The sequence below is a fragment of the Diadema antillarum genome, unplaced genomic scaffold (assembly GCF_040938485.1).
Source record: "Diadema antillarum isolate AM-2024a unplaced genomic scaffold, OU_Dant_1.0 scf00000006, whole genome shotgun sequence".
NCBI lineage: Eukaryota > Metazoa > Echinodermata > Echinoidea > Diadematoida > Diadematidae > Diadema > Diadema antillarum.
The window spans coordinates 589,855-722,500 of NW_027270895.1; the positions used below are offsets into that span (position 1 = coordinate 589,855).

Genomic DNA, 132,646 nt, shown 5'->3' on the forward strand with positions numbered 1-132,646 from the left:
GGCTTCATTGAGGATGATGGGAACTACCAAGATGGGAGCTCATAAGTCTAAAATTAATAAGTGATAGATAAGGTACCATTTGAAAACTTCACAGATGAAGGTTACTCATTTTCCTTGAATTATTCTAAAAATCATTTCCCCGACAGTTAACCCTTTTCCATGTTTCTTGCCCACACAAATTCTCCCCTTAGTAAGGGCCAATGGGTAACTACTTGCAATTGTATATTAATGCAGAGCAGTGTTCTGTTTTCCTTGTGAGAATTACGATTTTAAGGAAAGCGGTCCCCAGAAAGCCATCATGTTTTCGACGCATGCAGTCATGCGGAAAAAATATGCTAAAGTTGGTGGTATTATACATTAGTTTATACTCCTCACTGCATACTGTATGGATGCCTTCAAACACTGTGAATACATCTGCGGTCTGTCTTGCCATACAAACATACAAAGTGTGAAACCCTATGCCTGTGTGTGTGTGTGTACATCGTGTGCATCCGATGCAGTGTAAACACCAGCACAAAGTGCAAGGCGTGGGACTGAGGAGCAGCGGACTCGCACTTCGAAAAGAAGTGTGGCTATTCTAGACGCAGTTATCAGCAGTGTGAAATTTCATCCTTAGCAGGTCAGAGTTGTTAGATGAGAGAGAGGTGGGTGAATCCAATGCTGGAAGGCAAGAATTGTGCCGGGAATCGCCTTATCCTACAGCTCAATCAAACATCAATGTCCGAGTTACTCATCAAACAAGGCCACCTCAAGTACTGAGCCTACCTCACACAAAACAGGAACATTTTCAGACCATGGTCTTCAGATTACAATGAACAGAGATTGCTTTGTATTTCCAGTACCCTCTTTTAAATCAAAAGATATTTCACACAAAAATATGTGTTTGTGAACAGAAATAATAATTTCCTATATAAATATGCAGTGCTCAACACTAACTTTTTTCCTCTGATGGCCCATTTGGGCCACTTAAGTCATTAGATTTGAAACATCGGTGGTTGAAGAAGTAATGCACTGTAGGTCTATACCAAACTAGTTGGCACTAAATAAAAGGAAATATAGCAATGTACTTTGAATCTTTGTTGCCCGATTGGGCCATCTAATGATTATGCTTTTTTTGAAAGTTTGGTGGCCTAACATCACTATTCAGTGGCCCAGGGGCACACTGGGCCACTGTCAATATCGAGCCCTGTAATATGTCCCAGTTATCATCCACTCGAGTGGATAGCCACGAATTCCATTTTCTATTGAAGAGTGTCACATAGGGATCCAAGGATAAGTTGGCAAAGTTCCAGAGTTCATTAACAAAGTGGAGGTTTGACAGTCATGAATGCCCACATAGATCTTGAACCAATCACAACTATTTTGACAGAAAACTTTGTGACTGGAGAAATAAGGCGTTTTCACATCAGCCCGATGTTTCGAAAGAGCGCACTATTTTCTGACTTGAGAAATTATCCCGATAGCGAAATAGCGCGCTATTTGATAATGTCAACACAAATTAGCGCGCCAATTGTATCGCTCTGATCGAGAAAATTTCTCGAGTCCAACTCAGGAAATTTCTGAAATAGCGGGATAGTAGCGCGCTATTTGATAATGTGAAAACGACTTGAGAAATTAGCGCCATGCATCCCATCATGCCTAGCGTGTGTGACCCAATCGATCGAGGCAAACTGCACACAAACCATGAGGAATTTTTGAGAGGGCACACACATTACTGATGTTGTTTGCACATACTCAGCTGTCGAATTAGCTCGAAAAAAATTCGGGCTAATTCTCTTCGGGCTGATGTGAGAATGAAAGAGCGCGCTAATTCGCAATCGCGAAAAATATCTCGAGCTTGGATTTTTATCGGGCTGACGTGAAAACACCTAGTGAGAATGTTGAGGGCAGTGGCTCTTTTTCTGAAGACCACTATGCTTTAACTCTTTCCATAGCAATGAGTCAAATGCTCACAAACTTCACACACATACCCATGGACCTGAAATAAACATGGCACCCAGAGGGTTTATTCAATTTCTAACATTAATGCTCACTGCACTTTGTTTGCTAATTAGCATAAAATATGTCCTGTTACAACTAAATTTCAATGAACATAAACAATCTTATTAATCCCCCTAATCCCTATTTTGTCACCTCTTAGACCTTATCGTTGGGCTGAGGCACATTGCGACACCTGAGTGAGCTTGCTAATTTCACAACCACTGCAAAACCAGAAATGTTTGCAGCATGATATTTTCGCAACTTGGAGCTGACGGCCTTTTTCGCAGCATGAAATTTTGGTCATTTACTAATGGTATTCAATGCATAATGCTTTAATAGACAAAAACATTAAAAATGTGCACTTTAATTTTGCAAATCTTGGCTCCTCATGAAATTCGCAAAAAATTTCATTCACGTGAAAATTTATGACCCGCTACAACGAAAGGATCCAGAAGTCGAGGGAGGTAGAATTTCTGAAAATGACATGACATTATTTCCTTACTCTTCCGCTTTAATTTCATATATAACACGACTCATAAAAGTACTCAAGTTGCAGAGATATTGATGATTTGATGAGACCATGTCGAGTGGTCTAAGAAATCAGCATTTCGAGAAAACTGCCTTCAAAGTTTTCTTTCCGACACTATCATGATCAAGGGGGGAGGTAAGACAGTTTTCACCTCTGGACAATAGAAGGTATGCTCCTAGCAATCTTTGCAATGTTCACTCAAACTTATAGCCCCAGTCGTCTACACACGACCAATCAGTAACAAGGATGCCACGCACTGACCAATAAGAGGGGCGGAGTCTATCTGCGACGCTAAATCCAAATCTTCGGACACGTTTCTGTTCAGTTGAAAGTTGGAAAATCATGGCCCACAAAAATGCTAATTTCTTTCCATTCCTTTGATCATTTAGCTTTGAAATTTTGGCAGATGATAGATGAAAAATTGTACAACAACATTACGGCAAAAACAGAAATTTGATGGTTTTGACCGATTTTGATAATCTGACTTCAAACTCCATTTTTTTTTTTTTTTTTGTTCAGCCGTCAGCGACTTTCGGATCGAGCCTTTTGTCGTGGCAGGTCACGTTTCTAGTTTCACAGTAGGCTAAGCTTGGAGGGATCACTAAATACTGATTAAAAAAAAGCTTGGTTGCAGCTTGGTTGCTTGGGCATATCAAGGGTTAACCCGTTGAGGATGAGCCCCGAGAATACTCGGGGAGGTGTCTATGGGAAATGCGTGTTATAGCAAAATCAGACCGTCCTCAACGGGTTGATACGATGTTCCTGAAAGGGGTCTGGGGCAATTACACCCTGTGCAATTACCCAGGACCCTTCCCCTGACACTAAGCCTAATCCTAATTCTAACCCTAACCCGAACTCTAACCCTAAACATAACCCTGACCCTTAATCTTTATTCTAACGTTATCACTGACCAGTATTTAGCAAAGGGGGGGTAATTGCCCTGATACGCCTGAAAGGAAATCTAAAGTGTTCACGGCCACACAGTGTTTTTTTAAACCTGTTTGGGGCATAGGGGCTAATCAGAGGGGCATCAACAGTTATGACCTTGGTGACCATGGGCTAACTGATGATGATGATGACGATGATGATGATGATGATGATGATGATGATGACGATGATGATGAACAGCATTTATATCGCGCCATTTGTCTGTAAAGAACATTCAAAGGTGCCCAGCTCCCACAATATGTCATACATTATTCACAAAGTTGATGGAAATGATAGGGCTTTAGTTCAGATTTGAGGGTATCAAGCCATTTGCATTAATGAACTTTATTATTATTTTTGTTGCATAAAGTAACATCTGAAGGATGCTCATACCACCATCAAGACAAACGGCAAGACAAAATGGCTTACGAAAAATAAACGGACAGAAACACTGCATCTGTGTTTATTGCCCCTTGAAATTTGACAAATAAACTGTTTTAAGAACTAATCAAAGTTGAGGATGATATATGACAAAATGAAATACATGGAATTGAGGGGAAAGGTGACAGGAAAGATCTGACTCTATATACACAGTTCTTTCCGCTTTCCCAAATCAAAATATATACCACCAAACAGGATTGCTCACAAAGAGAAGGAGATATCATCACTGGAGCCAAGTTTCGCATTCAGTGCTATGTACACAAAAGTCGGGAGAGATGACTCAAAATTGTGACGGGAATTAATTTCTGTTTGTTGACACAACAGCACTGTACTTTACTGATGCCAGCCAGCCACATTGAAAGTTGGCCCAGAGCTTTCTAGAAAAAAAAAAGTGGAAGTTGCTAACAAACAAAAAAATGACATGCTTTCGTGTTGATTAACATGCAAAATTCTGTGCTGATGTATGCATGTATACTGTATACGCTGAATATTTCGCAAGGTTTTTATTTTCGCGACTTTCGTGAGTCAGGTGCTATTCGCAATATTGACTCTGATCCCAATGTGAATGTGACGTACTCATGTACTCTTCTCCATTCAATACAGGACTCCACGTTCGCGAATTTAACCAATCGTAAAATCGTCGGGAATTCCCGATTCGCAAAAAATTTAGACTCACAAAATATATTGCATATACAGTTATTGACTGCTGATCTGTCTTATTTTCACTTCATAAAACCACACATTTTTTTCATGCATAATCACTTAACCAGTCCAAATACAAGTTAGTCTCATAAAAAAGAGTAAAATCTTACGAGTTCAACAGTAAAAATTTGACTGAAATTGGATAAAAAATAAGGAAGTTATGACATTCTGAAGTTTTGCTAATTTCTGCAAAACAGTTCTTGTACAGTGGAGATGAATATACAAATGAGTGAGCTGACCATGTCATAACCTCACAATTTTCCACTGATCGTGTACAAAAAAAAAAAATGATGAAAATTCAATGTTTCTGTCATTGAAGTCTAAATCATGATGTTATTCCTGGTTGAATGACTTCAGAATAGTGATCAGGTAGATATATCAGGATTTGCGCCTTGAGCAGAATTGCGTTCGAATGAAAAACTGGAAATTCCAAAATTTATATGGCAAGTTGTGAGGGTATGACATGCTCACTTTGGCATTTGCATATTCATATTGACCGTTCAAGAACTTTTTCCTGAAAAATTAGCGAAACTTCAAAGTGTCATGACGTCCTTATTTTTCACCCGATTTCGATCACAATTTTACCATTAAACTTGTAACATTTTACTCTTTCTTATCAGACTAACTTATATTTGGACTGGATTTCCCCTTTAACAAGGCAAGTGCAATAGAACACTTGTACTAAATATACAAAAAGAATTTAGTAATCTCTATTTTGGAATGAAATTTCACTCAATGGACAAGTTGGCTTAAAGTCAAGGGTCAAAATCAAATGAGGAATACATAGAAAGCTTCAAAAATCACAAACAAACAAAAGTATATCAAAGTTTTGAGATATCAAAATTTCATTTGTCACTGGAGGCAATTTATTGTTTTAAAATGAAAATCACATAATGTGATGACAGACGTACCATGGTCCTTTAGCTCTTTAATTAGTCTACAGACAATTTTCCACTGAATATTCCCTATCTAATCAAGAGAAAATAGATTTTAGCCATCCCATTAGATTCTTCTCAATTTGCAATAACTTTGCAACAATAACTTCCAACAAGAGAGGGATTTTGGTTGCTGAATTGATGATTATTGATATGACTATTTTTATTCTTTTTTAAATATGAGTTGATGGACCTTAATTATATGCTAAGCACTCGATCAAATATGCTGCTGTTTCCATTTTCAAATTGCAATCCCTGTTTTACAAGTATGTTTTAAAACCTGCTACCAAACGTGATATATAAACATGTATCTGCTGCATGCATACTTGTATCAAAATTGTCTGGGTTTGTTTGTGATGCTCAAGGGTGTCACCGTGCAAATGTAGCACAAATGTCCTCATTGCCCTAATCTGTCCTTATACAATTATGCAGATAGTCAAAATATCATAAACACAACAGAATTAAAATAGAGTAAAAAAAAGCTGTTATTTAAAATGTTGCTGCAGAAAATTGCATTAATAAGATTCACTGATCATTTAACCATGCTTACTCTACTGCTGCCATCTGTTAATATCTGTGCTGAAATTGAAAAAGAGAGAGAGAGAGAGATTTGAATGAAAATATTTTGAAAAAACTCTAGTGAGTGAATCACATCCCCAAAAACAAGTTAGCACCTGTCAACGCATCCGTCCCCCAAGCGAATTCATCTGGCTCCGGAATGGGGAACTCTGAAGCTATCCTACCCTCTTCGCCAGAGGTGCGGTCAATGACCCCTACAAACATCCACATTGTACTGTACGCTGTTAAAAGGGCTGTGGGGGAAAGGATATTAACAAGATCAAAGACCACTAGTCCCATTGTGTACAGCGTGTGTGAATGGCTACAATGGGAAGGATCTGCATTGTTGTCCCATTTTCCGAGTCACTGATCACAAAGTGGTCTCTATTTACGCTCAAGGCAAGGTTAAGTGGTCTGATGGCTGAGTGGTTGAGGTGAGAGAGGTTAGACATTCAAGGTTCAAGGTTCAAGCACATTTACTCCTCCGACAATCAGACTGAAAAAGGCCTTTCCACAAGATGCACATTCCCACAGCCAGAAGGAGTGAGATTTGGATCGCGATTCAGATCGCGATCCAAATCGCGATCCAAATCTCACTTGCAGCCGATGTATTGTGGGCTAGAAAATGTCAATGTTCAAATCACCGTTCTGACAAGACAAGGCACATTAAACAGTCATCACAGTTATCTGGGAAAAAATCACACAAATACTTAGATTGGGATCATGATCCAAATTGATCCAAATCTCATTCATAAACTACCATGTCACAACCACCCCTTGGGTTACCAGGGAGTAAAAGCTACCACTAGAGACCTTCTTCACATATTGTGAGGATGAGTGGGTGATCAAAAGAAATTCTAAGGTCATTCTGATGCAGCACGTGGAGTTTTCATCTTCAATGTTTCATTGTCAAATACACAGTGGTTATTCCTAGCCATTAGTTTGATGAGACCTAGTGAATCTAGTACAAAGTCTACCAGTGGCAGATCCGGGGGGGGGGGGGGGGGGGGGGGGGGGGGGGGGGGGGGGGGGGGGGCTCATCGGGCACACCCCCCCTTTATTTCCTTTTGTTCAAACACAAGAAACAAAAAGAAAAAATGGAGGGGGCTCATGCACCCCCTTTAATTTTGTAAAGCCCCCCCCCCCCCTTTCAGAATTCCTGGATTTGCCCCATCTACAAAGATTCTATTAAAAATTGATTAACACAATGAAAAGACAAGTATGAATTTTCATAACTTGTAGAAAATGGGGGGTGTCACTTCTATCATAGCACATCTGCTGACTCTCCAAACCATAGAGACCCTACTTCATCTACTTTAATGCAACTCCATACTTGAAGAATAAACTTCATAAATCAAATTAGTCATAAAGGTCAGATTTCATTGTCAAAAGCAGTGAAAGTAAAAGTGCCTCATCGACTGAATGACGCTAAGCACATTAAGAACAGGAAACGGTGAAGTATAAAAAGTTTCTAGCAAAAAGGGGATGGTCATACGTGCTTCCCCAAACATACTCGTATCCAGGGATCAGTGGAGATCAATGGCAGAGTACGCCAAAATTTTCTGGTTGTGAAGGTTGCCCGAGTCACTGAATCGAGATACTTGGGATAAGATTTCAAGGCATTTAGAAACTGAGAGAGAACCATTAATAAAATATAAAAAACATGATATATGGATGTACATAAATTACATACATATATGTACATATATATATATATATACAATATGTGTGTGTGTGTGTGTGTGTGTGCTCATATATTTCAATGAGACAGAGAAGTAGTGTATTGTACATGGCTTATTTTATATTTACATGAAATATTGCATGTATATTTATACATACCTACATGTGTCCAGTACATACATATCCATGATACTACTGCTCTATCTCATTGGAAAAAAAAAACAGATATATATATATATATATATATATATATATATATATATATATATACAGGGCTCGAGACTAACGGTGGCCTGGTCGGGCCACCAAAAAAGGTTGGATGTTTGCCTTTGGGCCACTAAAAATAAAAGTTAGTGTGGAGCCCTGATATATACATATATATATATATATATATATATATATATATATATATATATATATATATATATATAATATTTGATATATATAGATATCTCACAGATCCCCTAGACAAAGGCAAAGCTGGCCAAGAGCTCGTGACAATGATCAGATACAGCAATGTCCCGGTAGTACTTCATGTACTGTCACTCACTTTCATCAAATACAATTCAAATTTGCCGGTCACAGTAGCTGAGCACGAGACATCAAAATCAATTTCGCCTTTGGGAATTCATTTTTTATCAAAGTTTCACACAAAAATTGTCTCTCGTATCTATACATTGTACAATACAATGAAATTACCACAGCAGTATTTCAAGCAATGGTACTGTGACATTTCTAATCTTCTGTGCTAATATCTCTCCAGCACTATCAGACAGACAGACAGACAGATGGACACACACACAAACATACACATACAAACAAGCACAAATAGAGAAGGGAGTGATATTCAGTCTGTCTCCGAATTATTAGCTTCAGGGGGCATACATGGCATATCTTTTTTATACACATTCCAACATAACCAGCTATCTATATTAAAGACTTTTTTTTTTGCATTTACAAGTCTAGATATTTTCAGTTGTCTGGATGTATGGATGACCCAAACCAACCAATTATTTTCACCCTTTTGTGTGTCAGATTAATCTCCTATCCATAGGTATGTATGTGAAATTTGTGGATATTTGACTCAATAGCACAGAAAGTGTAGATTCTACAAAGCTTTGGGATACTGTAAAAGTGGATATTATCGCATGACTAATTTTTCGCGCTTGGCCGGGTCGGAAGAGTTTTGCGTGTTTTTAATTCCGCGGAATCAAGACATCACGCACAGGCACATATGGCAAGCAAAAATATTCGCATGCTTTCATTTTCGCGCTAGTTTCTGGTTGCGCGAAATGCGCGAAAATTTGAACACCGCGAAAATTTCCACTTTCACAGTACCATAACAACCAGCATCACATTTGCCATTGTCACTGTATAATGATGATGATGATGATGATGATGATGATGACGATGATGTCGATGATGATGAGGACGACGATGATGAAGATGACAATGACGATGATGATGATGATGATGATGACGACGATGAAGATGACAACAATGACAATGATGATGACGACGACGACAATGACGACGACGATGAAAAAATGATAATGACGATGGTAACGAAAATTATGATGACGGTAATGATGATGATGAACATGGCGATGGTGATGACGTGGATGATGATGAGTAGTGATAATGGTGATGATGAGGATGCCGTCTATGTTAATTGTGGTAGAGATGAGCGGTTGTGCCAATTGGGAGTAAGGTGATGATGATGAAAAGCACATGGCAATAAAATTATTGAGATGATAATTGAAATGATGAGGATACCACTGAGGAGGATGGTTCCCTAATGATGAACCATTAGATTCCTCCCAAGTTCCTCATTCACGTAATCTAGCAGACACAGTCAGGTAAAACCATCTGAAAATTGATCCAAAACATTAGTTTTGCTTATAAGATGATCACACAGAATATATAAGGAAATAGCTATGGGATGGTATCACTACCGACAAACATGAAAACAAAGACAATGACTGCAGATCACTTGTTTTGGAGTGTTTTCTCTCTCTCTCTCTCTCTCTCTCTCTGTTCCCTGTGTCTGTCTGTCTCCAGTGATGCTGATGACTGTGTTAAGATGAATGTAAAGGCAATGCTCAAGCAAACTACATGAGATGTTGAGGCTGAAAATGCAAATGTAATGGTGATGTGGATGAAGATGGTGATGGTGGCAATGGTTCCAATATAGTTGTGGTTACAGCAGCAGCATCGCTCATGGCAACTGTAATGGGAGTCAGACATAGATGGGAGGGATACCAGGATTCTGGAGATGATAATTAATGGTAAGAGTGATGATTATTATGATGATGGTGGTGATGGTGGTGGTGATGGTGGTGGTGATGGTGGTGGTGATGGTGGTGGAGATGGTGGTGGTGATGGTGGTGGTGATGATGGTAGTGATGATGGTGGTGATGATGATGGAAGATGAGATGATGGTGATGATGGTGATGGTGATAGTGATGATTATGGTGATAATGATTATGGCGATGATGATGATGATGATGGTGGCGGTGATGATGATGGTGATGATGACTATGGCAATGATGATGATGATGATGATAATGATGATGGTAATGATGATGGTGATGACGGTGACGATGATGATGATGATGAGATGATGGTGATGATGATAAATGGTAAGAATGATGATTATTATGATGATGGCGGTGATGGTTGTGATGGTGGTGGTGATGGTGGTGGTGGAGATGGTGGTGGAGATGGTGGTGGTGATGATAGTGGTGATGATGGTGGTGATGATGGTGGTGATGATGTTTATGGTGATGATGATTATGGCGATGATGATGATGATGATGGTGGTGATGACGATGGTGATGATGACTATGGCAATGATGATGATGATGATGGTGGTGGTGATGACGATGGTGATGATGACAAAGGCAATGATGATGATGATGATAATGATGATGGTAATGGTGATGGCGATGGTGATGGTGATGTTGATGGTGATGGTGATGGTGATGGTGATGATGATAATGCTGGTGGTGGTGGTGGTGATGATGATTATGGCGATGATGATGGTGGTGGTGGTGATGATGATGGTGATGATGACTATGGCAATGACGATGATGATGATAATGACGATGGTAATGATGATGGTGATGATGATGATGGTGATGAGATGATGGTGATGATGATGATAATGACGGTGATGGAGATGATGATGATGATGATGATGATGACGGTGATGGTGATGATGATCATGATGACAATGGTGGTGATGTTAATGGTGATGATGATGATGATGACAATGGTGGTGATGATGATGATGATGGTGATGTTAAAAATGATAACAAAGATGATAATGATGGTAAATGATAACATCTAAGGTGGTTATGAAGGTTAATAGACATCATGAGAGCAGGTTAAAAACAAACAGATTTTACTTTGCTGTGTTAACAAGTCCAAAATCTTGGATGCCGATATAACTGTTACCAATATTCAAATCAAACTAAAAAGGGGGTACTCAAGACACCAGACAGAGTATGTTAAGATTGTGAAGTTCTGATTTCACCTTCAGTCACAAAAACTAACATCTATATATTATACAGCTTCACTTCTATCTCTATCTCTATCTCTTTCTCTCTCTTGATCTCTCTATCTAAAATCTATCCATATATGTGAATGATATGCATAGATGAAGCTGTATTCCAAGACATACAAAGCCAAAGGGTGCTGATTTTTTGTGATTTGCCATTTGTCATTTATGACAGAGAAAAGTGTTGGTAAGTTTCACACATATTCTAAAATACACCAAGATTAAAAAGGGAGCAATATACTCTAAATAAAATTGGCAAGGATGAGAAAAAAAAAGACTAAATGTTTCTTGAGGGCTACATTGAAACACAAGCATACCAGCCTTGGAAAAAAAAAAAAAATCACAATCTGTTGAAGCTTGAAACAGCTATGTAGGATTTCTTTTCATGACATATGTGTTCCTTTCCAGTTATGGCCAATATATTGTCAGTTGCCACAATTATCTTCATCAACAAACAAACATGCACACACAGAAGTACTAACCAACTGACAATTGTGTTAATTATGTCCTATGAGCACTCAAGTTTATGAATAACCTCTGAAAGTATAATCTACACCCTCTTTGGAGAGAAATAAGGGAACAATATGAGTCAATGCCAAAGTTCATTAACAGTTACTACAATGCTTTGTAAGAGGATGAATGAGAACAGGATTCTACACAGGAATACCATTCTCAACCAATTATGACAGCATTCAGCAGAACTGAGGTAAGTGTGAGCCACAACAATTAAAGGCCCACTTCTGTGAAACAGAGAAGATCTTATTTAGAATTTCCACAAAGACAATAAAGACAGGACTTGTGGGGAAAAAATAATGCTGCCAGGCCATACAAGTCTGGCATCTCACACGAAAATCAGGGCGACAGAATTTCGACAGCGATATGCCTGTCGCTTTCACGATATAAATTCACTTGCAGCCGACGCTAGCGGGTCGCTACGGCCTGCCCAAATGCTATTTGGGGACGTCTTGGGCCCGAGCAGGCCTTTGTTGCTGTGCGAAATTATCAATCATATCTCACGCGCAATAAATCCCTTATTATTTCTCCTTCATTACACCTCCGTATTTTGCCTAGGCAAAGAGTACTCACCGAATGTAACCTCTCCCGTCCCAAACAGTTCGCTCTGTTTACGTCTACCAGCTCTGTAACCAATGGAAACCCCGGGTAAATTAGTCAAATAAATTGGTTTTCCTGTCACCTTCGCAGTCGATCCCCCACGCTCTTCTGTCACGGCTAAAACCCCCGTGCCCGCAGCCTTCGCTAGCTTGCCAGAGAAACCCCACCACTCGCTGCTACCTAGCTGCAGAGACACGGCGAGCCAGCGCTCACGTTGTTTTGGTTTTCCTTGGGTTTAATATGTCAAAGGTCACGGATGAGGCTTTCACTTCTTCGCGCTGTTGTCGGGGTCATTTAAGGTCAAGTCTTGTAAACTCGGCATGAGGTTCGCACTCGCCTTCAAGACGAATAAATTTGCGTTTAAGGTGACAAGTTTGAGCAGCAAGTTCAATTGGGGACGATAATTGGATTTTCATCTCTCTTTCCACCTTCTCGCTCGATGTCCTCATGTCTTCTTTCTCTGATCTTTTCGAGGGCACACCATCCCATTTTAATTCATGAAAACTTTTCGGGCGGGCATCACTTTTACGAATTTTATATGGAAGCTAAGAAGCATTATTCAGTATAGGTCTGATTTCTTCAAATCGGAACGTTGGATGGACATCACTGATTGCGCAATAAAACCTTGTCCTCATTTAGGCCTACTTGATGCAACCTTTTCTTCTGCAAGATCTTTATGTGGGAAGCTTCAGTGTTGTTCGTTACATGCAATTCCAGCGTGGTAATCATCAGTGGCGGATCCCGAGGGGGACGCACCCGTGCGCACGCCCCCTTTAATTTTGGTTATACCAAAATAAATAAATAAAAAATGGGGGTGGGGTGAGTGCGCCCCCCCCCCTTATTTTGTAAAGGCGCCCCCTCTTTACGGAATTCCTGGCTCCGCCCCTGATCATTATTCCAATATCATGTCCTACTTCGTATACTGTACGTCTACAAGAACGGCTATGCACGGCGATGGGCTTAGCTAGATGATGTAAATGAATCATGGAAATCTGATAACTTCTCCTGCAAACTAGTGCAAATTTCCTGAACGATGAAAACAAATTATTTTGTCTCAAAAAGTGCACAATGCGAAAAAAAAAACCGCTCACCTTGCTTTTAAATTTGGTCAAGCTGCGACAGTATTTTCAGAGACTAATAATATTTTCTCGTCTCTGCGAATTTGTGGTTACGCGTTCAGGCAATGTTATCAATCATTTTCATCTATTTCGGATAAAAGCAAAAGAACAATACGTTTTACATTTTAAAGTGGTATAAAATAATATGTGTAGAAGGTCAACCTATATTAATGAGCTAGCTTCTCTGTGGTTTTAGGCACGCCCTTTCTGTACAGTGATATCCTATAGTATAGAATAAAGATAACATAGAAACATTTCAAGATTTCAAATGTTTGTGTTTCTCATATTATATAAAACGGGGCCATGGCACAAAAAGAATACATTCAAGTCTGGAACAAAGCCTGGATGAGTGATATAATGGATGAAAATTTAAGCATTTGCAATCGACTATATGAAATAAATAGCGCATCCATTAAATCAGTCATGCACAGTGGCGGATCCAGAGGAGGGCGCACGGGGGGGGGGGGGGGGCATTTCATGAAGCATTTTGTCTGACAAAGTTGTCGGACAAAATAATCTGCTCTCAGCTAATCAGGTGCAAAGATTTCAGTAGCTTGTAACAGTTTGTCAGAGAAATATCCGACCAAAACGCTTCATGAAATGCCCCCCTGGTGTGCCCCCCCCTTTTGTCAATAAAAGAAATAGAAAGAAAAAATGATTAAATGAAACCTGGAAGTGGCACTAGAAATATTTTTGCCCCCCCCCCCTTTAAGGAATTCCTGGATCCGCCCCTTATTCATCCAATGGTATAGCGATTCCGTCTAAACCACACATCTCAACACCCATACTTATAGTCTTGCACAAACACATCTAAAACAGAATATCGCTTTTTCTTTTGGAATATATTTACGGTGTAATATACACAATTAATAGTTTGTATCTTTTAGTTACTGTGTCCGGGAAAAAAATACAAGATCAAACCAACCCACTTCAAAAACTTGAGATATGGGACGTTAAACAGGGCAGTGAAACTTAGTCGAGTCTTACGATAGGCATGTTTTAACAGGGCTTAAAACATTAGCGGTGGTCCGGTGGCCCGGGGCCACTAAATATTTATGTCGGGCCACCAAATTTTCAAAAAAAAAAGAAGCTTCTCTTTAGATGACCCGATCGGGCAGCTGTAATTACAAATGAAATTATATATTTCCTTTAATTTTGGGCCACTACATTTCTTTTTCGGGCTACCAAAATTTAACAGTCAAAGATTTTAGCTGCCAAACAGGGCCACCAGAGAAAAGTGTTATAGTGTCGAGCCCTGGGATATGGTATCATTACACATCAGCAGCTCAAGTCATTTACTTTTTGAAGATTGGGGAACGTAATATGCCAGATAAATTATTTCATTCAAACAGGGGCGGATCCAGGAATTCCGTAAAGAGGGGCGCCTTGCATAATCAAAGGGGGGGGGGGCCGCCATTTTTCTTTTTATTTCTTTAGTTTTGACCAAAAAATAAAAGGGGGCGCCAGGTGCGCCCCCGCCTGGATCCGCCACTGTGACCAAGATTTCATTCGTGGGATGTGTGAATCAAATTATTATCAGAAGTACCATTTTGTCAAATAAATTGTAAGAGAACTGTAATTTTCCTTCCGCGGCAATTGATTTAAAGCTATATACTGAGTGCGCGACGACGATTGTAAAAGTAAGATTTACTCAACATCGAGATTTTGGTTGTTCTTGTTGTTGTCGACGTTAAACAGACTGCGTGTCTGAGAGACCCCGTTTACAGTGCGAGGCTCGGCCGCGGCCGAGCCGCGGCCGAGTCTACCTTCAGTGTAAACGCGCAAAAGGCCACATGCGAGGCCAAATTTGGCCTCGCATTTGGCTACGCTCTTGAGGTGGTCTCGGCCTTTTCTCAGTGTAAACGTAAACTGGGCCAAATGCGCGGCCAATTTTAGCCTGGCTTCCAAACCCTCTGCCTGTACTACTTCGCTGTTCAGGATATTAACCCCCTCAGCATCGAAAACTACTATAGTTTAAGGTGGTTTTGTCCTGCAAAGGATATTTTCATTCGGCAAAGGCCTTTGCCTGAACGGCGACTTCGTCACCACGGAATTCTTGCCTGAACGGCGACTTCGTCACCACGGAATTCATTCGGCAAAGGGTCTGAAAACCAGACAATACCAAATTGCGTTTGTTTACAAGCAGAGCGCCACTACGACAAAATATTGAAAGGTTTGAATCAAAAGCGCGGCCGAGCCCGGTGTAGCCGGCAGTGTAAACGGACAAAATTGCGGGGCCCGGCCTCGCTCGGCCGCGGCTCGGCCCAGCCCCGCACTGTAAACGGGGTCTCTGTTGCGCATAAGTTATTATTAGGAGTCAGGGAAACATTATATTCACTAAATCTTTGTGACCCAGAGAAGATGGTGATATTCTGCTATTTCAAAGATGTAAGTTCTGATTCATTCAGTTAACGTTCAATAAAGGTTCGAGCTGATGGAGCGTCCAGGATCGGACGTGAAACCTTTCTCGGAATCAAAACAGTAATTCCAGATGCAATGATTTAACTTTGCACTTCAACTAAGTATTTCGTAGATTTTTGCCGCTACTAAAAAAAAGGGACACATCAGTTTCTTCGGCTTCAAGGTTAATACCAATTCGTTTGGATTCCTCTGATTTTTTTTTCTTTCTTTTCTTTTCTTTTTCTTTTAGAGATTGAGATTGACGATGAAAAACACGGTCACAGATAACAATCGTGATGATGATAGTGATTACAGTCACATCAGTTATACTAATAGGAATCGTGACTAAATAGTATTGATTATTAAAAATATCGTAAACATCTTCTCATCATCTTTGTCGCTGATCTCCGAGAGAAAAAGTCTGCATCTTTCTGACTGAACAGTGCATTACGTTCATGTTCTTTGAATATTGCTGTATGTCATTATGTTTTTGTGTTGGTTACATTAACATTTTTGTATATCTCATTGAAAATAGACACATGAATCTTCTTTGGTGAACTTGGGGAAAGTTGGAAAAAAAAGTTAAAAGAAAAATGTCGGTAAGAAGCATGCTTGTTATTGGTTGCCAAATTAAACATTTACAACGAAGAAGAAAGTCAAGTTGTCAAAACTACAGAATGAGAAAGAAGGAAAGAGGAAATTTGACGGAATACTCCGCAAATCTATATTTGCGTTGCAGTATTTGGGTAATATCGGTGAAGTTTCACAGCTCCATTATAGTGCAGGAATCAGAACGCACATTTCGCTTTAAACACCATAAACTGATGAGAATGACACAAGTATCGGGTGGTCAGGAATCGTGCTATATACCTTAATGCGCTTGTGCACATTTCTGCAAAGTTACACAAAACTCTCAACATTCTCAGTTCTTCAGCAGCATTTTGGGCTAACTCGACTGGAAGACCAAGGAACTGGGCTTGGAACAACTTATTTTAAATCCTTCTTACGCTTTGCCCTCTTTCAATACCGCGTGTCAAGCAGTATAAGTATATAGGTGAGTATATAACGTGGTTTATCCAACATAGTAAGACCGGTGTTATTATATGAACTATCTCTGCGTTGTAGCATCCAAGACTGGCATGATGATGACATTGTGAGTCCATGTTGATTGTTTGTGAGGTATTTGGAGTAATTACCTGCTCAATTTATCATACATACAAATCAATGATTTGCAGTATACTCTTTGATAATTAGATTGGCAGTTATATGATGATGATAAAAATGTTAATACGTAGTTATTATTTTTATAAAAATAGCAGTAGTAGTAATAATAATGATTAAAACACTAATAAGATCAACGAGCGTATGGAACAGACGTTTTGGGAAAGCCTTTGAAAATCTATTATATTTGTTTTATTATATTGTATATAAGTAGGCATATATACATGCACGTTTGTCGAGTTTAGCAGCCTGACTCTTTAGTCTTTAATTTCAATGGATATGATTATAATCTATACATTTGTATAAAATGTATAACATGGATTTTGATTCCTTTCTAATTTTTTTTCAGTGACTTTGAGCAAAAAGAGACCAGACGAATAATTACAACAATTACTGAGGATTTTTCTATCTAAATAGACGGCAGGAGAGTAAATATCCGGATATAATATTTTGTTGATCTAAATAAATATCCACCTTTCTGTCATTTCGTTTGTATAATATCAAATATTTCTCTCTACATAATTTACCTTGTTGTTTCTTTTTTTTTGTCTGTATCATTGCATCCTAATTCTTTCCTCACTGATTGCAATCTTAATATGTAAGGACATTCCTTGTTTTTACAAAAGTACATTAAAGGTTCGAGGAAATGTGCAGACATAAGCAAGAACTGCTAGCAAATTAATAAATGCATGCTCTGTTTACAATTTGCTGCAAAACTGTCAGGATTAGTGAATGCGACAATTGAATTTATTCTGTCGCATCAACAAATCTATTTTTAGGAGCTTTTATCAAAGGTTTTGTCGTTTCTTTCCTTTTTTGTTTTGCTTAGCAAACTCGTCATGCAATCATGACCATATTTGATAAATGTATGATATAGCATTATTCGGCTCTTATATTTCTGTCCTCATTTTTCTTGATTCTTACTCGCATTTAGTTTTTTTTTCTCTGTCACGTCAAAATACTAATGACGTCAATCAATCAGGTTTTATTGGATGTCAATTTTTTTCAGCATGGATTTCGATGGAGTTATAGAAGATACCCATGCGAATTGAAGGAAAAAATGTGGTGCCAAATCTTTTTAGATTATACTATAAACCCGGAAAATATTTGTGATTTTGAATATCATTCTATACCATGGTGAGAGTTACAATTTTATTCAGAAGGGGACAAATCGTTGTTTTTAAATGAGAAATCACTGGAAACTTTTTTTTGAATAATCATAATCATTAATTGAATGTTCGTTAATTGATATCGGCATTGACGCAGAGAGCCCCTAATTGGATGTGCACTGCTTGGAGAACGCTCCAGTTTGGGCACCACAGATATAAGACTACAGTATTCTGGCCGTTGATGGCGGAATTTCGCTTTGCGGACAAGCACCGAAGGCTATGATACAGGAGTTGTGGCGAAGGCGCTTCCATTCGTCATCATATACCCTTGAAGTTATAGATTTCCGAGACACTGTGCTTTTCATTTATGTTCCCGAGTGGAAATAACTGATATGACACGAATTAAATATTATTTGACCCTTTGTTTACTTTGACTGCCGACTGGCACAGACAACACTACAGCATTGTACACACTGTACAAAGTCCCTGGCACAGAGAGAGTGAAGAAAATATTATGATGGAGATACACCATTACGAAACTCCGGGTGCAAACTATTCAATTTTGTGTTTTAAACAATACCCCACCAAATAATTAAGACATGAATAGGAAATAGATGTGGACTGTTTAGTTAAAACACCCTACTGTTAACCTATCGACAAGCTCTTATGAAGGAATGCAATTAGATAAATATTTTCTGTTGTCAATCCCATAATCCACCGCATGGCACGTGCCCACCATAATATTGCAGATCTTACATCAGTTTGTGGCCTATCAAGCATGCGTATTTTCTTAGAAGAAAAAAAAAAAAGGCAAAGCCAGAGATCACAAACAACCGACATCCATCTGGTATCCAACTAATGAGAATACATCAGTAAAGTTCCCTGTCACGCAGCCGTATTGTTGAGCCATTCCATTACATACATCAAACTAACCAACGGCTTAAAAGGACATTGATTCTGAGCTTCAATCTCAAAACATATCTGTTAAATCATCATACACTCGTATTCTATACTTGAGACAATAACGAAACACGACATGCTTGAAAATATCTTCAAAATGGCTTTATTTTGAATGACACAGTGGACACAATGCTACAAAATGAATGATTTGAGCGATAATCGTTATTCCGAAACGCACAAATTCCCTAAGGGATACCTATACAATATAGATTCTTGTTAATCCAAAACAAAAATGAAAAGAAAATGGTTCGTTAATCCGAATATTTTTTGGCGTCATTCCGGAGGTTCGTACACTCCGAAAATTAAATAAGGTTCGTTATTCAGAAGATTCGTTAATCCGAAACAAAATTCAGAATTACAAACCTTATTTCGTTTTTTTGTCTTAACGACCTTCTAAATAACGAACCTTCAGAATAACAAACTGTAACCAATATTTATCATTTGACACTGTAGGTGGCTGACAAGCCCCAAAATATCAGTTTGTTTATATAATTATGTGTGTTTTTTTATTACGGGTATTTTTCTTGTGTGCCTCATGCAACAATCCTACCAGTGTGGTCTTTCAGAGTAAATTGATTATTGTCTGACGAACGCAGAAATTATAATTTGTAATTATAAAAAAATGAATTCATCTTCAGACGTTTACAAACAAAATACAAGTACAAGTTTCAGTTCACATACGCTTCAACACCCTTTACAGCTAAGAAAGACAAATTTGTATGTCTAAAAAACACACACAACAAAACAGGAATATTGCTCTAAGTTTGCATCCATCGTTTCGAGAAGACAATTTTGAAACTTTTTGAAGTAAACATCCAGAGACTGTACAATGATACACGTATAATATAGACATTTTAAGGCGTACTGAACTCGTAGTTCTTTTCTTTTATTATTTTTGATTTGCACGTAGGCAGCGGCATTTCTTTTTTTTTTTCAAAATGAAACATCATTCCTGCAAAATTTGATGAAGTATCACCTTGCTACTATATAAAAACATGAAAATGTGTTCGACGTGAATCATCTACACCTTGCAATGGGCACTTTAACATTCGTTTCAAAATGTAAAACATGATATCAAACGAAATACTTAAAATATCTTTCTACGTTAAAACATTCTAATAAAAACACGAATGGAGGGAAGACTTTGTCGAACACGAGCTTCCAAGGTCTTGAGTCAGAATTATTCTAAATGAGGGAGTTCGGACTATTTTCACGCTAATCTTATTTTTCTTGAGCAATGTAAGAAATGACTCAGAGTTTGCGTAATTTGGGAATAATACGCTTTTCTGCAATATAACTTCCACTAATCAAAAAACACAAATATGACCCATCTTATTTCAGTTACGCAATGCTTGGTCATAGAAGCATACAAAATCACCGAATTCAGTCATATATTATAGTGATAAGGTGCACAATCGTTTTTCGTTATGTTAAAAAATAAAAAGCTTACAATTTTTTTGTGTAAATACATATTGTATAGACTAATGACCCTCTTAAATCAAGCGATTGTCATTTCAAAGATTCTATAGCATTTTAAGGCTAAAATATGGTGTTTATCTAATACCATCGTTCTGAGTTTCTTTTACCAAGCTCAACAAAAAACCTTCGGCAAAGAAAGTTTGACCGCCTTTTTGCTTTAGTTTCAGAGTCACTTGAAGATGACCTAGATCTAGAATTAACGCAAAACGAAGCAAGTGTACCAAAAACGAAAAGTGCTTGACCCCTTATGTGTTGTGAGTGCTGATTGGCACAGAAACCCCCATAGTACTGTACACACTGCTCAAAGTCCATGGTACACGAAGGGTTAAACCATGAAAACCGAGAAACCACATTCATGTGGTTTGGTCCCTCTTCGTATAAAGTTTACTCTTCATTTTGAAGATAGAGTAAAACCAAAACCTCTTTCATTCTAGCCTTTTCTTGTTCAGACTAATAATATACTTGTTTCGGTTACAGCACTTTCAAAAGCCATTTAGTTTTGTAACTAATCCTGGAACTTTTGGCATCACGTTTTTTAGAAGTTCCTGGTTCTTTTTTCGAGTGAAGAAATTGTAGAAGACTTCTGTTTAGATTAACGTGGATTTAATGACTTCGCCAGAGCCACAAATCTTTCTCAAACAAAAGAAATTAAGTGAAATTCAGAGGTGCCAATAAGCCAGTTCGAAGGTCCATTTTGCGCATGAGCAGAAAAAAAAGTAATTTGTACCATGTGGCATGTTGGCCTTTAAATTCACTGAGATGGGCATCTGAGATACAGTGGACTCCCGTTATAACAAACATGGTTAAAACGAAATTCCGGTTACAACGAAGTCAAAATTCAGGCCGCAACATTATCCGCACTAAGTTTTGTATTGTTTATTTTGTTCCGTTACAACAAAATTTCGATAAAACGAAAGAAAACTTCGTTATAACGAGCGTCCACTCTATAAAGGTTATTCGGGTAATCATTACAATTAGTGCTTGTCAGCACATCCGTGCGACTCTCTGACTGTCTAGTATTCTGGCAATGTAGAAAAAGTTTGTTAATTATACTTTTCAATGCAAATACTGATTCAAATGGATGCTTTCCAAGTGTTAATTGGCGGATCATTCTAGTCTCTTGGTCTATATACCTATACCTAAGTTCATTCTTTATTTGGACATGATTGATGAATGCCATAGATTGTTACGTCCGGCAAGCTTATGCATTATGTTGCTTGAAAAACGAGTGAAATGAAACCAACTGGAAAAAAAAATGGAAAGGTCACTGTGCCTTATACGAATATGCACATGAGCTGTAACTCCGAACAGGCGTGTAAATAATGGCCTGTAGCTTTGACTTAATGGTTAACAGTCGCAAAATATCCCTATTTTGCAGGATTTGATTGGCTAACAGGAAAGACAATCAACATCGGCATCTTTTCGAAGACCGTCCTGGATCAGAACTCGTCGTGCACGGTATATTTGTTTCTTTTGCTCATGCCCAGGTAGGATGTGCCCAGCCCCGCCTCGTCTCTATGGCGACGCACAAAGGCGGTAAAGGCGCTGACGCAGTTACCGAGGAAGTGGTCGGCCTCGCCCAACACATACATGTCACTTTGAGGCTTTTCTGGGTCGAGGGTCACCACTCTTAACTACAGAAAGCGAGAAGAAAGTAAGGGATATTATAATTATGCAGAGTTGTATGAATTTATGGTAAGAAACCAGTAACGTCCAAACAAAAACGCGGAATGAACAGTGAGGCAGTTACTTCACTTCGATATCACTTTGTGTCATTATTGTTTTACATTAGAAGGGAACAGAGCGACGACGTGCATTATGCATGACTGATACTTATACTAATACACACAATAACGACACTTAGGCAACAAATGTAAGCTAGTAAACGTTTAAGAAATAAAATATCATTATGGTAGTAACCAGCAATCATAAAGAATAGTCAAAAATAGTTACATTATTCTCTTGTAATGTTTTTGTCACCAATGTAATGACGCAAGGACGCAATTTGATTATAAGTTAACCTTATTCATGTCAAGGTATGGCAAGATTACGAGGTAGGCCAACTTGCCCAATTTCTACAACATCGCAATTCAATTGCTGAACACGATTGCAACAAAGCCGATAGAATTGCTGGAAGCTATAATGAAAAAAAATAGAAGAAGAAAACAAAAGAAAATGGCGATATCGACGGGGATAGTGATATCAAGCGATATGAACGAAAGAAGTTGTGAGATCATTTTGTAGCATTACATGCATTATTCGGGGACTACTTTCCCTCCTATATATTGTAGACTTAAGGAACAGACATTTGTCATTAAAAAAATATGACATAAGAAGGCATTTTATCCCACTTACGTCTGGAAACTCCTGCTGCAAATCGTCTTGCATCGATACGTGATCGGTTGCGATGAATATCGTTTTGATGTCCGGTTCTTTCTCTAAAAGAGCTTGAACCTGCGTTCAGAATGGAACATAAGGACGACAGGAACTAAAATAAGGAAGACAGCATTCAAGCACATCATGTTAAGAAACGCGATAAACGCCAGTGTTTATGAGTTTAGTTTCGTGTGATGTATAGTACTAGTATGTGGCAAACCAGCCAGAAGAGAGTGGAATCCTCCATCGGTTGACATGTTTCATCAAGAAGGTTTATGAAGAAAACGATTGAATGTCAGGACGTGACTTTCTCTGTTTTTAAATCTGAAAAAAACAACAACAACGATTTGGAACACCAATCAAACTTAAAAAAAACAAAGGAAAATTGAGGTAAACGTTCACGTGGTTAAAACGTATCTGGTAGGCTACTTGATACAAAAATGTTCTGACATGATCCTTGCTCATAACACGTCATAGCTTTGCTACTTCAGTACCTGTTTTAGGTCCAGTTATCATTCAGAAGAAGCATTACTTTGTGATTGGTCAGTTCTTTCTTTCTTTCTTTCTTTTTTTTTTTGTTGTTGTTGTTTCCACCGTGAACGCTTCCGGATTGGACGGATTAATGCAGTGGGCGTGGCCTACGCGAGAAGCCTCACCTCTTCGATAACCAGCTCCTCCGACTGCATGCAGAGCTGCCTGTACACGTTGGTCTTGGAATGCAGCCCCAGGCACTGGTGGGAAGACAGGAGGCGTTGCATCGAGCCGTCGGCAAGGTCACAGGTGCGCGCCTGCGTACGTACAAAGCGGAAGGGCGTGGCGATTAAGGAATTAAGGCGGGGCGTTTGTCACCAATGTAACTCAAATACATGTAGTAAATGATCATGAACTTTATTCCGATCAAATCGCAGTGACATTGCATGGCTGTTTAGAGGATAAGCGAAATTACAAACCCTCACGATTTACATGTATGCCCTGATAACTTGCCTAGACGCAAGCACTTGAAGATTTTCTTCAAGAAGTTTGATCTCAAAGAGGGGCGGGATTTTGTTCATGGGATCTTGAATTTACAATCTATAATAGAAATTCATTGATGGCCAATGCAACGGAAACGCTATGTCAAATAGTTACGTTTGTAACAGAGATTTCGAACGATTGCTATTCATCAAATTATTTCTTGCTTGAAACAGTGAGTCCTGTACAATTAACTTGACATATTTATTACAAAATTTGGTCTTTTGCTATTACTCTATTTCCTTTCCTAACCCCCGTCCAAAGCAGTCAACAATGTGGCGTATAGGGCTTGTTGTAATTTTTAAGTTGCATTGGAGACTGTTTAAGACGGCTCTCGTTGAAGAGAAGAAAACGGTACTTCTCAACCTATTAGTGCACCTGATAGGAAAAGGAAAAATATCGAACTAAAGTTTCCACGAACTTGAAAGCGATTAGATAGCCGAGCTCAGCACGATTGTGCGTTACGCCTATATGCCTCGCTGCTTTTAGCGTCTAGTCGCAACTTCCAACAGACGGCCAAGTGGTTTGCAATCATTGCAAGTATTAATTGTTAATTATAGTAATTGCAATTGCCACGCAACAATTTGGATACTCACAAATTATCGTTATTTGTTGTTGCTATGGTGCTTCTACATATTTTTTTTTTCAGTTATTGCTACTTACACGTAGCAAACGTCTTTCCGAAATGGACCCCACAGGACCCCGGACGAGTACCAGAGTTCTGGACGCTTACCCAGTCCGCCCCGTTGCGGAGGTGCAACCCGACGTAGGGCCGCTGGATGTTCTCCTCGATGTACTTGTCGCCCTCGGCGATGATGTCGGCTGACCACTGCAGGAAGCCGTGGAGGAAGTTCTTATCCGGCGGCAACGGATTGGTGGTCGGGGCGTTCATGAAGGCGAGTACGGGATGTTCCGAAGGCGGGAACCTGAATTCAAGCACACAATCATTCACCATTGATGTTTCAATATACCGAGCGCATATTCATTGTGCTAAACGTAAATCATACAGAGGAAAAGTGAGCTTTAGATCTGTGGCGCGAACGCTAGAACGACGCTAATTGGTCAAAAAATGGTGTTCTGTTCTGCATATTGTGCGAAGACAGCTGTTTCCATTGTAATAAGAGGACGCGTCGTCTTAGTGTTGGCGTCGCAGATCAAAAACTCGCTATCGTAGAATTGAAAATAACAACAAGGTAATATGCTGGGTGTATCCTAAAAATTTATATAGAGTTGTAGTATTGTTAATCTGCGATTGTTAGAACAACTACTTGTACGCCAACTATGTGTAAAGACGACAAGACTGCGTATAAAGCCCGCCGCACACAACACGATTTTGCCCCGATTCACCGGTCTTAAAGGTAGGTGATACCTTTTACAGAGCTCCCAAAATGCAGCAAAACATTAAATATGAACCTCAGGGGACTTGTTTAGGCCACTGCTTAGAAATTTGGAAGTCAACAGTTGTCTACAATTTGAATAATGCACAAAACTCAACTACTCAGTAGTTCTGTGTGTCAGCCACACTTAAGCCTTTTTGTTGCAGTCTTCTGTATTTTTTATCTATAAACACAAATCTAAAAGTATAAGAGCTGATGTAATAACATATAGAGTGTGTGGCAAGAATGTATGTAGAAATGTTTGTAAGTTTTGATGAACTTTATTCACAAAATATACATGATGGGCACACATGCAGTGCATGGGTCTGCAAAAGTAGCCTAGTAATGTACTGGAATTTACGGTGAGCCCCGAAAAAAATTCAATTCAAAATCTAACGGTCAATAAAAATGTACTAAATGTTCCCTTCCACTTTCAATACTTTGTGGGAGTTTCTAAAATGATACTCTCTTCAACATACCACTGTGTTTATATAACTCTTCATTTAAGGCATGCAAATGGGATTCCCTACCTTTAAGACCTTAAGACTAGAAGTGTGACGTCACAGTCTTGCCATTTTTTAGTCGTACGACTGGGTCTTAGCGCCAGTCGTAGAGATTTGACATGTTGAATTTCTACGACCAGTCGGGAGCTTCCAGCCATTCACAATGCAGTAAAATGCAAGCGCACACAGTGCGCACTGCATGGGTCTGCAAAAGTAGCCTAGTAATGTACTGGAATTTACGGTGAGCCCCGAAAAAAATTCAATTCAAAATCTAACGGTCAATAAAAATGTACTAAATGTTCCCTTCCACTTTCAATACTTTGTGGGAGTTTCTAAAATGATACTCTCTTCAACATACCACTGTGTTTATATAACTCTTCATTTAAGGCATGCAAATGGGATTCCCTACCTTTAAGACCTTAAGACTAGAAGTGTGACGTCACAGTCTTGCCATTTTTTAGTCGTACGACTGGGTCTTAGCGCCAGTCGTAGAGATTTGACATGTTGAATTTCTACGACCAGTCGGGAGCTTCCAGCCATTCACAATGCAGTAAAATGCAAGCGCACACAGTGCGCACTGCGCGCGCTTTACAGTCGGGTCGTATAGTGTGCGGTGTCCGGTCGTACGACCGGTCTTAAGACCCAGCTTGGCTTAAGACTTTAAGACCAGTCTGATCGTGTAGTCTGCGGTGGCCTTAACATGAACAAGAGACTAAGTATTTCGACATCCAATACACAATAGCTACCAAAACAAAAGGAAAGAAATCACACGATATTCATCATTAGTTATCTTTCGAACCCCTCCTTTCAAAAAAAAAAAGAAGAAGAAGGAAGATCAAGAGTCAACACTAATATACAGTAGGCCTACTTTCAGATAGCAGATTAAACTTTGTGACGTCACTGTTGTAAATTATGGATAAACGCTTCATTGGCAACAATGCATTACTTCGAATAAGGGAAAACTATAACTTTGCCTCTTGTACACAGACACAGACAGACAGACAGACAGACAGACACACGCACACACACACACTTAGTACCAGATACACACAAAGGCCTTCTGACAAAAAAAAACAAACAAACAAATTGTATGAAACACATATCATTATACGCCGATAGTACAGTGTATATTTTTTTTCTCGTAATTTCAAGCCAAATCATAATTGGTTCAGACCAAAGAGCTACTGGGTAGTAGCTCTTTGTTCAGACCAAGCACGTGTGCAGACTCATTCAAAGTCTACTCAAAATAAGCCCTGTTGCCATGGAAACTTACGTGTCGCCCCACATCACCCTCCAAGGTTCGTAGTCCACGTTGTAATGGAGGTCGCCTGACCAGATCTCAGACTTGACGAATTCGATGTTTTGCGCAGCCCAGAAAGTGCCAAACGGATTTCCGGTCTAAAAGAAAGAGAGATTAGGAAATGACGGCTAACACGTAATCACTTTCAATTAATATTCTCAGATTTTTTTTGAATAAGTCACTAGTACTAATCCTTTATATCCCCAATAAGTTCTATAGCGTAATGATTTTGCTTTCACCATCGCAGAAAACTACCCACGTTCCCACAAATGTCCCCAGAACTGACATCAACAAATGAATGCTTCACCGATTTAACTGCATTGGCTTATGTGCCACTATATACATGTACAGCGATTATTCGACGCCCCCACTAACTCGATGCTTGCCATCACGACACTCTACCAACATAGCATTCATATGATACAAAAGTTAGCCTGGTTTATATATATTTCGCTTGGTCGAGCACGCACTAATATATCATCAATGCCATCAGAAAAGTCAAATGGTAATGACAAAACCATTTTCACCTCCACAATTATCACTTCTATAACCAACGCTATCTCTGTTGCTGCCACCGCCACCACTACCAAACATAACCACCTCCCATTACCAACCTACCACTACATATCAGAACCAAAACACCTTTAACAACCATCACCATCACCACCACCACCACCACCACCACCACCATGCACCTCAATCCATGACCACTACAGTTTCTACCACTGCTGCAACACCATGGTAAATCACCACCATCACCACCACCATCACCACCACCATCATCACTACCACCACCGCCACCACTACTACCATCATCACCACTGCGAGCCCTCCCTCATCCGTGATTGCCTCACCCTGGGACAGATTCCGCCGTTGCCCTCGGCGGCTTTGCTGGAGCAGTAGGCAACCCGCTGGTCGAGCGGCCAGTGCGTGGGAGCCAGCTCGTACATAAAGTCCTCGAAGGTGACGATGTGCTGGTGGTACTCGCGGAGCTTCTCGATGTCGAAGTAATCCTTCACCGGTATATAAAGCTACGATGTCGGAAAGAGTATAGGAGGAAACACTTCAAAATGTATTTTTACCAAAGAGAATTTATTCTTTAGACATTGCTGATATTGTTTTGTCTCGATCATTACAACTAGATCTACAGGGTCAACATGCGAAAATGATAAATTATGTTATGAATATCATAACTTGACAAGAACTTTCCCCTCATCCTATATGCTCGCCAAATTGACTGAGGTATAGTTTTATGCAATTGACAACGATATGTATTGTTCTAATATAACGTGTTTCACAACTTCAAGTCTGCTGAATCTACAACGGCAAGTTACAGCGAAATTAAATGATAATTATATTCATAACTTAACAGAATTTCTTTTGAAAACAGATCCCATAGTAATAGATGATGTATTTCAATTCAAAATACAAATCCATATTTTCCCTGGATCCAACATGAATATCTAACCATTATCCTAACACAAACTGATTGCCAACGAAAACAAAGCATAAAGGAAATTATCCTATTGCCTTTACGTTGTGCGCGCCATAACAAACAAGTGTTCTCTTAAATTTTGTCTTTAAACTGGTGGCTTAAAAGCTTACTTGTCTCTACTATATCTTACGTTATCTTTCGTTCTGCCGACCACGTGTTGGTAGTCAATGAAGGGAGGGAGGACGAGCACGCGATCGAGAGTCTTAGCGAAAAACATCGTGCCTAGCAGCAGATCCACTTGGTTACTGAATCGGCCTGCAGGTGGGGAGAAAGATCCAATTTTTGGAAGATTATTCATAATAATAGCCCCAGCACATATCAAAGCTCCTTGTCCAACGCAAAAAGGGGCGGAGGAGATAATTTTTGAAGATGATAAGTGAATGATTCTGATTGTAGACGCGCATTATTTGTAATTTCTATAATTATAATGTCGTTTAAAGAAGAACAACCTGATCATGACGTAAGGTGAATCACGGTTGAACAAGGAGCCAGTGAATTGAGTTTCTGTAAGGACTCATACAGGAAGTAATTACATAATTATGACTGTATCCTCACTCCCTTCACCATTGACTACCAACACAATGGAGAATTGTAGCGACATTCAGCGCCGGTTTCATTGCCTTTGCATAAATCCAAAGAAGTTTACTTTTCTGCATTGCATACTCCTTATAAGCAACACGGAGCTATACGATCATTGAATAAAGCATGATTCCGAAACGGCTTGACACTCCACTTCTTATCAAAACCAGATCGTCAAAGGGCGAAACTTGAAGGAATATCGAATCCTCGTTGATGAGATATGTTGGGCCTATCGAGAAAAGTTTGGAATGAAAGTTTGTCCCTCAAATACATTTCGTTTGGCGATGATATAAGATTGTTATGAACAGATGTATAAAAACAGTCTTTTTCACATTCATTTGTTGTTGTTTTTTGAGGTGGTACATCTATACAAAATAAGGCAATGCAAAGACTGAATGTCGCTACTTGTGCTATTCTTTTTAGACAAAACGTCGTCATGGTTACATTTCCCTGTTTCGTTCCGGACGAAACCTGCAGTCCGAATTGGTGCTTGTGCGTCTTGCGTCCACATGGGTAGTTGATGAATGGCGGCAAAATTAACACTCGGTCGATACTTTTAGCAAAATACAAAGTACCCAAAAGTTGCTCCACTTGACCGGAAAACTGACCTGTTCAGAAGAATGGAAGGCACCGTATCAGGAGTACTATGATGGCAAAAGTGTGACTACATCGCGAAACATACACGTACTCTTCCCTTTGCTTGGACAGTGTTTGGAGGCAAGTTATGTATAAAAATGTACAGTGAACTCCGGTTATAACGAAGTCCTCGGGGATGGCAATTTTCTTTCGTTATACCGAAATTTCGTTATAACCGAACAAACAAATTCATAAACAATAAAAAAACATAGAGCAGATAATGCTGCGGTCTAAATTTTTACTTCGTTGTAATCGACATTTCGTTATAGCCATGATCGCTATATAACGGGAGTGCACTGTATAGGTGGAAACCACGATAAGGTGCAACTCATCATTATTTTAAGTATCGACTTTTAGAATGATATGATGCTGTACAAAAGTTCCTCCATTTGTGTCGGAACATTCTACCAACTGAGTGGTCATTAGATGAATTGCTGCATCATTAAGAATCACATCTGTCTTTATTCATTTTGGATTTTCGCAGGAATTTTTAACTCATTAACAAAAATAACGAAGGCATACAGACACGCCGTATACACACAAACACACATACTATAGCATTCCACATAGCTTTCTTCAAAAGGTAAAACAATGTTGTGCCTTGATTGTTTCTTGTCCCGGGATGACTGCGATAATAAGTCACTGTCGCATCGTTATCTTCATCATCATTATTATTATTATCATCATCATCATCATCATAGTATTATTATCATCGTCATTACTACGATTCATTTTCTTCTTCTTCTTCTTCTTCTTCTTCTTCTTCTTCTTCTTCTTCTTCTTCTTCAGTCTTCTTCTTCTTCTTCTTCTATGCCAGCCTGTCACGAAGATGATCCAATGTGGGTACAAGGTAGGTGGGACACCTACAAATGTATGATAAATTCAGTTATTGTCATCATCGTCATCATTAATACATTGCCATTATATCATCATTTTCTTGTTGTTTTTGTTATTATCATTAAATCAGTTATTACGATTATTACAGTGTCATCGTCACGTATCATCTTATTCGTCCACAAATGACAATTCTTTCCAATCGGTGCTGTTATACTATTAGGAAATATAGTTGTCGTCCATCGGTAGTTAGGCAATGCAAACACATACAAACACATACTTGCTCGCAAACATCCACACAGCTATCGAGTAAAGGCATCGCAGAATACTAGTAATTCAGTCCGTGGATTTCAGTCAACATAATAAAAGCAACTTAATATTCATTTGATTTCTAAAGCTCACCGAATCGACCAATTCATATTTTTGATAATAATAAAATACCTCACCAGCACTATAGGTCATTATGAATATTTCCTACAACATCATATGATGAAATGCTACAATATTATGATACAATCCATATGGAATATCAATGTTGCATGGTATTGGGATATCTTGTTGGGATCGACTAGTTTCGTAAGTCATGCGTGTGTCATAATTTTCCGCCTTTACGCAAATGACTGAACACGCTTTATTATTTTCAAACGTCATTAGCAGAGCGAGGCGGTTGTCTGTGGTAACCGTACACTGCACCTGCAGCATTATAATTCATGATGATTATGTTATTAAAATATAGAAATGTGTACGAAATGCCTACAGCAGACAGCACGTATTGTCGTGCTAGAACGGTAAAATGTACTTATAGCAGAAGGAATCTCCTTCAACGCTCGAACGTATTCCAACTGACTTTCCTTGCCGTTGTGTTTTAAGATAAGTGTGATAAACTTCATCCCTGGATCAGGTCGATGTACTGCTTTCTTAGAACATCATATGTTAATTGTTATATAGATTCTAGGCCTGTAAATACCGCTGGAAATTAAATCAAAAGTGGTTGCCATAGCAAATAGGCTATAGAATTTGACAGACGAGATACAATTGAAAGATCTGAGACGCAATATGTTTCGGGCCTTGCCTTTCTTCAACAACGATGAGAGCTCTAATTAGTGGGTCGATTATCTAGTGTCCAAGATATAGTTCTACTTGTATCCCCGACAACCTGCAATGACGCAGTGAAGAAAGGGATCTGTGTTTGCAAGCCCTGACACTTACCGGAACATGGGCAGTAGAGGATGTAACCCCGCGGGTCCCACTCAAGCTCTGTCCCAACGTTTCGGGCCAGGACCAGCCGAAAGAGGACTGTCACTGCCAGCAGAGCGCTAGTGATGATGGAGCTTCGATCCAGCACCTTCATGGTTGAATATGTGGCGCACAACCACAGAACGATCACGTCCAACAGTCAACGCTTCTCGCGGCGCCAAACTGAAATGGGAAACCCACCCTGTTTGTAGGATAAATGTACCGTGTACAAGTCTTGAACGATAAAAATCAGCACCGATACTGTTGAACACGAATTGAATACGCAGACCTGAGTAAGGTGTGTTCTTGATTGTGACTCAGATAGTCCACGTTGCACAAGGGGAAAAAGGTGCCTGGCATGTGGTCGAATGAATAGAATCCCTCTCCGGTTCTATTCACGGGTTGTGAAAGGAGGTTTATTAGCATAACAAAGGGCTGTCTATGTAAGGAATATATTCTTCATTCATCATCCAGCCATTGCATATTTGCTCGTGCGGAACCAGGCTTTTGTGAAATTCCACTCCCTAAATTCCCTACAAAGTATATCCAGAGAGGGTCCAAATGAATTGGCGCTTTGACAAGGTTAATACCAAAGAATAAAAACTTCGGTCTTATCTATCGGGGATCAACCTAACCGTTAAAAGAGAGAGAGAGAGGGAGATGTTACATACACGTGTCATAATCTGTACGGGCCACGTCACTCCAGGTAACACACTGGGAGAAATTATTCATTTTCGGTCAATGTAACGCAAAGCACACAGGCATACAACCTCCTCTTCTTCCACCCCTTCCTCTCCCCTTTCTTTTCAGTCTCTTCCTTTTGTCTCCCTCTTTTTCCTCCTCTCTTCTTCTTTCTGTTCTTCTTTTCCTTTTCTTTTCTTCATTTTTTAAAACCAAACACACTTTTCTTTTTGTTTTCTTTCGTTTCTCTTGTTCTGCTTTTTATGTGTTGTTTCTATCATATTATTCTATATTTCCAGGCTTTAGGAATTTGTCATATTGTGAACATCGTGTGCAACTTAAATTACCATTTCTTGCTCACAGGCGCAGGAGGTGTGATAATGTTTGAGGGTTTTTTTTTTTCAATATTTGACTTTAACGTATATATACTCATTTATGATTTTTTTTTTTCACTCAGCTCACAGGAAGTCTAGAGGTCACAGTATGAAACTGGACAAACAGTATTCTTGGCTTGATGTTAGGATATATTTTTTTCAGCAATAGAGTTGTCTATTTGTGAAATAGTCTTTCTGAACATGTCATCTCAGCAACCTCTGTAAATAGTTTCAAGAATAGATTAGACAAATACTATAATCAAAAACAAAATATGATATCATCTAGTATATAGGCTGATTCTTGAACACCTCTGTCCTTTCCAACACACTCAACTTGACAAGTCCTCGGATCGAAGTTTGATCGATAAACAGGCATTGTCCTACATCATCGTTGGACTAAAGTAAAGTAAGTAAGTAAAGTATTATATATCTATCTCAAACAGATGGATAATCAAAGATTGCGTTTATGTGACATATTCCTGTCCCTGTATATTTATCATGGCTTTGTGTATATATTATTCGAGTCTCATCTGCGCATGCGCGCCATCTAAGTTTGACACTTGATTTTGTTATCACAGGAGTGGGTACATTCCAAAGGTACATGCATTTTAATACAGGGTTGTTATATCTTTGTGTTCTCAATATTTCAATTTCCTCATTCATCACGGCTGTGTCGTATTCACGGTGTTGTGAGCTTGTCAGTGTGAGGGTGGCCAAAATAGTTCACCAATATTAACATTCTTCTTTTGCATGCCCGTATAGGATTTTCATGGGGGGGGGGGGGGGAGGGCAAATTCGGAAATATTGGGCATTAAACTTGTGAGGTAGTGAAGCGACCAAGAGATGTATACAGTCTCGGATTGGTGTGGTCATATGCAGGATATTGTTTTTGTTTGTTTGTGTTTTTTCATACATGCGATAGAGAAGGGGGAGGGGTTGGAAAGGATAAATAGTCCCCTCCCTAAGCTTCGAGTGCATAGGCTTCAACGATCTGGTACACACTTGGTGTTTTGGCCAATTTTCAATGCAAAAGTAAGATGATAGTTATTATCATGTGAATTGCAAAAACAAAAACCAAAAAAAAAAAAGATAAACTTGATTATTTTCTTGTTGCCTGATTTAAAAAAAAATTATCTGACACAGGATATGTATTTTTAACGTGCGTGTTTTGTTTTGTTTAATAAGTGGATCCTGTTCGCCAGTGATGAGCAAAATGATGGGGGTGTACGATTATTCCTTCCCTCTTGAAAACAACGTTTCGCGGTCCCTGTACAAAATTTCCCTGTATAGTTCAGTGTTAATTCAGTATTTATCTATTGTTCTTGGGGGGACTGCAAATCAGCTATAGTCCCATCTATTTTCAACAAATTTTCGGTAAGTCACAGCATGGTATTTCCATTCATATTATTTTAACAACAAATTGTCTTGATTTTGTATAACATGTGTGTTCTACTGGAATAACATTTTAGTTGGAAATGAAATAAGTGACATGGAAAGAAATGACATTTATGGCATGCAATATAGTTAAGCAAACGTAAAGATCGAAAAGATCGTTGGTCTCTGAAGTAAATGAAATGAAATGAAATGAAATGAAATGAATTGAAATGAATTGAAATGAAATGAAATGAAATGAAATGAAATGAAATGAAATGAAATGAAATGAAATGAAATGAAATGAAATGAAATGAAATGAAATACAATGATTTATTTACCAAACAAACAAACATCGTCAACAAAGTCACAACAATTAATAGTTAAGATATATATCGATGCAGATTTTGATTCATCCAGGTAGTATGCTAAAAGCGTGTAAATTAAATCTGTTCGACTGGACTTACTTGTGAAAATCATACAACCTTTCACCAACATACAAGTCGGTGATCCGAAAAATTCCTCGACGTACAGACAATAAAGGCAGTAACATCGCCTATTTACCCTCCACGGGTGAATGCTCGCCAGCCAGACAGAGCTGAAGAAGTGACTCGGACGAGTCACGAAACTGTTTTCTCCGTGATTTTCACAAATAAGTCCAGTCGAACAGATTTAATTTACACGCTTTTAGTTAAGATATAGTTTGGCAAAAAAGAACTGGCAATAGCGTGCAGGCTAGTCGAGGCCAGTCCTGTCAATGATACAGATTATAATATAACTTATTTACAATATCTCCAGAAGAATAGTATGTACATAATTATTACATGTTTTCATAGGGGATCATTATTATATTGATAACAGATACTTTCGCAATGATATCCAAAAGACATTACGGGTGTTTATCTTTTTGACATAAAAGATATGCGTTTCATCAAGTGAATACTTGATGAAACGACAGGTTGAAACATTAAGTATAAACTACTGTTTTCTCCTTCTACTTACTCACAATGAAACAAATGAACAAACAAAATCTATAAATTTGAAAAATCTTCGCATCTCGGCGTATTCTCCCCTCCCTCCCCTCCTCCCCCTCTCCTCTAGCTCCCCCTTGTTTTGATCGATTATGATTACGATGGGAAACGATCGTTGTAATGTGCCGGTGAATCGAGCTAGTAGAGGGGTTGACACTACTGACATCGCGCCCTCACCCGGAGTGTGAAAACGGGACGAATTTCACCAATTTGTACCCATTCGAGGTTAATTACAGACCGGTAAGTCATCTTTTTAAGTATTCGGCCCGATCTTGTCAGAAAGACCACTCTTTTTTTGTTGTACTCTGTATAGAAAGTATGAAAAAGTCATTCATATAGACCTAGTAAAACCCTCTAGACTCTACTCACTGCACTGTACATGTCCATGTACTACCATTGACTACTGTACAGAGACGTTATTTTTACCGGTACCCACGTTTCGTACTGACTACGGTGTACTACCACCCTCGGTTGATCGTTGTCCTCGCTTGCCCTCTGGCGCTGGCGTGTTGTAGAACTCGTGTGCGTGGTACGCCTCAGTCGTGCTCGTGTTGCACAGTACGGTACTACTAGTATATGCTACTTGCGTAATGTTTATGCGATGCGTTTCACTTGTTTGCAAGGTACCATATACCATTGTCATTGAAGGCAAAATCAACATAAATGCTTAAATATAAGTTTAGAGATAATTGACTAAATATAGATAATTCATCACTGCAGAATTTACACTTGGCTGTTGTTTTAGTTAGTCTCTTGTGATTCACCTTGTCTTGACCTTGACTCATTCTGTTTTGTTTAGTTTTGTTTTTGTTTTTGTTTTTCACAGACTTGAAATCAGATTCGTGTAGGGTTTCTACATGTAGGTTCTATTTCAAACCACTGCTCAATGTCTGGGACTGTTTTCTTGGTTGTGCTGACTGTTGACTTGTCTTGAGTTCATTTTTAAGTAGACGATTTTGAAACAAAAATCAGTGCTGATAGATCTCTAGTCTTCCATTGCACTTATTGTTAGACTGTAATTTAGTCAATTTATAATTAATAAATTATGGGTGTGAGGTTTAGACATAACGCAAGCTGCCCGTAATTCGTCCACAAGCCGTCCAAAATTTGACCGCCTGCTACATGTAGAAACATATGCTTTTGCACGCGGTTGAACCTGTCCTTGGCACAGGAGGTCGAATCTTGGTGCCGGTGCCAATTTATACAATTAGAACAACTAGAACAATTCTAGACCCATATCTACGTACTATGTAATGTATGTAGTGCTTTTGCAGATTCACAGTGCAGTTATTTGCTAGTTAGTACTGTAAAAGTGGATATTTTCGCGTGACTAATTTTTCGCGCTTGGCCAGGTAAGATTAAGTGTGTCGCGTGTTTTTAATTCCGAGGAATCAAGACATCACGCACAGGAACATATGGCAAGCAAAAATATTCGCGTGCTTTTATTTTTGTGTTTAGTCTTTTCCTCGATGAAGAAGTAGAGCAGTCTATATTGATAAGCCCATAATTAAGCAAGTGTGACCAATTGCCATTTTGAAAGGTTTTAATGTTTAAAGGGACAGAACAGTACTGGTTGAGGTGAGGATTCATGTTTTGAACATTCTTAAGTGAGATAATGAGAAACCTCTTATGAAATATGAAAGAGCATGTAATTCTAAGAAGGATTCAACGTTTATTTGATGAAAATTGGTTTTCAAATGGCTGAGATATCCCAAAAAGTGATAATAATAAAAGGCGACAGGCCACAACTTTATTAGGATCTCTTTGTTTCACCTTGTTTTTGGATATCTCAGCCATTTCAAAACCGATTTTCATCAAATATGAAACTTTTGATACCTAGAACTTAGAATGATATTAGATGAAATTAGATGATTTTTGATACTTAGAATTGCATGCTCTTTGACATCTCATAGAGTAGTTTCTGAATATCTCGCAAAGCGTTAAAAGCTAAATCCTCACCTCGACCAGAACTGTGTACACACCCTTTAAATGGAAAGTCTTGCTTTTACTGTTAGCATGTTTCTTTTGGTTTGAATTCAAGATTTGATGTGATTAAGAAGGCAGATCCAATTCACTACTGATGTTTGGTGCAGCAAGAATGAGTTCGGAACAATCTCTGCGGAGACTCCGGCAGCTACACAGCCTCCTGCTGGGTAACACGTCTCAAGGGGCGCTGGTTGTTCCCAAACTAAGATGCAGAGCTGTGTATTCAACAGGTGAGTACTGTAGTCCCATGCGTTGAGAATACTGCTGGGTCAGACAGGAAGACTATCATGATATTGTGTTTGCTTTGCCACATTCAGTTTATACTTAAATTGTTTAAGTGTATGCAAGGCAGATCTATTATTTTAGAGCCTGTCCCTCATCCCATGCCTCGGGCAGAAAGTACGTGAGTGGGGAAAAAATATTAGAAGCTGTGGTAGCTCAGTGGATAATAATGCAGGCTTTGAATTGTGAGGTGCCAGATTCAAGTCTCTTTGCAGAATTGGTAGTGACCTAAGGCAAGGTGTTTAATTGCTTCCTCAATGGCAGCATAAAGTGGATTCAAACTCAAGAGTTCTTCTACACTGCCCAGTATTTGTAAAGTCAATATAGTGGATGTCGTTGAAAATGTTTGCAAATATTCTGTGAGAAGACCAAAGGTCAAGCATCTTGCTGTTTTATCTGTTATCACTGACGAATCGGCAAACTACATGTACTACCGCACAGCAAGCTGTATGGTGACTGGAAAGTTTTGTTCGTAATGTCCCACAGTTTATACTCCATTTCATGTTTTCATGTGTTAATATTGGCCATCCACTCAATGCTATCTAAAATGTTTATTGGCCACTTCATACTGCAAGCAGTGTGTTATTAATGCTTGCTCAAATCACTTTTAGGGTGAGTACTGTAAATATTGGCTTTTGTTTACCATATCATTAATGACCGATGATGGATGGCACTCATTCCAATGATGTATTGATATACCAACCTGTGAAATCATGAAATAGCCTGAAATTAAAAAATGTCCAATGTACTTCAAATCTTCAATAACAGTATGTAAACCCGTCAATACAAAATCTGTAAATAAAGTCAGCGAGGATTGCATGTAATACTAAAAGCAGGAATCAATAGGTTGTTACTAAGCTATTGATGTGTTGGCAAGAGCATTTTGGAACTGAAATATGATTTCTCACAGGCGTTTTCAAATCAAGTGCTTGTGCCAGACTTCTGACTATTGACCTTTAACCTCATCCTGATGTGTTAGTCGTTACTGTTATTTCTTTGTCTATTTGTTTCGTAGATGGAAAGTCTGTCTCTTTAGGAGGAATCACAAAAACCATCAAAGAACCTGCCAGAAGGGAGCTGGTTCCCCTCAAGTACTGTAAGTTTCTGAAGAACCCTTTCTCAGATACAATTGTATATGATATACTCTGTGCAAACCATCTCAGTCCTACTTCCAAGTAGAATATCATGGCTTTCAGTAGAAATTTGAATTACAGTGTATGCACACTTCTGACAATATCACACATTATTGTGTATATTAAGTTATGATGATAATTTTGTGGGATACTGCTTCTGATACACTATGACAATATGAGTGATCAAATCTGGATCAAGACATATTTGCTGTCCCTGAGTATTTTCCAAAAAGTGTCAGCACAGTCTAGGAAGAACGTAATGTGGAACCACCAAATTAACAGATCTGTGTCAATTCTGATGTTTATCAATATGTACTATGGACATGGACATCATAAAGTTTTGTTTTGTTTTAACAGAGGGCTTACATACAGTGTATCCTCATTGGGTTTTTTCTCTGTTGATGAACCTTCGTAATGCTACAATTTGTACATCTGCTAGTGCATTGCATTGAGCCTGTTTGGAACTTGCAGTACAGAATGTGTACATTTCTGGACATGTATGGTATGTACCCATAGAAAGTGCAGTATATTGTGTTTTATCTGTACCTGTATACTCTGGTTTTGCCTACAGTGCCTGAAAATGTACCTCAGTCAGTGCTCAGACATCTACGCTGGATCATGCAAAAGGTGAGGTCATTGTTTGATCATTCCACTGTAATAGTTGCTGGTCTATTAGAGAAACATTCCCAGCTGGAATCTGTTTCGGGCTGATTTTTTTTTTTTTTTTTGGGGGGGGGGATGTCTTGTTACACATTCCAGATTTCTCAAATCTTTGATATCAATACCTATCTAGCTTGAAATAACTTTTACAATATTCATTGAGCATGAACACTATGTGTCCTACGATTTGAAGCATTTTACTGTAGCAAACTTTTTGAGTCAATTAATATGCCCGAAATTAGCAACACACCAAGATATCGCATCTACTCGTATGAGCACAAATGCATAGTGTCCTGTCTTCATGCTAGAAACTGCGATATTTTTCATCTTGAAAAGGGAATCTATTTACCAATATTTGCCCTTTGTTGTTTTGGTGTCTTGAGTGCAAATTCAAGCTCGTAAGCAATCGTCAAACAAGTCCTAATTTGTGAATCATAATACTTGCTGAATATATTGTGTAAAAAAAGTATATCATACACAAAGTATATCATCAGGGTAACAATGTAAATTGAGGTGGTGGGGGAGGGGGAAATAAACAGGGAGAGGGGATATAGGAAGACATACATTTTGATAGATGGAAATATGGATTGGTGTAGAGTGCAAAGGTTGATGGCTGTATTACATTGTCTGTTGGATTGTGGTAGTGATTGCTTATCCTATGAATGCATGTCCTGAATTCGTATTACAGTAGAATTCATTGTGGTGTATACAAAATATACTGAATCCAAAATGTATTAAGAGGGAAAAATTAATAAACACAAGTCCTTGTTTAGCCAACATTTTGAAATGTGATTAGAAGGAACTGTAGCTGTGAGGTAATGCTACATGTACACAGGCCTCGAAATAGGATTTTGGAGGGGCAAGGCCATTTAGAAAAGGGCACTTTTTCCAAGAGGCCAGGGCACTTAAGTCAGTCAGAGGGGCACCAAGGCCACATTGGAAAGGGCATGTTTGGTGTTTATGAAAAAAGAAAGAAGAAAAACAAACCGAGAAAAACAAACAAACACACACACACACACACACACACACACAAAGTGCAACACACAACAAAAACCTCTTCCCTACAGCTGTAACACATTCCCGATCTCCGCGTTTCTATCAGGTGAAACAACATTTTTTAAAACAGGAATAAAACAACAGTAGGTATTGATTGAAACTCGACACCCTTTCAGGCCAGTCAGGCTGCCATGAAACTTCAAAGCACATTCCGACAGCTGGCTGGCAAAACCACAAGGCAAAGGAATTTGCGTGCGCGTGTAGATTGCTATGATTAGTCTGTGACAGACAGTTCATGACCTCCAAGAATGCGCCAGTACGCGCGGTTTCTTCTGTTGATTGGTCTCTCTCTCTCCACCCCTCCCCTTTCCCCAGTCTGGCACACCTTGGCATCGTGGGATTTTTCTTTTTATGCCTCCGCCACGAAGTGGTGCCGGAGGCATTATGTTTTCGGGTTGTCCGTCCGTCCGTCCTTCCGTCCGTCCGTCCTTCCGTCCGTCCGTCCTTCCGTCCGTCCGTAATGAATTTTGTGGACAGGGTAACTATCAAAACCTTTTGAGGTATCCTAATGAAACTTGGCATGTATGTGTATTAGGAGGTGAAGTTGTGCCTATCAACTTTTGGGTGCACATGCTCAAGGTCAAAGGTCAAAAGGTCAAGGTCAAATGCTTAAAATTTCACTTTTTCCCCCACATCTATGCAATGCCTGAAGATATTTTCTTGAAACTTAGTGTATACATGTATTACCCAATTGAGATTCTCTGGTGAACGTTTGGGGTCATGAGGTCAAAAGGTCAAAGGTCAAAAGGTCAAGTAAAATGTTAAAATTGCACTTTTTTCTCTGTATCTTGGAAATTGTTCAAGGTATCTTTATGGAACAAAGTATTTATACATGTACTGACTGGCAGTGGTTATCTAGGGAATTTGGGGTTCATGTGGTCAAAGGTCAGGGGTCAAAGGTCAAGGACAATACTTCAAAATTTTACTATTTTCCTTATATTTATGCAATGCCAGCAGGATTATTTTTTTAAAAACTTGATGTATGCATGTATAACCCACTAGAGATTCTCTGGGATTTTCTTTTTTTATTTGCCAAGAAGGTCAAAGGTCAAAAGGTCAAAGATCAAGTGAAAGTGCTGAACTTACTTCTTTCTCCATACTGTATCTGGGAAGTGGCTCAAGTTATCTTTAAACTTAGTACATATTTATGTATGTTCTGCCTGACATTGATTCTCTTATGAATCAAAGGCCAGATGAAAATGATAACAATTTACTGTTCAATACAGAAATTGCACTTTTTCTCCATACAATTTATACCTTGACAATTACTCAAGTGTATAAACTTAAGGAAGGAAGGGTCAAAGTCGAAGTTAAAGTTTTTAAATCCCCAAATACATGCTCTCCTATTCATTCAATTAAACATAGGTCAAGGAAGGTGAACATTCGATACATTTGTGACAAACATGTCATTTTAATATTTTGCCAATTTTGTGAAAATGTAATCACACATTGTCCACATGTACTATAGACCTATTAGGAGAATCATGCATTATGGCGGAGGCATACCAGTCGCCATAGCGACATTTCTAGTTTCTTGGTGAACTTGGAGTTCACTCTTTACTACTCTATCTGAATATGCGCTGCCTAGCTAGTACATACTCGCGGCCGCTGCGCTGCGGAGGCAGTCGGGACAGTAAAAGCCGGTCGGGCATACATGTACGTACACGTCGTCTCGTATCTCGGAAAGATACTTTGAGTTTGAATCAGATACATCGGGACGCGAGTGAACTGAAGGTATGATATTTGAGATCAGGAAAGTTGTTCAAGCTTATTAAAGAGACTTTGAGAAAGGGCATATCATACGTCATAAATAATAACTTTCATTCTAAAAGGGCACCACGGCCCCAAGAAAAAGGGCACATTTTTTTTGGCCGTAACTTTGATCAAAAAACAAAAGGCATTGCGGCCAACGAGAGGGGCACCGACGGCCATGGCCGTCGGTGGCCGTCGGTTAATTCGAGGCCTGATGTACATGTAGTGATGCTGAATTTGTTTTTTTTGTGTGTGTCTAGGATGCCCTCGGTCAAGACGTCTTCCTCATCGGTGCCCCCGGTCCACTCAGAAGAGCAATCGCTATGCAGTATCTGGTGAGACAGAACTTAACTTGGCCCTTTAACCCGTTGAGGACGAGTCCTGAGTATACTCGGGCAAGGGTCTATGGGAAATGCCTGTTGTAGCAAAATCAGCCCCTCCTCAGCGGGTTAAAGTACACCCTGTACCAACTCTGTGAAAATATCAGTGATGTATGGATACATACATTTGTACCATCCTCTGTTGCTGTCAAGGTGTTTAAGGACACCACGTGCATGTATGAACAAGTATGATTTGGTATTTTGTTTGAAGGATGACTGATATTGAACATATTTCGACACTGAAAGTTGTTCTCTCTCTTTACTTTTTAAGGAAATAGAGGTCTTGAGTCATTTTTGGAAGTATCCAAAAAAGATGTTTATTTAGAGTAGGTGGAAAACAAGACACTAAAGACAATTCTTGATAGTTATTTTGCTGCAGTGTAGGTTTACATTGATATCTTATTTCTCTAAGTTGTTGAGGGCTGACTCTGTTAATTGTTTAGTATAGAGAGTTGAGATTTATGCCCAGTTATCTCACGTGTGTGATTTTCTTTTCACGCAGCAACATATATGCTAGTGCTGTTTGTGAAAAGAAAAGTAGCTTCTCTCATGTTCAATGGGTTGTTTCTCTGTCCTGTAGTGGACTTCTTTTTTTCTTCAATCCAGACCAGCCACATCTCCCTTATTCTGCTGGATACCCCCCCCCCCCCCCCAAAAAAAAAAAGACTTTGGCTAAAAACAGCAACACATCAAAAAAAAAATACAAAAGTACAAGAGAACCTGTGACTTTTGTAGACTCTGCTCCTAGATTCATTGGATTGGTGGGGCGGTGACCCTTGACCCAACAAACTATGAGCACTATCCCCTCCCCACCTCCACTCACCGCCCCCACCCCCACCCAATGCGACCCCTGGTATAAGATTACAGACTGTCAGTTCAAAATCCCAGGCTGCAGCGGTTGTGCCCCTCTGCAAAGCACCTTATCCGTATTGCCTAGTCCTTTGAAGTTGACGCAAAGCCATCGGCCCCATGGTTGCGTGCTTACAAGCAGTCAATGCTACCCTGGTAGCCATAAAAAGTTGTGATACAGAAATACAGACATAACACACTCAAGATATGATAACCTTTTCTAAACTCCAATACCCTGAGTCTTAGTACCATTTTTTAAATTCATATTCTCTCCGTATGCATTGTGCCCGGGTGCGCAGGGAAAATATAACCATGATGAATACTGGAAACATTGTGTCATTTTTTTTTTCCCCACCCTGTAGGAGATGACAAAGAGAGAAGTGGAGTACATGGCTCTGTCAAGAGACACGACGGAATCGGATCTGAAGCAGAGGCGAGAAATCAAAGCTAGCACAGCATTCTATATCGACCAAGTAAGAATTTCCCTTTGTGAAATCAGTTCTTCATATTTTCTGCCATAACTGTTAAGTTTGACGTGTGTAAAATGTGCATTTTATGACACTCAGTAGACTGATGAATAAAGAATTTCCCTGTTTGTTTTGTTTTCGGTTTTCTTTTATAAGTGTGCAAATTTAGGGCATGTAAATGTAGAAAGGGCAAACACTTTATCAGTCATTATTTTGAGAAATAGATGCAGAGAATGTATCACTGAAATCCTATTGGATGACTTAGTAAAAGAAAAAATGTGTGTATTTCTTGGACACTGTGTAGCCAATGAACGTTCTGCCATTGAGACCAATTGTGTTATTTACACACAAAATTCGTAGTGTGTGTAAGTGCACTATACTTGCATTTGCTTCGTCGCAGACTGGTGACATATAATTTCTTTTGCCTCACAGTGTGCAGTCAGGGCAGCCACCGAGGGTCGGGTGTTGGTCTTGGAAGGTATTGAGAAAGCAGAGAGGAACGTACTACCGGTCCTGAACAACCTGCTGGAGAACCGTGAGATGCAGCTGGAGGATGGGAGGTTCCTGGTGGCCAGCGAGAGATACGACAAGTTGCTGAAGGTAGACATTCTTTAGACTACTGTAAGTAATTTGCGAATTCACCTCAACTTATTTTTCGCACTCAGCTGGGTAAGATGAATTTTGTCTGTTTTTAATTCTGCGTGATCAAATTGTAAAATAGTATTAGTGGTACTTACAGTAGACCAAGCAAGAAATTTGCGTGCTTACCTTTTATTTTTTTGCCAGTTTCATGTTGCACAAAATGTGGGAAAATTTCCACTTCAGAATATGCAATCACTAGCTTGTACATGCTCTTTATTCATGGACCACAGGGGTCGCGCTTAACTTTTTTTTTAACTAGCCACGCGGACCAGTTAGATTCAATTTTGGCTAGTCCGCAAAATTTTTGACTGGCCAACAGAAATTTTTGACTAGTCCGTCTTGTTTTTTAATCGCGTGACTAATGTCAATTTGGGGAGGGCCCCAAGTAGGCCTACATTTCAGTTATTATATCATATATCATATTCATTATAATTACTTCATTATCATCATTCATCATCACTATGTTTTGTAACTGTTTTGTGACAGGTTAAATTGTCTTCCGGGTCAGGGGCAAGACATACAGCCTACAGGCCTCCGAAATGTTGATGTTTATTTACGAACGCACGCACGCAGTAATCACACCAACACAACATTTACAAGAAGTGAAGAACAGGTCGATTATTCATTCTTTTTTTATCTCCAAACAAACGTTTCAGTAGTGACAAATACAGGCCTAATTAATGGTCGATTTGTTTTAAGCTAAGCATCTTTTTGAGGCACCATTATAAACCAGGGTGCTACACAACTTTTTTTAATCACTTGCCCAATCGGGCAAGCAGATTTGCAAATTAGTGTAAAACACTTGCCCGAACAGAAAAAAAAAATCAGAAAATATAAATAATTGAAAAAAAAAAATCACTAGTATGTCAAGGTTTTAATGGAAAAAAAAAGAGAGTGAAGTTGATAAACAGCTGAGGTTGAGAAAAAGAGAATCAGGGTTTCATTTTTTAGGACTATTACCACGCTCCTTTACGCCTTGTCAGGAGCACTGAAATAGGTGTAGCTCTCCTTATTTTTAGCTCACCTGAGCCAAAGGCTCAAGTGAGCTATTGCGATCGCCCTTTGTCCGGCGTCCGTCGTGCGTCGTGCGTCGTGCGTCGTGCGTCGTGCGTCGTGCGTCGTCCGTCGTCCGTCGTCCGTCGTCCGTCGTGCGTCGTGCGTAAACTTTTTACATTTTCATCTTCTTCTTGAAAACCCCCCAGGGGGCCCAAACGCCCCAAACTTAAGGAATCTGTAAAAATCTTCTTCTCCAGAACCAGAAGTGATAGAGCTAAGTTAATACTATGAGTTTGTACATTGATGACTGTAGTTTCAAGTTTGTTCATGGCAGAATCAGGTGTGCCCCCCTTGGGACCCAGGGGAGGGGGGTGAGGAGGGGTCCTAATGGGGCCTAAATTGTACATTTTTATCTTCTTCTTGAGAACCCCATGACCCATTTTCACCAAACTTGGCAGGTAGCATCCCTAGGGAGTTAGGATTTCAATTTCTTAAAATGGGCACCATTCCCCACCCAGGGGGCCCCCAGGGGGGCCCCAAACCCCCAAAATGAAGGAATCTTTAAAAATCTTCTCTAGAATCAGAAGTTATAGAGGTAAGATAATACTATGAGTGAGTACATTAATGACTGTATTTTCAAGTTTGTTCATAGGAGATCAAGGGGTGCCCCTCTTGGGTGGGGGGGGGGGGGGGGGGGGGGGGGGGGTGGTTGGAAGGGTCCAAATGGGGGCCTGAATTGTACATTTTCATCTTCTTCCTGAAAACCTCATGATGTATTTTCATCAAACTTGGCAGGTAGCATCCCTAGGGGGTCAGGATCTCAATTTATAAAAATGGGCACCATGCCCCACCCAGAGGGCCCCAGGGGGCCCCAATCCCCCCCCCCCCAAATTTATTGTACAGTTTCATCTTCTACTTGAGAATGCCTGGTCAAATTTTGGTAGAGCTGTGAATAATTATACCCCCGCCAAACGAAGTTTGAAGGGGGTATATGGGAATCAGCGGACGGTCGGTCGGGCGGTCGGTCGGGCGGTTGGGCGGTCGGGCGGTCGGTCCGTTGCAAATCTTGCGTCGCGAACTACTTCCTCAGTTTTCGACCGATTCCCATAAAACTTGGCACAGATGTGTGCCTTGGGTTGTAGATGTGCAAGACGTATTTTTTGACAGTACCCAAAAGTACGTTGCCATGATAACGGCATATTATGGGCAAAAATGGGTACAAATCTTGCGTCGCGAACTACTTCCTCAGTTTTCAGCTGATTCCCATAAAACTTGGCACAGATGTGTGCCTTGGGTTGTAGATGTGCAAGACGTATTTTTTGACAGTACCCAAAAGTATGTTGCCATGGTAACGGCATATTATGGGCAAAAATGGGTACAAATCTTGCGTCGCGAACTCCTCCCACAGTTTTTGATCAATTTTTATGAAATTAGGTACAGATGTTTATCTGAATATGTTAATGTGCAAGACACATATTTCCGCAGTGGCAAAAAGTGCGTTGCCATGGTAACGGCATGTTATTGGTAAAATATAGGGCAAAATGCTTCATGGCAAAACTGCTTCATCAGTGTTCTTCCAATTCTCATGGAATTCATATTGAATGTTTGTCTTAGGATATAGGTCAGCATGACACATTTCTTGACAGTGACAAAAAGTATGTTGCCATGGTAACAGCTCACATATTATGAGCCAAAATGATGGAAAATTTTGTGTTGCAAACTACTTCCTCAGTTTTTGCCCAATTTCCATGAAACTTGGTACAGATGTGTGCCTTTGGTTGTAGATGTGCAAGATGCATTTTTCGACAGTACCCGAAAGTACGTTGCCATGGTAACGGCATATTAATGGCAGAAGATCAAGGAAAGATCTTGCGGATTTAACTACTTCCTCAGTTTTTTTACCAAAGTTTATCAAATGTTGTTTTGACCAAAGCTTATGAAATGTTGTTTGGCGGGGGTATAACCAGTCGCTGTAGCGACATTTTTTAGATTAGTGACTGCGTGAAAGGTGAACTTGCGATACTCAGGTGAGCGCTAGACCCGCGGGTCTCTTGTTTTTTCACATAATGGTACTTCAATATATAAAATGCTTCTGGTAATTGGTTATTCCATCTCCCCTCTACCTGACTCTTTTCACTGTGTACTTGTACTCATTTCACTCTGATCTTTCCACACCTTGGCCTCGATCCCATTGGAAAAAAGAAGAAGAAAAAACAACGAGAAAACACACACACACACACACACACACACATATTGCAACACACAACAAAACCCTCTTCCCTACACCTTCCTGATTTCCGTGTTTCTATCAGGTGAAAGAATAAAACAACAGTACTATGTTGATTGAAACTCGACACCCATTCATGCCAGCCAGGCCAGGCTGCCATTTAACTTCAAAGCACATTCCGACAGCTGGCTGGCAAAACCACATGGCAAAATTTGCGCGCGCGTGTAGATTGCAGGATTGGGTGGAGCAGGGAGGGTGGAGCTAGGGCCTGGGAACAGGCAAGGGTGATTTGATAGTCTGTGAGTTATCAAAAGCAGACCTTTTGAACAATTGAAACGTCATGATACGATCTTGTCTTCCTTTTGGACTGAAAGAAAAACATCAAAAAGACGAGTTGAGTATAATAAATTTTTACATAGTCATGCAAAAAGATTACTGCACTCATGTCATGACAAGAAATGAATCAATATTCCAAGACAAAAACAAAGCAGCCTCGGGTGCCTGACGGTGACATCGAGACGCCATGCATTTACCATGCACCTTTGGGAGCAACATGTTGGAGTTGGCAGGGGGAAGGGGGTGATCCTGGAGTTTGTGAAAACTTCCTGACACCCAGGGAGGTTAGATTCTCTTCCCGCTGTCTAACCGGGTAGCGAACTTGTCTCGGCATACGAGAACTTTCATATATTTCTGTGATTTAGTTTTTTAATCGAGTGATTAATCAATCCCTTTCTACAGTTCAGTAAACATTTAAAATACTCGATTAAGCACACTATTATAATTTATAGTGTAATCGACTGTTCGATATTTCTACTATGGGTCAAAAGAAAGGCTATAGAACCATGTGTTGCTTATAGAATCATGATCTTTGCGATGATTCCTTGAACTCAACTCACGAGCTAGTTCTTCCATCAATATTTCCAGGCTATATTTACACGCTGTTTATTCCAGTGCGCGCATTCTTTCGTCTGGCACCTAGCTGGGGTCTGGCACCTGGTTTTGTGGAAATTTCCACAAGGGGAGAGGGGGTGGGGTGTCAAGTTTCTCGTAAGACCAGAGACTGCATACACAATCTCTTTGCTTGTATTTACAAACATGTGTACTGTCGTGTTTTTCCCCTTAGCTGTTAATGAACATTTAGATTTAACTTTACGAAGGTTGCTATCTAGCAAGTGGTTCTTGTTGTGAGGTGTATGTATTTTTTTTTTCATCATTCATGGGCCGGAGATGAAAGAAGAAGTATGCTCAGCAAGCTGTCTTTTACACCAGCATCAGTAATTATCGTCACCATCACTCAGATCATTCGGCCCTTGTCCTATAACATTCAGAAACATGACCAACATGATCACTCGGGATAATTTAAACTGCACCTAAGCAAACAACATCCCGACAACACAAACTCTACAAAAGATCACACACAGCTGGGATCAAACTTCCTTCGAAATACTGCAGCAAAGCGGAGAAATCGCCGTTACGACAATGCATGTACAGTGCCAGACACTTAATATAATCACTTTTAAATACTTCGAAATATAAAGGGAATGAATAGAGTGACATTAAAAGAAAGAAATCGTACCAAACTAGTAATAATATTAGAAACCATTGAACAGACTAAGCCCTAGCGGAAGTTTGCAGCACCGAACGCCAAGCGAAATGCAATGGAAACTCGGTATGACGAGCTCCTTTGGGACCGAGACAATTTGTTCTTTGTAATCCTAATGTTTATATCAGTAGTCAATAAACAATACAAAACAAAGGAAATGAATTCAATGGGACCGGAAAAAATCAGTTTGTTTTTCAGGTATTTAGATATATTATCAGATCTCCAAAGGCGAATGAAGGTCTAGTCACTGTATATTTACAACTATATATCGAGTTTCCACGGGACACAAAGTTCGAACACTTTTCACCTGCACATCGTCAAACAAAGTATGCAACACATGAACCGAAACTCACCTCTTAATTGCAGAAAAATGGTGCAATAACATCGTAAATACCACACAGACAACACTCTAAAAAGTCAGTTCGTACTTGGGAGGTAGGGGAATAAGCGGATGAAGAAGCAAAGAAGAGAGAGAGAGAGAAAAGAAACAGACATTGGAAAAAATGCATGTAGCAGCGTGTGCATGTGGCTGGCCAGACACACAATACAACTACTGGTAATCGGTATACATGCAGATACCACGGCGATCGATGTAAACACCAGGGTCCATGGGCGTCCGCTAGTTTGCAGGCACAAACCCTTGTAGGTCGTGGAAAAAGTCTGCGTGCGCCAAGACTACAACACGCACCACTGGCACTGCAGCCTCTACAGAGAGAAGCTACAACACAGCCTATATATTATGAGACCGTGCCAGGGTGGTGCATGTAGTAGTCTTGGCGCAGACTCCTTTACAGGATGCACAAACGGACGGACTAGCTCCGTTCGCGCGCTGCACACGGAGTACGCAGCGATTTGCGTTCAGCGCTTGTCACAGCCAGTATGCTGAGAAGTGGGAACGACAGTGGAGCAATATTTTGGCTGGCCACACGGACTAGTAACTTCCGAATTTGATGATTTTTAGCTAGTCCGACGTGATTTTGGGTGGCCAATGGCCAGCGGACCATCGCCAATTTCGAACCCTGGACCAGAAAGATGTGGCATATTTGGGTAACATTTCTGAACAAACTGATCTTTGTATGTTGACAGTACAGTGCTGTAAAAGAATCAAGCCACAGCTGTAGATTGCACTTCAGGATATGGTATGTCAATGTCTAATCTTGTATATTTCGTTGCATTTTATGATGAATTGATGGATAAGAGGATAATACACATGGAATTTGCATGTGTCTTTTATGAAACTCTGCTAGGTTGTTACCTTTTATCTTCGTAAGTCTTGCTTCTTGCTTCCAATTGAAAGATTACAAATTTCTAGTCGTGAAACCTAACATAGGTCCATGTTCTACTCCAAGTTGATAATGGTGATGTTTTCTGATGTTATGTGCTCACCACACAGTAAGATGGATCTTTTTCAGTGAGGAATTGTCATAATGTGTATACATTTTTATATTGTACTTATTCTTCTAATAGGACCACACCAAAGAAGAACTAGACAGGTGGAAACTGGTCAGGGTCAACGAGGACTTCCGGGTCATAGCCCTGGGTCTACCGGTCCCCAAGTACAGAGGGAATCCCCTAGACCCGCCCCTCAGATCCCGCTTCCAGGCTAGAGATGTGAATCCAGTAACTTTCAGGGTAAGGATGTGGAGGTGAAATCAACCTCTTCAATGTTATCTGATGATAATGTGTGTACTTGTTTGTGACTGTCAAGTGATATTGGTATGACCTTGAAGGGCAGTAAGTCAAGTGATTGTACTTGTATAGAGCTTGCTGTTGCATCATTTTCATGGTGTTTGTAGGGTTACTTTTTGATTTGTTTTTGTGATTAAGCTGTTGGGAGGTATAAACCTGCAAATGAGAGTGTTGAATTGTTAGGGGGCTGTTTAATAAGCATGGCTGTGAACCTTAATGCCAGTTGATTTCCACTACAGCTGCAGCTTCAAACTACAGTACCTATACAACATATGCCTGGGTTTAAATAAATTGCAGACTGTGAAGCTAATCAGCAGTCTTATGATTTGAAATTTGCAAGGCCTCTAATTTTCAGAAACTAGTCAGAAAAGCCTTATAGGCCCCAAAGAGTATAGATTGTTTAAGCTGACCATCATCTCTAGGTGTATGAGATGTGGGCTCAAAATGTTTGAGATATGGGGTCAAAATGTTTTAGGGTTCAAAAATGCCAGGGATGTTGATGATTAGAGGTTAGAATATACACTGTATGTTTGCTCCTTGATTAGCTTATACCCTTCTCTTCCCACCCATTCTATATTCTCAGGATCATTTACAACTGCTTACAGAATCTGGACAGTCTGTGCCTTCAGAGAGGTGAGGCATTTCATTTAAGCGGGATATTGGCTTTTGGTTTTAGGTTGAAAAAGATTGATAGTTGTAAATAAGATGGGTTCTGATAATCATAATATGTGGTAGGGGTATGGGGCACAGAGCCAAATAAAGATTAACGTTGGTGAAGATTTGATGAGATGATGATGATAATAAGGTTTATGTGGGTTTTTTTTGTATATATGTATGTGTGTGTATATGTATGTATATGCATATATATAGGTCTATATGTGTATTTGTATAATTTATTATATTATATTTTAATGCGGATTATTGTATTAATACTGCGGATGATAACTACATCACTGCTGTTATTGTAACACAGAAATAGTATTATGTATTGATTGTTTTTATTGATTGATCACCGGTAATATCTGATATTCTATGTGTGATATGGGTTGCAATAATGTAAACTCTAATATTCTTGTTTTGTATCCCCATGTACGTGTCTAAACCTGCCATTCGTTTTGAATGAAACGGTGGACCTGGTTCTTTTGTACATTTGTTATTCTCACATTTACTTGAACTTGAATAAAGTCATGATTAAACAAATTTCATCATTTGCATGAGATTAAGACCTTAAAGGGATGGTTAAGTTTTGGTTGAGACAAGGGATTCAGATTTTAACCTTTGTTGGAGATAATTAGAAATCACATACAAAATATTGAACAGCATATGATTCTAAGAGAAATTCAGTTTATTTGATGAAGATTGGTTTTGAAATGGCTGAGATATCAACAAAAAAAAAAACAAAGTAAAACAAAGTGGCCCTAATAAAAGGTGGGTTCCATCTTGCCTGCCACAATTTGACCAAGCAATACTTTGGTCTCCAAAATGACAATGAGACCAGTTCAGTAAACAATTCTTTCCCTTTAAGTTGGTGACAAAGAGAATGTAACTAATGTTGAAATTCTTAGTATTTATAAGACACTTGCGTATTGTTGACAGATCCATTTTTTTTTCTGTAGTGTTTGCTATTGTATTGTAATTTCATCAACATGAATTTGATTTCTTTCTCACTTAAAGTTCATGTTGTGATTGGGCAAGACTGTAACAGATTTTGCGTATCATTTAGAGAACTTTTTATCCACCAATCTTTTTTTCACATAGACTTTCTCAGCTACTTTCATTTGCCACCACCCTACGCACGGAAGAGGTCGCATCGCTAGGTCTCCCAGACTTTCCTCTTGATAACTTGGAGAACCTGGTTCGAATCCTGGTAAGGCAGCTGCACACTTCTTTTTCTACTGGTGCCGTCTTACTTTTTGTATCTATTATACTACACAGGAGAAGCAGTATGTATGAAGTGCTGATGAGTCAACACCCATGTTGGGTCTGTTTTTATGCTCTCGTATGATATAATGGCAGAAATCGCATGGTTTAGCAACAAAGTTTGACACGTATGCAATATAGTTTACTTGTAATGAATGTCATAGAAAATATGCTTCTTGATGAGATAGAGGAGAATGCCCGGTCTCCATATCCCTTGAGATGCGTAATGGGCATCTGGAGAGTAAAGCCAGATGAATGAAGGCCAGAGCGAGGATGATGCTGCTCGATTAGGGAAGACAGGTAGCCTGGGACCCGGCTGTGAATGATCTTAAAAGTGAGCAGTAGGATCTTGAAATCCGTTCTGTTCGTAATGCAGCTCATTCAGGACAGGGGTGATGTGATCATACTTCCTCAGCCCAGTGAGCAATATCTGTCCATTCCTTCCCTTCCCAAAGAATGCAGTGCCATCAGCTTCGTTACACAGATTACTCCACCAGCTCTACCCGTATGAGGTCTTCCTTGGGAAGGAAGGACAGGATTCGGTCCTCGATGCCCTACAGGTGAGGCAGCGACCTCGACAAACCCTTCTTATTCAGTCATTCAACCTCAATTTCATTTCACTACAAGAACTTGCTAATATTGCTGACCAACTGTGCACTCCGCACCTTCAAACACTTCGACTCCACTTCGTAAAAGAGTTAATATGATAGCAACTCTTGCTGGAATGGCAGTTGTCATGGTAACAACAAGAATCCAGCTTCCTGATTGGCTGTTGCTATGGGAAGTTGCCATTCCAGCAAGAGTCGCTATCCTAATATCTTTTATGAAATGGGGAACAGATCTCTTACTATACTTATTGCATAACTTTGTACTCTATCACTGTGGGTTATACCCACTGGTGTCCTGTAGCTACTGCAGTTGGATTATCGTTCTTTTCTTTCAGTGTTAGTGCTACATGTATAGCCAAGATTGTTAATTTGTGCAGAAATTTAAAATAAAATTTTAAATTAAAATAACTTCAAACTTGTGGCAGGTTAGGAGTGAGGAGGTGTGAAAATATTAGATATTACTGGACTTAACCTTCCTCAGTTTTAATGGAAAACACACAAGGCCTGAATTCACAAAGGGTAACAATAAAGGCGTATAATAAAAATAGATACGTTGACACAGTACGTGACGTTGCCTTTCTATTACTTGCCTCTATCTACTGGTCGTATATCAAATTTCCACCACATTATATTGCATGCATATATACATAGCATTGCTTATCCACCATTGCAAGGTGCCCTTTGAGAGAGCTTGCTGTGAAGGGGCATTCCAGATAAGTTATGTAATTTTACATCACGTAGTATATAAATCTTTAGTGACCGTGTATAGATTTGTATAATTTATTTGCGGTCCTTGAGCAGATAAACCAATACTCGGAAAAAAAAACATCAAACATATTACACAGAACAAGGATGATGACATAGGAGGCTCACGTATTCCCGTATAAACGTAGTATTGCAATTGCAGTACAATACCACTTGTGTAAAGAGTTCACCTGTTCAGAATTTATGCATGTTTTCTTCTTTCGTTCTGCTTCCTTGAGCAGCTGATCATGCATTCATATGTGAAGCTGCCATGTCATTATCCTTGTTCATTTTTATTTGTTATGAATTTTGAAAACATTCTTAAGTCTCATCACAATCACGATAAATTCTGAAACTCTTTGCCTAGGGTAACCAATTTATAGACGCATGTTCACATGCAAAATGTAATGTCTAAAAATCATCTACTGATCTCCTTTTAGTATATATGCAACTTTAAAAATAAAAAGAATCAATTTATGGGTTGATATTTTGTCTATTACAGAAATTTGAGTTGAAACCAGGAAAATTTGAGAAGCCCCCAAAGCAGAGGATAGCTGGAGTTCACTCAACCAATCGGGGCCAGGAATACCACGCCATGGCAATAGTGGAGGTCGAAGGTCAGATTAGCCAGCTCCAGGTAATTCAGCCACAAGAGGTTCTCAATTACTAGTAATATGTGTGTGGCGATTCATCCTCCGATGGTGGTCACCATGATAGATAAAACTTTGCAGACACAATCTAACAAGGGGCCTGTTACGATTGATCTTACGCTTGATTTATTGAGCGTAACTTGTTGAATAGAGCGTAAGTTCAATATTGAGCATAAGTCCCATTTCATAAAGACACGTATGCTTGATTTCAAGAAAAATCGAGGGTAACTTTCAGTAGATTGAGCGTTTCTTGCGATCAATTGCAAAATTGTTTATGAAACGCAATTTGCGATTGATTGCGACTTATGCTCAATCTTTATGAAACAGGCCCAAGAGCTGACAACTCAGTTTGGTTTAATACCAAGTGCTGTGATTTTTTTTGTTGTAGTATTTACTGACTTTCTTCACAAAAATAGAAATAGTACTTGCCAATGTGTTACTATTGCATAATTATGATCAGTTCAAAATTCCTGTAATGTTAGAGAGTTGAAATTTATCATGTTGTGCTGTGAAAGGTATATAAGGGATGTCATCCTTATACATTGTATGTTTTGTCATTGGCATTGTCACTTGTTCTGTTCAGTTATATTTTGTAAAGGCTTTTGAATTATTGCAATCATTTCAAATAGCTTCTTCTTTGGTGGTGGCTCATGTCCTTACTGCTGAAGATTATTGTAGGCATGAAAGATTATGTCTTGTATAGATTTGAGGTTGAAATGTATGGAAATGCAATGACATGTATCATGCATAGGTAGCACTTCTTAGGTATAGAATTGAGACCATGGTTTAAAAAAAAATGTATATGAAAGTGTGCTCATTCTTATCCATTCCCCATCAGCTATTTTGAATTATTTGATGTGACATACATGGACCCTTCTCTTTTTGTCGATATAGGTGCCAAGAGGACAGAGGGGGGATCACGAAAGGGACGCAACTCACAAATACATCTCAACGGAGACACACGAGGGCCTCCTTACTGACATGCTGATGTCACACTCTGTGGGCGACTTCTGTCTGGTCGGACCAAAGGTAGCTATGCGAACGAGAATTGGCCAGAGCTACATATAGATGTGTGACATACACAGTTCTTAATTTAAAGATAATACAAAGTTTTGGTACTTCAAAAGTTTCCCTGAATTTCCTTGTCTTAGTTTGTGTTTCAGGTTAAAGTACCTTTCATATAACTAACAATGTGAGACTTACTCGCCCCAAAGTTCTCTCATGTCTTAGTAATCATGCAATTAACTGCGACCAGCAGCCCCATACGCATAGCGTAATGGGGCTGCGCATTGTAGCATCCAGGATCATGACAGACTAGTATCGGGAGTAAATATCAACTTAGAAAACAAAAATTTCTTGAATTTGAAGACTTACCAGTTAAGTTGAAGTATTGAAAATAGGCTTCGGGCAACATTTGGTTCTGCCAATAGTCCCTTTCTGTTCGAATTGATGACTGAATGTGACTCGGTCGAGAGGACCTTGGGGGAGCTACAAGCTGTACACTGAATTGACGGCCAGCGCATGCGCACACAAACATCTTATGCGTTCATGGATTTGAAATTTGTGCACATGTGATGTGTGCGCATGCGCTGGCCGTCAATTCAGTGTGCAGCTTGTAGCTTTCCCAAATCTGGTCACATTCGGTCATCAATTCGAACAGAAAGGGACTATTGGCAGAACCAAACGTTGCCCGAAGCCTGTTTTCAATACTTCAATTTAGCTGGTAAGTCTTCAAATTGAAGAAATTTTTGGATTTTAAGTTGATATTTACCCGCGATACTAGTCTGTCATGATCCTGAATGCTACAATGCGCAGCCCCATTTAGCTATGCGTATGGGGCTGCTGGTCGCAGTTATCATGCAATAATGGTTTTGTACAATACGTGCTCGCGGTATCGCGTTGAGTCAACACGGCTCTGATACGAAACCATTATTGCATGATTACTAAGACATGAGAGCACTTTGGGGCTGGGGCGAGTAAGTCTCACAGTGTTAGTTATATGAAAGGTACTTTAACCTGAAACACAAGCTAAGACAAGGAAATTCAGGGAAACATTTGATGTACCAAAACTTTATATTATCTTTAATTTGTTTGTTGTGATTTACTCTGCATTTGACTACCAAGTATCATTTGCATACAGACAAAAAAACCACCAAAACACAGTGAATCAATGCTAGACTTGTAGGAGTACGAATGAAGGGAAATGTACATTTGTGATTAGATTAAATGAGAGCATTTATATGTCTTCATATTACGGAAAGTTAAATTGCACAAACATGAAGATGTGTTTTGATTGATGAGAGATCATTGGGTTCTTGTGATTGGTATAACACGTATGCATACTTCAGATTAGTAATCTGCAGTCTGTTGTCATGACAGTTAATCTGCAGTCTGTTGTCATGACAGTTAGTAATCTGCAGTCTGTTGTCATGACAGGTAATAATCTGCAGTCTGTTGTCATGACAGTTAGTAATATGCAGTCTGTCGTCATGACAGTTAGTAATCTGCAGTCTGTTGTCATGACAGATAATAATCTGCGGTCTGTTGACATGACAGTTAGTAATCTGCAGTCTGTTGTCATGACAGTAATCTGCAGTCTGTTTAGACAGTTAATAATCTGCAGTCTGTTGTCATGACAGTTAGTAATCTGCAGTCTGTTGTCATGACAGATAATTATCTGCAGTCTGTTGTCATGACAGTAATCTGCAGTCTGTTGTCATGACAGTAATCTGCAGTCTGTTTAGACAATAATCTGCAGTCTGTTGTCATGACAGTTAGTAATCTGCAGTCTGTTGTCATGACAGTTAATAATCTGCAGTCTGTTGTCATGACAGGTAATAATCTGCAGTCTGTTGTCATGACAGTTAGTAATCTGCAGTCTGTTGTCATGACAGGTAATAATCTGCAGTCTGTTGTCATGACAGTTAGTAATCTGCAGTCTGTTGTCATGACAGGTAATAATCTGCAGTCTGTTGTCATGACAGTTAAAAATCTGCAGTCTGTTGTCATGACAGTTAATCTGCAGTCTGTTGTCATGACATTTATTTTGTTGTGATCCCAAATAGGGTTGCGGGAAGAGTGTACTGGCGAAAGAGTTTGCGGAGAAGCTGGGCTACAACACAGAGATTGTCATGCTGTACCAGGTAAGTGTGAAGATGTTCATGAGCGATTACTGCCTTATGATACAGTGTATGAAACTGGAAATTTTCACACAAGTAATATTTTCACACTATGCTTTGAATAGTTCGATGAATTCACATGATTGTAATTTCACAAACAGTCATTACAAGTAAGTGAGCACTTCAAAAAGCTCAGTACTGCCATGGGGGATAATGGCTCTGGCAGCATATACTGTGGTAAAGGGTAACTAGTCTGCAATTTATGACAACATATTCACTCATGCAGCAGGACTATTGAATGTGGAGAAAACTACATATGACTTAAGCCCAAATTACACTTTCATGGATCGCTACACGGATGACCACGGATCGTCATCCGTGGTGTTCCGGCATGCAAAATATCAATTTTCCTCTCAATGCCGGTGTGAATACGATCCCAACTGGGTGTCTACACGGACAAGTACAGAGGCTACACGGACAAGTACGGTGCCTACTTGGACAGACAAGGAATGAATGCAGACCCCAGCAGAAAAGATATGGAGCTAACATGGATATCAAGGAAGAGCACGGATGCAACTGGGTCCCTTTGCGGTCCTTCCATGGATATCCCCAAAATGTTGACAGATGACTTTTGATTTTGCTTTTGATACTTTATCATTCTTGGGCAGCATGCCTCCAGAGCTAAGTATAACAAGCACACCAGAAAATCTGCAGCAGCCTACACTCTTTATACCCCCGCCAAACGAAGTTTGAAGGGGGTATATAGGAATCAGCGGACGGTCGGGCGGTCGGGCGGTCGTTCCGTTGCAAATCTTGCGTCGCGAACTACTTCCTCAGTTTTCAACCGATTCCCATAAAACTTGGCACAGATGTGTGCCTTGGGTTGTAGATGTGCAAGACGTATTTTTTGACAGTACCCAAAAGTACGTTGCCATGGTAACGGCATATTATGGGCAAAAATGGGTACAAATCTTGCGTTGCGAACTCCTCCCACAGTTTTTGATCAATTTTTATGAAATTAGGTACAGATGTTCATCTGAATATGTTAATGTGCAAGACACATATTTCCGCCGCAGTGGCAAAAAGTGCGTTGCCATGGTGACGGCATGTTATTGGTAAAATATAGGGCAAAATGCTTCATAGCAAAACTGCTTCATCAGTGTTCTTCCAATTCTCATGGAATTCATATTGAATGTTTGTCTTAGGATATAGGTCAGCATGACACATTTCTTGACAGTGACAAAAAGTATGTTGCCATGGTAACAGCTCACATATTATGAGCCAAAATGATGGAAAATTTTGTGTTGCAAACTACTTCCTCAGTTTTTGCCCAATTTCCATGAAACTTGGTACAGATGTGTGCCTTTGGTTGTAGATGTGCAAGACGCATTTTTCGACAGTACCCGAAAGTACGTTGCCATGGTAATGGCATATTAATGGCAGAAGATCAAGGAAAGATCTTGCGGATTTAACTACTTCCTCAGTTTTTTGACCAAAGCTTATGAAATGTTGTTTTGACCAAAGCTTATGAAATGTTGTTTGGCGGGGGTATAACCAGTCGCTGTAGCGACATTTCTAGTTTCTACTTGTCGACACCATAAAGGCAAATCTCTTTGTTTCAAACTCTCATTTTTCTGGAAAATCATGACATAAACAAAGCAAAACAAAGCAAAACTAATCAAAACACAAAAACAGCAAGGAGGTGTGTGTGGGTCATTTAAGTTCTCAGACAACTACTATACGAACAGTATGAGGGGTTGATGGCTGTACTGAATGGGGGAAGATGTGAGCAAATTTCATTGACTTTATGAGCTTGTATTGGCAAAATACACGAATTTTTCAACCCGGATGGACCCAATGCTAATACGGTTGTCCCGATGTCTTTACGGATTGTCCTGGAATGAGTACAGAGGCAACACGTAGTATCCGGTGCCTACAAGGAAGGAATACGGAGGCAACACGGAATAGACGGTGCCAACAATGAAGAGTTTGTATTGATTTTCATCTGTGATGTCCAGGATGAAAAATTAAGCAAGCTTAATTTTTTCCGCGGACATGACGGATGATCAAGGATGATGCCGGATGACTTCACGGAGTCAACACGGTCGTGCCGGAAACAATACGGACGATCCGTGGTCATCCGTGATGCGATACGGGAAAGTGTAGAAAGGGCTATAGCAGTTATACCCCGAAGGTATACCTACTTGAAATCAAAGATATGAAAATATATTGTAGCAAGCAGAAAAATGAAAAATGCTTATATTTTTGCGCTATTTTTATGTTTCATGAAATATGTGCAAATTTCCACTTTAACTGCAGTCTTCTGTTTCCTACGGTAGGTAGGTTTATCTCTCTCCCTGTAAGTGCACTGAGCATGAATATCATGAATGAAGAGGTAGCTGGCATCGTCATCGACCTGTCCCAATCTATGAGCTCAGTTGCACCATGCTAGTCCAGGTTTTTCCTGAAATCATCATGTATACACATCCTTTATGACAGATCTAGTTCCTCTGCTGCTGTTTGACTGTTTTTTTTTCTATTTGTCTGACTCTTCTGCAAGACTGTTGTGTGTTTGTGTGTGTGTCTATTTGTCTGTCTATCTCTTCTCTGTTTACACTCCTGTAATCAGATCTCTTGTATTCTGTTATTTTATGGACTTCAAAATATCTGACAGTCTTGTTGAGTTCGGGCTTTATGTCTTTCACAGGAACTAGAGTGGACTCCTATTATAACGAAGTCCTCGGGACCAGCAGTTTTCTTTCGTTATATCGAAATTTCATTATAACCGAACAAAACAGAAGTAAAAATACATAGAATGGATAATGTTGCGGCCTGAATTTTTACTTCATTGTAACTGGAATTTTGTTACAACCATGTTCGTTGTAATGGGAGTGCACTCTAATCGTGAACGCACCTGCTTTTCAGGACATGACCTCTCGTGACCTCTTGCAACAACGGATCACCGAGCTCAATGGCGACACGGCATGGCGTCTGTCCCCTCTCATCAAGGCGGCCCTAGAGGGCAGCATAGCACTGCTGGATGGTCTCCACCGAGTGAACCCGAGCACACTCGCTGTGCTACACAGGTGAGGAAAATACACATTTTTGAAATAGTTGAAATGTGGAAATGGTCTTTGTAAGCTCTTGTCTTGCTGGGAAAACATGGAACTCATTTAGACTGAATGCTCTGGATCTAATTCTTGTATTTACTGTATACGCCATATATTTCGTGAGTCTAAATTTTCGCGAATCAGGCATTCCCAATGATTTCGCGAATTGTTAAATTCGCGAGCGTGGAGTCCTGTCCTGAACGGAGAAATGTACATGTGTATGTAACATTCACATCGGGATCAAAATTAATATTTTCGCGTGTCTTTGATTTCGCGAATAGCACCCAACTCGCAAAATTCGCGAAAATATAAACCTCGAGAAATATTTGGCGTATACAGTACTCAATGTGACCAACCTTCTCATTCATTCTTGTTACGTGTACGTTCACGAAAATGTATGCATAGAACTACTGAAATTCCTGGTGATGCCAGGATACAGAAGAGAGGCAATGGCCTGCAAATTTTACTTATAGAAGCCATTTTTCTCACTCTCTCACCAACATTCCTTCTAGAAAATTAGAGAAATAAACTGCCAATTACTTCAAAAAAAGATGTGGTCTCGCATTACGATAGTGATACTTCATATGCTCCACCCAACTGTTCCTTTGGAACTTCCAGTATGCTACGACATTTCAAAATTGCAATTCCTTTTTGATATTTCTCAATTCCTTAATTCCTCAATGACAATGTTTTTCCCCAGACTGGTGCATGACCGTGAAGTCACTCTGTTTGATGGGACAAGACTGCTGCGTCACGATAGATTTGAACAGGCAAAACAGGACACCGGTCTCTCCGAGGCAGAGCTCGCTGAAAGGTACGAATAAAGTTGATGATAATGATACTAGAAGAGATGTACTACTGCTGCTGCTACTGCTACTACTACTACTACTACTACTACTACTACTACTACTACAGTGTACTACTACTACTACTACTACTACTACTACAACAACTACCACTACTACTACTACTATTACTACTACTACTACTGCTACTACTACTACTACAACTACTACTACTACAACTACTACTACAACTACAACTACAACTACAACTATTACTACTACTACTACTACTACTACTACTACTTCTACTACTACTACTACTACTACTACTACTGCTACTGCTACTACTACTATTGCTACTACTACTACTACTACTGCTACTACTACTATTGCTACTACTACTACCACCACTACTACTACTACTACTACTGCAATTAAGTACTATTACCACTGCTACTACTGCTGCTACTTCTAATTCTAACTTACTGTTTGTGATATTAATCATAATTGCTAATAATCAGACTATAATGTTGATGATGATGAAAATAACAGTGATGAGGATGATAATAATGATGATGATGATGAATATGCCAATGACAGTGACATCAATATTACTTAGGCAAGCCTGAGAGTCAGTGCTGTTTCTTTGAGACTTTGTGTGGGTCAATTAAGGAAATTGTAAGTAGAGATAAAAATTTCATAAAGTCTGGAGTGCAATTCTTTGACTCAGCTGTCAGACAAGTGCACACTCCAAGTTCATGCGTGGTCATCAGATGGACAACAAATGTTTTACTGCATTTTTTCTCTCTCAGGGATGTTTCTCAGTCATTTTTTTTTTCTCCCTCATTGGTAGTACTTATTTTCTTTCCCGTTTTCAGATCTATTCTGAGGATCCATCCGTCATTCCGCATCGTCGCTCTGGCCGAGCCACCGGTGGTCGGTAGCAGCAGTCAGCAGTGGCTGAACTCTGAGCTCCTGACCCTCTTCACGTACCACCACATCAAGCCACTGAGCATGGCGGAGGAGATGTTTGTCATAAAGGGAATGGTGAGGAGGACGGGGTGGTAGAAGGGGAGGGGGAGGGGGTAGAGATGAAGAAGGGGCAGGGGGAGCAGGCATGATATTCTGCAGATTTAAATCTGATTTCCGATTTTTTTTTTCCCCTAATGTTTACACACATTTTGCTTTTTCCATGTATCAAAATCACTTGAAAATTTTGATTTCCGAGTTTTTAAACAAACCTCAAATCATCCCCAGGGGAGGGGATAGAGAGGAAGAAGGGATTGGGGGAGGGGGGGGGGGGTTGGCGAGATTGGGATGAGCGAGGGGTAAAGACTCTGTGAATGAGGCAGTGTGTATTCAAATTCAAGGACTTCCATTGCATATACCCATTTCTTATGAACAATCACTATTTGATATGGATCTGTAAACTTTCAAGTTCCATTCTGATACTCTTACATAGATTCCAAGCTTCATAGTATTTTTTTTTTTTTTTTTTTTGCCGTAGACAGCATTAGAAAAAAAAAATGACACTCCGATCATATACAAATTTTCTCTGCAGTTTAGAGTTGTTATCTTTTTGCATTGTCATCTACCTGCTTTCATAGCAATGATGAATGAACATATTTCTTGACATTGTTCTTGTGTCATAAAGTTTGTTAGGTATATCTTTATCCTATTTATATAAAATAAATTGTAACTCTTTGGTGACGTCATACCCACTAATCTGGTGCAGTGCTATTGAGCATAACCTATGAAAAACTACTAAGTTGCAATCAAGGGATGGTACATCCAATTTTTTTGTCCATAATCGATGATCGAAAGTTGCTCTTTAATACATTGTACTTATGTGATGTTTCATTCTCTGATGCTGATCCTTTCACCCATCATCAGGTTCCAAATGCGCCGACGGACAGTCTGGATGCCGTCCTGCAGTTGACCCATAGACTGAGACACGCAACTGACCCCAATGTAAGCTTGTCGACCTGATTGATTGACCATTAAGTAGAGATGACCATAACTTCACAAGACCCCCTTGGTTGATTGTCCATTCTTAACCCGTTGAGGACGAGTCCCTTGTTTACTCGGGCAGGTGTCTATGGAAAATGCATGTTGTAGCAAAATCAGTCCATCCTCAATGGGTTAAGAATGTCCGTAGTGTATGATGTGATGTGAGAGACCCTGATGTACTGTGACCCCCAGAGTAAGATGGTCTTAACACAGTGGACCTATCACTTGATAACCCCTGTGTAAGATGGCCTCCTGGTTTGATTGATTGGGCTGCTAGATGACCCCTCTGCACTTAATGACCCCCATTTAATAGTGTTCTCCTGGATTATTTTTTTTTTTCTCTTGACGTTGCTGTAAAGATGACCACCAATATGAGATGGTCTCTGGGCATTTAGCCACAAAACTTTATAAGGAGTTCCTGTTTTGTAGCAGAAAGATGAGATCTTACGAAGAGTGCAATGTTCATTGTATTTATATCTATACTAATTAAAGTGTGGGAACATGTGAGGCACAAAAACTGGACCACAAAAACTTGGTCCTTGTCATTGTCAAAGCAATAGTGCCCCCTCATAGTACATTTATTCCTCAACTTACAATAGTCAATAGATGACATGCAAAACAAAAAGATTCAGACTTGCATTCATAATGTTGTGCAAGAGATGACCAAGTTAATTTGTAATACATGTGTAATGTGAAATTTTACCTCATTTTTTTTCCTCCTGTCTTCAGCTCCAGTCCGTGGCTTCGTCCCTGTCCACCAGAAACCTGATCCGCATCGCCCTCCGCCTCTCCCGCTACTCAGACCAGAGTATCTACGAGGCCATCAACAAGGCTTGCCTGTCAAGGTCAGTACCTGACTTCTCTCAATGAGATAGGAAGATGGAGAAAGAATTATGAATATTTTTTAAAGGGATAGTACAGTTTTAGTTGAGAAGGGGCTTGAGGTTTCCAGCGTTTTTTTTATGATGATTTTTTTTTTTTTAAGATAATGAGAAACCTTTCATGAAATATGAAAGAGCATACAATTCTAAGAGGAGTTCAGAGTTTATTTGATGAAATCTGGTTTTGAAATGGCTTAGATATCCAAAACAAGGCAATCCTAATAACAGATGGGACCAGATTGCTTTTTTGTACTTTGTTTTTTTTGTTTTATATTTCAGCCACTGTGAAACTGATTTTCATCAAATAAAGTTTAAATTACTTTTAGATTGTATGCTTATCAACATTTCATGAAGTGGTTTCAAGCATTTTGCAAAAAGTTAAAAGTTGAATTCTCAACTCAACCAATACTATACCATCCCTTTAAAGTATTGTTTATTGCCGCACCCCTTCACTAGTTTTAAGCATCATTGCAAATTGCTTAAACATCCATTGTCCTGTGTAGATATTCATTGAAATTGCTATGTTTTGTAGTAAGATTATTGGTAATAAAATGAAAGATCTACAATTATTATTTTCCTTGAGATCATTTGTTTGACATGTAGTTTCTATCTTAGAAGAAGGAGAAGTAGAAGATGAGTCTGCCAAAATTAACCGAAAGTGATCTCAATGAAAGTACAACAGTTTAGACTATTTAATTAAAAAAAAAGTGCATAAAGATTTTGTCCACAACAAAGTAGTTTGAATAACAGATTGAGATTTTATCTTGTGTGTATGTATATATATATTTTTTTTCTTCGCAGATTTCTCCCAAATTTGGCGAGGCAGTCTCTAGACCAAGCCTTGGAGGATGCTGGCATCACTCCTGTAACCACGGCAACGGATGACTCCAAGTCTCTGGATGAGCTGGAGAAGGGGATGACATGTGAGTTGTCTCCAAACCGCAAAACCGCTAGACAGACAATATTTCTCAGGAGTATATTGAGAGTGAGGCAGAACGGGCTTTGTGTTGTCAATGCACAGGGACATCGCAGCATTATAGGGAAACATCACCTCAGAAATTAGTTTGTGTGTGAATAGAAGCAGGAAAATTAAAAGAACAGGATAGTGTAAGTTTGATTGAATTCTATTGAAAGCTGAGAAAGTTATGACTTTTTGAAATTTGATCAATCATACACAAATTGGCAATGCTGTGATGTCATATGCGAGCCCCCCCCCCCCCCCCCATTTGGTCTGTACTATGAAAATGAGAAATGTGTATTTTCTTATCAAGTGAATTATACTTGATTGATCACAACTTTAAAAAAAGAAATCCTAACTTTTTTTTAGTTAATTAAATCAAATATATCTATGTGCAATTTTGAAATGTAAGTTTGTGTGACTTTTGTTTGAAAAAAAAAAATTGTGTGTGTTTTGGATGTTTGTTACTCAGGTGAGATAAAGGACAATGTACTGAGGGTCGGCAGGACAGAGATGTCGCTCTACAACCCAGAGAACCGCATGATGGTACCCGACACCCTCTTCTATGAGAATCCACAGGTAAAGGTCAACGTGGTGGTGTTGCTACCTGAAGATTTTGTGATCTGTATAAAGTATGATGCTTGTGACAGAGAATTTCTATTGCGCTCTTACGCTCATGTCTCAACCTGGCAATAAAGTGTGATCAATACAGATTTTACCCCAGTGGAACACATTAATGTATTCATGTGAATATGAATGAACAAACCTGATAAGAAAAGTAGAAGCGAAAACCTGTGAAATGTCAGAATTAACCCAGGAAAAACTCACTACACCTAACCATGATTTACTTCCCAAGTTGATTAATTTTCACAGGAATGTATGAGCAACAGTGACAGACAAAAATTGGAGTTCAAGAAGTGCACAGCAAAAAAAAAAAAAAAAAAACGTAACTGTAACTGCTTGTCATCCTTTTCCAGATTACTGATCGCGCTGTGCGGTCAGCACAGAACCAAACAATTGCGTTGATTCACACGATCGTCTGCATGGTAGATTGAAGAGCGGCCCCATGGTATTGCAATACAAAGTTTCACAACTGATATAGTACGTGGACCCATTTTATAAAACAAATAATGCACATGTTTAAGTTTGTGATGTATCAAAGCAGAAATGCAGCACACTCTTTGGTACTTACAATGTTGTGCATGTGACTGTCTTACAAATACACTCAAGTTCACCTCATCTCTAAATAATGCACCCTACATTACGTGCATTATTTGTTTTATAATTCTGAGCTTCTTTTTTTTTTTTTTTGTTCGCACAGCATCTTGCCATCATGGAGGACATGCTGAAGGATTTCTCCCTGGGAGAACATCTCCTCCTTGTCGGTAACCAAGGAGTCGGCAAGAACAAACTAGTGGACCGCTTCCTCCATCTACTCAACAGACCCCGGCAGTACATCCAGTTACACAGGTAGGAGCTCAGCCATGGCCTTTGCACATAAATCAGTGATGCATGATTGGATATCCTTGGCAGGTTTTAAAAACAGCCTTGTGTTATCTAAGTTTCAACATAAACAGTGGCCCAATGGCCCAAGGCCCAGGGCCACTAAATATTGATCTGGGGCCACCAAATTTCCAAAACAGTTATATTTTGGTGGCCCAATCAGGATTCTATTAAAGATTCAAAATAGATTATCTTGTTTACTTTTTGTTTATTTGTACTTTCTTCTGGAGGCTCCAGGTGCAATGATCCATGTCTGATCCATCGTAGAATCATTATCAAATTGTTGATTGCTGGTGATATAAGCGACCCTGAGGCATACCATTTTCATGTTCTTGTTAAATCACGCAGGGATACAACTGTACAGACCCTGACACTCCAACCCAATGTCCAGGATGGTGTGATTGTGTATGAAGACTCCCCTCTGGTATGTATACATCAGAAAGTAAAACAGTGCATCTTGTTTGTTCTTAATTGACCTGTTGCTTTCAGAGTAATAATAAAAATAGTAAAATAGTAAAAATGTTATTGGCTATATCATTTTGTATAGTAAATGCAAGATATGTATCTATACATTTTTTTTTTTTTTTTTGGGGGGGCGGAGGGATGAATTACTGTGATGCTAAAGAAATCTCTTGGCTAGTTACAGCAAAGTGCATAGGGACAAAAATGGTTAGTAATAGTTAATCCCCCCTTTTGTGGTCCACTCCTGTAGGTGAAGGCAGTGAAGTATGGCCACACCCTGGTGGTGGATGAGGCAGACAAGGCCCCCACCCACGTGACCTGCGTCCTGAAGGCCCTGGTGGAGAGCGGGGAGATGCTGCTGGCTGATGGTCGACGGATCGTGTCAGGTGAAGAAAACCCATTCACAATCCCCTCTCATTTCTCTGTGACTGACCTGTGGCATATGAAACCTATTGCTTTTTTGCCTTGTCCATTTAATGTGTTTCTTTATCATGTTTGAGGTTCGTATGGATGTGTAGGCCTTTCATGATTGAGAACTTGCATACCTGTAAAATCAAACAGCCTCTAGACCCATAAGATTTTGGCCAAAAACCAGCCTTGCTTGTAACAAAAAGTCATAAAAATTGACAATAGTGTAGTGATTTCTGAATGCTATCGCTTGTTCCAGTAGATGGGTTGCTGAAGTTTGTATTATCAAGAAATTTCAATCATGACGGAATATTTGACCAAAGATAATGGTCTCTCGAATGTGGGTAAAACAAAGCTATTTCAGCTCAACTGCAAGTGTATGTTTCTGTCTTAAAAATATGCACAGGTGTTAGTCCTGTGTCTACTTGAGTGGTAGTAGTAGGGATATGTCAAAAGTATTCATCAGTTCGTGAGTAGTATGCACTGTGTTTAGGGATTCTCTCCAACCTCCAGGATTGCGCTTAAGTTGTACAACTTCAAGTGATAAAAGCATTCTGAATATGACGGTAGATGAGGAGAAGTTTGACAGATGTAGAGCATCATCTTTTGTCATATCTTTTACCTTGATTCATCAGCTCATTCTGGTCTGCAGCCGTCGGAGGACATCATCATCACCCACCCGGATTTCAGCATGATGGTCCTCGCCAACCGTCCCGGCTTCCCTTTCCTCGGCAACGACTTCTTCGGCTCTCTAGGTGAGTGGGGTGGACTTTTCACTCTTACTCGAGAGTCGCCTACTAGATTGTATCATCGCATACTCGCCAGTGTCTGTCATTTTGATGAAAGTTTTGATGAAGAGTGAAAATCATTCTGTTACTTCATACAGTTAACTTATCCAAGACAGTGATTATTTGCCACATCTTCTCACTTTTTATGAGAACTACACCAGCAATGAATGTCAAAGTCATTTTTCAGTGCTACCTTGTATGATGCAATGCCAGCCATCTACAATTAAATCGTTTAGCAATTTATCCATTTGATCAGTGGTAATCTTTCATTTTTGTCCGTTTTTCTGTACATAGTGAACATCTTCTGCCAAGCAAGTTTTAGCAGGGTTGTTAGGACTGTAGTTTGCTGTTTTGTACCTTCCTTTGATTTTAATTTATTCATCCATCAAATTTTGATTCTTCTTCTCTCCTTGTCTTCCCTGTTGCTAGGTGACATCTTCAGCTGCCACGCCATCGACAATCCCGACATCGAGTCCGAGATGGCAATGCTGCAGCGCTACGGACCCGACGTGCCCAAGCCGGTTCTACGCCGGCTGGTCCTGGCCTTCAGCGAGCTGAGGGACTTGGCGGACCAGGGCCTCATCGCTTACCCCTACTCCACTAGGGAGGTGGTCAATATGGTCAAGCATCTACAGGTCAGTGTTCCCTCTGGGTCAGAGCCTTGTTCGTAGTCCAGATCTAGATTCATAGTCAAAGACTGTCGGTGGTCCAGATGTGGAAAGTTTTTTCTTTCATTCTTTTTTTGCTCTACATGGTGCTATAACAGTGCAATGTCTGCTACAGCTCAGTGCTTACAGTGAAAGTGTAGGAAACTCTCATGAGCTAGTGGAATGTTTGAGTTTGTGTAGCGATGCCATCTTCACGTGTTTGCTGAAATGCACAACCCCGCACAAACCGATCTATAAGTTGCAGTATGCCACAATACACTGATAGCGTCACTGCCAAAGCTTTGTCATAGACATAACCAATGGGAAAAACAAGCTTTTGTAAATTGTGATGTCTTTTTGTTCTTATCAGTTGTCAGTCATGCAGTATTGCATTATAGTAATTTTCTATTCAATTACTGGTATATTTATCTCTTGATTTACGGGCTGTAGCCTTTGTAAATCAAATTTCCAAGGACTCTGTTGAATGAATTTTACATTTACAGCCAGTCAGCATTCTCTGTAATATTATGCAATAGTTGTCATGGTAAGTCACCCAAAAATAATATAATACATGTCTTTGATGCAGTAGGCATTTAAAGGGGAATGAAACCCAAATATACAAGTAAATTATAAGTGAATGAAGCAATATTAGTTGGACACATCAGTGAAAGTTTGAGGAAAATCAGACAATCCATTCAAAAGCTGATATGAAATTTTAAATTTCTGTTGCAGCTGTTGCTAGATGAGAAGGCTACTATAGCTTGTAATGTCACATATGAAGAATGATCTAAAAAGAAAATTCAACAATTTTTTTTTCATGGAAAGTACACATTTCCTCTGCTTTCTGAAAGAGATAAATCAAGTGACTAGTGTTCTTTCATTATGCCAGAAAAGTGAAAATATTTTGAATCTTATCTATGTATCCATTATATCATTCTTCATATGTGATGTCACAAACTGTAGTAGTCTGCTCATCCAGCAATGGCTGCATCAAAACTTTAAACTTTCACTCAGTCTACATGCATATTTGGGTTTTGTTCCCCTTTAAGGCTTTAGCATTTGTGAAACATTATGGAGTGCAATAATAGCATTTCTGTCCTGATATTATATACATATGTGACCCTGCACCACAAAACACACAAAAAGTCACCAGACATGAATTTTTAGTGAAGACCATATTCTGAAAGAGCAGACTTTAAGCTTTAAAATGATGTATAACTCAAATCAAATGGACTCTCCTAACCTATCTAAATATTGGAAAGAAAGCTCAAACTCAGGAAAAGGGTGAACTGAGAAAAGAGGCTCTAAAGTACAGTGTCTATTCAAGCGCTTAATCTTTACCAAACCGTGCTGACTGTGCGATGAATGGGACAAAAAACAGGAAGTAAACCACCTGAGTAACAACAATGAAGAGATTATCAGATTAAACTGAAATTAAGCATGCTTCATTAACACATTCTGTCCATAATTAATGCCAACTTTCAAAGCAGTAGCACTATCCTTTCAAAAGTTTTTAGAGTTGAAAGGGAAGAGAGTTTACAAGGTTTTTCAGAAATTAAAAAGGGGCTCTAAAGACACACCTAATCACACTATTCTACCAAATATGTTCGAGATAAACTACTGAAAATACACTTTCCCGCCCGTTTTATGATCCCAACTTTTAGCATGAGGTAAAAGAAGACTTGCTCTTTTAGAAAATATGAAAAAATCAAGATTGGCTAGGTTGACCAATTTCACGTATTTTCAGTCCTCACGCAAAATCAGTGTGTGCGACTTTATGTTCGTTTTGTGATTCACAGTCACATAATCTTTTTATTCATTTACGTACAGAAATACCCAGGTGAGGGACTAGCCATGGTGGTGAAGAACGTCTTTGACTTTGACGCCTACAACAACGAGATGAGAGAACAGGTGGTGGAGATCCTTCACAAGCACGGCATCCCGATCGGGGCCAGTGCGGCCAATGTCCAGCTGGCCAAAGAGTAAGCTCCCCCACACCCCAATGACCACAGGCATTATGGGTTCAGATGCTGGACATGAAGTAAAGCAGAGTCCAGGGGTCCGTTTCATGAAAGTCTTACGAGGGACTTTTCGCTCGTTAGACACACTAATGAGAGACTTCATGAAATGGACTTGAAAGTCTCTGCATACAGTGTAGCTACATGTACATATGAGCGACTTTGGCCATTCTGAGATTTACGTAAAGACTTTTATGTGGCGACTTCATGAAATGGACCCCAATATTGTTTGCCAGTCTGTCTATCTCAGGAAACCTTGGTATGGGCTTGTGTTGGATGAACACTGACAAAAAGCATATTATGGAGCATATAAAGGGGTAATTCTGCGGAATTGGTCCCATATTGGACTCGTAAGATGGGTGGTTTGCTTGTTGGGGGTGTCACCTTTGATAGAAGGAAATGCTGCTTAACTCAGATTAATTTTCAAGTCTGTGAATTTATTTTTCTCTCTCACTCAGGACTTATTAATTTCATTTCAAGTGTTCTTACATGATACCTTTCATGACTTGCAATCTAGTTTTCATTCTTCAGTTGTTGCTATGTTGGGCAAGTCATTGGCAAGGAGCAGCCTTTGCCCTAGGAAGTACATAGTCTGGTCCAGTGCTGTGTATAAAGAGAGTTTGGCCAACTCGGTTTTGTCTAATGAGTTTTGAAGCCTGCAATTGGTCAGTAGCCAGTCTCGTGACCTACGTGGAAGCACGTCGTTACTGAAGAGAGCGCGTGTGCGGTGCCCATTGTTAATACACTGTACTTAGCTTGCTTTGATAATGACATCTGAGTGTACATGCTAACCCTCTTAACGCTTCATAGGCTGAGTTGCACCACGGCATCCAATTTAGCAGTTGGCTAGACTCTCTTTATGTACTGCACTGGTCTGGTCTCTTGGAAGGTTTTATTGCAATGTTGGAATACTAGTGACTTAGGACTTGATCAAAACTGTGCTGAACTTGTTCATCCCATTTTTTTTCACCATACTGTTTTTTTTATTTGGTGAGGTCTTGTATGATTGCAGAACTAATTCTAACGCCTTAATGGTAGAACATAGGAAAGAATTTTACATTACTGCACTGTGAATAACTCTTGTCTTCAGTACTTTATACAGGAGATGCTTTATTACAGTGCATGCACATTGTAACAAACAGGGTTATAACAAAATTTTGTTACAGTGAAGTAAATCTTCATGTGCCAATATCTTGAGCTATATCTCTCTATATACTGCAGTTATTCGGCTATGACGAAATATTAATATTCCGAAATGAAACTGCCAGTCCGAATCAGAGTCGCCTGTTAAGCTGTATTTCATTCTGTATTGGACATCTGAAAGCTTAACACTGGTTGGCCAAAGCTTTCTTGGCTAGTCAACAATCGATGTATGCGAAATGAATTTCAGCCAATGAAAATGGATGTCTAATGAGTTGCGGGAGAGGCTGTCATTTTTCCTGCCTTCTTTGCGTCACAAAAGTCATCGAAGCTTATTGAGGATTGCTTGACTTAGCAATGATTAATTGAAGCAAAGCAGAAGTGCAGACATAGAAATATGATATGAAATGAATCAAGTGCAATAAACAGCCTATTGTAACATTTATTCCAGCTAAGAACTCCCAAAATTTCAACAACATTGATTAGCCTGGCTATTCTGTGTGCATGTACTAGCCTTCATACTCAAAATATCCTATCCTGGAGTGTTAAGGCAGGAGTGACCCACTAATCAATTTTAATTCAAAGCACAAAGTCCTTCATGTTGGTATTGATGTGAACTTTTTACACAATTATCAAGCTAGCAAGTAATTTGGGTCTTGTTTTTACCATTTTTTTTTCTGTCTCATTGTTTTAAAACAAACAAACAAACAAAATTATTCCTGAAAAAAAAAAGAGAGAAAAAGTTCATGCATTCATGTCAGACATGATTGTTCGTTTCTGTGCTTTTTAGGACACTGGTGGCAAATCAAACCTATTTTACTATTAAAATGCACCAAAACTAGAGAGAATATGTTGGTATGTCAGACTGTGGCACAAATGATTTGCGATGTATCGAAAGCCTACAACAGATAAATTGAGATTAAAGGCTTTTAGAAACCAAAAGGAAGAAGAAGCATATGAATAACTTGCAGAATGTATTCTGACTTTAAATAGCTGTGATATGGATGTTATGATTTTTAGAGGCACCGATAATTCTGGTCCTGAAATGCAAATTTCTTCCGTGTAAGTTTCTTGCTTGGAAATATGATATGACATGCTTCAGATGTAGATTATTCAAAATTCGTTGGGATCAGAGTATATATTTTTGTGTATTGTGAACACTGGGACCCACAAAATTTGCAAAAATGAAAACCATGTGAAATATATGGCATATACAGTATATTATATCTGATTTATAATGGGTTATATGCAGTGTGTATGATGATACGTTCTTGTCATATTTAATATTCATGGTATGTATTTTGTGTAATAATGTATCATGCTTGACTTGCTTGTATGTTGGTGTCAAACTCGGAAAGTTTGCCGAAATGATTCGTCCAAAAGATATTCGTGTGAAATAAAATGATCAAATTTAAATTTTTACACCTTTCTCGGATCCCATGCCTTTTATTTGTTGTGTCACTTGTTGTATTCATATTTCATTAATTAGTTGAAAAACCAGAACAAAAATTACTACCAAGAAAAATGTGCCTTTAGAATTTATTGCCAACATGCAAGCAGCATCAAGACTTCAAATTATTATGACTTTATATTTCTTTTTTTCCAACACTATTTCTTTACTGTTGAGCACATGTTACTATTTTTGACAGAGACAAACATCAGACATTCAAGCTGACATGTCAAAAAGCTAAATTTGATTTTTTTTTTTTTGTCGAAAATAATAATTTTATTAGTAAGTATGTGTGTCTTTTAATGACCAGAAGCAGGGAGTTTCCTGTGTATGTCACAATCATTAAAAGAAGACATGATATGACTTGGATATATAGAGAGGTTTAATTTGACAGAATTTACTGAATGGTCAAATTTCAAGAAATTCCTGTAACGACCTTGTGTTTGCACAACAGGATGACTATCTCACACAGAATATGTTGTACCATATAGAAGACATCATATTGTCGGCTTGGAAACGGAAGGATGTTATCACAATTTTGGGGAGTATTGAGTTGTTTGTATAACATTGTAGAGCTTGATCTCCTCTACATTATGGTGTCAATTTTAAGTTATGTAAATTATCTGTAAAATGTTAAAGATTACAACCAAAAGGGCACTTTTTACCTGATATTTGGAACAATGCTTATAAATCTACTCACTTTTGATTGAATTTAGTTTTATTTCATGAAAATTGATTGCTTCGTTTCTATTTACGCTCAAATTTTAGAATGTGATAGTGCCCTTCTGGTTCTCAGCTGACAATATGTCTCTTTTTTTTTTTACAGTTAATATACCTTTGTCGAGTCTAGGGCTGTACGCAAGAATTTTTCCTGAGGGGTTGGGACTATATTCCATATTCTAGGAAACACACACGGAAGGCAGTGCAGCGACAGAGTGGGGGTATGGTATGGGAGGGGGGATGTTTCCCCTCTCTCACGAGGGAGCTTTTGCATTTTATTAGAATAATAACAAAGTTCAACAATTTGTTGCTCTCTTTAGGTGGAGGATTAGGAATACATTTCCTGATCAAATTATTTTAAGATCTGATACCCACGTCTGAAGAGAGAAGGGTGTATTGGGTGTTGTTTGGGGATTCAACTGTCCCTTTCCCCTGCAGACCAATCAAAAGGCAATATGACTAGAAACTCATTTTCTAACGAAAGTATGCTTCCGCCGCTTACATTTCCTTGAACCAAATCTTTGGTATAAGTACAATTTATTCATTGGTAGACAAAATTAATGATTTTCATGCAATTTACAAATGTGTTTTGTCATCATCAGGTAGTTGTAATGATAATGATAATGATGATGTAGTCTTCTTTATCCAGGGTAACCTCTTCATTGTTCCCACTGCCCTACCAAGAGGGGCTTGCCTGTACAAAAATTAATGTACAAAATCTTCCTTCTCCTGTACAGCTTACAAGAGCCAAAGGCTCAAGTGAGCCATTGCAATCATTTGGCATCAGGGGTCAATCTTGTGTTGTGCGTAAGACCTTTTTACCCTTTCAGTGTCTTCTTGTTTCTTTTAAAGTCCATCCAATCTCTGTTATCTACCATTCTGTCTTCAGATTTCCCTTACCAGCAGCAAGTCTGTCAGGCAGGTGGTTGTTTGGCAACAGGGGGGCCAGCAAAAGGAAAATGGTGTGTCCAGTGGAAGAGAAGAAACTCAGAGTGAAGGTAATAATTGTTGCTTGTAGTTGGAAGATCTCAGTCAATGTTACTCAATGACTCAAGCACAGACACGGCCTCACAGACTCACTTTGATAAGAATTTACACTGAAGAGAAAGGCTATATCCACTGAAAGCAGTGAAACAATGACAGCAGATACTGAGCTTGGAAAAATCAGCGGGATGTCTGGCACATAACAAAAATGTTCTATGCTCATTTGAATATCAGCAATCCATTCTTCATGAGCATCAAACCAGTTGCCATGGCTACTTGATTGCAAATTAATTTCAAGTAGTATCTCTCATTTTAGCAATGAGCAAGAGAAAAAGACGTCTCATCAAGTCATTGACTGTTTCTCGAAGAAATTAATTTCTTCTGAAATCTTTTGTAAGTTCAACAAATCCAATGTACTGTATCACATCCTCTAGTCAAGAGGAAGTTTGTATATTCTTGCAAAATCTAGAATTGTCATATGTCTTAACCCCATTCCCATTGTTTAACGAGGTTTGTAAACTTTTAACATTGAAACTGGAACTCAATCCTTCAATTCTCTTTATCTCAACACCATTCTCAATGCTGGTTTCAGGGCCCTGCCAACATCCAGGTCAGAGAGCACAAGCTGGAGCGCATGGATTCTCGGTCGGCTAGCTTCAACGAGCAGGCGGCCTCGTGGCAGCTGCCTATGAATGAGATGAACATACCGACCGATGTGGTCGTGTCCAAAGGTAAAGGTCACGGCGATCTTGATGGGGTCATATTTGCTCAGGGTAGCCTCGTCTATGTTTGTGCAGTTCGTAATTTATACATCTAGGGCAAGCGGGTCATTTTGGATACACATTTTTATACCCCCGCCAAACGAAGTTTGAAGGGGGTATATAGGAATCAGCGGACGGTCGGGCGGTCGGGCGGTCGGGCGGTCGGTCGGGCGGTCGGGCGGGCGGTCGGGCGGTCGGGCGTCGGTCCGTTGCAAATCTTGCGTCGCGAACTACTTCCTCAGTTTTCAACCGATTCCCATAAAACTTGGCACAGATGTGTGCCTTGGGTTGTAGATGTGCAAGACGTATTTTTTGACAGTACCCAAAAGTACGTTGCCATGGTAACGGCATATTATGGGCAAAAATGGGTACAAATCTTGCGTCGCGAACTCCTCCCACAGTTTTTGATCAATTTTTATGAAATTAGGTACAGATGTTCATCTGAATATGTTAATGTGCAAGACACATATTTCCGCAGTGGCAAAAAGTGCGTTGCCATGGTAACGGCATGTTATTGGTAAAATATAGGGCAAAATGCTTCATGGCAAAACTGCTTCATCAGTGTTCTTCCAATTCTCATGGAATCCATATTGAATGTTTGTCTTAGGATGTAGGTCAGCATGACACATTTCTTGACAGTGACAAAAAGTATGTTGCCATGGTAACAGCTCACATATTATGAGCCAAAATGATGGAAAATTTTGTGTTGCAAACTACTTCCTCAGTTTTTGCCCAATTTCCATGAAACTTGGTACAGATGTGTGCCTTTGGTTGTAGATGTGCAAGACGCATTTTTCGACAGTACCCGAAAGTACGTTGCCATGGTAACGGCATATTAATGGCAGAAGATCAAGGAAAGATCTTGCGGATTTAACTACTTCCTCAGTTTTTTGACCAAAGCTTATGAAATGTGGCACACACCTTGATCTTGGTGGGAAGATTTGGAAGACATATTTTTCGGACGTGTCGGAAGCTGCGTTGCCATGGTAACGGCATATAAATGGCAGAAGATCAAGGAAAGATCTTGCGGATTGAACTACTTCCTCTGTATTCGACTGAAGCTCATGAAATGTGGCACACACATTGGTCTTGGTGGGAAGATGTGCAAGACATATTTTTTGGACATGTCGGAAGCTGCGTTGCCATGGTAACGGCATATTAATGGTGGAAGATCAAGGAAAGATCTTGTGGATTGAACTACTTCCTCAGTTTTTGACAAAAGCTTATGAAATGTGGCACACACAATAGTCTTGGTGGGAAGATGTGCAAGACATATTTTTCGGACGTGTCGGAAGCTGTGTTGCCATGGTAACGGCATTTAAATGGCAGAAGATCAAGGAAAGATCATTCCTTGGGTAAGACTGTCGTCACGGGGCGGGGGTATTAATCACCTTAAGTGATATTTCTAGTTGGACAAGTTTTGACACCAGTTACTCCGGTGTATACGGTCTAGAATGTTATCCTCTATTATACCCCAGCATTAGAGCCTACAGGATCATGCCACAGTGTACCAAGATTATGACACAGTGTCAAAAGATTATGACACAGTGTTCCCAGATTATATCACAGTGTACTCTGAAGATTATGCCACAGTTTGCCAATATTATGCCACATTTTAACAAGATTATGCCACAGTGGCATATTATTATGTTTCAGGATTCTGCCACAGTGTACCAGAATTATGTCATGGTGTACCGAGATTATTCTAGTGCCAAAGTGTTTCAAGATTATGCCAAAGTGTAGGAAAATTGTGCCTGTCAGTGTAACAAGATTATACTCCAGTGTTCTGAGATTATACCATAGTGTTTTGAGATCTTGCCGCGGTGTACACATTGTGTTAGAGACCATAGTATTAAAGATCATATCACTGTGTTTTTAGATTATGCCAAAGAACTCTGAGATTGGAATAATTTCAGCAAAGGTGATTGCCAAGTCTGGTCATACCAGCTGTGTTCTGAAAGAGTATCTGGCCAATATCTTTGATAAATGACCACCTCACCTTTGACCTTTTCCAGAGTCCTCTTCTGAAATGGTCCACGTGTGTGTCGGCAACCCCATCAGTCTCTACAGCATGAAGCCACTGGGCCAGACCATCAAGTTCCTGGACCTCTATGACGTCTTCCCGTTCCTTGGCTACCGGCCGGCCCAGCTTGCCGCCCTCGGTGGCCCGCTCGAGGGGCAAGTGGTCCTCAATGACCCCAAGGTAAGGTTGGTCAAAGGTCATGGACAGGTGGATGCACAAATGTGTCTTTAACCCATTGAGGATGAGTCCCTTGTATACTCTGGCAGGTGTCTATGGGAGTACCAGTCTGTCCTCAACGGGATAAGGTACTAGCTGACCTGTATGGGAGTTCCTTTCAATTTCCACCAAACGTGGTCTTGAGATGGATCTGTTATTAGAATGACACAGTCAAAGGTCAAAGGTCAGCTCAGTCACCATAACCATCTCAGCCCTTGCAATATTTGCTCATTGATATATGATACCATTTGCATAATGCGCAGTTAAGTTGCCACTGGTAATGATGGCCTTCATGATTTCAGAAACATGAATTTATATGTTGTATTTAATAGCATTGATCAGAAAGCAATGTATATCACAATCAATGATATGACTTATGCCTGCCCGTTTATTGTGTTAATGTGATTTACAACCTGAATCATTACTATTGTATCATTACTATTAATATCACATGCAAGAAAATTATGGATGTAGGATGTTTTGCGTGCTCACTTATATAGAATTACTCAGCTCGTAATGAAGAGTCTATGATTTGGATGGATGCTGTAATGCTTTTTCACAGTGCAAAACAGTCTCATATGTTCTGTTTTGTTAGTTTGTTTTTGTCACATTAGTACTATGGGCTGCATTAGCAGCACCGATTTGTCTGTTTCCATTGTAACCTTTGAACTTTGACCCTCCCTTTAGAGTCACACCACCCTGCTGATTGACCCAAACTCTGGTCAGGTGTGGAGGCTGTACACCACGGGCCTGCTGGAAGAGACGGTAACCAACATCCGGCGGACGGTCACCGGCAGCAACCAGGCCCACCAGTACAGGATGTGCGGAGAGTTCGCTCACGACAACTGGCTGGTGTTCTACGAGGACGGAGAGTGAGTGTGTGGCAGAGCTGCCAAGTCTCCCAGATTCCGCAGGAGTCTCCCTGAAAAATGTCAAAATCTGTTCATGTCCAAATAAGAGAATATCAAAATCTCCCTGATTTGGGAATTATTTTCGTCCATTGAAATGAATGTAACACACAGATATCTCCCTGATTGCTGCGTGAAATGTCCCTGACTTAGATGTGGGAATGTTGGCAGACCTGGTGTGGTCATGCCATGTAGATATCTGTCGGCTCTGGTTACAGGTCGTTATATTGCGAAAGTTTGTTATTCGAAAGGTTTGTTTATTTGAAAATGAAATAAGGTTTGTTATTCCGAAGGTGCATTAGTCCCAACATGAAGGTGTTTAGGTGCGTACTAACACACCTCAGAAATTACAAACCTTATGAACATAGTTTTCAAAGTAACAAACCTTCAGATTATTTAAGCTTATCGTCGCTGGGGTAACAAGACCTTGTATCTGAAATTTTGGTGAAAATGACTTTTTTGGATTAATGGTCAAATAATGGGTTAGGTGATGTCCTGGCCAAACTCCAAAAATGAAGCCACCACGGCATGTCAAAGGAAAGGCTATCCCATTCGCTATAGTGCTTTGGCCGCCATGTTTTTTTGGCTCTCTTGAACATGTAACATTTTGTAGATACGAGGTCTTGTCACCCCAGCGACGTTATGTCATTTTTGGACTAGCAAAACCTTGCAAGTGTAATGTACAATTTGTAAAACTCCAGCAGGGAAATATAGAAAAACAGCTTTTCTTGTTTCATCAAAAGTTTTTGTTTGCGCTATAAAAAATAAACAAATACACAAAAATAAACAAAAAATTCCTTTATTATTTGTCTACAGCAGTGGTCACGAAAACTGTGCAATATAAACATTGAGCAAGACCATATCATTTCAAGTGTACATATGGATGAATACCAGAAACAGTTATGATGTTCTCCAAATGTTTAGAATGCCTTTCACATGCTTCCCATCTCCCTAACAGAACCAAAGTTGAGTGGATGGATGTTATGAATGGAGAGGCCTACACCATCGACCTTCCCATAAAAGTCAAGTCCCTTCACCTGACTTCCCCCGATTCCTGGCTGGTGGTAGAGTCCAACTCAGACAGGTGAGTAGAAACAACATGGAGCTCAACCATTCAGTGGGGGGGGGGGGGGGGGGGGGGGGGGAAGAGGGTGAGAGATTATACTGGGAATTATGTTATTTCCATAACCCTTAACTTTTGATGTGAAGAGAAAGGTGTCTTTATGTGCTGTGAAGGGCAGTTTTTCAACCATTCAAATGAATTAAAAGAAATGTCTTTTATTTGTTCATTATGATTTTGAAAAAAAAAAGATATAGTAATGCAAGAAGTCACAGAAAACATACTGCAGGCTGCCACAAGGTATATTGTGGTAGCTATGTTTTGTAGACAGAATAGAATTTAGTAGTACAAGTATTCTTATTGAAGCAAGAATTTCAGCTCAAATCTGCTGAGGTTCCAGAGATATTTTTAGTTTGGGAATGCCCTTCACGCACACTCCACATATTATGTGAATATTCATTTTGTGGTGGTGTTCGGTTTCTGACGTAATATCACCAGCTACACAATTTTTACAGATAAACTTGTAATACAGTTTTTAATGTTTTGATTACCACTCATTAATAAACTATTGATGTAATGAAGTATTTGCATGTGATATGATATATAAATACAACTTCACATCCAAAAAAATGAGTGAATTGTAGACAAAGAAAAAAACCTTCAGAAGAAGGCACATAAAGGTGCATAGTCCCGGTAGTGTAGAGGGCGCTGTTGATGACACTGCCGATCACCGCTAGCATTGATACGAAGATTGCCGAAGTTGAGCTGTCATCAAGAGTAAAGCGCGTAGGCGTTGCTAAGTAACGTTGCCTTCGTTGTCTTCTCTGTGCATCGCGCAGTCTGTAGCAATGCCAGGGTGTGTGCATACACATGTATGTGCTTGTTATTATGACATCACAAAAGAAGTTTGCTAAAGCTGTCATCCCCCTCAGCCAAATCATGAGCCGAACTGTGATTGGACCACTGACTACAGTGGATCGGACTTCTTCAGACTCGGGGAAGTGGGCCACAGCGTAAGCGCTAAAGAGGAGTCGATAGCATAGGTCTCTATAGGAAACTTGCGCCGTGCGCCCGCATACGGGTCTAGGGCAATTACCCCCTGGGCAATTACCCCGGACCCTTCCCCTGGCCCTAATCCTAATCCTAATCCTGAACCTAATCCCAACCCTAACCCTAAACCTAACCCTAACCCTAATCCTTACTCTAACCTTACCACTAACCAGTATTTAGCCGGGGGGTAATTGCCCTCTGGGGGTAATTGCCCGGATACGCCGCATACGCATTTGACTAAAACACTGGGACCATGCACCTTTAAATGAAGCTCCGTGTAACTTTCACTCGAAAGATATATGCATTCCTTATATTAATGATGTGATCACAGATACCCCCTGTCCCCGCACCCTTTCTCTCTCTTTAGGAAGTATCTTCTGACACGCCCCTCCCCCGATGCACCTGTCAGTCAGATGAATGCCATCTTTGATGCAAATCCAGGAGACATAGGTAAGAATGATTGAGTCAATCACCAGTCTACATTCAAGATGGCTTCGACGAAAAGTCTGAGTCAAATAGTTGAAGTTTCAGGAGAATTGCCTCCCCCCACCAAATTAGAGAAGAAAGTTCTGGAATTTTGTAGGTGATAGTGTCGGCTGCTATCTGACATGTAAATTGTGCGAGGTGATATGGGCATCACTACATGAAGCTATGGAAAATCACGGCATGACATGGAAAATCTCACTTCATTTCACTTTATTGGGGGGAAAAATGAAAAAAGAAGGAATCATAACAGTAGATGGGTGGTGGCTCTCATGTGCAGAATATGCTTACACATTCATTGTAGCAACATGAAAGTAACAAGTTTGTGGGAAGTGTCTGAATGATGTCATTCATATATTCCTATGATGTACAACTGTAGGATACTCTTTTGCTCTTGTCGTCATTATCATCATCACCATCACCATCGCCATCACCACCTCCACCGTCACCATCACCACCATCGCCATCGCCATCGCCATCACCATGGCCATCATCGTCATTATCAGTATCACCATCATTACCATCATTACCACCATCGTCATCATTACCATTATCACCATCACTGCCATCATCATCATAATCTTCATCCTCACCATCATTGCTATTATCGATATTTACATTATGAGGGGTAAGTTAATGATTCACTTTAATTTTTCTCTGTATTCAGAAACTCCCGATGAGACCTCCTCACAGTCAAACCTGCCACAGACTGTATCTCAGGAAGGCTTGAACAAAGCCAATCTCAGCGCCGTGATCGGCGAAAACATGGAGGCGCCGAACCGAGTCATGGCCGACCCTCGGACGTACGGCTCTGTCGCCGTGGGATTTCCCGATCTGCAGGTGTGTTCAGTTGTGGGTCGATTTTGTTTCTCATACTCACTACAATGCAAAATATATCAACTTGTGTTCCCTGCTGGTGTGGTTGAATTTTCAGGGCTTTATCAGGTAGTACACTTCAGCCCATTACTGTCTTTCCAACCTCGTTTGTTGGGCCCATTATGATGATCTGTTTTATTGCTATGTATCTATGCTTCGGGTTTCTCATTTTCATCCAAGCACACGTTTTGTTTGGGGTTTTTTATCCTTTTGTTTTTTTAATTCCACCTTTATTGAAAACAAAGATAGTTTGTGCTTTGCTTTTCCTCTTTTCCATATAGAAAATCTGTGACTATGTACAATATGCTTGTTAGTTTTGTTATTACGGAGCTATGCATCAGATTAGTCACTGTAATATTTGTTGAATTCCGTGTACTTTGTAGCTCAATTACAGTACAAGAAATATGCCATCCTCAGGAAAGTATTTGTTCCCATTATATATCTGATTTATGTATTACTCTGAATAGAAATGAGCAACATTTGAATATGTAATATGTAAAGTGCTACTGCAGCTGAATTTTTACACTCTGTCTGCTTGAGAAAATTAATGTCCATTCTCTTGTCTAACATTCCAAACCCAGTCGTCAGTCGATCTGTACACCATTCCTCGCTCTCTGCCGCCCCAACCAGCTCCATCCGGTGCCCGCGACCCCCTGTCCTTCATCGTCAAGAAGAGCGGAAGGGCAGCATCCGTCGACGGCCGTCCGGTCATCCTGCCGGAGTCCGGTCAAGTGGTGAGGGTGACCAACAGCCGACAGGTACCCAAGGAGCTCTTCCCCGACGGTGAGTCAGAAGGAGGGCGTACGGCCAACCCTGTTTACAAAGGCCACCGTGGAGGAAACATTTAGACAAATAGTCTATGATATCTAGGTTGTCATTGGAGTACATTTGACTACACTTTGAGGTTAAAAAGGATTGTTCTGTCTCCTTTTTTTTTTTCATCATGGGAAAGGTGCCTTCAATGGTAGGGTATTTTTCCTCGCATTGGCAAGAACATGTACAAATAGATTACCATTGATAGCAAGTCAAAATTAGTTTTCCCACCTGAGACATGAAGTCTATTTAACAAGATGGTCACTTGAGCTCTTTCACTTCATTCAAGTAAAAAAGAAAGAAAAAAAAGAGTTTTTCCTTCTTTTCTCATTCCAGAGAACTGCACAGCAGATTCAAAATTCCAGTAGTGAACATGAAATATTGGGGGAAAAAAGTAAACATGTGATGGTGCATGCTGAAATCTTCTGTTTTTGTTTTTGTTTTTTTAGTGTGACACACAAAACAAAATAGTGCAAGATTGTGTCAGCAAAATGAAATGTAGTCTCAAAACAAAGCAAATATTTCAAATGCTGTTTGTTAAGTGATGTTAAGAGATGTCATATCCAATAGTAAGAGCATTGACATTTATAAAATCCTGTATGTGTCATGTCCGTCCTTGTGTAGGGAAAGTCCCTTCCTCTGGTGAGTTCCTGGAAGTTGCTGACCTCTCCTCACAGACTCTCAAGTACATCCCAATCCCAAGGTGAGACTTTTATCGTATTTAGATAGACATGTCAGATAGGTAGTTAGATAGATAGATAGATAGATAGATAGATAGATAGATAGATAGATAGATAGATAGATAGATAGATAGATAGATAGATAGATACTCTCCTCACAGACTCTCAAGTATATCCCTATCCCAAGGTGAGACTTTTATCATATTTCAGATAATAGAGATTAGTAGATAGATAGATAGATTGAAATAGAAAGACAGATAGGTAATGTAGATAGGTTGATAGATAGATAGATACAGCGTAGATAGATAGATAGATAGATAGATGGGTGGAGAAATTTGTGCATGCACGTCATAGTCATGTTGGGATCAGAGTTAATATATTTTTCATGTTATTAAATTTGTGAATAGCACACGACTCACAAAATTTTGAGGAATAAAAGCCCTGCAAAATATATGACATGTGTAGTATTTGGCTCAGAAGAAAACTCACTTTAGATGTCCCACATACAACTCCACTTTGTATCAGTGAAAGTTTGTGTGTTTCAGTGAATACATTTCTGTGAAATCTTTTGTTGCATTCGCGCAGTCCTCTCATGCAGCGTAACTACACCCCATGGGTGTCCGACTCCAAGGTGCTCCTCTCCCGGACCCCCAGCGATGGCGTGGTCACCGTGGATTCCGGCGGCCATGTCAGGATGTGGGAGACGGGGCGCCCTCAACTGTCCAAGTCCCTCAGCGACTGGTACGAGATGATTGGTTCCGCTGAGGATGGCAAGCTACAGGTTTGAAATACTAGTTGTTTGTTTTTTTATTTGTTTTTTTGTTTTTCATAACTTCTTGTTTTTTGTTTTTGTTTGTTTCTTTGTTTTTTACTTTGCCTCACACTAAAATATGCATAAAAACTTTAGGCTTGCTAGGACAGTCTGAACATTGTTGTTAGGAAGAAGTTATTTTGGGTCTTTTATTGTAAAAAATATAAAAATGAAATATGGGGGGGGGGGAGGAGTTGTATGAAGATTCAATTAACTTGGGCAATGAATGGTAGCTTTTTAGTTGTTCCTATTGACGCATTTTCAAATTTAATGTCATCTTCACAAAAAAAAGTTACTTTAATTCAAGAAACTTCCATGTTTTGTTGTATAACCTTCAATGACTTATGATAAAATGATAAATACAGTGAATCTGTGTGTGACCAGCCAATGTCCTGGACCCCATTTCATGAAAGATGTTAGGATAGCAACTCTTGCTGGAATGGCAACTTCCCATAGCGACCGCCAATCAGGATGCTGGATTCTTGTTGTTACTATGACAATTGCCATTCCAACAAGAGTTGCGATCATGTCAACTTTTTTTATGAAATGGGGCCCAGGAGTGTGTCAATAATCAGTGTCCAATTTTAGACATGCTACTTGTGGGCCTTGAAATTTTGCTACATACTCACCACCATATCAAAGTTCTTTTGATGAAATAATCTTTTGATGTATTTTTAATTTTTTATATTTTAGCAGATATCTGTTCAAGGGGACACTCTTCAATACAGATAAATTACTCTGACGTACCATCTACCTGGAATATGAAATTAATAAATATGTTTGGCACTTCTGTGGGAGCAATGTAAAGTTAAGAGAGTCCAGATTGCAGAAAGTATAATGTAGTTGGAACTATAGATTATCTGTATGGAATCACAGTGGAGAGAAAATTTTGTCAAGGAATTTTTCCTTTTACGCAGCGTTTGACCCTTTTTTCCTCACTCACATCGCAGATCACATATGACAAAGATGAAGTGGGAGACGTCTCGGCGCCCAAATTTGGACAGATTGACCCCATGAATGCCCCTCATGTTGGCGGGAACACTTGGGCGGGAGGCACAGGTATTTTTTTTTTTTTTGTCTTGTTTTTCTTTCTTACTCATTATGATGTAGAGAGAGATTAAGGGAGGGGGGGGGAGGATGGGGGGGGGACAAGTGTGTGTGTTAATCAAGCCTCATTTCTGTACAACTGAATGAAAGAACATGTGCAGATAATTCTGTGCCATGTCCCAGACATTTCTGTGCAGAAAATTCTGTGCTATATCCTTGTGCATATCTGTGCAGATGTGCATCCATGTGTGTGTGTGTGTGTGTGTGCATCAAGGGCAGTTTTGTCCGGGGAATTTTAGAAATTGTCACATCACTCTGACCAGTAGAGGTTAGCCTTAGTCCCACTCAATGGCATTATTTGTATTTTGTCTGGTCCTGTAGGTGGTAGAGACACTGCAGGACTTGGAGGGATCGGAGGACCATTCAGACTGGACGCTGGACACGACGTCCACCAGGTGTCGGAGGCCATGAAGGATGCTGTCCCGGAAGAGGTTAGTGGTCACATGATTGAGATGATTTTATTGTTGATGGTGATAGGTGATGGCAATGTGGATTACACTGAAGATGATGATGATGATGGTGATGATGATGATGATGATGGTTATGATGATGATGAGGAGGAGGAGGAGGAAGAAGAGAACATCAGTAGCTACGAGGAAAGTGACAGTGGAGATGATGATGGCATTTATGATGACATTTATGATGATGACATTGATGATGGTGATGGTGATGGTGGTGATGATGATGATGATGGTGATGATGATGGTGATGATGATGATGGTGATGATGATGATGATGGTGATGATGATGATGGTGATGATGATGATGATGGAGATGGTGATGGTGATGGTGATGGTGATGGTGATGGTGATGGTGGTGGTGATGGTGATGGTGATGGTGATGGTGATGGTGATGATGATAACGATTCTGATGACGATGATGATAATGATGGTGATGATGATGATGATGATGATGATAATAATGATGATAACAATGATGCTGATGATAATGATGATGTTGATGACAATGAAGATGATGAGGAGGAGGAGAAAGCATTGATAGCTGCAATGATGGTGACAATGAAGGTGATGATAATATTGCTGATAATGATGATATTGATAATGATAATGATCATGACAACAATGATGATGAAGAGGAAGAGGAGGAGGATGTTGAAGGCTGTTTAGATGCACTTACTGCATCAGTGATATTAAAGACAGCAACGATAGTGATGGTGATTTTGCTGATGATTATAGATAATGAAATTTATGATTCTGATGGATGGAATAGAATACTCAAACCTGAGATATAAATAAGAGTTCCCTTTCAAGTTGTGAGATTTGATGTGATATCAACTTTTATGATTAGCAAATGTCTCCAAGAGTCAATCAGAATTTGATATGAGTAAACAAACATTTCACAGTGCTAAAAATGTGGTGAACATGGTCTGTGTAGTGATAGCAGTGTGTTGTGAGAGCACTCTTGCTAGATTGCACAAAGTAGGTCCAGAATTGTTTTGTGATAAAAGTACTATTGACTTGTGTTGCCTTCCAAAGCCAAAGCCGCGCAGCTGGAAGCTGATGATGTAAACAAAACAAGGCTTCTATGTAGGGAAAGTGCATGCGTGTATGGATGGAAATGTGTTGCTGGCTTGGCGGAGATCTGCTCTCTCCGAATGTTTCTCTAGTTACACTTTTTGTCGAGCCCACTGGAGGTGTGGGGAGACTAAGGGATCGCCTGCGGTGTCTGTCCGTCCGTCGTCCGTCCGTTCGTCGTCTGTCCGTAACGCTACAAAAACTTGAATAACTCTCTACTGAGGATTTCAATTTCAATCAAACTTGGGGGGAAGAGTGGTTATGCAAAGTTACACATTTTAGCAAACATGAAGGGCACCTCAAGGTCAAAGGTTACAGGCAGAGGTCAATGAACTTTAGGGCCCAATGTTAAGTTTTTAGGGCGCGTTTCGTTTATGGCTCGTAACTTTTGATGTATCTGTCTGTTTGTGACCAAACTTAGATGGTAGATGTCCCTTGGGAAGTTGAAGGTTACCACAAAGTCAAAGGTCACAGACAGGGGTCACATGAGTGAGTGAGTGAGTGAGCGCCTAGGCAGCTCCTCATACTGCTCCATCTCTTTTTGCTTCTAAGTACTGTCCAGTGGATTTTTGTGGTATATGTTCATGACCAAGTTGTTGTGTATCGCGTCAGGAACCATCAAGACCGTCCTGAAGCTGTTAAATGGTCAAATATATGACTAAGTTGACCATATATTTTTCCCATGATATGGCTCTACACACTTGACTGGGGTGCCATTTCTAAGAGACCTACTTGACTGAGCAACCTTTGGGTCTTTTGAGAAACCACAAAGTCTATTCAGCTACCAAGTACAGTGCTCTTCAATGTATTGTCCGGGACAATAGTTGCAAGCCTCAGCAATGGAATTCCCTAATGCCTGCACAATTGCCCTGACACTGCTACTATTCTTTGGATCAACCCAAGCTTACAGGGAGCCATGCATGCTGTGTGCAAGAAGTACCTGCATGTACAGAAGCTATGGGAAATCTACAGATGGATTGAAATATGCATCTACAAGGACCCCATACTATGCAAACTCTGTGTCTACGTTCCAGCTTTTACTTAAAGCAGGAGATGTGGATCCCAACCCTGGACCGGAAGGAGAAAAAACACCTATGAGACCGAAAAATGTCATCCAAAAGGATGGTACACCACCCTACGTATCACAGCTGCCTAACTCGAGGATTATTCGTTATGACGCAACGTTTCTTCATAGTCTGAGCCCCCCTCAATATGTGTCACTGTCCCGGAGGCTGCCGTTGACTATTTGGGAAACAATATCTACCCTTGGAATTGCAAAAACAAAAAAGACAAGACGAGGCAAAAAGAAAACCGGACAGTTATCTTCATCACCCATAAATTTGACTCATGAGTATATAAATCAGCCAGGTGAGCTATTACACATCGATGGGAAAGGATTAAAAGTGTCACATCTGAACATCTGCAGTTTACCAGCAAAATTAGATTATCTGAAAGATTTGCTTAAGAATCATGTTCTTGATATATTTACAATGTCTGAAACCCATCTGGATAATACAATTCTGGATTCTGAGTTGAATATAGATGGGTACAAGATAGAAAGAATTGACAGAAACCGAAGAGGAGGTGGGGTGGGAGTGTACATTGCCGACAGTGTCACATATGTGCGTAGATGTGATTTAGAATCATGTGAGTTAGAGGCTTTGTGGATAGAAGTCAAATGCACCAATGCTACGCCCATTCTAATAGGAACGTTTTATCGTCCTCCAAGAGCTCATGTTGATTATCAAAATCATATTGATGAATGTGTATCCAGAGTAACAGAACTGAACTGTGAAGTCATCGTACTTGGCGATTTCAATTACAATATGTATTGTAAGAATGAGTCAAGGTCTGTTGATAAATTGTGCAGGGAAAATAATTTGAAGCAAATGATAAAAGATCCAACCCGTGTTACTGAGACCAGCAGAACTTTGATTGATATTGTAATGACAAACTTCCCAAACAATATTTGTCAGAACAGAGTTGTGACCCTTGGTGTCAGTGACCACAACCTGATATATGTTGTACGGAAATTGTATAGACCCAAGTTACCGCCCAAATTAATTACATACCGATCAATGAAAAGGTTTGACCCGAATTCTTTTGTAACAGACTTGAATGCAAAGGATTGGGGTAACTGTCTAGTCCCAAGTGATCCTGATCAAGCGTGGTCAATCTGGAAACATTTGTTTTTGGATGAATGTGACAAACATGCCCCTCTCGTAACTCATAGAGTCAAAGGTAATCAAACAAAGTGGGTCACTGAGGAATATGTATCTTTATCTTATTTGAGGGATAGGCTGAAGAAGAAAGCAGAAAACCAAGACCAAACGCAAAACTCATGTGTAATTTGGAGACAATACCGCAAAGTACGGAATCATCTGAATAATCTACGTAACACACTGAAACGTGATTATTATCGAATGAGTGTTGCACAAAACAGAAGAAATCACAGACAACTGTGGAATGTTTTAAGAGAGCTAACTCCAAGTAGAAAGTCAGTTGCTGAAAAGATCACAGGGTTGCAGATAAATGATACTCTTGATCATGACATTGGGAATATTGTAAATGAATTAAACAGTCATTTTGTGTCAATTGGTACAAATGTTTGTTGTAATGAAAAGTCCTTACGTACCCATGTCACATATAGCCGCGTACCCTATGTTGATTTCAAATTTGTTGAAATTACGGAACATTTTGTGTTAAACGCGCTACAGAAACTACAGACAAACAAAGCAACTGGTCTGGATATGATAGGAGCACAGCTGTTGAAAAGTGCTGCCCCGGCCATATACACACAGCTTACTCACTTATTTAATCTGACAGTAAGAGCTGGTAAAGTACCTCGTGAGTGGAAAGAAGCTAAAGTCTCCCCTATCTACAAAAGCGGGCATAGAACAGACAAAAATAACTACAGGCCGATTTCTGTTATACCAATTGTTATGAAAATTCTGGAGCGTGCAGTACACGATCAACTGCAATCTTACCTGATAGAGCATGACTTACTTGCACCGCAACAGTCTGGTTTCCGTAGGGGCCACAGCACTCATACAGTACTCACGTATTTTTCTGATTATTTGTTGAAACAGATGGATCAAGGGAAGTTAACGGGAGTAGTGTTTTTGGATTTTCGCAAGGCCTTTGATTCCGTCAACCACAGCCTTCTCTTAGAAAAATTACATACGTATGGAGTGCAAGGTATTGAATTGGCCTGGTTTACTAACTACTTAGAGAATAGGAGACAGAAAACAGTGATTGGTAAAGTAGAATCCAGCTGGGGTGAACTCGACTCAGGTGTTCCCCAGGGCTCCATACTGGGACCCCTCCTTTTCTCTATTATGATAAATGACTTGCCCAAGGTTACAACAAAATGTCAAATTATGCTGTATGCCGATGATGCTGTTCTCTTCTATAGCAGCTCAAATCCACAAGAAATAGAAGAGACTCTGAACTCAGCACTGCGATCAATACATGACTGGGTGACTGCAAATAAGCTGGCCCTGAACTTACAAAAAACCCAGTACATGATATTTGGTTCGCCACATAATTTGTCAAAAGTGTCTCACGGTATTTGCATCAGTGTAAATGAACATCAGCTTTCACAGGCTGACACTTTCAAATATCTTGGAGTCTGGTTAGACCCATCGCTCACATGGAAGGAACACATTCAAAATACCAGCAAAAAGATTGGCGCGAGAATTGCTCAACTGTGCCGCGTCAAAAAATACCTACCACGAAGTAGTTTGAAACTTCTTGCAAATTCACTCATTATGCCCCTCTTTGAATACTGCTGCAATGCCTGGTCAAATTGTACACACAATACAAAGGATGTAATAATCAAACAGCACAAAAAGATGGCTAGAGTTATTACAGGAGCTGATGTTCGAACGCCGACTCAGGCAGTATTAGATGAATTGAGATGGGTACACATTGAAGAAAGGTGGAAGTTTCACAAATGCAAAATGGTATACCATGCTCTAAGTACTGAATCACCGTGCTATCTGTCAAACATGTTTGTCCAGTCTCAATCATTGCATAGTCACAGAACTAGAAGTGCTGTAAATTTGGGTCTAATCTTGCCAAAAACTCGTACACAGATGGGAAGACGCAGATTCTCCCATGAAGCAACAATAATCTGGAACCAACTCCCAAATCATATTAAACAGGCATCCTCAAAACAAGCTTTTACAAATCTGTACTGGAGGAGATGGTGAGACGTACTTGAGAATGAGCGAAATAACTGGGTTACTAAGTTATCATTTTTTTTTTAATTGACTTTCTCCTTTTCATTTCATTTTTTCATATGATATTAGTATGTGTGCCAAATGTTTTGTAGTGAAACATTTTTTTCTCTAAAAGACAAGAGTAACAGGAATACTGTGTTATTCAAGTGTAAGAGACAAATAGTATGTTTTGTATAGTATTTTTTGTGTTAAAACGGTGTTATTGAGAGTGATATATGGAATGATAGTAATTCCGACTGCAGATGTAATATTGAGAGTATTTTTTTATTCTTTTCTTCATATGAATCCTGTGATCTCTAGTGTTGTATTTCATATCATGATGTACGTTTCATTATGCATGGATTGTGTACAAAATGATATCCAGTAATGTATTTTTTTTTTTGTTCAGAATAATGTGTATGAAATGATTTTTTTTTTCATTTGTTTGACAGCGTTTCAATATGCTTTTTTATTTCCTCAAACAATGTTACATATGGTTGGATATTACGAATTCTACACCATCAGATATGATACTGATTGAAACAGGATTTTTTTTTCTCTCTCTCTCATATGCTATAGTATTTCAGTAATTACATATAATGAATGAAAGAAAGGTTCTGTGAGCAGGAAATTTGTGTTTATTTAGCTAGCCTGTTTTTAAAGGCCCTGTTATCATATGATAATAAAATGAATGAATTTGTGTGTTGATTGTTTCTGAAAAAGATTACAATTAGGCCTATGTAATCTGAAGTGATATGAAGAATTATGGATTATGCAATATATACATGGGTGCTGTAACCTAGACATTTTGATTTTTCTTAGATATGTCTTGGCATATCACTTTCCAGTGAACTGTAATGATAAAAATGATGTTATTTATTTTTTTTCTACCATCCTCCGCAATGCTCAATTATTTGGCCATGTTGTAAGTGTACCGTAATTGTACAATATGTTATTTTTCTTGGTAAATGTGTCTACAATGTATTTCGTGATGTACGTTATTATATGTGTAGGGCCTCTGAGAATAACAGTGTTTAGCCACTGACAGAGCTACCCTACTGAAACAAAACAAATAAATAAATAAATAAATAAAACAAAATTTTAGGGCCCAATGTTAAGTTTTTATGGCACGTTTTGATTATGGCTCATAACTTTTGATTCCTTTGTTCGTTTGTGACCAAACTTGGATGGTAGATGTCCCTTGGGGAGGTGAAGGTCATTACAAGGTCAAAGGTCATAGGCGGGTCAATGAACTTCTGGGAGTTAGAAAAATATTAATTTCTTGTACAGGAATGGGCGAGACACAATTTGGCACTTGCCTTGTTATTCATTTCTCTCTTCTTCGTGTCTCTTTCTTCGTAGGTAAGACAAGCCGCCAGAGAGATGGCCCAGAGAGCATACAAGCAGAGGTAAGCCGATATCTCCCTCTTTCTGACAACATATTTACGCTAAGCATCTTTTCATCGTGAAAACATTCTCTTTACACATCAGTGGTGGTGAGGACCTCAAATTGTAGTTCTTATCCAGAATTTACTTTAAAAAAAAACAACCTGTCAGTTGTCTTAAAAGTTTTGGTCATCGGCACATAACTTTCACAAAAGTAACCTTGAGTATATTGTAATGATATGTATTTGCCTGCCAGATGAAGCATCTTCTTAGAGCTGTACGTGACGTGGCCAAATGCCAGCATGAAAGCAAGATTTTGTGTGTGTGTATATGTGTCCATACCTATCCAGCAAGTTCAGTAAAGCTGGTCGTTATCTATGGGCAAACAGGAACATAGCTGACTGATCGAGAATATTTATACACATTGGATGTGTCATCATCAAGTCCAGCGTTCGGGAGCAATCACATATTGAACATTCTTTTCTTTTTTTTACTCCTTAAATCCTGATTTTGAGATATGGTTTACTGGTTCTTGATTCTCATTAGTAGATATAATGTGTATAAACTGAATATCAGTTTCTCTCCCTCACATACACACACTTTCACACTCCGTCCCACCCCACCAGACTAAAAGAGATCGAAATGACCGAGTACGACGCCGAAACCTACGAGAGATTCTCGGACGGGGTCAAGCGACAGGTCACATCACTCCGAGTCATTCTTGACAGTCTGCAGGTTAGTCTCCACTCCAGTCTGTCCTCTATTTTCCTTCCGCTTTGTTCTGTTTAGAGTTACCTACATTGTAAATTGTATGTGCACTTTATGAGTTACAAGTACAAAGCTGGCTCAGTAGACCCTTGAGAGGAAATTTTCTGCTGTTTATGAAAAGCGTCAGGTATTTCAACAATGCTGATCCTTATTTCAGTGTTCTGTTTTGATATAATTCTTTGTGTGTATATTTACGCCTGTAACTATATTTTGTATTTTTGAATTGTGAGCAATTCAGCCTTGGGCTGTGAGTTTCAATTCACATAAGCCATGAATATTGATATTTATTCATACTTTTCTAGTCAGATGATGCTTGCAATATTTCATATTTTCATATTTACAGTCAAACCTGCCTTAGCAGCCACCTGTCTATAGCAGTCACCTGTCTATAGCAGCCCCTGAAAAATCCCCCCGAGAGAAAAGCCCTGTTAAAGACCCTGTGTATAGCGGCCAGCGGCCACAAATTTTGTTTCCCGCGGTAGCTTTTAACCTCTCTATAGCGGCCAAAGAGCTGATAATTCAATGCGTTTTTCTGCTTTTAGTAGCCGTGCCAGTCATTTATTGGCAACGTTCAGTGAACGCCATCGCTGCATTTATTGCGCATTTAATATCAAGCTTCCTTCACGACTGTACACATGCTACTGTGCAACAATAATTATTTCAAGAACACCGGCATTGTTCAATGCATGAAACCCACATGTGTATACGTACACACATAGGCACATGTACGTACCAGGTATTTATAGATACAGTCAAACTCGGATACCTCGAATTCGTCGGGACTGAAGAAAATGGTTCGACGTACGCGAATTTCGAGGTACGCGTACGTCGAATTTTCTTCGACTTGTCCGATGTTTATCGATGTTCAACGTTTATCGATGCTCAACATGGTGTCTGTTATAGTGCCTAGTGATTGTTTGCATGCTTGTCAATTTGAATTGAATCAACTTTTATATGAATGAATTGAGTGAAAATAGGAAATGAAATCAAAATTTCAGAAATAAAGATTTTGGTGGCCCGATCGCGCCACCAAAAAAAAAAAAAAAGTCGGATGTTTGCCTTCACTTTTCAAAATGAACAGCGGTAACAATCGGTTACGTAAGATGCTAAAATAAATGTCAGAGTTTTGCGTTTAATTGTGGAAATGAATGACGGTAATATTCGACTCGGTATGATACTAAAATAAATGTCGGATGTTTGCTCATACTTTTGGAAATGAATAACGATAAGACTCAGCTCCGTATGGTGCTAGAACTAATGTTAGATATTTGATTTTGCGTTCGGAAATGAATAAGGATAACATTCGGCTCCGGAAGACGCTGAAATAAATGTCAAATTTTTGCTATGACGTTCGGAAATGAAAAATAACATTCAACTCCGTACGATGGTTAAATAAATGTCGGATGTTTCCTTATACTTTTGAAAGTAAATAGCAATAGCATTCGGCTCCGGAAGATGCTAAAATAGATGTCAGATGATCGTTTTTATGTTCGGAAGAAAATAGCAGTAATATTCTGCTCCATCATGTCCATATGATGCTAAAATAACTGTCTGATGTTTGCTTTTAAATTTCGAAATGAATAACAGTAACATTCAGCTGCGTTTAATGGTAAAGTCAATGTTTGATGTTTGCTTTGACGTTCGGAAAAGAGTAACAATAATATTCAACTCCTGACAATGATGAAATAAATGCTGGATGTTTGCTTCTATGTTCGAAAGTAAATTGCAATAACATTTAGCTCCGAAAGATGCTAAAATAAATGTCGAATGTTTGCTTTGATGTTCTGAAGTGAATAACAATAACATTCAACTCCGTACGCTGATAAAATAAATGCCGGATACGTCCGAAAGTAAATGTCAATAGCATTCAGCTCCGGAAGATGCTAAAATACATGTCGAATGATTGCTTTTACGTTTGGCATGTTTGGAAGTGAACAGCAGTAACATTCTGCCCCATACGATGATAAAAAAAAATATATATTGGATATTTGCTACGGTACATTTCAAAATAAATATCAGTAACATTCAGCTATACGTTTCATAGTCCAAAATGTCTGATGTCTGCCTTTACGTTCAAAAATGAAAAACAGTAACATTCGGCTCCGTGCGATGATAAAATAATTGTCAGATGATTCATTTCACTTTCGGAAGTGGACAGCAGTAACATTCGGCTCCGTTCGATAATGAAATAAATGTCGGATGTTTGAAATGAATAACGGTAATATTCTGCTCCGTACGATGCAAAAATAAATAACAGATTGTTGCTTTAAATTTTGGAAATGATTAATGGTATTAATCCGCTCAGTTAGATGCTAAAACAAATAGCGGATGTTTGCTTTCACGTTTGGAAACGGATTACGATAGTATTCAGCTCCGTAAGATTCTAAAATGAATGTCGGTTGTTTGCTTTTACATTTAGAAATGAATAACGGTAACTTTCGGTTTTTTACAATGCTAAAACAAATGTCGGATGCTAACAAATGTCAGCAAATGCTCCCATTTTCTCATTTCAAACGTAAGTTTTGACCTCCTCAATATATTGGCATCAACTTTTATAATAATATCTACGCCTATTAACTTGTCAAATCTTTAAACACTGAGTAAGATGATTGAATTTTCTATTCATTTGTTTTAGACATGGACATCTGTATCACTTCAATAATGCTTAATATTAATTTGTCTATGTTTAGTAGGACCGATTTAGTTTTTCTAATGTTTTTCCTGATTTTTTTTTTGTCACCAGATTTTACTTTCGACCACCAGAAAATAAAAATCAATGATATTGGTGGCCCGATAAAACTTAGTGCGGAGCCCTGTGTATTCTATTCTTCATTGTGATCGGCCTATACTTCCAGATTTTCATAATCGCATTGCTGGAAAAAAAAAGTTTCAGTGCTTGCGTTCTCGGGGAAGTAAACTTCGTGAAAGGCAAAAAAAAAATAGTTTAAAAAAGGCACTACGAGGTAGATTGATGTTTTGACAGTGGAGCTTGATCAATGGCAAAGATATAACTGTCAACGTAAGCAGGTGCGCCCCGACGGTTGAGAAATCTACGCGCACGGTATGACTGTCTCGATCAAAAATCAAAACACAGTGGTTAAAGAAAAGCAAATGATGGGGCAGCGCGTAGTGCTCTATCGTAAAGCACTCCATTGGCATGGGTGCTATGTGCATACCATGTACGTGTGGTGTTGGGGATTTTCCTTGTCAGCTGTGTATCGGGTATTTCTTCTTGGGCGCGCGATTGTTCTGGTCTCAGAATATTTACAATCGAGTGTGAAAACATGTGACACGTCTTCGCTGTCCACGCGCGCTTAATCGGAGATGCTGAGTGATGTTTACAATTTCGATTCGAGCAACATGCTGGGAAAAACAATAAGTTAATTAAGATCGGGACATTAGATTTCCCTTCGAGGTAACCGAACTTCGAGTTATCTTTTTCGAGCTACGCGAATTTTAATACACGGAAACTCCATAGGAACAATCGGGACTTTCATTTTGCCCCCGAGGTAAGTGATATTCGGCTTATCCGATGTCGAGGTATCCGAGTTTGACTGTATATACAACGATGATACATGTACATTTGTAGGTAATGTACGCAAAGTTGGGTAACCTGTCTATAGCGGCCACCTGTCTATAACGGCCACTTTTTTCCGTTTCCCTTGGGTGGCCGCTATAGACAGGTTTGACTGTGTCTACATCCAACATCATTTCCAGTAAATCGAGTTCTAAGTTTCGCAAACTACGGCTCTTTTTCTGTTTTCGTTAAACACTTCATATCTTACCCTAAAAGGACCAACAGTATCAGTAATACAGTGAATGCAAATTGATTTCACTAGACCCTTTATTTTTAGAATAATTTGCATTTAATCAAAACATACGTTGTTTTGTCGTCTCAACATAACCATGCTATTGCCATTGCTACGGCAAAATGACATAAGTCTTGATCACTAGAGTGCATATAATGTCCTACAACTACTTGATCATGTCTGTGATTGTTTTCGAACCAGGCCAAGAGTAAGGAGAGACAGTGGATCAAACACCAATCATCGGGCGACCTGGACGAAGTCAAACTAATCGAGGGACTGACTGGAGAGAAGGCTATCTACAAGAGACGGGGAGAGCAGGAGCCGGAGGTCAGTGACCCGGATGGAGAGATGGATGAATGAAGGATGTATGGAAAGAGAGATAGAAGTATGAATGGATGGAGGACGAAAGATGAATGCAAATACAAAGGAAACAAGACCTGTACATCAACCATGATACAACAGAAGGGTGCATTTGAAAATTTGTAATTTTTTTAGGAGAAATTGATACCAACCACTAAGAGTGTAGTCTTTCCAGTGAAAAAGATTCCAAATTCAAGAAATCTGTAGTTTTCAAGATGGTCAGGATGTATCTTTGCAATTTTGTCACAGAATTACAAGTCAGAGTATGCCAAAACAGTGTATCTCCAAGTACTTCCACATTCTGTTTGCGCTTCAGGGTTCAAAATATAACAAAACGGTGTATCTTGACATACCTCTTTCTGTGGGATTGCGAAGAAAGAAGAAAGAAAGATGCTTAATACGGAGGACTTGTTTTTGATTAACTGGATGTAGAGATAGGAGGATGAATTGTGATTGCGACCTTTGACCCACAGATGGGGAGTCCCCAGGAGCACCCAAAGAAGCTACGCCTGGTGGTGGACGTCAGCGGCAGCATGTACCGCTTCAACGGTCACGACGGCCGGCTAGACCGCACGCTACAGGCCGTCTGCATGGTGATGGAGTCCTTTGAGGGATACGAGGACAAGTTTCTGGTGAGTCGCTCGCTCTTCCTCTCACTTTCGCTCTCCTCTCTTTCCCCGTGAAACTGGCGAGAATAGACATCTTTTTGCACATCACGTGGTGGTGCAAGGTTCGATTCCCAGGTCCCCACTGAGCAATGTCGTGTGTAATCATACCGTCCCCTCTAGTAAGAGGCAAAACACTCTGTCCTTTGGATAGGACATAAAATGGAGGCCCCGTGTGTGAGAGAGTTACAACTCGTGCATGTGAAAGATCACGCTTCATTTAGTCATCGCAAAGAGCAGGGTGTTAAACTCAGTGAAGTGGTCCCGCCTAACATCCAACTGGACCCCATGAAAGACTAGCTTTTGCAGCTGAATATGGGCCATCCAGCCATCTTCCAGATGGAAATGAAACACAACAAACAGACAAACAAACAAACAAACCCTCACTTGATAATGTGACAGGATAATTTGGCCTATGTGAAGATTCCCAAGATTCCTATGGTTTAAGACACAGTCACTATGCAGCCTCTTGAGGGAAGTAAAAATTCATGTTTTGCTGTATTCAGAGCGTGTTGTTGTTTCTGAGAGTGTTTGAGGAGTGCATGACTTCAGCAAATTAAAGCAGAGCTGGGGAAGTGCTTTCTTGAATGAACAAAGCAACAGTATGTACGCGCTCGTGTTTTGATACTGTGTTTAACACCAAGAATGTCTGTGTAGAAAGTGGTTCAATGTTCAGTGTGCCATGATTAAATGGGGTCTAGGGCAATTACCCCTGGGCAATTACCCCAGACCCTTCCCGTTACCCTAACCTTAATCCTAATCTTGAACCTAATCCTAACCCTAACCCAAACTCTAACCCTAAACCCAACCCTAACCCTAACCCTAACCCTACACCCTAATTTTTACTCTAACCTTTTCATTAACCAGTATTTAGCCGAGGGTAATTGCTCTCGGTTGGTAATTACCCTGATACGAGGAGATATGGACTTGCCAAATTATAGTACATCTCAACTCTCATTTGTCAGTAAAGTCACTTGTGTTCTCTGTGAATAAATCCCTCTCCCCCATTTGTTTTTCCCCTTCTTCCGTTGTCATGGTGATAGTATGATATCGTGGGTCACTCAGGCGAGACATGCGACGAAGTCTTTGTCAAGTCCGACAAGCTACCGAAGAACAACAACGAGAGACTAAAAATTCTCAAGGTAGGTTGAATCATGTGACAGTGTCAATTATATCCAATCATCATAGTCATAAACTTTGTGACATCTTTGGTGTGGATGCCACCTTAATAAGATGAAAAAGGATCATTATACATGTTGTTTTTCATGAAAATTCTTACAATTTTGATTCAAAATATAATTTTCATTCATTAACAAAGCACAACGTACACTTCCTTCTTTTTTTGTATCAAATGAATAATATAGACGATAAATTGTGAGATAACACAGAGAGTATCAATGAATATGCCCTTAGTTTTATAACTTGCGATGCCAGTTGCCACTTTTCTGCTTTCTCCATTACCTGCATGCTCACGCCCAGTTCTGCCAGAGTGGCAACACCACGGTGGATGAATAAAGTGCTGGAAAACCAGAAACATTCACGGCATGAAACTTCAATGAATTTGCCACTGGCATTCAATAGGGAGCTTTAGATTTTAGACGCGCGGACGTTCAGAGGGGAAAAACATGTTCTGAGCATGCGCAGAAGCGCGCGTCAAGTCAATCTATTTTTAGCTTGCGTCGCCTGAGCTTTTCACTACGCGTAGTGGGCCATTTTTACGTCCGCACAGTTTGCAACGTAGAGAACTACTTCATGCACCGATCATATGGGGGCGCGATTTTATTTTTTATACGTTGCGTCCTGCGTGCTCGTCGTCTCAAACGTCCGCGCGTCAAAATCTAAAGCTCCCTATTGTATCGTATGGCAAAACCTTTTGCGAATGGTGGCTCGTAGCAAAATTTGCAAAAGTTTCATGCACATGAAAATTTTTGGTTTTTCGAGTGTCATTTCCTTAGCCCTAACTTTTCAAATTTATGACTTGTGCTGCCACCCGTCACTCTTCTGTTTCCTCCAGCACCTGCACGCTCACGCCCAGTTCTGCCTGAGCGGCGACAACACGGTGGAGGCCGCCAAGCAGGCCATTGTCGATATCGTCAAGGAGGAGGCGGACGAGCACTTTGTCATCGTCCTGAGCGACGCCAACTTGGATCGCTACGGCATCTCGCCCAAGCTCCTCTCCCGCGTCATGCAGCAGGACGACGACGTCAACGCCTACGCCATCTTCATCGGCTCCATTGGAGACCAGGCCGGCAGGTGAGTTTGCGATTCTCTTCCTTTTTCCTCATCATCGTAAAAAAACGAAGAGAGCATTGGGTGTCATCGATGTTACTTCCTGCTTCCTGGGATATGATGATTTCAAACATTTTGCAACCAAAATGTGATTTTTGCGTTCAAAAGCTGGTTTTGTTTTGTTTTGTTTTGTTTTTTTCAATATGGACTTATGTTCATAAATCTACAGAGCATGGCAGTCCTGGTGTATCTGTTGTTTGCCATATAATAGTATCTACTATGTACAGCTTGTACATGGTTGCAATTCATGGGTACATACATTAATTTAAAAGCTTGTTATTATTGTGAAGGTTTACTTTTCACACATTTCAGGAATTAATGTTGGACAGTGAATTTAACTATGCAGGAAAATATTGCCAGTGGTGCTTGATCACAGGCCTGGGGAATGAATGGACAGGTATTAGTGCACTTACGATAGCCTTGGTGTCAAATCATGAAAACAACATCTCACAAATACGTCTGTGACCTCCTCATTCAAGGAAAATAGCTGTGTGCAAAGATAACAGCTTTTACAGTATGTGATGAGGTGTCGGTTTCCTGCCAGTAGAGGGCAGTATGCCAGAATGCTACCAAAGAGTCAGTTGAGAGCCTACACATTAACACTGAAAGGCTTCGGAAAAATACTCCATGTCTGTACTTTCTGACGGGAAGAAATTTGAAATTTGAAATCTTTCATCGGGAGCCCAACTATAACAAATGGGATTGCCTTTCCTTTGACATGCCTCCGTAGCTTCATTTGGGGGGTTAAACACCTAGGATTTTGATGGGACACCACTTAACAGATTATCTGACAATTAACCCAAAGAGTGATTTTCACCAAAATTTGAGATGCAAAAGTGTGTCACGCCAGCGATGATATACTTCTTGGTGATAGCAGAGTAAGTTATCTCGAGTATTTTCCACCTATTGATGGCAACCTGGATTAAGCGTGTGTACATATTTCTCTCTATCTGTGTTTCTTAAAACTGTCTCCTGCCCACAGGCTTGTCAGAAACCTCCCTGCCGGCCATGCCTTTGTCTGTATGGACACCAAGAACATCCCTCAGATCCTGCAGCAGATCTTCACTTCGACTCTCCTCAAGTAGCCGCCGCTCCCTCCCTCCCACTCGTCGTTTCATCTCGGAGAGAAATTTCTCAATTTTTAAATCCCTCCGACTCTCTGCAGATGGCATCGTGTGTGATTACTGACTTGGCACATATATATCTTAAATGAGGTGTATGCGCCATGCGTGTGGCTGTGGGTTATATTTTACATGAATGATGCGAGTTGACTGATACTCTCCAAAATTAGCAACATGCCAACATGTTGCTGCGACCATAGCATGAAATGCAAAGTATGTCCCCGCCAAGGATGGTAGTCATTTAATCTTTCCTTCTTGAAAATGAGAAGAGACCAGTAGATTTATATTTTTCCTCTTTTTCTTTCTCTGGTTCTAAATTGCTATGTAAGCCACTTGCAAAAATGTCTACTGTAAAATGAGAAATGTTTGCATGCATTTTAATTCCACAAATTTTGCAAAAGCCAAGATTCGCACATTTAAAATGCATGCAAAAGTTTGTGCATACACCATGTGTACTGAATACTAGTGCCAATTCCTGAAAATTTCATGCCGTGAAAAAGGCCACTGGCTGCAGTTTGCAAAAAAATCATGCCAAGAAATTGTCTTGCATTAATAAATCCTGATTTGTGTGATATAATGCTCTCAAACTATGTGGAATATACCAAGAAAGGTTTTCTGATCCATCATCACCTTACCCCAATAAATTAGACAATAGAGTTTAACTTCCCAATGGAGAGTGTTGGATTGAAAACTTTGAAGTAGACACATTTTGACCTTGTATGAAATTCTTGAAAGGTGCAGATTGTATTCAATGTGAAATGATTTGAGGGCATTTGTTTTGTTGCTGCAGCAATGAAATTCAAGTACAAGGTTCTTTAAGTTACTAATGTATGCGTGTGCAGAACAGAATTCCTGTCATGTAGACTTTGTGATTGTCAATGTACTTTCATGAGCTTGGCCCATACCATTCAAACTAGATTTGAATAAAACATCAGCAGTATCTATCTGCTAAACAGAATCATGGAATTGCCAAATTCAAAGTGATTCAGTTACTCCCTTTTTATGTAAAGATGTCGTATGAAATTTTTGCAATTCTTGTATTTCAGGCAGTTGAATTTGTCATGTGTACATGTAAGTATATGTTGCTTAATGTGTTTGTGAGGGCATCACCATCAGAAAAAGGAATAGTACAAGTAGGATTATATGGTAAATGCAATTTTTACCAAATTTTAGTAGGAATTCAGACTCCTTTAGATTGTCTTGGAAAGAAAGAATTCCTTAAAAGAGCTATTTTATAGTCACATGAAATGCTGCATAATGTGCAAATAAACAATTTTGAAACTTTGGGATTATAAACGTGCATAATCCTTACTTGTATTGTATTTTCCAAGAAGTTTAGGTGACAAAAAAAATATCTCTCCTGTCATATACATTGTAGTACAAATTTTCCCAGATGGCTTCACCCTTTTAATTGGACAGTCATTTGTCCATAAGTGAATATGATTGAATTTTACTATTTCAGTCTGTCCACAAGGGTTTCTTTTTCAGAATGAGCTAATGTTAGCACGTTTTGGAAGTCCAAAGTTTGGTATTGTGAAATTGTTTTTTATTGTAATTTACAGGGGTTGTTACTTTTAACCTGTTGAGGATGGACTAATTTTGCTACAGCAGGGCATTTCCCAAAGACGCTTGCCCAAGTATTCTTGGGACTCGTCTTCAATGGGTTAAGGTATAGGTTCGTGGTTGTGATTTTGCTCGACTGGAAATATGCCCTATGGTGAGTTATAACATGTGGGGATGCAGGGCAAATTCTACATGGAGATGCAATACGTATGATGTATATCTTGGAATGAAATTGATGAATGCAGTATACATGTATCTTACAATGTACATTTCAATTCATGCATGAATGTTTGCCAATAAGCAGTGTACAATGTACATTATCCAGAGATATATATTTATTTCATGCCAACTGTAAAAGCCTAGATTTTATGATACGATATTCTAATAAAGGTATACATGTACAATGTATGAATATGATACAATTTTGAATTTGAAGTCATCCTTTTAATAGCTTTTTTTGATTGCTTGCTGCTTTCTATATACAGTATCATTTTATTTGTTTTTGTTTTTGTGGCAATTTTCTGGATTTATACAATTCTGATGCTTTTGACAAACAGGGGGGCGTTTCATCAACGAGTTCGTCGGAGTTTTCACCGACAAATTTGCTATCAGCCAATCAGACGCAAGGATTTCATTAGCTTGTAACAGTTGTCAGTGTAAATCCTTGCGTCTGATTGGCTGATAGCAAATTTGTCGGTGAAAACCTCCGACGAACTCGTTGATGAAACGCCCCCCTGGTCAATGTAGGAACATGTTGCTTAACGTCCTTTTACTTCTCACCTGAATGTAGGAACTTGTGATGTAATGCCTTTTTACATCTCATGTAATGACCCAATTATCAGGTGACCAGCCCATCCTTCCATGAATTTAAAGGGTGTGTACAGTTCTGGTCGAGGTGAGGATTTAGCTTTTAACGTTTTGCGAGATATTCAGAAACCACTCTATGAGATGTCAAAGAACATGCAATTCTAAGGGGTATCAAAAGTTTATTCGATGAAAATCGGTTTTGAAATGGCTGAGATATCCAAAAACAAGGTGAAACAAAGAATCCTAATAATAGGCGTGGCCTGTCGCCTTTTATTATTATCACTTTTTTGGATATCTCAGCCATTTGAAAAGCAATTTTCATCAAATAAATGTTGAATCCCTCTTAAAATTACATGCTCTTTCATATTTCCTAACTTAGGAATGTTCAAAACATGAATCCCCACCTCAACCAGTACTCCCCCCCCCCCCCCCCCCCCCCCGTAACTGTACAGTCCCTTTAACTATAATTATACCAGATCACATGTGACCTCTTACTCCGAAACAACACTCCAGTGCACGCATCATGGCTCAAGATTTTTTCAATTTATTAATATACATTGTACAGGTCATTGCATACATTCCACAGTTCAAGCCTTCACAGACATGGCACAAGGGTCAAAGGTCAAATAACGCTTTTCTATTTTTTTAAAAACACACTTCTGGGATGCATAGAAACAATTATTGACACACACACAAATACATTTGTATTCGAAAAGCTGCAAAGACGTATACACTAAAAAGAGATAATGAATTTGTTAGTGCATAGAATTAGACCTGTTGTAGTAAAGCTAGATGGAATGCTTAAATATCCACATAAAAGCTCTATGCATATTGAATTTAGACACGACACATTTTGCTTGTCAAACACACACTTTGCATGCTAATTTGATATCTACACTAAAACCAACACATTTAGCACGTAGCACATTATGATGATATCGAGAGTTCTTATAGTCTCAATGCATAGACAAAGTAACACTCAATGCGTAGAGCAAGAACAATGAAGCAAAGTGAAAAGGGGCTTACTGGGAAGTCAAATCCACACACATTCACAAGATTCAGTGGGAAGCAATTCCATTATGCCTTATACATGGCTGACTATGTATCAAATTGCACAATTTTGGACATAATTTTTTCATTGGGGAGGATTTCTAACAGCTAAGAATTGACTCCTATTTTGTTTCAGTCACATACAGTTATAAACAGAAATCATATGAAAAGAATATTTTCTAAATACCTCTAGAGTTTTATCTTGCACATATCTTTGCATAGGTTTTTAGGGAAAAAAATGCTATAATGCAGGAAAAAAAATTGAAAGAATACTTTGTAAGAACTTTGCATATTTACTTTTGCATACATGTACATGAAATTAAGCCATACTGTCAAAAAACACTAATTCTGACTAAATTCTTCATAAAATGTACATATTGTACTCACAAAAATACCAACCCATCTACAATGTCAGGTTGTGTTGGAGGATCATCTTGCACCTGTTTACATATATAGTACATTGCATAGTTACATGTGTGTACATGCACCTCTTGAAGTAAATTTGGGTTCCATTCATCAATTCTAACAGTAACAAAATCACATATAGACGTGTACAACCTCCCTCACCCAACCCCCCCCCCCAAAAAAAAAAAGAAAAAAAAAGAAAATGATGAAAACATACAAATGGATGAATAGATGAAAATAAATCAGAGCAATTTTCATACATTTTCAAGACAATGTGCAATATAATATGAGATTTGTCAGACATGCATTCTTGTATTTAGGTCTGAATAAATTGTTGACAGACTACTGAAGTATTCTGTCATGGACGGATACAACTGCATTTACTCATGACAACTGAAAAAAAAAATCGTAACATCCAAACCACATGAAAATCCAACATGTTTCTTATGTGGTGCTCACTTTATGCATACTAGGGGAATATACCATCACTTCCCCAAAAATATTTATAAAAAACCCACTCAAAACAAACTTTACCAAGTCAATGCAATGTACATGTACATGTATATATACGGGAAAATTCTAACTTAAATGCCCATTATCCTCATGAAACACAAAAATGATTCACTTCACTAGAATGATGCTGAACTGTTAATTGCACACACACAGTTTGAACATACACACATGGTTCACATTCCTACCACATGAAAGTTGCATAAGTGTTATAAAAATTTGGTGTGAGTGACCTGTTAGATCCCGGCGTGCAGGAATTTTACTTTGCTGTAGTGTACACACTTCTTCATTGTACAGTAGGTCCTACATTGTACATCACAGCCTTGTTGCCTTGTGATGGTACATGTGTGTCAACATTTAATATAGTGTATTTTTACACATAGAATTATTATAGAAATAAATTAAAAATTACCTTTATATCTTGGACAGCAAACAGTAATTATGCGCAGATCTTATTCTTGAAGATATATTTTTCATACATTGATTGGGTCTGGGCACTCATTACAGGAAGTCATTTGCTAAGGACAATGCTCTTTTTAATTTTCTCTACCTTTATATACACAGGTGTTAACTCTAATATACAATTAAAAGGAGTGTAACTTCAGCATACTTAAATGGACAATGACATTGCTGGGCATGACTTAAAAAAAAAAAAAAAATTCAGCATGAACAAATTGTGTTACACATCATCAGAGGAAAGAAGAGAGATTGCTGACTAAAATAGCCTGTGTTTCAATGGATACTCAAAGAAATTACATACAAGGACTTTATATTCAACAAAAACCTTTATATCGAGTTAAATGTTAAGCAAAGTCTCTAAAATTCCATCAAATTGTCCTCTAGTAACTGCCATAAGTGCAATTCAAACTTTTGATTTACTTCAAATATTCAACAAAAACCTTTATATCGAGTTAAACGTAAAGCAAAGTTTCTAAAATTCAATCAAATTGTCTTCTAGTAACTGCCATATGTGCAATTCAAACATTTTGATTTACTTCAAATTCTCACATTTCATTTTAACTTAAAAAAGAAAACAAACAAACAAACATTCTATCATGAAAATAATCAGAACATTTTGAATTTCACGAATATGATTCTACATGTTATGGTGAATGCACTGAAGATGTTGATGTACATGTATATATTCTGATGTTTACAATGGTGTATATCAATGAAATCCAAAGGGAAACTGACCAGTAAGATACTGTAAAGTAAGATATTTTGATGGCATGAAATTTTTGCAAATCGCTACTTAAGCATTCAATGTATACGATGTAGATACTGTAAGAACTTTTGCTTGCATTTTAATTTCACAAATCTTGGCTCTCGTAATATTTGCGAAATTAAAATGCACACAAACGTTTTTGGTTTTATGGTATACAATATATGAATTGCTCGTTTTTCACTTACATCTTTATAAATTGTGACAAATCAAAATAAGCCTTTGAAATGGTAATATGTTGTTTTTACACGAAATACTATACAAGCATTACAGTTTTACAAGTTCAAATGCACTCACATGAAATATACATGTCCAATCATTTTCTGGAATCCTTGTAATTAATACTGAGTCATCAAGATACATTAATGTGTTATGATACATGTATATTTCCATCACATTATTTGACATCCAGTGCACCTCATATTTCTCTTTTTGTTTTACATAAAATACCTGTCAACATTCCACGCTGTTTGAAACAGGAACTACATTGTGCAGCTGACAAGAGACAAACTACAGGCTACATACATGTATTCTATAACTACACATTACAGAAATCCAACAAATTCAAAATGCCAGTTTTGTCTACATGTAGCAGTCATTTAAAGGCACGCACCCTTGTTTTGGAGGTATAAAAGAGAGAATCCAACATAGATTGATTAATTGTAGCTTTGTAGCATTGGACATTGGTATATCATGTAGATGACAGATGAATAATCTTAGTGGTGGTCAACAGAGTAAAGTACAATTGTACATCTCAACTACAGTCTCACTCTCATTTTTTACTGAAGAAACTCCAACCCCCCTCCCCCCCCCAAAAAAAAAATAATAATAACTAAAGCAAAAATAATAATAATAATCTTCTGTAATCAACATGAAAGAAATCCTGATTTCTAACAAAAGGTTGAAGCCAAAACTTCTGCATTGGAGAGGGACGTTCTAGTTTGGCCAAACAGCCACAACAGCAGAAGTGGTAGCATTAATAGTGTTAGTGATAACACTGTATTTATAGCAAAGAAAACAACAAGAAAAATTGATTTCCTTTTATTATCCATACTCCAGTTCAGCTGGACAATGGTCAAGATGGCTGTTCTAAAGGTGGGTGTGATCAAGCATTTGAACATGTTTAGAATACGTACAAAGGTCATAATGCCCTTCTGCATATTCAAAGTGGAAGAGAAAATCATTTTTATGGAAGTAAGGAGGGTTTGGCTTTTAAAAGACGCAGTCTTCTTGTTTCCAGTCTCATCAACAAATATTTTTGCTGATCTTCTTTCTTCATATTTAATTTGAAATCCAAAGCCAACTCCATATAGCAGATGACTGCTTGCATTTATTATTGTATGTGAAGAATATAAGCACAGATTTTTTTTTTCTTCTTCTTTTTGTATGTATACATGTACAAACACACATTCTTGTACACTGTGGATCTGGCAGAAAAATATACACACACACATTCTTATTTACATGTACATTTAAGAAGGTGGGCACTGGGATTTTTTTTTTGTCTCCTTTTATGGCATACAGACAATCTTATTGCTTAGTGAGTACTTGCATTGAGATGAACATGCACTTGGACGGAAAAAGGCACATTTACTAGTACATGTACAAAATGTGTAGCTTGCAAAAAAGCACTATAGGAATGTGACAACTGTGAATATAGCCTCTTGTACAAATTTATGCCATGTTCTTGGTCTTCTACAAGTATTACTTCTCAGCAAAGGTACATAAATATCAACAAAAAAAATTCCATCATACTGACAAAGCCTCTTGTCAAGCACTTGTTGGTGTGTGACTTGAAAAAGTTACCCCTTTCAACACCCATACAGTTGATTCATACAGCCCCTTTTAACTGCAAGTCAACCGTTCTTCAAATTGGCAATGCTATCGTTTCACTCTCACAGCCTGGTTCTTTTCTAATCATGACTGCTTACACTTCAAGCCACCAACGAAGGAAACTGCTGTTTCTTGCACATTTAAATCCTCTCAAATGATCAGATCAAATGGAAATGAAACCAGGTAACAATTTTGTGGATCAAAGTTTTACATAGAAAAGTAGCCTGCCTTTCAGTTGATTCAAGTAGGTACATCTTTGCATCAAACATGTTTCAAAACACTCTTCATTTCCATTCAGAAAATGAATGACTAACCCACAGCGTCTGATAATAGTTTGGTCACTGCATTTTCCAAAGTTTACCTGAGTTCTCTTGCTCAGTGCAAGTTTGTGGTAAAAGAGAATACAGTCAAACCTGTCTATAGCGGCCACCCAAGGGAGACGGAAAAAGTTCCGTTATAGACAGGTGGCCGCTATAGACAGGTAATCCAACTTTGTGTGCATTGCTTACATGTACGTATCATCTTTGTATCCTTACATATACATGTATGTGTGTACGTATGAAATCACCGTGTGTTTCATGCATTAATATGGCGGTGTATATGAAATTGTTGCACAGCAGTATGTGTATTGTCGTGAAGAAAGCTTAACACTAGTGCATTATCATGACTGAATGAGGGATGAATGCAGCGGTGGCGATCACTGAACGTTGCCCACACGACTACAAAGCAGAAAAACAGGCTGAATTATCGGCTCGGCTACGGCTCCATTGGGTCTTAGGCCGCCATAGACAGGTTAAAATCTACCGCGGGAAACAAAATTTGTGGCCGCTGGCCGTGTTAGACAGGTGGCCGCTATACACGGGGTCTTTAACAGGGCTTTTCTCTCGGGGGTATTTTTCAGTGGCCGCTATAGACAGGTGGCCGCTAAGGCAGGTTTGACTGTATTTCACTCCTGCAAAGCAACTCTTTTGTGTAACATTTCGAGATTGCAAAGCAACAACACTTGGAACATTACAAAATACACTGAAGGTAACAGAAAAACTAACAAACAACTGTCATATGCCATCATGGACCACATCACAAACATTGATAAAGTCCATCTGGTCTGCTTCACTCCTGCTGCTGAATTATCTGAACATTAAATTTCAAAACTTCTCATTGCCACAAGCTCTGAGCCTGTTCCCTTCCTGCTCTTCAACTTAATACAATTTGCACCTATCTCTCCCAACCCATTGAAGGCGGTTACATGACTGGACTTATGCAAATTTTCAATGTGATTGTAAGTACCTGACAGTTGATCCTTCACGAGTAACTTGTGGGGGAGAAACCTCCTGGTCACATTTTGTTGTTGAGGTGTTTCCTGACTCGGTCCAGGAGGAGGTGGAAGTTCTGCTTGTACAGCTTCTCGTTGCTGAAGTCCACCTGGGTGGTGCGGGCCAGGATCTTCTTGACGGCAGACATGCCACAGTCGGGGGGCCAGGGGACGAAGCGGAGCAGGACGGGGATGATGGGGCGGCGCAGGGAGTCGGCCAGGATCAGGTCCTTGACGCAGTTCTCCGACTGGAGGTAGCGGGGCGTGATGCAGGAGACGATGATGGCCGACGCCCGCATGTTGCGGTGGATGTGGCTCTGGGCGGACTCCTGCCCCGAGGCCTGGGCGGACCCCACCCCAGCCGCCGACCGCTGGCTGCTGCTGCCGCCGCTGGACCCTCGCTGGTCGGACGACGCCTGGGACATGGTAGGGATGGACTCCGCCCAGCAGGGGATGCCGTTCCCCTCCAGGATGCGCTTGATGTCCTGCACCTTATTGTGGGCATCCCATTGGTAGGAGATGAAGACTCGAGGTTCTACCACGTTACTGTCTGCATTCCATGTGGAATCTGCCATTAACAAATAACAGACATACACACTCCATCATTTTACGTTCCTCCTGTATTTCTTACTATGAGCCCTTTACACAGCATATTGTATTTTTCATCCTTTCAGACTGTCCTACTTCAGATATCCCAAAGCTCTAGACTGTATAACCTTCTCATTTGACAGTTTATACTTAAGCTCATAAGATCATGAAGAAAGAATAACTCAAACAATTAAAGAACCTTGATATTGTGGATTTTGCACAAATCAAACAGCATGTTAAGCTAATCTTACTTGTCCCTACAGCTGAAGGGCGGTTGGGCAGCACTTCTTCCTAGACAAATGGCTTCTGTGCAGAAATTTCATGGAAATTGCAGCAGTGAAAGTTTGAGGATAGCAGACAATCTTTTTAAAAGTTGTGAGTTTTCACATTTTCAGTGCTGCCATTGCTGGATGAGAAGACTACAACATTTTGTGACATCACATACGGACAATGATTCCCAAAAAAATACAAAGAAAATTCGACATGTTTTCACTTTTCTAGGATAATGAAAGAGCACTTGACTAACCTCCGTCAGAAAACAGGGGGAATGATATTACCCCTAGCATACTGTATGTCAGTAAAAAGTCCAAGGAATGAGGACTTTCTGTATAAAGTGAAATTATGTGGCACTCTCTTTGTTTTCTTTATAAAATGTCATTTTCCATTTGACATGATGTCACACATTGTAGTAGTCTTTTCATCCAGCTATGCCTGCACCAAAACCAAAATGCATAACTTTCGAACTGATTGTCTGATTATTGTCAAACTTTCACTTATGTGTCCTACTAACATTTGCTACATGCACTCAATGCACATACATATTTGGGTTTCATTCCCCTTTTATGTTGGGTTTCCACTGTTGTGTGATCAGCTACGTATGCATGCAACAGTTGGTGATTAGTCGCTGATTGTGGAATTTATCTTTATGTCTATCACATTTGCACCACAATTGAAATCATATCATGGAGTAATCATGGCGAATTTATCAGATCTTATCAGACCTTGAGGTCAGGTGTGGTAATGGTGTTGATCATAGAAAAGTTTTGCACTATCCAAAACTTTTCTACAATCAACTCAAGTGCCACGACTCAGCTCAAGATGTGAGACAATTACTCCTCGATTACGACCACAATGTCAATTGTGGCACAAGTTGTGATAAACATGAAAAAAAATTTCATAATCAGCTAATAATAGCCAATCGTGGCGTGTGTAGCAGATCACACGACAGCGGGAACACAACATTAAGGAAGCGGTTCCCTGCGACACTCACTGGAGGTGGTGGCTAGGACCTGGAGAGGTTTCAGGCCTTCCATCATCCGATTGAGGTAGCTCTGCTCCAAGACCACGCCCGGAACTCGCTTCAGAGGCTTGATCTGGTGCTCCAGGATGTCCATGGCCTCTGTATACATCTTGGTCTCAAAGTCAATGGCTGTACAGTCACCTGTGCGAGATAAATGTAAATATCAGAGAGATGCATATGATGATATTTAACAAACCTCGTACAGACTCATTCACCGGAAATCAAATTTTAAATCTAAACCATGGTTCATGCTGATTTCTTCTGCGTTAATACAATTGTCAGATTGTGTATGCCAACAGACGTCCAGTAACAAACGCGCATTGTCAAAGATATGTCTATTTCGCGCTTATTTTAGACCATGGTCTGAAATTATACCATGGTCTAAGGTTAAACCACCTTCATGGTTTCAGGCCGTTAGGTTCATGAAAGACATTATTTACATATATGACACGTTACTGGCTAAAAAAAAGTGCAAACACCTGTGGGAGAAATCATCAAAGAGATATATAATGGCACATTAAGAACCTCAGTCAAGTCTTGTTTGATAAAGACATTGTTTAAGCATAATAATGATACCTGCTAGAAAAGTGCAGTCTTCTATGGAAGGAATACTATATACGCCATATATACGTGTATCTAGTGAGTCTTAATTTTTTTGCGAATCGGGACTTCCTGGCAATTTCAGGAGTAGTTATAAGTTGCGATCATGGAGTACACTACTGAACGGAGATATGTATGCGTACACGTCACATTCATGTTGGGATCAGAGTCAATAGTTTTGCGTCTTCAAAGTCATGGAATGACACCTGACTCGCAAACTTCATGAAATATAAACCTCACGAAATATTCAGCATATACAAATGTAAAGTCATTAGCGAGCGTTAGATCTGCAATGCGACTGCTAAGACGACGTTAATTAGGCCCAAAATGGTGTTCTGCAGATATGCGAGATGTTTGTTTCCATTGTCTAACACAGGAGGCTTTCGCGTAGCAGATCTAAAGGTCACTAATGTATGTCAGAAAGATGTATAACATGAACCTCAGTCAAGATGTGTTAGGTTTATTAAGATTATCATTATTAAGATAAATAATTATTATCAATATTATAGCTGAGAGAGAGCAATATATTAGCATATCTGATCTGGCCATCTGTCTTCTCTACATACCTATCACAGCTTTCAGCGATGGACGGAGTTTCTCCCAAGAGTTCTTGAACATGGCCGTCACAAGGGTCTTGCCCAGCCAGTCGGCAAACAGAATTTCATGGAACACGAATGGTGACACACTTGCCGCATCCGTCATCAAAATCAAAATGTGCTTGGCTGCTGCCACATGGGGGCCATTGATTTGTAGGAACTCATCCCGAGAACTGCCCAGTTTCTCATGGCTAGAAACCTATGGAGGGAACAGAAAAAGAGATGAATAGATCAGCCATACTGCGAGTTACTATAGAGTAAGAACACTAGGCCTACATGTTGACTGTTGAGAAAACAAAGAAATTTTGAAATGATCAGAGGCTACGTTATTTCAAAAGTAATGCTAATATCTAAGGTACTAAAGCAATGAGAAAAAAAAATGATTTCAAATATCATCTTTGCACAAAATAATTTCATACATGACCATACAAAGAAATAAAAAGTATCTTAAATTTTGATAATATAGCAAGTACCATTTCAAATTGAAAGAAATGAACCAAGGCAACGGTACAAATTTGGTTTACATGAGACCTAGTTTGTACCTGTACAGATAATCAAGATGGACTATGGGTGTTCTACGCTGAGATGTGAAATGATCACAGCTGCCGCAAATAACAACAATGTACACTGTAATGAAATATGATATGATTTATCACCATAAAATCCCTCTTCTGTGTGAACCCCTTTCATTGTACAACAGACTTACCGCAAGGCCTTTGCGCTTGAGGTCCTGCTTGAGGTTGTGCGCCAGCTTGACGTCGGCTGGGTCATAGATGATGTAGAGGGTGTCAGGCTTTGGGCGCTGTGTCCGCGCCCTCAGGTGCCAGTTGTCGGCCAGTTTGTGTTCCTTCTCCAGGATGGTGACGATCTGCTGTAGGATCTTCCTGCGCACCACCCGGCTGTCGACCCCCAGTCTCTCCTGCATGTCGCGGTCCATGAGCGACATCAGCAGGAATCCATCAATGCTCATCTCGGCAAAGCACTGTCGATAGAACTCCTTGATCCCGAGATCGTTCAACCAGCTCTGGAGGTCACCCACCGTCCACCGGCAGAGTTTCTTGCCCCTGTACTCCTGGGTAAAGTCTGTGTCGGGGATGACGGGCACGTGGGGTGCATTGACGCTGATGTAAGGGTCCAACTTCAGCATGAGTGCCCCTATGACTCGCGAGGCCTTCTCCGCAATGCTTATCGTATGGCCGTTGTGAGACAAGTTGACTAAATCGTGCAGTAGTACGTGGTACTGTTTGGGAATTTCTACATTGTCACACAGAACGATGAAGACTTTGGGCGGACTGCTCGAGTTCTGCCTCTCAAGTAGGCATCGCATTTCATACACCGATACCGGACACTGGAAGTAGCATTCCGTCACAAAGCAGATGGCCGCCCGGCATTTCTCCACAGCTTCCATGCGGTGGGCAAACCACGCTGGGCTGTCTGTGTTATGCTCATCCTTGTCAAACCAAATGTCTTCTGCCAGATTATTTTCTTTGAATTGTTTCACCACATCACAAACAAACAAGCGTTCTAAGAATCCACCATCTGGTGAATACGAAATGAATATTCCCTTTTTGACCTTTTTCCCCGCACCCTTGGAGTCTCCTTTGCTCTTCCGTGTAGTCTGCTTGGAAACTTTCACTCCAGCAGATCCACTGTCACCTCCACTGTTGACCTGAGCTGGCTTAGGTTCACTCTTCTCCACAGCCTCTCCTCCGCCAGAGCCAACTTGCTGGTCATTTTCATTCTGTCCAGCGTCCACCTCCATATTTTTTTCTCCACTAGATTTACTCATGTTTACATCATAGTCACAAGCTTACTGCCCAGTTCACACGTCTATCTTGGGTTGCTGCTAGCAATCTAACGTTACATTTACCGGCAAAATACCGCTGCTTTCATGCGATTTTAGAACGTGAATTCACACTCTGACTCTGTCTTGTCGAAAATTCCAGATCTAGGCTCCTAGCAAGACATTGTGAAATATAATTACAGACTAGCTGTTATCATAACCACAGCATATCAAAATGAATTTTATCTGAACAACATCTTTGTCTTACTGCGTTCCGTTAATTGTGTAATTTGGTGTGGCTGTCTGGATTGGAGGTTCCTCCCCTGTTGGTCGTTGATCGACGGCGCGACCAGTACCAGGACACAGAAAAGCTGAAAAGTCAAGTCAAGACCACGTCTAATTGTGGATCTTGCGTTTGACAAATTATCTGAACGATATCCCCATGTTAAGGGTTGATAATCCTTGAAGATAACAAGCGTACTCACACGTTTTCGTCGATGTGACTATCACAACATGATGACAACTAACGATCAATGGGTAAGCCTACACAAATTGCAACGGGTGGTGCACACACGTTGACGCGCTTGAAGCGGCCGTACTGATTTTCGTGTGGTTGTTTCCTTGATTGATTGTGCGAGCTTCATGCATGGCAACGACAGAGGCTTGACGTTGTTACGTTTCGCGACACCAGCCTACCCCCCTCTACTGCCGCACGTACCAGACATTACGCTGTGAAAACACCAGAGCATCCACCACACAGGAGCAAAATTAATTTTTAGATTCTTGTAAAGTTGCAAAAAGAAATATGACAAACGAATACCTAGTCAAATTAAGACTTAAAATAGTATTGCAGGAACTTAATTTGTACTGTAAAAACTCGATAAATATTTTAGAAACAAACATTGATATCATGATGGAAAAGGGGGTAAGTTTACTACACGGAACACCATATCGATTTTACTGTTTTCATGCTATCGACAAAGAAAAAACATGTACCGCGAGTGAATGATCTATTCATTCCACGTCGAGTAAACAAGTTACCAATGGCATTCGAACAGATGCAGTAATTGAAACTGGAACAAATCGTTGTAACGATCCGCCACACAATCGCAGTTCCTTACTCCGCAACAAAAATAGTGTCTTTCGCGCTTGAAAACTTCGCGCTAATGACGCAACTGAAAAAAAAAAAGCTTGTGAAAATGGTGTGGATAAGTGGATTTGCTTGAATGGAGGAACGCGCAGGGGAGTGTTTTGTTGTTGTCTATATTTGATGTACAAGTGTATTTGCAATCATAACTTATCTCCAATAAGAAGCACACGCACATGCACAATTATTACACACCCACATTAGCCAATAACCCAGTGATCTTCGAAAAAGGCAGTGTAAGAATTGAACAAAGTACATATCTAACAAGTTTATAGAATGATTCTCTCGTGCATGATATTGTGTGGTATGTAAAAAAAAATAAAGATAGATAAATCATTGTTTATTCCAGGTGCTATTGAATTTAATATCCATTTCTTCTTCAGGAATGTGGTAGGTAAAACATCTTTTCTCTGTCTTTGTTTCTGTTCTTTTTTTAAGTAGGCTCTACAAAAGAGATTTAGACAGGTGGATAGACAGAACGGATGGTCAGAAGAAAGAAGAGAAGGAAGAGAGTCAGAGAATGGTGAGAGGAGGGGCGCAGAGAGAGAGAGAAAGCTGTTCATTCTTCTTTCATCGAAAAACAGCCAAATCAGAGCCCTTCGAAGAGCTCGGAGCCAAATGAATAGAGGGCGCCCCCTTTGGATGGTCGTGCCAATATTGTTCACCAATATTTGTTGTATGTGTATTATCATTCGCTGCACACAGGTCACTAGTCTATATATCGAGAAACAGATACTATTATGTCGTGTGCGGTGATAACAATAAAAAATATCATAATGACAGTAATTATGATAATGACAACAACAGTAGTACCAACAGTGATGATAACAGTCGGCCCTGGGTCATTTTTATTACCTCAGCGTTGCCAGGTACCAATTTTATACACCTGGGTCGATGAAGAGGGTCATAGTCGGCAGAAGCATCTTGTCCTCGACGAAGACACTTGACCAGATTCGAATTCGGGTCCTCGAATCAAGAGTCTTTCAATATCCACTATATCTTGCCACAGTGTCCACAAATAACTGCATTTTCCAGCTGCTTTTCCCCGGCGAACAACCATAATTCCGACGTTCGGACACTACCCATTTTCCTTTTTCGAATCATGCACCGCCGGCACCACGTTTTCAAAAGTTGAGGGGGGGGGGCATTTCCGGGTTTCATAAGCTGACAAGCAAAAAGAAAAAGTCTTCAGCTCATCTTTCTCATTCCACTTCCCGGTTTCTTCAGCTGACAAGCAAAAAAAAAAAAAAAGTGGTGACACCTTATGTATTCCTTTGTATGGTGCAAAAAAGTGTGTGTGTGTGTGGGGGGGGGGGGGCGAGCCCCTCCCCCCCCCCCCCCCCCCGGTTACGCCGGCCATGTGATCTTCAGACAATGATGTAGATAAAATTCCATGTCGTCATTTGTTTGTTTGTTTTTTCAATGACAACCAATAATATCATACACTGATAGACTGAATACGTTTGGGGGAATACTTGTCTTTTTCAACTCTATCAGAGCTTTATGAGCAATGTTATTTCACTTCATGCTTAAAGGGGATGGCTAGTAACTGATCAGTGGGAATCAGTGGGAATGCTGGGGGATGATTGTTCCAATCCTTGTGGGATTCATTTAAGAGCACATTACATATCTGTTGCTGTGTGAAAATGATTTGCTTCAGAATGGTCTCATATTCAAGTAATGTGCAGTTCAATGTTTCCAGGTTAGCATGCCTGTACAGTGACGGGCGATCGTTAACGGGCCGTTAACGATCACCCCGACACAACAATAGATATATAATGTACTCTTAAATGAATCCCACAAGGATTGGAACAATCATCCCCCAGCATTTCCACTGATTCCCACTGATCAGTTACTAGCCCTCCCCTTTAAGAAGTCAAATATAACATAAGAAAATAACAAAAAAAAAAGAAGAAATCCTACATCAAATCGGACACGAATAAGGAAGTTTGGAGTTTCACATATCTTCATAAAACATGCATTGCTTTCATGCCACTTTTACGTGAACTAGAACTGAAAATCATAGTAGTGTAATACAATGTATATCCAAATGGAAATGAACTTAATCTAAGAAGCAATAGATGGAGAGCAAATGAAATGGCAGCAAGCTAAATTAATCATGTAGGTATGACATGTATGATATAGACAGACGGACAGACATGCCGTTAGAAATCAAGCGATAGATAGATAGATAGATAGATAGATAGATAGATAGATAGATAGATAGATAGAAAGCAAGGCTTGGTAGGTATATAGATTGATCGATTGATAGATTGATAGATAGATAAATAGACGTATAGATAGATAGATAGATAGATAGATATATACATAGATAGATGGAAAGACAGATAGATATAAGGATTACGTATGCAGGTATAGATAGATAGATAGATAGATAGATAGATAGATAGATAGATAGATAGATAGATAGATAGATAGAAAGCAAGGCTTGGTAGGTACAATAGATAGGTAGATAGAGAGATATACACATAGATAGATAGATAGATAGATAGATAGATAGATAGATAGAATGATTGATAGATAAATGGAAAGATATATATATATATATATATATATATATATATAGAAAGATATATGGATAAATGGATATAGTCATATGGATACAAGGTATTCATAAGTAAATGCATTGTTCTAATTTTCTTCTCTTCTTTTTTCTATCTTATTTCTCTCTCTCTCCTTCCCACTCATTCTCTCCCTCTATGTGAACAGGGACATTATAGTCTTACGCAGTTGATGGCCTTCTCTAAGCTCGTTTAGAATTTCAAGATTCACTTTTACTGGTAGGGAGAAAACTATCGCATTTTTATGGCCACAACAATTCGGAGAGCTCTTCCTACAAAATGACAAACATAGTCAAGAAAATATACCACTATATCCAACCTTATCTTGAAAGAAATGGACAGGGGAGAATGATGGCGGGAAAAGCATAATGTGAAGTTATATATCAGTGAGGAGAAACGTGTATAAAATACGTTTGTATAAATATGGTATACAACAATTGTCATATCTATATACAGAACAGATGTATCTTAGGTTTGTCGCTCAAGTCTGTAGCATTATCCCTGCAATAGAATAAAGCAACATTCTTTATGTGTAATATTATATATGAAGAGCTTGCTTCCAAAAGATGCTAAATCCATCATTATTTTTTTTCAACGGATTTTGCGCCTTTTGGTTGCAAGCTCTTCATATATATATATATATATATATATATATATATATATATATGTAAATATGACCAATGACGTACAATGTCATGTGGACAGAGTTTCTTAATCTACTCTAAGGACTTCTATTATATCGTACATGTATATGTGAATATAATCTGTGACCCATTGTGGTTAGTTTTCGCACAGAACCAATTTGACACGATTTATCATGCTTTCACCTTGTTTAGAATAATTATTCTCTCTATTGTGACAGCTCAAGATACGGGGGGGGGGGGGGAGTCTACCCCTCCTCAGCCCCTGTACCCCCGTAATGTTCGATGATGGTAATGCATAAGAAGACAAGTTCTTACATAATAATCTATACTCTTTTGATTACGTTACTTATCTATCTTTTCTTTCTCTTTTTATTGCGTCTGATGTACAGCATACACTAGTCGATGGTCATGTTGTTCTTATGAAATTTCCAAAGAAGAGAAATTAAAGGAAGACATTTTGCTGAAACCAATTATTCAATTCAATTCAATTCAATCATAGTTTATTTCCAATCATCGAAAATCAAAAAACATAGTACAAAGTATACATGTGATGAAATATTGTTCAAACGTTTGCATAAGATTCATGTAATATATATACGAGACAAATTATAGAACAACATATAACATGTACAATATTTAGGAAAACACTGTATAAATACTTCGTGGGCGAGCGGAAAATAAATTCGATTATGGAAAATAGTGATCCACTAAAAAGCATAGCTTGTCGGACGTGGATCGCTAGACAAATAATGAGTAAATTATATACTATTCTATAACAATATACATGTAATTATTTTGAGATACACCGGTTGGGAAAAAATATAGAATACCAATGCTAGTGCCCGGACACTGCTCACTGAATCACGTGTACCGGGAAAATATGACAAGGACAATACGTTCGTACACACATTCGATTACCCACACGTATACACTGTAAGACGCGAGACAGTACCGAGAGGAGAGAAGACGGTAACAATACAAGTCTACGAAGAACAAAAGACAGGAAAGGAAGAGGAGAGAAGAAAGAAGAGAAGTCTGCACACAGAACACGCCAAGTGCTGCGACATCAGGACAAGTGAAGGCTCAAGCATGAATCAAAACAATTTAAATTATCTAAGATTATAAGTAGAAAGTAAATATTTTCTGAGTTTGTATTTAAATGTAACAAATTTGGGGGAATCTTTTAAACTATTATCTAAATTATTCCAAAGTCTGGGTCCGGTATAAAGAAATGTATTTTGGGCATGTGCGGTTCTCATTAATGGAAGATGAAATTCGTCGGATCATCGCGTGGGATAGTTATGAACATGACTATTTCGATGAAATAAATCATGGAATATTTTAGGTAAAAAGTTACTGTTGTAATTAAACATAAACTGGCCAAGTTGAAACACATACAAATCATTTACTTTTAATATTTTATGGTCAGAAAACAAAGCATCTGTATGTTCTCGGGTATGTAAATTAAAAACAATTCTAAGCGCTTTCTTTTGCAGTAAAAGAAGTTTATCAAGTAACATCTGATATGTATTACCCCAAGCAAGAATCCCGTAGTTTAAATAAGGTAGTATCAAACTAGAATAAAGAGTTAATAATGCAGATGAAGGAAGATAATATTTTAATCTATTCATTACGCCAATGTTACGTGATATAATTTTACATATGTTATCAATATGATTCCTCCATGAAAGCTTGTTATCGACGCTGACACCAAGAAATTTAAAGAAAGAAACTTCTTCTAAGGGAGTAGTATCAAATGTTATATTGTATGAACAATGTCTTGTTAATGATATGAGTCAAATTTCAATTCAGTCCACACTCCCAGAGCCAGTTAACGATACATGAGCAGCAAATACCTATTAACCGGTCCTGGTGTCTCAAATACAATTAGCTTAGTCCAGGCACATGCCATTGCAAAAACACCAACAAAAGAAAAATGGATGAAACATAGGGGAAAAATAACATGAACAGGCAAGTAATCAAATCCGATAAATGAATAACCCAAACAATTTTAAACTTTCTTTTAATGCTCAACATTCAGCTGATACCGCACGATCACAACTTAAACGTGTGCCGAGATTCTATCAAAATAAAATGTTCTTCAGCCCTTATTAAGGTGTCGCCCTTAAAGTACGGGCTACCAGCGTTAGATATAATCTGCGATTGATATGGTACTATTTGGTGATAAAATGGTGATGAAATTAAGGCATTTATATGATACTGGCACGTTTAAAGGGGAAATCAGTAGGGGAACGGAAAGAGAATAAAGCCTACTGTTCCTGTTGATACTATTATGTAATAACACTTCTTCAAACGCATTATTTAGTTTCAAATTCCTCATCTAATTTCAATTCTATTCGAGATAAACGCAAGCAAAGGGAAACTGACCAGAAATGAATAGAATTTATTCGTGGAAAATTGAGCAAAGAAAATGAAATTCTACTTTCTTTGCTCAATTTTCCACTTATAAATTCAAAGTCATTCTATTTTTTTTTTAAGTTTCATGTTAATCGTCAAGTCCTCAAGCTAATCTTCAAGCTATATGCTTATAAAGATTTTGACAGTCTTCTGCATTCACATTCCCAAAACATGCACCATAATTCAGTCAGATCACTTGATTCACTATATCCCGAGTGGTTCCCAATTGACGTGTTTTCTTTCTCTTTTCTTCAATCTGTACACGTATATCTCAATTATGTTTGGATGTACATTGGACACACTGTATGATTTATTATCTTGAAAATAAAAAGAAATTACTGTATTTCATTTGTATTATATATTCAATGCAGAAAATTTCTAATAAATTCATTTGAATTGGATCGAATTGAATTTGATTTTACGACGGATGATAGATAAACTGTATCAACGAATCGTTAACTCAAATCACATAGTGCGAACCCTCTGCAAGTTAGTAACATCAACCTCATTTCGCGTATCCCTTGTACAACTGTACCTGTATAACCTCTCCTGGAATATAAAAATGAAAATGAAAGCTGCATGAAGGCTATGAAATATTTGTCATTCGTATTGAACTACCTTACGAAAGAAGAGACGGAAAGAACCATAATAAATCGGGGGGGGGGGGTTCATCAACGAGTTCGTCGGAGGTTTTCACTGACAAATTTGCTATCAGCCAATCAGATGCAAGGATTTCAGTAGCTTTTAACAGTTGTCAGTGTAAATCACTGACAAAAATTTTCATGAAACGGTCCCGAGGACAGGTACGAAATCCTCTCCCGCAGTTCAATAGATTGCTTGATATGACTTACACTGTTTGAAAATGTGTGTGTGTGTGTGCGTGCGTGCGTGCGTGTGTACTTAATGCAATATCAATTAATGTATTTAGATTGAAATAACGATTACCGACATTTTCTTCTCAAAATATTTAAACAAGATGCTTTGGTTTTATTCTAGCACCATGCTGTAGTATTCATGCACGATAATAATTCCCATGAAAACAAACGCACTGAGTCATGGAGCGGTCTCATTTTGAAAACAACCAAAACTTAAAAGAAGACTTGGTTAAATGCCCTTTGTTGGTGACATGAGTTGTTGCCGATGTCATCATTTCACCGTTTCATGGTTTCAACATTTACGGAAACAGAAGTTCCCCCCCCCCCCAAAAAAAAAAAAAAGAATGAGAAAAGAAACTATTATGAGGTCACACAAACGCAGTAAATTTAGAAACGGGAAACAATGTATACTTACTGTACCAAACATAATTAGAAAGGTACCACTGAAATATCTTAATGCACAAACATAATATTGAAATAAAATCTTAAGGAAATTAAAAGTTGATTCTGGCACTGAATTAAATCATTTAAATTGTGATGTTTTAATCCATACTTACAAACGCATGGCACCAATAGGACGCATGTATGCATGCTCTACTATAGCTTTGTAGTAAATTTTCGTGCCCTTTTGACTGTATTCTATTACTTTTCAAGTTAAAAACACTGAATAATTTGATATAAATACATTTCATTCTTTGCTTTTTATGTTTAAGTATTTGAACAACTTACTTCCAAACATTTTTTCACGATTTATTTAAACTGAATTATACCGTTCATTCATATCCCACTCGTAATTCGCAAAATTTTCATTTAGTAAATCCCAGATATTAATTGCACAAAAATCTATAAGACATAATGGACCAAATCTTTGGAATACACTCCCAGATTATGTTAAATCATGTAAAACTTTATATTCTTTCAAGGCTAGATTGAAAACTACATTACTGTCAGATTACAATGTATGAATATAGCATTTGAATATATATTTTGTTTTGTTTGATCACATTTCTTTTCCTGTAAATTGGATTTAAAACTACAATAAATATACGCAATGTTTCTGTGTCTATCATTTCATTTCATTCCCATTATCTTCAGCATCACCACCATCACTTTCATCTTAATTATCACATTTTTCTTCATCATTACCCTGTCAACATCATCATACATCATCATCATCATCACCATCATCATCATCATCATCATCATCATCATCATCATATTTCACGTTACTCTTATTCGTATCTATGCACTAGGAATATGAAAAACATAATGTATTTACAGTGTTTTATATTTTGTAGTATTTCTCCATTCCGCAAAAAATATAATTCTTTTGTGTATCATGTAGATAGGTCCCTGGGCTGCCATGTGCTCAAGCTTTTGCTTATAGTGGCAGTCCTTCTTCCGCATAATTTCTCAGATAATTATTTGGAAAATTGGTAATACGATTTATAATTTGTTAATAAAATTAATTTACACATCGATTTTCCTTCTTTGAATCATGTACTTGTAATCTGCTTACTGATATTCCATGTGATATCACTGAAAATAATCTTTATTTATGTATGAAATTGTGTTGGAAGAAAAATAAATCAAACAAACAAACAAACAAAAGTTCATTGCAAAGAAAACATTGTAACAAAGGAATGTAAACTGAGAAACGATACTGATAAAAATGGTTAATATAAATTCTGCAATATGGCATTTATTCACATTTTAATATGTGAATGATAAGTATATTGAAAATACCAAAATCTACGTTTGGTTAACAAAATGGAGATCATTACATTATATGATGCATCGAACCGAAGAATGATGTAAATTTAATTCTCATATCATTATCCATTTGTATCTTAACTTTAGCTTATATCATATTTATTTCCTATCGTTATTTAAAGGGATCGTACAGTTTTTGGTTGAGACCTAACTTCAAGTTTCTAACATTTTTGGTGAGATAATGAGAAACCTTATATGAAATATGACAGAGCATGTAATTCTATAGAGGGATTCAACGTTTATTTGATGAAAATTGGTTTTGAAAGGGCTGAGATATCCAAAACAGAGCAATTGTAATAAAAGGTTGGACCCCCTTTTATTAGGATCGCTTTCTTCTACTTTGTTTTGTATGTCTCAGCCATTATTAAACCGATTTTCATATAACAAACTTAGAATTCCTCTTAGAATGGTATGCTCTGTATTATTTCATGAGTGGTTTCTTGGTATCTTGCAAAAAGTTAAAAGCCGAATCCTCATCTCCACCAATACTATATACCATCCCTTCCTAAGAACAATACTAAGTACTTTTTCATAATCTTACATTCTAATACCAGCTGTTATAAAAGATATATAGGTATCAATAAGGAATTTCAAATCAAGTACTAAAAAACAGGTCGAAGTAAAAAAGCAGTTTTTAAAACCAATCTGTATTGCTGAACTTTCAAGGTAAGTCACATTATGTCACTTAGTAATGGTGACCTAACGACAACATAACTCTTTGAACTGTTTGAACAATAAGAACCAGAAATGTATTCATTCTTTTGCGTACCCAAAAATACTTTGTAAAGTGGAAAAGAAAGCCGAAAAGTCGGTAAACTTGCTTTTTTGTATTATGATCGCGTGTACTTTTGGGTTTCTTTTTCCATTCTGTATTTTGCCGCATTTCATATTTCTCTTTTTTTTTTGCCCAAGTATACGAACCCATATAACTTTAGGGTGATGATTTGGCGGGAGCAAATAAATTATTACTGCCCATATGCTTTCTATACGCTGCAAATGGCTATGTGTGCATATCATACTGGGAGCAAAGAACGCATTGTGATTATCCATGTTATAATTTCATACCCTCATCTTTTATCGAATGATGAGGGGGGGGGGGGGGTCGACAGAGAGAGAGAGAGAGAGAGAGAGAGAGAGAGAGAGAGAGAGAGTATAAGATAAGGGGAATTGAATAGATGAAAAAAGAAAAAACAGCCTCCGAGTCTCATTTGCATGTATATGTAACCGGGAACCGCGTAAGTGGCATTTCTCCGGCGTTGATTGTGATACCATACGGTCTGGCGTATCTCCTCTGTAGATATACAGTAAATGTCACTCAACAAAAGACCCAAACACACGCGACGGACTCGCACGTCTACTCGTCATTATACAATACAGTATCAGCTCGTGTGCAATCCATTTGTGTACAAAAGTAGCAAGAATTCTCTCTCTTCTGTATTTTTTTTTACTTTATATTCGTCAAAAACGGAGCTGTCCATTCATATCCTACAAACCCGGCAATCCAATGGATTTCACTTGTCTTTAACCAGGACTATTTTTGCCAAATCTGTGTTCTCTATTTCTGGTTCAATATTTTGGAATTCTCTTGATAGTAATATAAAAGAATCTTTAAGTTTGAATACCTTTGCCTTTAAATTAAAGATTTTTTTTTTAACATTTCAGAATGATTTATATCTTTGTAAACCTTAATTTCAACTGAAGTCTCATTCTTACCACAATCGCTTATCGTTTACTTCAACTCCTCTTTATACTCCTTTATTTTTGGGACCTTATATCATTCTCATGCCTCACTTTCCTTGGTTTTTATCCATAATCTTCTTTTCCTTCACCCTTTTCTCTGTCCACTATATAGATAGTCTCTTCCTTCTCTACGCTTACTTAGTACTTACCTTCCTCTTTCCTCAACAAGAGAGCTGTCTCGTGTTAGTTTATGTATCTGTATGTGGGTACTTCGTCTATACCTTACCTTTAACGATATATATATATATATATATATATATATATATATATATATATATATATATATATATATATATATTGGCCCTGTTTTGTCAGTTTTGTAACTAGATTTCTTTTTTTTTCATTCAAATGAGGGGACTGCAGACTACACGCCCTGCTCTTTAGCAATCCCCTCCATTCATTTCAGTATTAAATTTGTCTTCAAATTCACAAAATTGTATCACTGTTCATAGTTTGTTTTTCATTGCATTGCTGTGTTATTATGTGTATTCAAATTGTTGTAATTATGTGTTCAACTGGTGTTGGAAATTAAATAAAGCGAGATGAATGAAATGCAATGAAATGGCCTTATATAGTGCCTGGATCAATGGTGTAAATGGTATAATCGAGTGAAACAAATTTGTTGTCATGTTGTTACGATTTATTGGTAAACCTTGGATTCAATGATACGTCAGCCATGAACAGTATATACACTGCACAGTTTGGACAAAAGTAACGCATAGTATGGATACAACTTGTTAAAAAAAAAAGAGCTTTAGAAAGAGTTAATATATATGTTTGATTTACAAGAGTTTAGGGGAAAGATTAATCTATAAAGACACTAATACATTCATTTTCATACAACTTATACTGTTGCATTAACTCATACTATTATTTATAAAACAACAACAATAACAACAACTACACTAATACAACTATATTATACTACTACATTTTATCGCACTAAAATACATTGCTGCATTGCACTAATACCATTCTACAAAAGCTATTGTTACCGCTAACATTACATTCAGTACAATCATTTCTATATACTTTTTATACAAATACCATTATCATTAGTTGCCCACTTCTTCCTTCTTTTACTTTCAAAATTGTTATCATCACTGCAGCTTGTACAGCCACTTCTACCACTAAAACTGCAAGATAATGATGATGAATAGTACCAAGGAGGCTTCCGATGACGAGGGCGATGTCGACGATGACTTCGAATACGTTGATGACACCAGGTCCTGTCCATCATTAGAGACACAGTTTTGACACAAGGTGAAGGATAAACCGCTCTAGAATCTCCATTATGATCATGACACAGTAAATGGTTCAAGGGCACAATGGTCGCTATACTAATATTTTATAACGCACAACAAACGCATAAGCCAAAACACCACGATCAACATGATCAATGAAATACATTGATAAAATTGAATATACTTTCGGCCTGGGCACTAGAGTATAGAACAGAACAATTACCTAGTTTGTGCATCGTGTAAAAGACCATAATATAGGTTTGTCAATAGTGCATATCCCGAATGCACTGTTAGATTACATGCACCAGGAAAGTTCAAATTTTATTGCACTGAGGCCGAACATTCATATGAGTATAAGGTATATGGTGTATAATTATAATGCGTCTACATGCATGTATACATCAACTCACACAGTCATAGCAACAGAAGAGGTGATGCTTTGTTTTTGTTTCAGCGTATTCAGGAAGACTATACATTTGCGCATCACATCTTTGCAATTTTCTGTAAATATTATAGGATGCTGTATCAAACTTTAGGCCAACAAAATGCAACGGAAAACAAAAGGGAGACACACAGTGTTTTATTAGATTTATTATCATTGTGGATGATATCAGTTACTCTTTTTAAAATACACTCTTATGTACAATAATTTTCAGTTATACTGTACACACAACAGAATTATATAAATGAGATGAAAAATGAAACAAATAGAAAGATAGATAGATAGAGAAAAGGAAGACGAGTTGGACAGAGATGGAGAGAGTGGATGGAACAGAAATATGAAACAAAAACAGACGGGGATACGAGTTGTTGCTTTATATTTGTCTTATTTCATTCTGGACGGTATAGCTCATCTCTTTGAATTTTATGTAATATAATTTTTTCAGTTTACCGCAAAATACAGTGAAATGCTATGAATAAGATGAAGTAAACATGAAAGTATAAAAAAACAACAACAGCCATGAAATGTAGAAAATGAAGGAAAGAAGGGGATAGAGATAGAGAGTGTAAATAGAAAGGGAATATACCCCGATTACGAGTGATAAAGTTTTAAGAGTATCACTGTACTATATGAATTGGCGTCACTGCTCGGATGAGCAAAATGCAGGTAGTACGGTATCACGTATAGCCAGATCAACTTACAAACTCTTCACCTTTTTTTTTCACCGGGGTAAATTTGCATGCACAATTTGCATACGGTATACACGAGAGCAGAGAGAGAAAGATAGAAGATAGTAAAAGGTAAACGAGAAAACGGGGAGAGAACGTGATGTCAAGTAGCGAATGATTCTATTCGATGCTAACGGGTTCTGACAACGCTTCTACTTCCATGTGATCCATTGTAGCCCAGTGGCCTTTAATAAGTCATCAAGAGAAAGACTTTGCTAAAAAATATCGTTTTTAGTGGAATCCGCGGGGCATCAGAACCAACAATCCCGCCAAAACTTCGTACTAATATCGATTGATTTGTATTTTTGCAGTTTGGGAATTCGTGTTCATTTCCTGTTGTGGAGCAAGGTGAGTATCTTTTCTAGAACCAATATATCTTATTCACTTCATTTCATTATATCCAAGGGATCCTGTCTGAATGCACAATTCCAGTCGCTTTTAAATTATTCTAGCTGGTATCAATGTGATATACTAATAACAAGTATCACAAGGTACTGGTACGCAGGGGATCGGCCATTGGTATAAGATATATGATTTCTGAATTTTCATATTATGCTGGCAACATAATTCACAATATTGCAGTATATTGTACCCGCCATATTTTCAGCACTTAAAACAATGCCAGAGAAGTATGGTCTACATTAGACCCTCATGTGTTTCTGCACAGCCACATTTACTGGCATATGACAGTTCCAACCATGTCCTGGTACCAAGTTTTTCATACTTCTGAATAAAAACAGCGGTACCATGTATTTGTTCAAACTCTTCTGAAATATCATCGATATATATTGGTAAGTCTTCTCGTTGGCTGGTATACATTTTGGAGTGCTTTGGAATAAAGTGGCAGGCACGAATGTTTCTGCGAGCTGTTCTTATCACATTTTCGGGAGCTTGTTATGGAGTTATTTGAAGAGTGTGTAATTTGTGGCTGCGTCTACACAAAATGGCGGACGTCGGCAATTTCCAAATATGACTTCGGATAGGCGTTGGTCCAGTGCGGTCAATATTACTTTTTGGTATGTATGAATAACTTTAAGCTATGTGTATTTCTATATTTGCCTTGTGTGTAACGCTACTATCAATATCAATTGTGGTTATAAGTGAGAACATTCTGGAGACATAATCCGTTCGAAGCCTGTGCATATCCCTGACCGACTCGAAAATTTGAAGTAAGTAAGTAATGGCAAAGACTAAGGCATTGGTAATAGGTTTGCCTGGATTGTACAATATTGTTTTGATTACAGGTAGATAAAAATACAAGATAAGTGTATCACAATGACAGATTGCGATGGCTACATTACATTGCAATGACCCCGGGCGTGGAGAATATTACACAACTAAACGATGAATATAATATCACTGATGTGTCTCCCTAGAGCCTTATTATTACCATCATCGTAATTATTATTTTGCAGTCTTTCCGTATAACAAAAGGGCAAAGAGAGACGGAGTAGAAAATTCTTCCATATGAATTTCCTCTTTTATAAACTGCATGGGAAGAAGGGACGAAAACTATTTTGTGATCCATGCACCATGTCATTTGTGTCAAATATCGTAGTTATACCATCAAAACGTGGTCATTTTTAGTTTTATTTTGGTAGCGCGTGTGACCGCACTGACTCTAATGGTCTGCTAAACAATACAGAAAACCTGCATTTTCAGGTGTAGAGAAACTTTAAAAAGATTGTTGCAATTGTTTTAACGATTTTTGGGGGGGATAAAAAGTCGATCCCAACCATACTGACTCAGGATAGATGAAGCGATATATTACATAGCAGGTCTCTTATAAGGCTCGGTCACAAATGCCTTTACGAACTGCTACGAACACCGTATACGAATAATTTTTAGACAATTTCGTAAGATCTTCTTAAGAAGGCCGTACGAAACCAGCGTTCGTAGACCGTTCGTAAGTTCGTAGCCTGGTCGACGATCTTGTCCAAGATTTTTTTAACTTCGTACGAAACCCTCTCTTCGTAAGGCGACCGTACGAACGTCGTACGAACATCTTAAGAACTACGCAAGATTTTGTAGGGTCGAGAGACAATTCTAGAAGCCTTAAATTCTTATAAGAACGCCTTTAGTCGATCATTGAGGGCTCTTACGTCTTTCGTAAGACTGCCTTACGAACGGAGATTCCTTACGGCGTTCGTACGAACAACTCTTCGAGTTTGTAAGGCGTTCGTAAGGGGCTCGTAAGGCGTAGGTACACAATTTATGCAACTGTCGAGTTTTAGGGGGTATAAAGCCAAACGCACGAAGTTAAAATCCTCACTCTTTTCTAGGTGTTCGACCAGAAAGCATCTCTGTTAAAAATGTGACCAGAAGGGAAGACAATCAAAGGGAAAAGGGGGAAGGGGAAGAAAAGAAAGGAGGGAGATGAGGAGGAAGGAGCGAGA

General features: G+C 39.1%; 3 protein-coding genes across 3 annotated transcripts; 1 reads left to right on the forward strand and 2 right to left on the reverse strand.

The window, feature by feature from the left end:
• Nucleotides 1-22,153: 22,153 nt before the first annotated feature.
• LOC139715588 (GDP-fucose protein O-fucosyltransferase 1-like) lies at nucleotides 22,154-32,175 on the reverse strand. Its single transcript, XM_071627154.1, has 8 exons — nucleotides 32,034-32,175; nucleotides 28,906-29,030; nucleotides 28,135-28,311; nucleotides 27,254-27,378; nucleotides 24,835-25,027; nucleotides 23,747-23,878; nucleotides 23,070-23,168; nucleotides 22,154-22,348 (listed from the first exon to the last, which is right to left on the reverse strand). The coding sequence occupies exons 1-8, from the start codon at nucleotides 32,173-32,175 to the stop codon at nucleotides 22,154-22,156; spliced, it is 1,188 nt and encodes a 395-aa protein (XP_071483255.1).
• A 5,422-nt stretch (nucleotides 32,176-37,597) lies between these two features.
• LOC139714568 (von Willebrand factor A domain-containing protein 8-like) lies at nucleotides 37,598-103,052 on the forward strand. Its single transcript, XM_071626287.1, has 45 exons — nucleotides 37,598-37,733; nucleotides 38,801-38,881; nucleotides 39,490-39,545; nucleotides 42,647-42,721; nucleotides 43,978-44,088; nucleotides 44,515-44,682; nucleotides 51,018-51,182; nucleotides 51,823-51,872; nucleotides 52,998-53,106; nucleotides 53,615-53,719; nucleotides 55,014-55,148; nucleotides 56,056-56,190; nucleotides 58,227-58,304; nucleotides 61,206-61,366; nucleotides 62,091-62,204; nucleotides 63,054-63,222; nucleotides 64,069-64,146; nucleotides 64,915-65,030; nucleotides 65,868-65,989; nucleotides 66,497-66,603; nucleotides 67,346-67,494; nucleotides 67,876-67,951; nucleotides 68,240-68,375; nucleotides 69,033-69,152; nucleotides 69,615-69,820; nucleotides 71,663-71,814; nucleotides 76,050-76,158; nucleotides 76,737-76,875; nucleotides 78,921-79,108; nucleotides 79,832-80,016; nucleotides 81,011-81,136; nucleotides 82,530-82,612; nucleotides 83,313-83,485; nucleotides 84,103-84,304; nucleotides 84,959-85,037; nucleotides 85,600-85,795; nucleotides 86,776-86,884; nucleotides 87,254-87,363; nucleotides 94,053-94,099; nucleotides 94,703-94,811; nucleotides 98,855-98,980; nucleotides 99,487-99,645; nucleotides 100,722-100,820; nucleotides 101,693-101,931; nucleotides 102,950-103,052. Exons 1-45 carry the CDS (start codon nucleotides 37,598-37,600, stop codon nucleotides 103,050-103,052), a joined length of 5,691 nt encoding a protein of 1,896 aa, XP_071482388.1.
• Nucleotides 103,053-111,813: 8,761 nt separating this feature from the next.
• On the reverse strand, nucleotides 111,814-116,779 carry LOC139714677 (uncharacterized). Its single transcript, XM_071626383.1, has 4 exons — nucleotides 115,581-116,779; nucleotides 114,845-115,073; nucleotides 113,649-113,819; nucleotides 111,814-112,358 (listed from the first exon to the last, which is right to left on the reverse strand). The coding sequence occupies exons 1-4, from the start codon at nucleotides 116,661-116,663 to the stop codon at nucleotides 111,814-111,816; spliced, it is 2,028 nt and encodes a 675-aa protein (XP_071482484.1). The 5' UTR covers nucleotides 116,664-116,779.
• Between the last annotated feature and the right edge of the window lie 15,867 nt (nucleotides 116,780-132,646).

Bases quoted from the DNA above. Each gene is read 5' to 3' on its own strand.
- LOC139715588 (XM_071627154.1), bottom strand. From the start codon at position 32,175: ATGAAGGTGCTGGATCGAAGCTCCATCATCACTAGCGCTCTGCTGGCA. The intron at 28,312-28,905 runs GTAAGATATAGT...CCGACATCGTAG, and splicing joins TCGGCAGAACGAAAGATAAC to CTTTATATACCGGTGAAGGA. The intron at 23,879-24,834 runs GTAAGCGTCCAG...GTACGTACGCAG, and splicing joins TCCGCAACGGGGCGGACTGG to GCGCGCACCTGTGACCTTGC.
- LOC139714568 (XM_071626287.1), top strand. From the start codon at position 37,598: ATGTTTGGTGCAGCAAGAATGAGTTCGGAACAATCTCTGCGGAGACTC. The intron at 55,149-56,055 runs GTAATTCAGCCA...TTGTCGATATAG, and splicing joins GTCAGATTAGCCAGCTCCAG to GTGCCAAGAGGACAGAGGGG. The intron at 71,815-76,049 runs GTAAGCTCCCCC...TTCTGTCTTCAG, and splicing joins AATGTCCAGCTGGCCAAAGA to ATTTCCCTTACCAGCAGCAA.
- LOC139714677 (XM_071626383.1), bottom strand. From the start codon at position 116,663: ATGAGTAAATCTAGTGGAGAAAAAAATATGGAGGTGGACGCTGGACAG. The intron at 115,074-115,580 runs GTAAGTCTGTTG...TTCCCTCCATAG, and splicing joins TCAAGCGCAAAGGCCTTGCG to GTTTCTAGCCATGAGAAACT. The intron at 113,820-114,844 runs GTATGTAGAGAA...TATCTCGCACAG, and splicing joins ATCGCTGAAAGCTGTGATAG to GTGACTGTACAGCCATTGAC.